A 111,728-nucleotide genomic window follows, 5' to 3' on the forward strand; every position below is an offset into this window, starting at 1 on the left:
GGCAGCCCTCCCTCCAAACGAGAACATTATCTCTTCTTCCTCAGTGAAAATTCATGAGAAAGTTCCTAAGCTTGTAATGCTTAGCCCTAGACAAGGGAAAAAGGTGTTTGAGGAAGGAGGAAATGAGGAAATAGAATATGCATAATCCTTCTCTGGGATTAGTTTGTGTAGCTCTGTTGTTCAGCTTTGGCCTATAAGTCAGTAGTAAATGGTATGAAATAATTTTTTTTTTTTTTCGAGATGGAGTCTTGCTCTGTCGCCCAGGCTGGAGTGAGGTGGCTCGATCTTGGCTCACTGCAACCTCCACCTCCTGGGTTCAAGGGATTCTCCTGCGTCAGCCTCCCAAGCAGCTGGGACTATAGGCGCCCCCCACCATGCCCAGCTAATTTTTGTATTTTTAGTAGAGACAGGGTTTCAACATATTGATCAGGCTGGTCTCAGATTCCCAACCTCAGGTAATCCACCCCCCTCAGCCTCCCAAAGTGCTGGGATTACAGGCATAAGTCACCGTGCCCAGTCTGGTATGGAATAATTTTGAATAAAAACATCTTTTTTTTTTTTTTTTTTTTTTTTTGAGATGGAGTGTCGCTCTTTCGCCCAGGCTGGAGTGAAGTGGTGCAATCTCTGCTCACTGCTTATTTTGTTGAGATGGAGTCTCACTCTGTCTCCCAGGCTGAAGTGCAGTGGCATGATCTCGGCTCACTGCAACCTCCGCCCCCCAGGGTCCAAGTGATTCTCCTGCCTCAGCCTCCCGAGTAGCTGGGATTACAGGCACCTGCCACCACGCCCAGCAAATTTCTGTATTTTTAGTAGAGACAGGGTTTCACCATATTGGCCAGGCTGGTCTTGAACTCCTGACCTTGGGTGATCCACCCGCCTTGGCCTCCCAAAGTGCTAAGATTACAGGCATGAGCCACTGCGTCCGGCCGAATAAAGACATCTTAAGGAAAAAGTGAATGACTCAGATGTTTATTTTCTCAAATACAGTATTTAAAATATTGCAAGAAGACATCTGTTTAGCATTCTCCCCTCATTTCTCAATTATTTTATTATTTGAGAATTAATACCCCACACGAAGACAAAAATCACTTGCCAAAGTCCTTCTTCTCTGACATGGTTAAGTCGTGTCAAATCCACAGGCTGATATCCAAATAATACACAGCTTCATGCTCCAGGTGAGCCAAGAACAACCTTCCCATTGAACGCCTTTCAGGGGCTGATACCAAAGACAGACTGAACAACTTTCATTGGCAGGGAGACCGCTGCGGGAGGTGCAGCCCGCAGCCTACTCCTCGGCTGTGCCATCCAGGATGTGTTTAAAGGAGAATGGAGAAAATTTGTAACCATCGCCGACATAGAACTTGTTCTGGAACTCAACCCTGTTGTTGTGGGGAGGGCGTGGGGTAAGAAAAGGGAGATTGAAACACATCAGTTAGAGGCTGGAAGGCGGAGGGAGGAGGCAGCAGAGCATTTGTAAAATCAAGCACAAAGTCAGAAGGGTTGGCCACGGCAGGCCCCCAGGCTGATGGCTACCATGAGAATCCTGAGGATTCTTTTTTTTTTTTTTTTGAGACAGAGTCTCACTGCATTGCCCAGGTTGGGGTGCAGTGTCACGATCTTGACTCACTGCAACCTCTGCCTCTCAGGTTCAAGAGATTCTCCTGCCTCAGCCTCCTGAGTAGCTAGGGCTACAGGCACATACCACCATGCCTAGCTAATTTATATATATATGTGTGTGTGTGTGTGTGTGTGTGTGTGTGTGTGTGTGTATATATATATATATATATATATATATATTTTTTTTTTTTTTTTTTTTTTTTTTTTTTGAGACGGAGTTTCGCTCTCGTGGTCCAGGCTGGAGTGCAGTGGTGCGATCTCAGCTCACTGCAACCTCCGCCTCCCAGGTTCAAGCGATTCTTCTTTTTTTTTTTTTTTTTTTTGAGACGGAGTCTCACGCTGTTGCCCAGGCTGGAGTGCAGTGGCGCGATCTCGGCTCACTGCAAGCTCCGCCTCCTGGGTTCACGCCATTCTCCTGCCTCAGCCTCCTGAGTAGCTAGGACTACAGGCGCCCGCCACCGCGCCCGGCTAATTTTTTGTATTTTTAGTAGAGACGGGGTTTCACTGTGGTCTCGATCTCCTGACCTTGTGATCCGCCCGCCTCGGCCTCCCAAAGTGCTGGGATTACAGGCTTGAGCCACCGCGCCCGGCAAGCCTCAAGCGATTCTTCTACCTCAGCCTCCTGCGTAGCTGGGATTACAGATGCTCACCACCACGCCCAGTTAATTTTTGTATTTTTAGTAAAGACCAGGTTTTGCCACATTGGCCAGGCTCATCTTGAACTCCTGACCTCAGGTGATCCACCCACCTCAGCCTCCCAAAGTGCGGGGATTACAGGTGTGAGCCTCTGCACCCAGGCCATGAATCTGAGGATTTTTTAAGCCCTTCTCTCACCTGTCTCTTACCACCTTCCCCTTCCCCTCCCCCTCACTTCCTCTAGGCCACGCTGCTTGTGGGCTCATGGCCACAGCACAACCACTCTTCCCTCACGGAAGGAGCTTCCCCACCCCCATCACAAGCCAAGATGCCCTCACTGTGCAGTGCTCTCTCGTGTCATTTTCCATTTCCATCCAATCCTAAAATGTGGGACTCGCATACTGTAGAACGCAAAGACCCTTGACCTATATATATATATATTTTTTTTGAGATGGAGTCTTGCTCTGTAGCCCGGGCTGGAGTGCAGTGGCCGGATCTCAGCTCACTGCAAGCTCCGCCTCCCGGGTTTACGCCATTCTCCTGCCTCAGCCCCCGGAGTAGCTGGGACTACAGGCGCCCGCCACCACGCCCGGCTAGTTTTTTGTATTTTTAGTAGAGACGGGGTTTCACGGTGTTAGCCAGGATGGTCTCGATCTCCTGACCTCGTGATCCGCCCGTCTCGGCCTCCCAAAGTGCTGGGATTACAGGCTTGAGCCACCGCGCCCGGCCGCTTGACCTATATTTTTGTAAATGATCATGTAGGATCATTTATGTTTTGTTTTATTTATTTATTTATTTTGAGATGGAGTCTCGCTCTGTTGCCCAGGCTGGAGTGCAGTGGCTCGATCTCTGCTCACTGCAAGCTCTGCCTCCCGGGTTCAAGGGATTCTCCTGTCTCAGCCTCCCGAGTAGCTGGGATGACAGGCATGCGCCACCGCCCCAGCTAATTTTGTATTTTTAGTAGAGAGGGGTTTCTCCACGTTGGTCAGGCTGGTCTCGAACTCCCGACCTCAGGTGATCCGCCCACCTTGACCTCCCAAAGTGCTGGGCTTACAGGCGCGAGCCACCGCGCCCGGCCTCATTTCTGTTTTATTAAGTTACGGAGTTTGGTTCATCTCCTCAATGACACGGAGGGGAATGACGTCATCACGGAGGCAGGGGATGCGGTGGTTCTCCTCACTCAGTACATGAAGTGTAAAGGCTTCTTTATGAATAGTGGCCATAGAGGGAGGAAGAAAACAGCAGGGCAAGCTGTGTACAGTCTCTGCCGCTGAAGGGCCTGCTCTGCACACTCAGAATTATTGGTTGAAATATAACTTGGAAGACAACCAGAGGCCCGAACACGTTTCCATATTCATCAACCTAATGACAGCTGGTTGTCGATGGATACATCTGTGCGTGTCCAGGGCTCCCTGTGAGCGTCTCCCTCCTGGTGGTGCCCTCCTTCTCTCTGCACTTTTGAGACTTTCATAACTTGTTGGTATAACTCCTGCACTCAGCAACAAAAGCCAAACATCCCAGATTCACTGGGCGCGGTGGCTCATGCCTGTAATCCCAGCACTTTGGGAGGCTGAGGCAGGTGAATTACTTGAGGCCGGGAGTTTGAGACTAGCCTGGCCAACATAGCGAACCCCCATCTCTACTAAAAATACAAAAATTAGCTGGGCGTGATGGTACGTGACTGTAATCCCAGGACTTCGGAAGGCTGAGGTGGGTGAATCACTTGAGGCCAAGAGTTTGAGACCAGCCCAGCAAACATGGGGAAACCCCATCTCTGCTACAAATACAAAACTTAGCTGGCCGTAGTGGCAGACACCTGTAATCCCAGCTACTAGGGAGGCTGAGGCAGGAGAATCGCTTGAACCCGGGAGGTGGAGGTTACAGTGAGCCAAGACTGCGCCACTGCACTGGGCAACAGAGTGAGAGTCTGTCTGGAAAAAAAAAAAAAAAAAAAAAAAGGCCAAACATTCCTGATTTTCTAAGCATGTCTTCTCTGAGCCTATCTCAGATGCCACCTTGCCAATACTTGGAAGTGTCACTTGGGTTAAAGCCAATTGTAATAACAAATGAACACTGACCACCTAAAAGGGGAGGAGTAAATGAGAACAGTTAGTGTAGATAGACGTGTCTGAATGAGTATGAATGAGTGTGTATATATATGTACATATATTACATCGTTTAATATTATACCAACAGATGACTAAACTAAGGTTCCAAAGAGGTATGTAAGCTGCTAAAGTCACACACAGGTCAAGATTTGAACCCAGTTAGCTGGCCCCACAGCCCACTCCCTTTCCCAACACCACATCGAGCTTCCACGGCACAACCATACTTACCAGTGCAGTCGCAGGGCATGCAGGAAAGCAGAGAGGCCCTCCATGATCAGAAGGATGGCTACTGTCAGGACAGCAAATACGGCAAAAATAATAAAAACCCCAACGATTCCTCCCCAGCCTCGCATCTGAAGGCCGTTGTTCATCACCATAGTCCAGAGCACTTCAGACAGTTCTGCAAGGTATGAGACACCACTGGGATTATCTTGTAAATGCAGATTGTTATTTGTTGTATTTTTTCATCTTTTTAATCAAAAATATTAATATGTATATATTTTTAAATAGAGACAGGGTCTCACTATGTTGACTAGGATGGTCTCCAACTCCTGGCCTCAAGCAATCCTCCTGTCTCAGCCTCCCAAAGTGCTGGGAAATCAGGCATAAGCCACCATGTCCAGCTCAGATTATTATTATTTTTTTATTTTTATTTTTTTGAGGCTGGTTCTCACTGTGTCACCCAGGCTGGAATGCAGTAGCGCAATTCTGGCTCATTGCAGCCTTGACCTCATGGGCTCCAGTGATCCTCCCACCTCAGCCTCCTAAGTAGCTGGGGCCAGAGGAGTGTACTGTCACTCTCTGTTAATTTTTTTTTTTTTTTTTTTTTTTGAGACAGAATTTCACTTTTGACGCCTAGGCTAGAGAGCAATGGCATGATCTTGGCTCACTGCAACCTCCACCTCCCAGGTTCAAGCAATTCTCCTGCCTCAGCCTCCTGAGTAGCTGGGATTATAGGCGCCCACCACCACGCCCGGCTAATTTTTATATTTTTAGTAGAGACAGGGTTTCACCATGTTGACCAGGTTGGTCTCAAACTCCTGACCTCAGGTGATCTGCCCGCCTCGGCCTCCCAAAGTTCTGGGATTACAGGTGTGAGCCACCACAGCCGGCCCTGTTAATTTTTTTTTAATAGAGAAGGGGTCTTTCTATGTTGGGCAGGCTGGCCTTGAAGTCCTGGGCTCAAGTGATCTTCCCATCTCAGCCTCCCAAAATGCTGGGATTACAGGCATGAGCCACCACATGAGGCTATACATGCAGATTATTTGTACATTATAATCCTAAATCTGTACATCCTATGATTCAACAACTCTACTCCAAGGTGGAGAAGTTTGGCACATGTACCCTAGGGCGTTGCACGAGATTGTTTCCAGAAGCTTTGTTCCCAAGGGTGGAATTTCCATCAAGAGGAAATCAGACAAATATGTGGAGGCATATTATTCACCAAGGAAAGTAAGCAAACTATAGCTATTGGTGGCAAAATAAACAAATCCTGGTAATACAATTTACATGCAAAAAAGCAAAACAATACAATTTGTTAGAGATCATATGTCTGTGTCTCTCCAAAATTTATATGTTGAAGGCCTAACCCCCAAAGTGATGGTATTTGGACATGGAGCTTTTGGGAGGTGATTTGGATTAGGTGAGCTCATGAGGGTGGGGCTCTCATGTTGGTATTAGTGCCCTTATAAGAAGAGACACCAGGCAGCTTTCCCCCTCTCTCTCTGTCTCTTTTCCCCTCTCTCCACCATATGAGGACACAGGCAGAAGGCCGCCATCTGCAAGCCAGGAAGAGGGTCATCACCAGAACCCCACTTTTCTTGCTCCCTGATCTGGGGCTTGCAGCCTCCAGAACTGTGAGAAAATAACTGTCTGCTGCTAAGTCGCCCAGCCCAGGGCGTTTTATTATGGCAGCCTGAGCTAAGACATGATTCTATTCACATAAATTCAAACAGATGCAAAACTACACTAAATTGCTAAGGGATAAAACCATGTTAAAAAGCACAAAATTTGCTATTATAAAAGTCAGGAGTGTGGTCAACACCATGTGAGGACACAGGGAGAAAAAGAAATCCTCCTGCCCCAGCCTTCCAAGTAGCTGAACCACAGGACCACACTTGTATATTTTTTCATTTTAATTTTTGTACAGACAGGGTCTCGCTACATTGCCCAGGCTGGCCTCCAATTTCTGGCCTGAAGCAATCCTTCCACCTTGGCTCCTTCTTTCTTTTTTTTTTTTCTTTTGTTTTGAGATGGAGTCTTGCTCTATTGCCCGGGCTGGAATGCAGTGGTGTGACCTCAGCTCACTGCAACTTCCGCCTCCCAGGTTCAGGCAATTCTCTTGCCTCAGCCTCCCAAGTAGCTGGGACTACAGGCATGCACCACTATGCCCAGCTAATTTTTCTTTATTTAGTAGACACAGGGTTTCACCATGTTGACTAGGATGGTCTCGATCTCTTGACCTCATGATCCACCTGCCTTGGCCTCCCAAGTGCCGGGATTACAGGTGTGAACCACCGCACGTGGCCACGGCCTCTTCTTTGACCAGGACATGGTTACGTGAGTGCTTGCTTCACAAAAATCCACTAGGCTATATATATATTTTATGCATTTTTGTAAACATGCTAATTTTTCACAGTAAAAGTGTTTTTAAAAAGACTAAGATCCTAACCATATTTCAAAAAGTGTTTAGCTAATATTTATTCAGTCACTGCAATGTATAAGGGCACATGCCAGGTACTGGGCATGAGGTACAGCCTCACTCTGGAAAGTGGCTCTTTTTACTCTTCAGTGGTCACGAGTCCCCTCTGAAATCTGAAGAAAGTCATGAATCCTTTCTCCAGAAAAATGCACACACAGACGCCCAACAACATCTTATATGTAGTTTCAGGGGATTAACAGACAGCCTGAAGTTCAGCCACAGACTCCAAATAAAGAGCCAAGTCAGAGGAATTCAAAGCGGTTTCACATATTATCTCAGTAAGGCCTGTACCAACCCTATAAATTAGGTTTTATGATGCCCGTCTTACAGATAAGGAAACTAAAGCTCCGAGAAGTTCAGGGACAGACGCCACACAGCCCTCTCTGGCCTGTTCCTATGACACCACCACCCGTCCCTCACTTCCCTACCCCTTACCTTCTCAGCTGTTCCCACACCCCCAGCTCCAAAGGTCTTTTCTATACACTTCTTGCATGCCCATGGAGTGTCTCAAAGGCTGACAGTGGGGAATGTTTTAAAAGGCCCTGAGGCGAGTGAAATCCAAGAGGAGGGAGGTCATGGATGGGTATTGGAAAAAACCCAGACTCGTCGCTGAGCTCCTGCCTCCAGCTAACCGCCCTACAAGGGCTCTCACTGTCCAAGCTATGCGAGTAGGGGTCCATGTCTAGGTGTCCCTGGGCATGGAGCACGTGCGACTGCTTCTCCCCTAGTTATCATGCCCAATAGCCTGGGAAATGCGCCTGGCAGGGAAATACCATCATTACATCCTTGGCTTGAGCTTGAAGACCCCCGCTAAAAGGTCACCACGATGTGGCCCAGAGAGATAGAGGCCTGTCACTTGCAAGTGGCTATCAGAACATGACAAAAGCAGAGACATAGAATGCAAGGAAGAGGGTCCCTGTTTGCTTGCTGCTTCCCAAGTTCCGGTTTTCTGCCTGCTACAGTGGTGCAGAGTCTCTCATCAATGGGAACAGCTTCACCCCCGTGTGGTTAGACCCACACTTGAGTGCTTAGCATTCGTGTGATCTTCACAGCTCAGGCTATGTTTGTTTCCTTACATAAACTCACATACGCAGACTTTCACATGCACACGAATGCTTAGATGCACACACTCAGCCCTGCGCGTACCCGCAGCGCAGACACCCACGAGCATGTCTTCATTCCTGTGCACTGGTGTGCATTCGTGTGAAGTGACTATCCCAGGACTGTCACTCACTTTGTTCCTTTTTTTTTTTTTTTTTCTTTTTTGAGACAGAGTCTTGCAGTGTCACCCAGGCTGGAGTGCAGTGGTGCGATCTCAGCTCACTGCAACCTCCAGCTCCCAGGTTCAAGTGATTCTCCTGCCTCCCGAGTAGCTGGGATTACAGGCGTGTGCCACCACACTCAGCTAATTTTGTATTTTTAGTAGAGAGGGGGTTTCACCATGTTGGCCAGGCTGGTCTCGAACTCCTGACTTCAGGTGATCCACCTGCCTTGGCCTCCCAAAGGGCTGGGATTACAGGCGTGAGCCACCCCCCTGACCCCACTTTGTTCCTTAAAGTGGATCTTAGCGCTTCAAGTCATCAGTGGTGCTAATGTTGGTCTTCAGCTCCAACCTCAGCAGTAGTTTGAAGGACTTGGGTCATACCAGGGATGAGTCTAAATAAGACAGGAGGAATTTTGACCAGAGGACACCCCAACACATAGTGCCAAACTCTGGCCCAGTGACCTGAGATTTGGAGGGTAAGTTGTTATTGCAACAGAGTTTAGCCTAGCCTGACCAGTACAGGAGGCTAACTACTAGAACCACTGATGAAAGCCCCGGCACACAAAGGTTAAATTTCTTGTGTAAGTGACTCAGCCAAAAGGTGGTAGAAAAGGGACCAGAATTTAAGTCAGTGTTTTAATTTTTTCCCCATTCTTCCACATTACCTCTTTAAGCAACCGTGTTAGTATGGCATGGAAGCCACGTCTAGCAGGGACTTCTAGAATGACCCAGTGGGTGAACCAGGCCAGGCAGCCATGAACCATATGGGTTTTCAGGAATCAAATGACCCCCTGAGTGTGTGCATGGGCTGGCCAGAGGACACCCTGACACATAGGGCCAAACTCTGGCCCAGGGACCAAGAATACCAAAACTCCTCCTCCTTTCTTATCTAGACTCAGCCCTATTATGACTCAAGTCCTCCAGCTGCTGCTGGGGTTGGAGCTGAAGACCAACATTAGCACCACTGACTGCACGAAGTGCTGAGATCCACTCTAAGGTAAACAAGTGGGTGACAGTCCTGGGATAACCACTTCACATGAATGCACAACAGTACACAGGAGTAAAGACACGTGGCCGGGTGTGGTGGCTCACGCATGTAATCCCAGCACTTTGGAAGGCCGAGGCAGGCAGATCACGAAGTCAAGAGATCGAGGCCATCCTGGCCAACATGGTGAAACCCCATCTCTACTGAAAATACAAAAATTAAAAAAAAAAAAAAATTAGCTTGGCGTGGTGGCGTGCACCTGTAGTCCCAGCAACTCGGGAGGCTGAGACAGAAGAATTGCTTGAACCTGGGAGGTGGAGGTTGCAGTGAGCTGAGATCGCACCACAGCACTCCAGCCTGGTGGCAGGGAGAGACTCCACCTCAAAAAAAAAAAAAAGACATGCTTGTGGGTGTCTGTGCTGCAGGTACTCGCAGGATTGAGTGTATGCATCTAAGCGTTCATGCACATGTGAAAGTGTGTGTATGTGAGTTTGTGTGAGGAAACAAGCACAGCTGAGCTGTGAAGATCGCACAAATGCTGAGGACTGGAGTTTCTACCGTAAATGAATAATCACACACTTTACTGCTGTCGCTTCTATCCACTCAGCACACACCTTGGCCTGGCTTCTCTGTTCTAGGCATTATGCCCAACGCCGGGAATGCTAAGATAAAAGTCAGGGTCTTTGCTTCCAAGGAGCTCATAGTCCAGTAGGGAGACAGGCTCATCGAGACAATCATAATTGAAGCTAGGTTAACAGCATGCCCCAGAATCCCAGGCAGGCATCTTCCAGACTGGGGGACTAGGAAGGAAGATTTCCAGCTGAGTTATGAAGAAGGAATTAAGTATCAGGTGGGGAGAGAGTTAAAGAAGGGACTATTTCAGGCAAGGGGGCTGCAGGGGCAAACACCCAGAGGGGCCCTGGGAGTACTGCATCTTCAGGAGATAGTTCTTCAGGCCAGGCACAGCGGCTCACACCTGCAATCCCAGCGCTGTGGGAGGCCAAGGCAGGAGGATTGTTTGAGCCCAGGAGTTCAAGACAAGCCTGGGAAACATGGCAAAACCCTGTCTCTACCAAATAAATAAATAAATAAATAAATAAATAAAATTAGCCAAGTGTAGCGGTGTGTGCCTATAGTCCCAGCTACTTGGGAGACAAAGGCAGGTGAACTGCTTGAGCCCAAGAGTTTGAGGCCAGCCTAGGCAACAAGGCAAAACCCTGTCTCTACTAAAAAAAAAAAATACAAAAATTGGCCCAGGCATGGTGGCATGCACCTGTGGTCCCAGCTACTTGGGAAGCTGAGGCGGTAGAATGACATGAGCCTGGGAGCTCGAGGCCATGATAGCGCCACTGCACTCCAGCCTGGGCAACAGAGGGAGATGCTGGCTCAGAAAAAAAAAAAAAAAAAAAGCGCTCCTCAGGGCCACTGCGTATGAAATGGATGGGTCTGGAGCGCTGGTGGGGCACTAAGGAAAACTGACAAGAAACAAGACTGGAGAAGGACCCAGAGATCAAGATGGGGCTTACAAAGTGAGTTGGTGAGTCAGGATTCCTGACGTTAGGCAACCCCAGGGCTCGGACTTGTATCAAAATTGTATTTCCAATGCCTGAAATCCCAGCACTTTGGGAGGCGGAGGCAAGAGCATCCCTTGAGGCCAGGAGTGTGAGATCAGCCTGGGCAACATAATGAGACCTTGTCTCTTTTAGATAGATAGATAGATAGATAGATAGATAGATAGATAGATAGATAGATAGATAGATAGATAGAAAGAAAGAAAGAATTGTATTTCTGGGCCTGACTGACCCTGACTGCTGTGAATTCACAAGGGGGGTGAGCACTTCCTGACGGTCAGCTCAGTGGGCAGCAAACTGACTCCCAGCAACGCTCCTAATCAAGGCAGGCCTTCACTGAAAGGTCAGCACCTTGCAGGAGGGCACGGTAGCCTGAAAAAACATGTTCCCCCACCCGTAAGATGTCCACATCCTAATCCTAATAACCTGTCAACATACTGTATTACATAGCAACAGTGGCTCTGTGGATAAGGTAAGATTAAGCTAAGAATCCTGAGAGAGGGGCGTTATCCCGGATTATTTGGATATGCCCAGTGCCATCACTAGAGTCTTCGTAAGAGGAAGGCAGGATAGTCACAGAGAAAAAGGAGATTTGATGCTGGAAGCAGAGGTTGAAGTGATGCAAAGAGGAGCCGCAAGCCACGGAATGCAGGCAGTCTCAAGAAGCTGGAAAGGCCAGGAAACTAATTCTGCCTGCAGCCTGTAGCAGGAGCACGGCTGCCCACGCCTTGACTTTAGGACTCCGACTTCAAAAACCTCAAGATACCAATTGTGTTGTTGGGTTGGTTTTTGTTTGTTTGTTTGTCTGTTTGTTTTTTGAGACTGAGTCTCACTCTGTAGCCCAGGGTGGAGTGCAGTGATGCGATCTTGGCTCACTGCAACCTCCTCCTTCCGGATTCGAGCAATTCTCCTGCTTCAGTCTCCCGAGTAGCTGGAGTTACAGGCGCCCACCACCATGCCCAGCTAATTTTTGTATTTTCAGTAGAGGCAGGTTTCACCATGTTGGCCAGGCTGATCTTGAACTCCTGGGCTCAAGCAATTTGCCCAAACTCTGCCTCCCAAAGTTCTGGGATTACAGGTGTGAACCACCATGCCTGGCCACATTTGTGTTGTTTTAAGCCACGAGCGTTTGTGACAGTTTGTTACAGCAGCAGTAGGAGACTATTAATACAGAGGGTGACCACCCCAGCAACGTGCAGCCAGACCCACAGAAAAGACACATGTGCCTGGGAAAGAAGAACCATTCTTTCGGCAAACATCCACAAATAACTCGGAGAAGTCACCTTGACCTCCAAATACATTGCACCTGTTTCCCAGGGTGTTGGGGGGAGCTGACCGCGCCCCTCTCCCTCGGGCTGCTCACTCACGTGCATGAGCCAGGCTGAGGGCCCAGAGCCGCAGGTAGGAGGCTGTGTTTGAAATGCAGCCCAGGCAGTACTCGATGGTGTGGATGGCTTGGTGGACAAAGATGTCTCCAAAGTTGAACTGGAAGACAGAATTGTTTATTTCACTTCATTGAGAACTTTCTACACAAAAGTTGTTACAAATGATGCGAAGATGAATAAGACATGGGCTTTGCTGTTCAGACACTTTCAGTCTAACTAGGGGAAAAGAAATAGTAGTAGACTTAGAGAAAGAATTATCAGCACAGAGTCGTATGTTATGTGTGTATTAACGTTCCCCAGCAATAGCTGAAAAAAAAAGCTCAAAGACGACAACTGGGTGGTAAGGGGAGATGAGATTTGTGCTGTGCCAGGAAGGTAATGGGTAGGGATGTGACTTGAAGGAGAAGAAATTGTTCCTGAGGAGGAAAAGGATCCCTGGTTGGGGAAAAACACGTAGCTGGGAATATCACCAAGTCAAGTTGGAAAGAAAACAATTTGGCTGGAACTGGGAGCTTGTTTAGGTGAGGAATAGAAGACAGTGCTCCTGTGTGGAAATTTCTAGAAAGGCAAGCTATGGGTAAAGTTGAAGAAACAACCTGGATTCAGTGAGGAGCCATAGAGGCAGGTTATTCTGGTAGCATCATGGTTTAGAGAAGGGACAGCCTTAAAGTAAAAAAAAAAAAGACAATTTGGTTATGAGCTCAGTAACACAGGAAAGAAGTAAATAACAGAATGAAGACAGCCATGACTCATTCTCCCCTCATGCTCTCTGATGTGACAGATAATTTTTTTGAGGGGGGACAGGGTCTTGCTCTGTCACTCAGGCTGGAGTGCAGTAGCACAATCACAGCTCACTGCAGCCTTGCCCTCCCAGGCTCAGGTGATCCTCCTATCTCAGCCTCCCGAGAAGCTGGGACTACAGGCGTGCATACCCGACTAATTTTTGTATTTTTTTTAGAGACGGGGTTTCACCATGTTGCCCAGGCTGGTCTGGAACTCCTGGCCTCAAGCAATCTGCCTGCCTCGGTCTCCCAAAGTGCTGGGATTACAGACGTGAGCCACTGTGCCTGGCCATGAGGGACAGTTTGACTGGTGCTGTACATGCCCTTAAGTTGCTCACAGCCTAGTCAGGAGAATATGTAGAAGGGCTCCCATGCCACACTCTCAGAAGCGCAATGACCAGGGCATGCAGTAGTATCATGGGAGCACAGAGAAGGCCCCTTACCCACTCAGGGCCAGGGCAGCCGGGGCTCTGAGGCTCCTAAGCCCGAGTAGCTGGAAGAATGGCATTGACAGGAGGTGGGCAGCTGGCTCTCCACATGCTGAGTTGCAGAGGGCAGAGGGCCTTATCAGTAGATGCTCCACACATGGGAGCACAGGTGGAACTATGGAGGCCCCGAAGCAAAGTCCAGGCTGGAAATGGACTCCTGAGACTGCATCTGCAGGAGGACGCAGGAGATCAACAAGGGAAAGATCAAGGAAAGAGGAGATCACGCCTGTAATCCCAGCACTTCCAGAGGCCAAGGAGGGTGGATCACAAGGTCAAGAGATCGAGACCATCCTGGCCAACATAGTGAAACCCTGTCTCTATTGAAAATAAAAAAAATTAGCTGGGCACGGTGATGCGTGCCTGTAGTCCGAGCTACTCAGGAGGCTGAGGCAGGAGAATTGCCTGAATCTGTGAGGTGGAGGTTGCAGTGGGCCAAGATCGCGCCACTGCACTTCAGTCTGGCAACAGAGTGAGACTTTGTCTTAAAAAAAAAAAAAAGAAAGAAAGAAAGAGGAGCTCCTAGCCTTGGGAAACATCTTCATTCAGAGATAACAAAACAAGGCCAGGCACGGTGGCTCATGTCTATAATCCCAGCACTTTGGGAGGCCGAGGCAGGTAGGTCACTTGAAGTCAGGAGTTTGAGACCAGCCTGGCCAACCTCTACTAAAACTACAAAAATTAGATAGGCGTGGTGGTGCATGCCTGCAGTCCCAGCTACTTGGGAGGCTGAGGCAGAATTGCTTGAACCCGGGAGGCGGAGGTTGCAGTGAGCTGAGATCGTGCCACCGCACACCAGCCTGGGTGACACAGTAAGACTCTGTCTCAAAAAAAAAAGATTACAAAACAAGAAACTGATGAGGAAAAGAAAAGATGGAAGAAGCTGGAGCAATCACACTGCAGTCAAGGATGTCTGAGGAGGGAGACATCCAGGAAGAAATGCCGGTGCAGTCACTGATGTCAGAGTTTATGGGGACAAGACAAAAAGGAGAGCCTCAATTCAGCAATGGAAGCAGCTGTGAGGAACTGAAGGGACAGGGATGGGCAGAGATGGAGTGAGTAGGTAGAGACAGTCAAAGTAAAGAAGAACTGCATAAGAAATAATTAATCTTGGCCAGGTGTGGTGGCTCATGCCTGTGATCCCAGCACTTTGGGAGGCCGATGCAGGAGGATCGCTTGAGCCCAGGAGTTCAGAACCAACCCGAGCAACAAAGTGAGACCCAATCTCTACCAAAAATGTAAAAAATTAGCCAGGTGTGGTGGCATGCACCTGTGGTCCCAGCTACTCGGGAGACTGAGGCAGGAGGATCGCTTGGGCTCAGGAGGTCAAGGCTGCTGTGAGCCATGATTGTGCCACTGCATGCCAGCCTCAGCAAAAGAACAAGACCCTGTCTCAAAATAGTAATTATAATAATAATAATAATTAACCTTACCGAACAGGTCTGGCTTTGTCTTGGCTCCTGGGAGGTAACCTCTAAACCACTGGCATTTCCCGCGTGAAAGGGTCTTCGTTATTCAAGCTGGGCCCCTGGGACCACACCTGATCGTTTGTGCTAATGCAGTGGCTCAGGTTTGGCACTTCATATTTGACAGTCTGGCCACACCAGAAAGACCAACCACATGCTTAGACAGTTGGGACTGATCCGAAAGGTGGGAGGGAGCTGGGGACTGAGTGCAGCAACTGCTGGAGCTGCACCCATCAATCAATCATCAGTCACTCAATTAATCAATCCTGCCTGCATAAGGAAACTCCAGTAAAACTTTGGACACTGACGCTTGGGTGACCGGCCTGGGCTGGCGATTCTCTGCACATCTTGCCACACATCAATGTGCCTCCAAGGACACAGCTCCTCATTTGGAACTCACCGTCCCAGATACTGCCCTGTTCTCTCTGCCTTTCTGGTCTGAATTCTTTTGCTACAAAAGCTGTAAGTGGACAGGTACGGTGGCTCACACCTGTAATCCCAGCACTTTGGGAGGCCGAGATGGGCGGATCACCTGAGGTCAGGAGTTAAAGGCCAGCCTGGCCAACAGGGTGAAACCCCGTCTCTACAAAAATACCAAAAACAGACTGCACCCCTAACCTTGAGTTTGGCTCACCCTGGTGTGGAGAGATGTGAGAAAGGAACTTGAAAGAGAAACAGGAGGAGGCACACATTTGCCTGGAGACGGGAGACCCATGCATGATTAGACCTGGGGGAAAGAGGTCCATGAATGGAGACTGAAGTTGCCCAAGCATGGGCAACCTGTTCACGCTGGAGGTGGCAGGTGGAAATTGTCTGGATATAGATTAAGGGTAGGAGGGGAAGAGATGAGGGAGGGTGCCCTGGACAGGCCAGGACTTGAGGAGTCAGAAGATGCGTGGGTTGGATTCTAAAACATTCCAGCAGGTCTGACAGACTCGGTAATGTCAACAGCCACTACTGTGGATCACTCTGTACCTAGAATTTTCTTGGAAAGAATTTTCATGATCGAGATTTTTCATTAATTCTAATTAATCAAGATATATATGTATATTTTTTCAGATAGACTCTTGCTCTGTCGCCCAGGCTAGAGTGCAGTGGCGCGATCTCAGCTCACTGCAACCTCTGTCTCTCAGGTTCAAGTGATTCTCCTGCCTCAGCTTCCCCAGTAGCTGGGATTACAGGTGCCCACCACCATGCCTGGCTAATTTCTGTATTTTTAGTAGAGACAGGGTTTCACCATTTTGACCAGGCTGGTCTTGAACTCCTAACCTCAAGTGATCTGCCCACCTTGGCCTCCCAAAGTGCTAGGATTACAGGCATGAGCCACCACACATGGCTATCTAGAGAAAACTTTTTAAAATAAGTAATTAATACCACAAATGGAGCCATTTATAGCACCTGTGGCCCTCATGGGAACCCAGTCCCCACTCCCAAATTAGAACAGAGCTCTGGTTAAAGCCTCCAGCCTGGGATTCACAAATGTGGCTGACTTCAGTCAACACATGGAACAGACAGCTGCCTTCATCTGGAAGGATGTGGCCTGGGATCCTGAGGGGCAGCGGCTGTCCTTGCACAAGCAGAAGCGGGGAGGGATGAGGGAACAAAACAATATACGAATTCACGTGAGAGGCAGATAACATTATAAAGAGATCACAGGGGGCCAGGCACAGTGGCTCACGCCCGTAATCCCAGCACTTTGGGAGGCCGAGGCAGGCAGATCACCTGAGGTCAGGAGTTCAAGATCAGCCTGGCCAACATGGGGAAACCCCATCTCTACTAAAAATACAAAAATTAACCAGGTGCAGTGGCAGGTGCCTGTAATCCCAGCTATTAGGGAGGCTGAGGCAGGAGAATCACTTGAGCCTGGGAGGCGGAGGTTGCAGTGAGCTGAAACTGGCTCATTCCAGCCTGGGCAACAGAGTTAGAGAGTTAGACTCTATCTCAAAACCAAACAAAAAAGAGAGATTATAGGGGTGTGGTGCTGAGCCAAGGAGGCCTCAGTAACACGCGGGACCTTCTATGTTACTAGATCTGAGGCTGATAGTCACCTGACACATAAGATGCAGCAGTACTTGGACTAAAATATTAAAATGTGCCCAGATTGGTTGATAAATAGCTGTTCTGATCCTCTTAGACTAGCTAGTACGTCCCCTTCCCTGAGACCTTCACAGCCTCCCAGGACTCAGCAGTGGTAGGGCTACTGCCCCGTGGGGCCCTCCAGACCCGCCCAGCTCTACTGCCTGTGTCCATTCTAGAATCTGTATAAACTGGGGAGTCTTCCTCAGGGGCTCTCGTCCCAGATACCTCTTCCCCATGGTCATCCTGAGCCCCGTGGGCAGAAGTCCTCTGGCCAGAACCGCTGGAAGGGCTGGAGCTGTCACCTTCGATGTTTTCGGTGGCATCTTCTTGGATCCTGGATGCCTGCAGCAGACAAGCAGGGAAATGAGGAATGCACTCAACTCACCCTGGGAATTCTAACATATATAAATATAAATAAAGGCTCTCCTCAAATACTATGTATGTACCAGACATTGTTCTAAACATTACACTATCTCACTAAGCACTCACAACAACCATTTTATATAAGCACAATTATCACCCTATTTTCTGGAGAAGTAAGCTGCAGCACAGAAAGTTTAAGAAATGTGCCTGGGAAGCAGAGCTTGCAGTGAGCCGAGATTGCGCCGCTGCACTCCAGCCTGGGCGACAGAGTGAGACTCCGTCTCAAAAAAAAAAATAGAAAAGTGCCCGGCCAGGCACGGTGGCTCACACCTGTAATCTCAGCACTTATGGAGGCTGAGGTGGGCAGATCACTTGAGGTCAGGAGTCCAAGACCAGCGTGGTCAACATGGTGAAACCCCGTCTCTACTAAAAATACAAAAATTAGGCCAGGCACAGTGGCTCATGCCTATAATCCTAGCACTTCGGGAGGCTGAGGTGGGTGGATCACCTGAGGTCAGGAGTTCAAGACCAGCCTGGCCAACATAGTGAAACCCCATCTCTACTAAAAATACAAAAAATAGCTGGGCATGGTAGTGCGTGCTTGTAATCCCAGCTACCCAGGAGGCTGAGGCAGGAGAATCACTGGAACTTAGGAGGTGGAGGCTGCAGTGAGCCAAGATCACGCCACTGCACTCCAGCCTAGGCAACAGAGCGAGGCTCCATTTCAAAAAAAAAAAAATTAAAGGCCAGGCACAGTGGCTCATGCCTATAACCCCAGTGCTGTGGGAGGCCAAGGTGAGAGGATTGCCTGAGGCCGAGAGTTCAAGACCAGCCTGGGCAACATAGAGCGATCCCATCTCTATAAAAATACAAAAATTAGTTGGGCATGGTAGCACATGCCTGTAATCCCAGCTACTTAGGAGGCTGAGGAAGCAGAATCGCTTGAAGCCAGGAGGCAAGAAAGAAGGAAAGAAAGAAAGAAAGAAAGAAAGAAAGAAAGAAAGAAAGAAAGAAAGAAAGAAAAGAAAGAAAAGAAAGAAAAGAAAGAAAAGAAAGAAAAGAAAGAAAAGAAAGAAAAGAAAAGAAAGGAAAGAAAGAAAGAAAGAAAGAAAGAAAGAAAGAAAGAAAGAAAGAAAGAAAGAAAGAAAGAAAGAAAGAAAGAAAGAGAGAAAGAGTGCCCAAGATCATACAGCTGGCAAGGCGGGTAAGTGGCAGAGCCATGATTCAAACCCAGCGCCTGACTCCAGTGCATGTGCTTTTTCTCCACAATGCTCCAGAATGTGCCAAATGATGCAGTCTCGACAGTAAAGCAATGCAAGTACGAAAGTGCCTTTCCATTGTTAAAAGAAATACACAAGGTCATAAATCATCAGTCGTACCTTCCATGTAGCCTTGTGAAATTAACTATAAAAATAGCTTAGGAAAAATTCATGGAAAAAAAATCTAGGCATAGTCACCATTCAACTTGGTCTGGTTTTACCCCTAAGTTTGAATGGCATATTTCTTTCAAGTCACCATGAAGCTTAATGTCCCATGTCCAAAGTTTTTCTAGAATGATTTCATGGGAGAGGTATTGTAATTAGGCATCAATGTATCTGGACTTACTTTCTTTTTTTCTTTCTTTCTCTCTTTCTTCCTCTCTCTCTTTCTCTCTTTCTCTCTCTCTCTCTTTCTTTCTTTCTTCTTCATGGGAGGAGTAATATAAAGTAGGCATCACCGTATCTGGACTCTTTCTTTCTCTTTCTCTCTCTCTCTCTTTCTTTCTTTTTTTTTTTTTTTAAGGAATTTTGCTCTTTTGCCCAGGCTGGAGTGAAGTGGTGTGATCTTGGTTCACTGCAACCTCCATCTCTGGAGTTCAAGAGATTCTCCAGCCTCAGTCCTCCTGAGTACCCGGGATTATAGGCACCCGCCACCATGCCCAGCTAATTTTTGTATTTTTAATAGAGACGGGGTTTTGCCATGTTGGCCAGGCTGATCTCGAACTCCTGAACTCAGGTGATCCACCTGCCTCGGCCTCCCAAAGTGCTAGGATTACCGGCATGAGCCATTGCACCCGGCCAGGGCCCTCCTTTCTTTAGCAGGTCTGCACTTAACATTTGCAGGGCTCTGGACAAGAGTAAAGACGGTAGTTCACATACCATATGTTGAAATATGTAAAAGTTATACATCAAGCCAACAAATTCCTAAATAAAATAGGTTCCATGCTTGAGCCTAGGAGTTCAAGATCAGCCTGGGCAACAAAGTGAGATACCATCTCTCAAAAAAAAAAAAAAAAATTTAGCCTGGCTGACGGTTCACCTGTCCCAACTACATAGGAGGCTAGGACAGGAGGATCTCTTGAGCCTGGGATGTTGAACTGAAGTGAGCAGTGTTTGCGCCACTGCATTCCAGCCTGGGTGACCAAGCAAGACTCCGCCTCAAAAAAATAAGAAAGTGTGTGTGTCTAGGGGTTCTCGTCTCCTAGCTTAAAAAATAAATCTTTGTAAAAACTGGGAAGGCCGTGTTGAAATTCAGAATTCACGCCATGCCATAGCAGCGTGGGAGCTGACCCTGGACCAGGGAGCCCTCTTTTTTTCACCTCTGGCTTCATCCTATATCACGAGGGCCTTGTATGTGCACACAAACACCCTGACCCAAAATGTCTAAGTTCCACCTGCCTTCCCCACAGACAGCTGCCCCTTGGCCACCCAGGGACTCGTGGTGTCCATGCCAGTGGCCTGGTTTGCCCTCAGGAGACTGAGGAACAGGGCCTCTGCAGGACCCAGAAGTGGGCTCAGATCCATCTAGACAGGAGTCCAGGGTACCAGGTGCTGAGAGCCGGCTTCTATGCTGGCCTTTCCCCAAGACCTTGTGGTTCTTTATCCCATGAGGAGGGATGTGGCTCAAGTTAACTTTATATTTGTCATCTCGAAATCCTATTTTCTCTCCCCTTCAACTTACAGAAGAAAATATCAAAGGAGAAATATATTATGGCTTCTCCATTTCCAACCCTAAACTCTACCATTTTCTGCTCATTATTCTTGAATTAGTTAAAATGAACATGAATAATGTTGTAGAAGTATGATATTAGACTTGTGAATCCAAGTGACTATCTTCCTTCCAGATACTTACTTGCAGTTCTCTTACTAAAATCTCACAATGCTTAAGCTGGGTGGCGTATGAAATAAAACATACAGCAATCATTGTAAATTAGCTACTGGCAACTTTCTAAAAACACATGTTTTTAGAGCACAGTGGCTCACACTTACAATCCCAGCACTTTGGGAGGCAAAGGCAGGAGGATCACTTGATCTCAGGAGTTCAAGACCAGCCTAGGCAATATAGCAAGATCTCACCTCTACCAAAAGAAATTTTAAAAATAGCTGGGCGTGGTGGTGCAGGCCTGCAATCCCAGCTACTCAGGAGGCTGAGGTGGGAGGATTACTTGAGCCCAGGAGATGAGTCAGCTATGATCCCACCACTGCACTCCAATCTGGGCAATAGAGCAAGACCCTATCTAAAAATACATACATAAAATAAAAAAAAAATTAAAACCCATGTGCCAAAAGATATATACAAGGATGTTTATAGTATCATCATTTGTAATTACTGACACGGCAATGTTGGATGAGAGAAGACAGATCCCAAAGAAGATATTCTGGATGATTTCATTTAAACAAAGTTCAAGAACAGGCAAAATGAACTGACAGTCCTGGAAGTCACCACAATGTTTGCTCTTGGGGTAAGAGTGACAGGAAGGAGGCACAAAGAACTTTTTTTTTTTTTTTGAGACAGAGTCTCGCTCTTGTCGCCTAGGCTGGAATGCAATGGCGGCGATCTCAGCTCACTGCCATCTCCACCTCTCAGGTTCAAGCAATTCTCTTGCTTCAGCCTCCCAAGTAGCTGGGATTATAAGGCACCCACCACCATGCATAGCTAATTTTTGTATTTTTAGTAGAGACGGGGTTTTACCATGTTGGCCAGGCTGGTCTCGAACTCCTGACCTCAGGCCATCCACCTGCCTCAGCCTCCCAGAGTGCTGGGATTACAGGCATGAGCCACCGCGCCCAGTCAGGACTCTCAGGTTCTAAGGATGACCAGTTTCTCGATTTGAGTGCGGGTGACACGAACGTGTTCATATTGTGATACTTCATGGATTGGTGCCTCGTCATTCATGCACGTCTCTGTATGTTATATGTTTCAGTAACATTTACCATAAGAAACACACATGTCGAGATGAAGATTTTAAATAGAAACACACAGTTATTTCACTATGACCTGAGATGTGGGAGTATGGGGGGACCTGGGTTCACAGCAGCAAGTTGGAAGAGGAAACAGAACGTGGGGGGCCTGGTGAGTGGCCACAAGCGCTCTCAGAAGGAGATGTGTACACACTGGCTGCCCACAGGGTGTGTCATCAGGGCCATGCCACAGGCGGCCCTCTAGCGGAGAGGTTCCCAGGCCACATTCCGCAGGGACCCAGGTGGTAGGAGAGGCTCATAGACAGGACCCCTGTTCATATTACCTGAAGTCCGTCAGAACAAATTGTTTGTCTCTATGTATTAGTTCTGTAAAATTTCATGAAAGAGAGGTGGAGAGGGGGCAAATAATGCCATTATAGGACCATCGCTTGAATGGAGGTGGTAATGTTTCTAACACGTAAAGGACCCTAAGCAGCCGCTGGAGGAAACAACCAACGGCCGTGCATCCCAAGGGCTAAGGGAATAGGCCTCCACCCCGTCCTCAGGAGCTCCCGTTACCAGTCACTTTCAGAGCTATCATCCATGAAGGCAGACTAGGAGAACCCTCTCTCCCTCCTTCCCTCTGTTTAAGTCAACTGGCAGCGCAAAGGAGAAATCTACCACTCTGAGATCAGCAACTGTCTAAAGAGCTTGTGCGGTGCGAAGAGCAAGACAAGCTATTATTTTACAGTCCTGGAACTCAGGAGAGCCTACAGTAACCTGGCTCTTGGCTTATGGACAGATTTAGTTCCTAGAAAAAAATAAATACAATCACTTGAGGCCATGAGTTTGAGAGCAGCCTGGGCAGCACAGTGAGAGCCCATCTCAAAAAAAAAAAAAAAAAAAGCCGAGCCATGCAGGGTGGCATGCCTGTTACTTGGGAGGCTGACACAGGAGGATGGCTTGAGCCCAGGAATCAGGGGCTGCAGTGAGCTATGATTGTGCCTGTGAATAGCCACTGCACTCTGGCCTCAGAGACAGCGTGAGACCTGGTCTCTAGAAAAAAACCAAAACTTGCATCTCCTTCTCCAAACAGGTATCTGCCACCCTCTTTGAAATACCTGGTCACCTGTCTGGACAAGCACCACCTCAACAACCCTTAACCACTTTGCTCTCCTACCCATTAACCAAACAATAACCAAGACTTCCTTGCTTTGTCTTCCTCTTTATGAATATCTCATATAGATCACATTTCAGCTGAGCTTTGGAACGAGTTCAGACTGACAGGAAATAAGGAGACCGTGGGAGGAGAGGCAGGTGACAGAGAAACAGAGCGTCACATAGGGACAAACTTCCTGAACTCAAGTCTCATCATGTCTAAGGTCCCTGACTCTGCTGCCCGTCCAGGTCAATATCCAACAAAGATCTTAGAGAAAGAGAATTTAATCTGAACACATCTACAACCATTTACAACATACATGGTCTCAGCACATTCCGCTTAATCTTTTGCACTAATAGAGGAAAGCAGAGAACGACCATCTCAAACCGTCTGTGTGTCATAGCTAGACGCTGATGTCCTCTGGAAGGTTAATCTTCCTAAATCCTATTTGGTTCAGGCTGATATTAAACTCTGCTTCACCCCTGAGTACATCTGAGGCTCAGGGGCAGTTTAGACAAAAAGAGAAAGTGGGCTGAACCTGGTATTTGGCAATAGGGGAAAAATCACAAACAAACAAAAAACAACCTAATTGAATTTGTTTATTCTTCTAATTCCCTGACACAATCTGTAACATAATACAGTAAAGTCTCACACAAAAGCTTTTAATATTTGTTTTAAAAGTAAAATTATAATAAAATATTATTTATAACTAATAAAACAACCACATTCAGACCCTTATAAATCATTAACTACCACTAGACTCAGCACACATACACCCTGAACAAAGTCTGCAAGACATAAGGTTTATTTTATTGTATTTTATTTTTGAGACGGTGTTTCACCCTTTCTCCCAGGCTAGAGTGAAGTGGTGTGATCTTGGCTCACTACAATCTCCCCCGCCAACCCTGGGTTCAAAAGATTCTCCTTGCCGGGCGTGGTGGCTCACGCCTGTAATCCCAGCACTTTGGGAGGCCGAGGCGGGCGGATCACAAGGTCAGGAGATCGAGACCACGGTGAAACCCCGTCTCTACTAAAAATACAAAAAATTAGCCGGGCGCGGTTGTGGGCGCCTGTAGTCCCAGCTACTCGGGAGGCTGAGGCAGGAGAATGGCGTGAACCCGGGAGGCGGAGCTTGCAGTGAGCCGAGATCGCGCCACTGCACTCCAGCCTGGGCGACAGAGCAAGACTCCGTCTCAAAAAAAAAGAAAGAAAAAAAAAAAAAAAAAAACCAAAAGATTCTCCTGCCTCAGCCTCCCAAGCAGTTGGGATTACAGGCACCCACCACCACACCTGGCTAATTTTTGTATTTTTAGTAGAGACAGAGTTTCCCCATGTTGGCCAAGCTGGTCTCAAACTCATGACCTCAGGTGATCCACCCACCTCAGCCTCCCAAAGTGCTAGGATTACAGGCATGGGCCACCATGCCCAGCCAAGACATAAGGTTTAAACGCGCTTGCCCTTAATCGAGCGTCTTTCTGGAAATAAGACGGCCCAGGGAAAAAGTCTAGCTACATGAACGAAACATACTCAGGGCGGGTCAGTTCCTCAACACCATTCTTCCAGCCCTGGCAGCCCAGGATGATTCTCTCTAAACCCAAGATTTATCTTTCCAGAAACCCACATTCCTATGCAAAGTAAGGTGAACTGAAACAAACAGCCCTTACCTGGGATTTCCGATGACTGGCTCTAAGAATAAACGGCTTAATCAGAAGCATCCACGGCACAGAGATCAAAGCCATCACCACAAAGAAACTTTGGACTTCTTGCTGCAAGACCAAAATGGCGAGATCTCATCATTTTCACATGACAGAACAGCACACTTTACATGATGAAAATAACCACTATGGGCCACCTCACTAGCACTTTATTTTGAGAGATCTAAAGCATTTCAATGAATCCATTGACCTTCACACCTGGAATATTCCCCTTGCAGATAGAGAAATATCTGTCCAGTGTATCCAAATGTTCGACACGGGGTAGATACTGGAAACTCTCTGTATTCCTCATTCTCTGAGTAGCCCCTTGTGCCATATGTAACCAGTCTTTTAAACAAGAAGTACACAGGAAACATTATAAAGGCACCCCTTGTCTTCAACTCCGTCCCATGGGGGTCGTTTTCACCTGGGTCTGGATGAAAACTATGGCAGGCCTCATGACGTTACCAGTCACTCGGTGGTACTCAAAAGTCCTTGGGTCACTTTAAGTCATAAATATTATTCAACCGGTAATTTTATATTTGGAATCCTAGATAATTATCTGAGCTCTCTTGCTCCTATCTCTTAAAAAAGAAAAAAGAAGTTCCTCACCATCGCTACCTGACTTTCATCCCTTCAGTGTGGGCGAGTTACTCAACAGGCTGTGGGTTACCCACTTTGAACTCACTCTCGGTCTCTCTCGCCTTCCCTTTGGAGTGAGGCAGCCGCGGTCTTCAGGCCTCTGCTGAAACCCTGTTATCTTCCCGCTCCAGATCACCTTTCACGTCCTCACACCCTTGCCTCCTTTCTTATACACACCCCAGCGACCAGTTTAGAGGAGTGACTCATAGCTGCTATGCTCAAAAGAACCAGCCAGCCTCAGAAGGCTCAGTCAGGGCTGCTGAGAAGGATTGAGAGCACGGGGCTCGAAGGAAATAGAAAAACATATCTTGAGCCTTCACCTTTCTCCAAGCATTCTGACCAAGGTCACAGTAAATGCCAGGAGACAATTTATTATCTCAATTGTAACAAGATTCACCCTGATAATAGAGGGAACACTTTATCTGTTCCATCTTCCACCCTCACTCCACTATTTTTTCGAGATGGAGTCTCGCTCTGTCGCCCAGGCTGGAGTACAGTGGCGTGATCTCATGCCTCCTGGGTTCAAGTGATTCTCCTGCCTCAGCCTCCTAAGTAGCTAGGATTATAGGCACCCGCCACCATGCCCAGCTACTTTTTTGTATTTTTAGTAGAGACAGGGTTTCACCATGTTGGACAGGCTGGTCTCGAACTCCTGACCTCAGGTGATCTGCCTGCCCTGGCCTCCCAAAGTTCTGGGATTACAGGCATGAGCACTGCGCTGAGCCTTTTCTTTTTCTTATCAACGCTTGGGTAGGGAAAGAGGACACAACTAGGAATCGAACTCATGAGAAGGGGCGTGGACGTAGAAGCATGACATGAACTAGGACATCTGATGGGCGCAATTGCTGACAGACAAGCTTTGCACTGAAGGGCAGCTGGCCTTGTGGAACTAGTCACAGGGCTTCATCCAGAGGAATCAGAACCTATAGAAATGGGCCTTTTTTAGTGAAAATCTACCCTCAGATAAAATGATCAGGTTAGTCACTGGGAGAAGCCAAGGAGAAAAAGCTACTGTTATTTGTGTTATCAAAGAATTACTCACTGAGTTATTTTTATATCCAGCTCCAATAGGATCTGCATACCTTTTAAAAATAAAATATTGGCCAGGCATGGTGGTTCATACCTGTAATCCCAGCACTTTGGGAGGCTGAGGTGGGTGGATTACCTGTGGTCAGGAGTTCAAGACCAGCTGGCCAATATGGTAAAATCCTGTCTCTAATGCAAAAATTAGCCAGGCCTGGTGGTGGGCACCTATAATCCCAGCTACTTGGGAGGCTGAGGCAGGAGAATTACTTGAACCCAGGAGGCGGGGGTCACAGTGAGCCAAGATCGTGCCACTGCATTCCAGCCTGGGTGACAGAGTGGGACTCCATCTCCAAAAATAAATAAATAAATTAATTAATTAAATATTAAGTTGATAATGAGGCTAAAAGAAATGGAAGAAATCAGAGTGGCAATAAAGTGCAATGGTTGGGATGAACTGTCTCTGGAAGAGGAGCAACAAATGCAAAACAGCAGCTCCCGCCAGCTTTGGAAGCTCACAGAAGAGCGTGAGTTTGATTCATGGTTTTCCAGAAACCATCTACCCATGTGAATACAGGGCCTTCTCTTCTTGATTCTGTTTCAATGATTATTCTTGTTAATTTAGCCAGAGTGCACTCTTTGAATAAAAGATTATTAAATATTAAGGTGCCATAGAGAACATTCTACCATTGCAAGCCTATCAATCTGAGGGTTATTTTTTTTCCTGCTTCATAGTCAATGTACAAGACGATCTTCAACCCCTCTGCAATCATCCCTCTCATGTATTACCCAGCAAGAATGGCTGCAGCCACTCCACAGCCCTCAGTGCTTGTGCCTTCATTTAATAAGACCCTTTTGAAATGTAAAGGATGTAACAGCCTCCACTGGACGCCAAGATGGCTGTTTTACAAATAACTACTCTTGGCAACACTCAAGAGTAGGAGAGAGGCCGGGTGCTGTGGCTCACACCTGTAATCCCAGCATTTTGGGAAGCCAAGGCAGGTGGATCACTTAAGGTTAGGAGTTCAACAGCAGCTTGGCCAACATGGTGAAACCCTGTCTCTACTAAAAACACAAAAATTAGCCAGGCGTGGTGGTGTGCACCTACAGTCCCAGCTACTCAGAAGGCTGAGGCAGGAAAATCGTTTTACCCCAGGAAGCAGAGGTTGCAGTGAGTCAAGTCTGCGCCACTGCACTCCAGCCTGGGTGACAGAGCAAGACTCTGTCTCAAAAAAAAAAAAAAAAAAAAAAGAGTAGGAGAGAAATTTGACATAATCAAGTAAATAAAAGAAGAATTTTAAAAAAGCAGAAATACCTGATGTTTGTAGAGGGGTGCATTGGAAGAGTCACTGTAGTTAAACAGAAACATGTTGATGAAGTGGATGAGGATGCTGGGGGCGTGCTGAGATACATGGACGTCAAAGCAGCACCACTTGAAAATGATCATGAAAACCAGGTATCCAAACAGACACAGGATAAAAATCATCTCAGGGATAAATTGCAGAATGATGTTGAGAGTTCTTCTGAAGTATCTGGGGGTGGAAAACACACACATACATAAGATAGAACATCAGGGGAACATTAGGACTTAATTATTCTCTCAAAGCACAAAATGTTCTATCTTTTTTTTTTTTCGCACTACTGGCAAACAACAGCACCCCACATCCCCCAGCAAAAAGCAATCCTGTATGGATGCATAGAAAAGAAAATAAGAAGGAAATACTGGAAAGTGCTTTTGCACAAGAGTCAGAGAGAACCACAGTCTAGAAGTAACATCTAAAGCAAAGGTCATGCCCACACAGAGAGGGTGGTGATCTGACCACAGCTTCGCACGCGGACCTAGCTCACAGTTGCACATTTAAAGGCAAGAGGATATATAATGGGAATTTGGAAGCTTTTTCCTAAGAACACTCTAAGATAGGGGTCGGCAAAGTGTCGCCCACAGGCCAATTGAGCCTATCATCTGATTCTGTACAGCCTAGAAGTTGAGAATGTTTTTTTTTTGTTGTTGTTTTGTTTTTGTTTTTGCTTTTTTGAGATGGAGTCTCACTCTGTCACCCAGACTGGAGTGCAGTGATGTGATCTCGACTCACTGCAACCTCTGTCTCCAGGTCCAAGGGATTCTCCTGCCTCAGCCTCCCAAGTAGCTGGGATTACAGGTGCCCGCCACCACACCTAGCTAATTTTTGTATTTTTAGTAGAGACAGGGTTTCACCATGTTGTCTAGGCTGGTCTTGAACTCCTGACCTCAGGTGATCCACCTGTCGGCCTTCCAAAGTGCTGGGATTACAGGTGTGAGACACCGTGCCTGGCCTCCAGTCTTTTTTTGAACCCTCAAATATTTCTGCAGCCAGAGGAGCATTTACCTCGGACAGACTCTGCTTAGGAGAAACGGAGGAGCTGCCATTTCCAGCCAACCAGCTTGTCTTGGCTCAAGCCAAAATGCCCAGGGAAGTACCCCTCATAGGAAGAAAACTTGTACAGAGAGATGCAGGTCCCAAACCAGTGGCTCTGTCACCACTCATCATTAGTGTGATCAGACAGAGCGGGCAGAGAGTCCATCAGGAAACTTACATGTGATTGAAAAGGCTGAGGATGACACCAAAAACCATCTGGACAATTCCCAGGATCACCGACATCTTCATTTTATAGGAGTTCAAAAATGTGAGTTTGTTTGAAGCCAAGTTCCAAATCTGGATGGGAAATGGGACAAAAAACAAGTGAGAGAGTCTTAGAAGTTCTACTGGAGTCGAGGGCTGCAGCACAACTTACCCTGAGCGAATCGCTCTGGGAACTGCACTTTCATGTTTCAGTCCAGCTCAATGCATGCATTTTAGAGTCCGAAAAGGAAAAAAGCATGAAACCCTTTATAAATGCAACTTTAAGGACAAAAGTAACAGGATCATTAGTGCTATCATCAAACTGCTGGAGGAAAATAGGGGAGAAAAATCCTACGTGAAAAGATAATCTGGGAGGCCGAGGCAGGTGGATCACTTGAGGTCAGGAGTTCGAGACCAGCTTGGTCAACACGGTGAAACCCTGTCTCTGCTAAAAATACAAAAATTAGCTGGGCATGGTGGCAGTTTCCTGTAATCCCAACTACTCAGGAGGCTGAGGCAGGAGAATCGTTTGAACCCAGAAGGCGGAGGTTGCAGTGAGCCGAGATCGCGCCATTGCACTCCAGCCCCCTGGGTGACAGAGCAAGACTCTGTCTCAAAAAAAAAAAAAAAAAAAAAAGAAGAAAACTAATCTGAACCATTATGGCAAGATCTCAAACTTGCCTCAGTTTCCCTAATCATGGTCTATAGATCATTGGCCCGTGAATGTATCCAATCCTTTTTAATAATACCACCTCTTACTCTGAAAGTCTGTAGTGCTTCACATGACGAAGCATTTCCCCAGGCCCTTCTCAAAAAGCTGTTCCAGTAGCCAATCTTTGTAAGCGTGATGGGTAAGACACAGTCCCAGCCTTCTACACGACCCCTGTTTTAAACAGCACTGCCAGGTGGGGCTCATGTGTACCTGTCCTGCCCCAAACGATACTGGTGATACTGACATGAGGAGAAAGCACACTGGGTGGTCGTGCAGGGCAGGTGGGTGGAGGGGTTAGTGAGGGTCTCACGCTGGCTAAGGACCGGAGTCACTAACATTCATCTTCCCCATTTAAATCTCAGCAGCCCCATAGTCTCCACTCCCACTCTGTGGAAAGGATTCCAAGTCCTTGCTCCTTCCCCTGTCCCCATCCGTACTTGAGGTACATCCCAAATTGTTTTCAGGTTTGCTCTGGGACGTGTCAAAGGTGACAAGGGCACAATGGCTTTCTCACCTTTTCTCCTAAATGACTTCCTCCTCCAAACTTCTTTGCTTCTGTTAAGGGGCCAACATCCAACCAGACACAACCTCAAACACAATCATCTCACTCCCTCCAACACACGCACGGGCTCACATGGTCAGGTGCTAATTTGCACCGATCCTTCCTTTGCAATGTCCTGAGCCGGGCCAGAGGTGCACCCACTGAGGAGGCGGCTGCTGCGAAGCGGAGAGAAGGGACTCCAATAACAGATGCCCAGACCCCAGAGATGCCTCCTCTACCCTCACATGGGCCTTGGCATCTAAGTGGCACCAGGTGTGCCCCAGCCCTTAGCATTCCCCTTGCCCACCTGGCTGGACAGTTCCCACGGGCACATTCAATGCAGTGAGGGCAGGTGTGCTAGCACACTTTAAACCCAGCCAAATCTGATACATTAAAAATGTTGGCCAGGTGCAGTGGCTCACGCTTGTAATCCCACCACTTTGGGAGGCTAAGACAGCAAGATCCCTTGAGGTCAGGAGTTTAAGACCAGCCTGGCAACAAAGTGAGACCCCGTCTCTACAAAAAATTTCTTTAAAAATTAGCCCAGCATGGCATGGTGGCTCATCCCTGTAATCCCAGCTGCTAAGGAGGCTGAGGCAGGAGAATCACTTGAACTCGGGAGGCAGAGGTTGTGGTGAGCTGAGATCGCACCATTGCACTCTTGCCTGGGCAACAAAAGTGAAACTCCGTCTCAAAACAAACAAACAAACAAAAATCAGCCCAGCATGGCATGGCGTGTGCTTGTAGTCCCAGCTGCTTGGAAGGTTGAAGCAGGGAGATTGAGCCCAGGAGGTCAAGGCTGCAGTGAGCCATGATCATGCCACTACATTACAGCCTGGGCAAGAGAGCAAGACCTTGCCTCTAAATAAATAAATAAAAAGAAAATTTTAAAATGTTAATAGTTAAGTACCAAGCACATACTAAGCAATTTAGATGTGTCTATTTCATTTAGTTCTACTGAAAACTCTGTGAGATATAGTTATTCTCATTTTACAGATAAGATAATTTATCATAACCACAGGAAGATTAATTTACTTACATACCTAGGAAGAAATAACATAAAAGCAACTAATATTCAAGGAGTATTTACCACGTTTGTGCATCAGACTCTGTTCTAGGGGTTTTACGTGTAAACATAATTTCATTTGCTGAGCAACCCTAGGAGTTAGGGCTGGTGTTTATTTTTATTTTTATTTTTATATGTATATATATATTTTTTTGAGACGGAGTCTTGCTCTGTCGCTCAGGCTGTGCAGTCTCAGCTCACTGCAACCTCCGCCTCCTGGGTTCAAGCGATTCTCCTGCCTTAGCCTCCCTAGTAGCTAGGATTACAGGCACCCACCACCACGCCCAGCTAATTTTGTATTTTTAATAGAGATGGGATTTCACCATGTTGGCCAGGCTGGTGTCGAACTCCTGACCTCAAATGATCCGCATGTCTTGGCCTCCCAAAGTGCTGGGATTACAGGTGTGAGCCATCGCATCTGGCCTAGGGCAGTTATTATATGCATTTTATAGGTGAGGAAACAGATATAGAGATGTTAACATGCTCAAACTCACAGAGCAAGTAAATAGAAAAGCAAAGAGTTAAACACAGGCAGTCTGATTCCCGCATTAAGAGCCCAGGCTCTTAACCATTTTGTTGTGTTCATTTGTTATAAAATTTTCAGAAACACCTTAAAGCCAGCTATGATGAAGGCCAAATATTTTGTGATTTGATTCACAAATAGATGCCAAATGCAGTCAGTAAATGCACTGTAGAAATTTGTATTATGTAAAAAGTAAGCCTATATATATATATATATGATACAAGTACTAACACAGGGACAGACATTGATATGGTTTGGCTGTGTCCCCACCCAAATCCCATCTTGAATTGTAGCTCCCATAATTCCCATGTGCTGTGGGAGGAAGCCGGTGGAAGATCATTGAATCATGGGGGTGGTTTCCCCCATACTATTCTCACGGGAGTCAATAAGTCTCACAAGATCTGATGGTTTTATAACGGGAAACCCATTTCACTTGGCTCTCATTCTCTCTCTTGCCTGCCACCATGTAAGATGTGCCTTTCACCTTCTGCCATGACTGTGCGGCCTCCCCACACAATCATTTTCTTCATAAATTACCCAGTCTCGGGGATGTCTTTATCACCAGCATGAAAATGGACGAACACAGACATGTTCTGTTGAAGTGGTTATCTCTGAGGAACAGGACTGCAGAAACTGGAGAGGTAGAAAAGGCAACTCCTACTTTTCTTTTCTTTTTTTTTTTTTTTTTTTTGAGAAGAGTCTCTCTGTATCACCCAGGCTGGAGTGCAGTGGTGTGATCTCAGCTTATTGCAACCTCAGGTTCCCAGATTCATGTACTTCTCCTGCCTCCCGAGTAGCTGGGATCACAGGCATATGCCACCATGCCTGGCTAATTTTGGTATTTTTACTTTTTTTTTTTTTTTTTTTTTTTGAGATGGGCTCTCACTCTGGTTGCCTAGGCTGGAGTGCAGTGGCATGATCTCAGCTCACTGCAACCTCCACCTCCCAGGTTAAAACAATTCTCCTGCCTCAGCCTCCCAAGTAGCTGGGACTACTGGCATGTACCAACGTGCCCAGTTAATTTCTGTATTTTTAGACGAGACAAAGTTTCACCATGTTGGCCAGGCTGGTCTTGAACTCCTGACCTCAAGTGATCCACCCACCTCAACCTCCCAAAGGGCTGGGATTATAGGCATGAGCCACCACACCTGGCCAACTCCTGCTTTTCTTTATATAATATTTTGTGTGATATAGATTTTTAAAATCATATAGGTATATGTATTATTTTAGGATAGAAAGACCAGAAATTTTCAAAATTCTAAATGTTACTAGGAACAGATTTCATTATTTTCAAAATCCCACATTCTCTTTCACCCTGACATATTTTCTTTCTTTTCTAACTTGTGGGCAGATGACAAAATTGCATGCAGAGTAGAAAATCAGGATCATGCAGTTCTGCAATGTGAAATACTGTAGCTCCACTCTGTCTGAGGAGCAGCAATGGACAGGCAGGATTTGCTGATGAATTAACTGTGGGCTGTGGAGGGGAGAGGTGAGACTATCGGAGCAATGAGATTCCAGACAAAGGAAGATCAACCAGACCCTAAGATCATCCCCGTCTAGATTCCCTCTCCACCTGCTTACTAAACATGAAATTCCTTTGACCAAGGACAATGTCTTGCAGGCCACAAAAATTCAAACTAGTTTTTAGTGCTTTGCAACTTATAAACCAGCCTTCAAGGACTTTACCACTTTTGATAAAAATGCAAGTGTCCCTGGGTGGCAAGTATAAACAAATCCTGGGCAAACTTTCTGTTTTTATAAGGGGAGGGAGGTGGGAGATAGCAGGATGACCCAGGAAAACTTAACAGGAGGTGACCTGTAAGCCAGGAGAGACTGGAGAACCAATTTTAGGGCTAGTACTATTTACTTCTAACTGTCAGCAACAAAAACTGAGGTCTCACGTTCTCTCCCATAAAGAAAGAGCTTAGAAGAAACATGGACAGCATTTGCCAGGTTCAGTTTTCATTTGGAGCATAAGGCCGCCACCTGGTGGCAGCATGCACTGGGCCAATAAAAATAAACAGCTTTACATGAATGGGCATGTGTTATATCTCCTCAAAACCACTTTATATCTACAGGCTGCGAGGAAGTATTGTTTTGCTTAGCTCAAATCAAGCTGACTAGGATAGATATAACAAATAAAATGAAGCAAATACCTTTCAAAAAAAAGTGTCAATTCTATGCAGTAAAACAAAGCAAACATAAAAACAAATCCACACTTTTTTAGAAAAAAGGGAAATGTTTCCCACTGCGAGAAAATACAAAGCAGGGAACTTAAACTTGATTAGGATGCTAAATAGCTTATGTAATATGCATTCTCCCCAGGCAACCAAGTGCCTTTTAAAGAAGCAATTATTAAGCACCAGGGATGTGACTGATGGAGAAAGAGGCAGATGTTTGGGGAACTATATGGAAAATGGGGCTGGGCAGAAGGTGTAGATAGAACATTTACTTGAATCTGGCTCTACGTGTCACAAAAACATCAGCAGAAGTTATTTCATCTCAACACAAGTTTGTTGATTTGACAGGCTTTGTTGGCCTTTTCTTCTCTATCCAAAGGTCTCCTCCACAAGACAGTTCACATAATAAATATTTAACCCAAGAAGACATCATTACCGGATCAATCCCAAATGGGTATGGATTTCCAAAATACACTCCTGGTATGGCTGGATCCAGCTGCAGATATGGATTTTCCTCCATTACATGAGTACTTTAGAGGGAGAAAGGGAGAAAAACAAACAATGATCAACCGGAGCAGAAAAAAATGGTATAGTACCACCAGTCACTAACTTGCCCACCAAAGCCCAACTATTGGTGCAACTCATCAATTCAGTTGATTCAATATCTACTCCGCATCAGTATTGTCCTGAGCACTGAAGCTACAATCTGAGTTTCCGAAGAGATCTCAGCCTGATGTGCTAAAGTAAAGAAAATCAGGGCCGAGAGCAGTGGCTTACATTCATAAACCCAGCACTTTGGGAGGCTGAGGCGGGAGGATCCCTTAAGCCCAGGAGTTTGAGACCAGCTGGTTGTGGTGGCACATGCCTTTAGTTCCAGCTACTTGGGAGGCTGAGGAGGGAGGATCACTTGAGCCTGGGAGGTCAAGGCTACAGTGAGCCATGACTGCACCACTGAACTCCAGCCTGGACAACAGAGTGAGACTCTGTTGAAAGGGAAAAAAAAGGGGAAGGGGGAGAGGGGAGAGAAGGGGAAAGGGAAAGGGAAAAGGAAGGAAAAGGAAGGGAAATCAGGGGTTGTACACACATCAGAAACGAAGTAGAAGGCAGGGATGCTGGGAGAACGCAGGAAAGAAACCCTAGCCCAGGGATATGCTTGGGAAGTCTCCCCAGGGAACACTGGGGCTGCTTCTGAAGGATGGATTGGTTTTTTACATACACACCTCAACTGCTAGGAAACTTACCTCTAAAAACATGTAGCCCATTGAATGTCTTTAAACCTGCATCCCCTTTTCACCCAGAAGCATGCATGTCAATGGAGAAAAATTTCTTTTTTCTTTCTTTTGTTTTTTTTTTTTTGAGACAGAGTTTCACTCTTGTTGCCCAGACTGGAGTGCAATGGCATGATCTCGGCTCACTGCAACCTCCGCCTCCCCCCACAGCCCGACCCCAGGTTCAAGCAATCCGCCTGCTTCAGCCTCCCAAGTAGCTGGGATTACAGGCATGTGCCACCACGCCCAACTATTTTTTGTATTTTTAGTAAAGATGGGGTTTCACCATGTTGGTTAGGCTGGTTTCGAACCCCTGACCTGAAGTGATCTGCCCGCCTTGGCCTCCCAAAGTGCTGGGATTAGGCGTGAGCCACCGCACCTGGCCCAGAAATTTCTTACTCTCTGTCTCTGCAAGCCTTAAGGGGGTGAGAAAGTTGAGCTAATTTTTTTTAAGAATCTGCATCTGTGGAAGGGTTCAAGGAATGAGCATTTGCAATGAAGAGGAACAGGCCTGGCATGGTGGTTCATGCTTATAACCCCAGCACTTTGGGAGGCTGAGGTGGGTGGATCACTTGAGGTCAGGAGTTCGAGAGCAGCGTAGCCAACATGGTAAAATCCCTTCTCTACTAAAAATACAAAAATTAGTCGGACACAATGGCACATGCTTGTAATCCCATCTACTCAGGAGGCTGTGGCAGGAGAATTACTTGAAACCAGAAGGTGGAGGTTGCAGTGAGCCAAGATCGCACCACTGCACTCCAGCCTGGGCAACACAGCAAGACTCCATCTACAAAAAATAAAATAAATTTAATTTAATTTAATTTAAAAATAATGAAATGATGAAGAACAGACAGCACACAGTCTTGACAGGCTGTCTAGAAATACACTCCCTTCCCTTCTGCAGTGAGGTGCTGGGGGCCTTAGGTAGCAGCTGAGGAAATCAGGAAGCCTGGCCTACTGTCCTGGCCCTCAATATAAACGGCAGCAGCTGATCGTGACTCACTCACCCAGACATGACCCCCATCCTAATGGCATGACTCAGTGCACATGGCTAGCTTTCCATAGCAGAGAAGTGTTTGTGTGTTCACAAAGGGAAAAGTCACCCCTGACAGGAGGGAACTGGCCTGGCACCCACAGCTAAGCCATCGTGTATCCTGCTGAGCATAAACAACTTCAAAGGACAGCAACATCAGGCAAGGCCACCTGGCCACTAAGAGTGATTAAAAACAAGATCATTCCACAATCATGCCCCGATACAGGCAAAAAAGGATATGGTCCAAACCACAAAAATGATCCAACATCCCTGTATCCTAACAAAGGCTAAATCCCCTAAGCCCTTTCTAATACCCTCTTAATAGAGATGGTTTTCCCAGTGAGGCACCATTTCCTTCGTTGAGTCAATACGCCCAACTCCAATGACTACAGGAATGTTTTCGGTGGTCTTTCAACCATCAAGGAAGCAGGTCCATCAAGGAACCAGCTCGCAGCTGGTGACCAGAATCAGCTTGCTCTGTACTTCAGCTATCTTTTTCTTCTACCACAGTGATAATGAGGTTCTGCCTTATACTCCTGATCCTTCACATACGGCTGAGCATTGCTCCAATTCAAGACCAAAGAGTCTTGAATTGGGGAAGAAGATATTTGCAGGTGCATACGAGAACAGCATTCATACCCATATCTGCCACGTAACAATACAGTTAACTTGGGCCTTTCACAATGATACTCCATGGGAAATGGAATTTCATGTTGGTAGTCTGGTGAAATTACGCAGATTGAACAAGTTTCAAAACTCATCTCAGCCAGGAGCGCTGGCTCACGCCTGTAATCCCTGCACTTTGGGAGGGCGAGGTGGGCGGATTACCTGAGGTCAGGAATTCAAGACTAGCCTGGCCAACATGGTGAAACCCCATCTCTACTCAAAATACAAAACTTAGCTGGGCGTGGTGGCGCACACCTGTAATCCCAGCTACTTGGGACGCTGAGATGGGAGAATCGCTAGAACCCGGGAGGTAGAGGTTGCAGTGAGCCAAGATTGCGCCACTGCACTGCAGCTTGGGCCACAGAACGAGACTCCATCTCAAAATAAAAAATAAATAAAAATAAAACTCATCTCTATACTTATGAGTTTAAATCTACAGAGCAGAACTAAGTGTATGAATGAATGTGTTTGTTTGTTTGTTTGTGATGGGGTCTTGCTCTGTTGCCCAGGCTGGAGTGCAGCAGTGCCATCATGGTTCATTGCAGCCTCAACCTCCCAGGCTCAGATGATGTTCCTGTCTCAGCCTCTCGAGTAGCTGTAACCACAGGCATGTGCCACCGTGCCCAGCTAATTTTTTTTATTTTTCATTTTATGTAGAGGCAGGGTCTCCCCATATTGCCCAGGCTGGTCTTGAACTCCTGGGTTCAAGCGATCCTCCCACTTTGGCCTCCCAAAGTTCTGAGATCACAGGTGTGAGCCACCGTGCTCAACCTAATTTGTTTTTAAATTTATGAAAGTTTTGTTCTTTTGGGCATCTCTTTAGAATACTAATTGCAAAGCAAAAAAAAAAAAAAAAATCACGACACAGCTGTCTGTATGTCATTCTGGAAAATGTTTTATCCTTCATTTTTCTATATTTTTATTTTTCTACATTTATTTAAGGTAGGGAATCCCATCTCTATGTCAGGGAACGTAGGCCTAGCAGAGAAACAAGAAGTGACTGCATTAGACTCTCGATGCCCCCACACTAAAGATTCCTACAGTCTCCTGGAGCCTCTCTGTGCCCACATCAAGCCCCTTGAATGCCCTCAGGAAAGCTTTATCAAAAGAAACCCAGGGTTGGGCCAGGCGTGGTTGCTCATGCCTATAATCCTAGCACTTTGGGAGGCCAAGGCAGGTGGATCACGAGGTCAGGAGATCAAGACCATCCTGGCCAACATGGTGAAACCCCGTCTCTACTAAAAATAACAAAAATTAGCCAGGCATGGTGGCGTGTGCCTGTAGTCCCGGCTACTCAGGAGGCTGAGGCAGGAGAACGGCTTGAACCCAGGAGGTGGCGGTTTCAGTGAGCCGAGATTGCGCCACTGCACTCTAGCCTGGGTGACAGAGCAAGACTCCATCTCAAAAAAAAAAAAAAAAAAAAAAAAAAGAAAGAAAAAGAAACCCAGGATTGAATCTTTTCTAACTGAAAAACTCTTGGATGAAATTGATTGTTCATTCTATCCCCCATTTACGATGTTCACTACAGATTTTGGTGAGCCAGTAAAACCCATGGAGTCCCTTCCTTGGGAGAGGAAGAATGGGAAAAGAGATTGTGAACACGTTTACCTATCTCAGCCTTCACTTTGGTCCTCTTTTCTCATTTGTTCAAAGGGAAGTTCCAGGATGAGACAGAGAAATCTTAAGCTGACCCAAAGAAGCCGGGCAGAGACAGATGTTAGGAAATGTCACCACTGATATGTTTTACAAACTAACCCTCATGCTGCTGTGGAAATCTCAGGTACGTGATGCACGTAGCCTAAGATCCCCCCGAAAATCATGAGGCTGTCACAATTTCTATTTGTTCACTTCACAGTCCCCTATCCTCCAGAGTCCCCTGTCCTCCCCCAGTTCATTAAATTGACCCACCTCTCAAACTCTAAAATCTTTCTCCCCATAAAAGTCTCCATTCCTGAAAGGTTGTGTTTCCATTCTGAAGACTGCTTGTCTGATTAACGGCATAAAATCACTGTGGAATGCACAGGGGAAGGGTGGACTGTGCGGATTTAGAGACTTTCCAGGTCCCTCTATTCTACAGTCCCCACATATCCTTACCAGGTGACCCCTATCCCCAACTCTGTCAGCCAGAGGAAAAGTACAGGGAAACAGCATTGCAAAACCAACCCTTTCCTCATTTGCTTTTTTTTTTTTTGACATGGAGTCTCGCTCTGTTGCCCAGGCTGGAGTGCAATGGTGCAATCTTGGCTCACTGCAACCTCCATCTCCTGGATTCAAGCAATTCTCGTGCCTTGGCCTCCCAAGTAGCTGGGATTATAGGCACATGCCACCATGCCCAGCTAATTTTTGTATTTTTAGTAGAGATAGGGTTTCACCATGTTGGCCAGGCTGGTCTCGAACTCGTGACCTCAAGTGATCCTCCCACCTTGGACTCCCAAAGTGTTGGGATTGCAGGCGTGAGTCACCATGCCCAGCCTCTCATTTGCTTTTGTTTGAGACAGCATCTTGCTGTGTTGCCCAGGCTGGAGTGCAATGGTGTGATTGTAGCTCATGCAGCCTTGACCTCCTTGGCCCAATTCATCCTCCTGCCTCAGCCTCCCAAGTAGCGAGGACTACAGGCACGCCAACTCATCTGGCTAATAATTTTTTCTTTTTCTTTTTTTTTTTTTTTTTGGAGATGGAGTCTCACTCTGTCACCCAGGCTGGAGTGCAGTGGTGCAATCTCGGCTCACTGCACCTCCACCTCCCAGGCTCAAGCAATTCTCCTGCCTCAGCCTCCTGAGTAGCTGGGATTCCAGGCGCCCACCATCACACCTGGCTAATTTTTGTATTTTCAGTGGAGACCAGGTTTCACCATGTCGGCCAGGCTTGTCTCGAACTCCTGAGCTCAGGTGATCCGCCCGCCTCAGCCTCCCAGAGTGCTGGGATTACAGGCATGAGCTACCGTGCCTGGCCTATTTGTTTTGAATTTTCAAGTGCACCTCTGAGTAGAGCTAGGTGTAGACTCCCCCAACCAAGAAAACAGTCACTGAGGCCACCCGGATGGCCAGCGACTGCGCCATCTCTCTCCGTCAACTCACTTCCATGTGCCGTTTCTGAACATGGGTTGGACACTCCAAGAAGAGCCGAAGATGTTCAAGGACTTGGAGAAGCAGTCATTGTAGATCAAACCCGTGTAGATGGAGAAGATGCCCATAAGTAGGATCAGATAGCGCCCGTGGAAGAAGGTGTTCCAAATCTGGCCTCAGAGACACAGAGAGCATGACCGTCAGTGGGCTCTGAAGCAGACCCCAGAGGAAGTGTTCTATAGGATGTCTCCAGCATCACTGGTGCTGGCACCCTTTAGGGGGGCCATATGACCATGGCAGACATCAATCATCCAGACAGGAAGAGCACACACATCATGGTTTTTAGAACATATAGGTGCACCAAAAAGTCCTAGGCTGGTATTTGTTATCGTTAAACAAAAACCATATAGGCAAAAATTAGCCGGGCATGGTGGTGCATGCCTGTAATCCCAGCTACTTGGGACGCTGAGGCAGGAGAATCACTTGAACCCAGGAGGTGGAGGCTGCAGTGAGCCAAGATTGCATCACTGCACTCCAGCTTGGGTGACAGAGAAGATTACAGGCTCACACCTGTAATCCCAACACTTTGGGAGGCCAAGGTGGGCAGATCACCTGAGGGCAGGAGTTCGAGATCAGCCTGACCAACATGGTAAAACCCCATCTCTACTAAAAATTAACCAGATGTGGTGGTCTGCACATTAGTCCCAGTTACTCGGGAGGCTGAGGCAGGAGAATCACTTGAACCCGGGAGGCGGAGGTTGCAGTGAGCTGAGATTGCCCCACTGCATTCCAGTCTGGGTGACAGAGCAAGACTCTGTCTCAAAAAAAAAAAATTAAAAAAAAAAAAAATATATATATATATGCATGCCTCAGATTATTCCATTGCGCCTGCATTAGAAAATAAACTGAAGTGCAAGCAAGGCCTCATCTGCTTAGGAAGGGACTTGAAAGCAGGTAGCTGGTGTCTCTGGTGCTTCCAGGAAATAAGCACTGAACTGGCCTCTCATGGCCGCTACATTTATGACAAGTCAGATGTATACTCATTTTGCATCTTGTCATTGTAAAGTTGAGTCCCTGTCTGACTGTGTCTGCTGAGAAGAATAAAGTGCTTTCTCATAATACTGAATAATGTGTGTCAATCATTCCAAGAAGTGCTGACGTGTAACTCTGAAACTCAAAATGTTTACCATACAAAACTACATCTTTAAGCTTGGCATAGAAAACTATATTAAAACTATATTGGTCACAGGTTGATTGTGTCCTCTAACCTTGACATCGCTGACCTAGCTGTAATTAATTCAACCTGTAATAAAACATTGCAGATATTCTTTTTTTTTTTTTTTTTTTAGATGAAGTCCCTCTCTGTCACCCAGGCTGGAGTGAAGTGGCACGATCTCGGCTCATTGCAACCTCCACCTCCCAGGTTCAAGTGATTCTCCAGCCTCAGCCTCCCGAGTAGCTGGGACTACAGGTGCCCACCACCATGCCTGGCTAATTTTTGTATTTTTAGTAGACACAGGGTTTCACCACGTTGGCCTCGAACTCCTGATTTCAAATGACCCACCCACCATGGCCTCCCAAAGTGGTGGGATTATAGGTGTGAGCCACTGCCCCTGGCAAGCTGATATACTTTGAACCAATGCACCCTCTTGAGTTGTCTAAGCCTTCACAGCACTCTGCGAAGGTGGAGAAACTTAAGAACGGGGAAACGATGTTCAGGGTTTCCCAGTGTTCAGAAGAACACGGGTCCCAGGCTGCTTCTGCCATGAACAAATACTCATGATATTTTAAGTAAAAACACTACAAATAGTATGCACTACTTGATGCCAATTTTTGAAAAATTGGTGGATAAGCACAAACAAATTGGAAAGATATCCAAAAGCATTCCTGGTGATTTTTCTCTAGGTCACTAGATGTTGCATTTTTCTAATGTTTACAATGATTACGTATTTCTTTCATAATCAGAGAAAAAAACCAGAGTTAGAAAAAATATATAATGAAAAAGAAAAATCGATGCCTTATCAAGTCATGAACAAAAACCCAAAAATGCTGAAAGGAACGGCACCACACCATCCAAAGGAATTACCTTTGGCCAGAAGTTGTAGGTTAATTTTGGCTCTGTTTTACTTTCCTTCTCTCCCTTATTTTTCATAAAAATGTGTTATTTCTATGGTGAAAACCACATACAGGTTTTCATACTCTGAAAATGAATGGGGGCAAGACAGTCAGTGGACACTCACCTCATTGTCTGTCTTCTGGGAGAGCAAGCGTCTCTCATTCAGAACCATCCAAAGTGCGGCCAGGAGCATCACGGTTCCGTGACCACAGTCTCCAAACATCACAGCGAACAGGAAGGGGAAAGTGATGATGGTGTAGGGGGCTGTGGAGGGGAGACGCACAATACCTGAGGCCTCAGCACAGCCTCGGGGCCCCCACCTCAGATTCCCTGCCACAGCTCCACGATCTTCATGCGGGCTTCCATAAGTCTTTCTGGTTGTCGTTTCTCACCATCCCCACCCTGACACATGATTAACTGCCATATAAATGAGCGCATCTGTTTCTAGGCATTCTTTTTTTCAATTTTTTTTTTTGAGACAGGGTCTCACTCTGTCACCCAGGCTGGAGTGCAGTGGCACAATCATGGCTCACTGAAACCTCCACCTCCTGGACTCAAGTGGTCCTTCCACGTCAGCCTCTTGAGTAGCTGGAACTACAGGTGCGTGCCACCATGCCTAACTAATTTTTAAAACTTTCTGTAGAGATAAGGTCTCACTATATTGCCCAGCCTGGTCTCAAACTCCTGGTTTCAAGCAGTTCTCCCACCTCGGCCTCCCAAAGTGTTGGGATTACGGGCATGAGCCACTGCACCCAGTCTATGAGTAGGCATTCTTATTCCCCACTTAACAGATGTGCTGAGGCTTAGAGAAGCTGAGTGACTTGTCAAAAATCACAAAGCCAAAAAAAAGAAAAAACTAGAAAAAAATCACAAAGTTTGACAGAACATAAGATCAGCTTTCTCTCTCTAGGTGCTTTCTATACTCTTCTCCACACCCATCTTTTGTCTGTTTCTCCACCATTCACATGCGCCACACACCACCAGCAGTTTGCTCACAGGGACCCTCAACCCAGGAGGCCCCTGCTTTACAGGTCACAAATTAGACTGGGCCTCAGGCTGGAGAAGAACAGCACCAGGCACTGCTTGGATAAAGGGTATCTGGTCTATCCTTTGACTTTATTTTATCTATTTTTTGAGACAGGATCTCGCTCTGTCGCCAAGGCTGGAATGCAGTGGCGCCATCTTGGCTCACTGCAATCTCCGCCTCCAGGGTTCAAGTGATTCTCCTGCCTCAGCCTCCTGAGTAGCTGCGATTACAGGTGCCTGTCACCATGCCCTGCTAATTTTTGTCTTTTCAGTAGAAACAGGGCTTTGCCATGTTGGTCAGGCTGGTCTCCAACCCCTAACCTCAAGCAATCCACATCCTCAGCCTCCCAAAGTGCTAGGATTACAGGCGTGAGCCACCGCGCCCAGCCTACCCCTTTATTTTATTAACCAAGCTAGCAAGATTCCACAGCTTAGGACACCAAGAATCGAGTCTTCTAAGTTCTGTGTACTGGTGTCTTTCCCACACAGTAACTATAGGACTGTGAAGATGCCAAGATACGGCCCTCACTGAATTGGTGAAGGAAATGAACACCGACTTCAGCTGCCGGATGAAGCTGCAGTTTAAGGGCGCACAGGTGAAGACAAAAAGCAAGTCTTTCACCAATCGGCATTTATAGACGACATCACAGGGTATTAGGAAACCAATGAGGATTTTAGGAATCCCACTGCTTGCCCCTACTATCCTACTTCTTCCTCCGATTCCCACAGCTACTACCCTAGCCCCAAGCCTCACAGTTTTAACAAGTTCACCTCCTGGGTCACCTCAGGGGTCCATCTTACCCAGTTTTCACACTGCCCAGTTGTGCAATTAATCGGATCTTTACCTGGGTTTATCTCACGGTAGCTGCCGACACCGTAGGCATCGACAATATTCTGGAAGCCAGCTGTGAATTTATTGGTCCTGTTAAATGTGGGAGGGGCTGTTTTAGATTGCACTGTGGTCATGATGGGGGCCATGGAGGAGCCACTTAGTTCCTGGAGGGGGAAAAAAAAAAGCGACAAAGATGTAAGGAGGAGAGTCTTGGGCTAGATGTCAGCACAAGGGTCACAGTCCCAGCTCCTGCTGTCCCTTACTGAGTGAACTTGGGGCAACCCCTTGATCTCTCTGAGACTCAGGACGTCATGTGTAGAGAGTTAATAGCTTCCCAATACTTATCCAATTCATCTCACAGGAGGGCTGTCAAGAGAACTGAGTCCCTCCGGGAGGGAGTCTCTGACAATCTCCCATCTCCTTCTGCTGTAAATGCGAATGTTATGACTCCTGGCCCTCTATGCTTCCCTCCTCTCCACTTTCTCAATTCATCACCCCCTTCCAAATGGTCCTGACCCTTCCCCAGTTTTTTCCTAATTGCCTGCTTAGACTTTCAAACTCCAATGTGTCACCGACACCACAAAATCCAGGATTCATTGACTTGCCGCAGAGCCAGGTCCCCTCCACAAACTCCTGCCCCTTCAGCAGAGCCTCCATTCTCCCGGATTCCTAGAATCTTGGAATCACGGATTTGTCCCTTCTCTGGTTTCAGTCAGTCGATCACCCACCAAAGCTTGCTAATCCCCCCTTCAGAATCCTTCCTCCGATTCCCACAGCTCACCCTAGCTCCAAGCCTCAGCGTCTCTGCCAGCCTCTCCCCTCTCCATTTATCTAACACCCAGATTGCTCAAGCACTTTTAATACAACAAACAAAAAGCACTATCTTACTCATGTTACTCTCCAGCTTTAAAATCTTCAAAGGCTGCCTATAGCCTAAAGAATGAAATCAAAACTCTTTAGTCTTGTGATCAAGACTACTTAATAATATGCCTTAATCCTCCATTTACACCTTCACCCCTCCCCACACTTCCTCATGGAAACTGGCCACGTCTACACTAGCCACCTCTCTTCTCCACTTGCTCAAGTCTTTTTTCTTTTTCTTTTTTTTCTTCCTGAGACAGGAAGTCCAAGGCTAGAGTGCAGTAACATGATCATAGCTCACTACAGCCTCAAACTCCTGGGCTCAAGCGATCCTCCTGCCTCAGCCTCCTGAATAGCTGGGACTACAGCCATGCAATGCTATTTTGCACACGCTGGTCTTGAACTCCTAGGCTCAAACGATCCTCCCGCCTCAGCCTCCAAAGTGCTGGTATTACAGGCGTGAGCCACCGCATCCATTCTACCTACTTGAGTCTTAACAATTCCAAGCGCTCCCTGTCCAAGAACCGTACAGCCACTGCACGCCTAACAGCACTTGCCATCTGCACATCCAGTGGGATCTGACACCAGCTGGACGAGTGCTCATGGTCCCAGCTTCAATCCTCCCCTGCCTTCGGGAGGCCCCACCCCGCCCCACCTCCCTTCACCTGCTCCCTGGCCAGCCTCCTACCGTTCTGTGCACGCATCACTTCCTCCAGGATGCACCCCTGCCCTGCTCGGCCTGGTTGAAACGCTTTTTAAGTGCCCCATTTAGGTGGTTTTTGGACCATGATGTGGGGATATGGGAGTGCATGAGGAACAGTTTCTGTATTCAAATCCTGCCTCCTGGCTATAGGACTGTGGTCAGGTTACTTCTACTTTCTGTGCCTCCATTTCTTTATCTGTACAAAGGGGATAAAGAAAGCCCCCACCTTCTAATCTATTCCTACTACAAGGCCTTTACCTTCAGATCCCTCTATCTGAAAACCGTTCCTCCCGCTCCCATCTGCCTACTTAGAGGGGGTTTCTTCAGATACCACGAGATCTGCTGTCACCAGATATGCCACCCAGCTAGCAGGGCAGGCTTCCCACCCAGCTAGTTCCCCATCAGCTGAACCAGCTGCATGCCACCCAGTCCTCAACCTAATGGTTTCACTCCTGCCACCCCGTGAAATCATTCAAACAAGCTAATCACATCCTTCCACAGAAACCAAAGGTCACCTCACCCTCATTCACTGCAGAGCCTGCCTCCCGCCGGCCCTGCTGGTTCACTTTGCTCCCAAGCACAGTTCCCGAGGGCAAGCCCTGTGTGGCCCACATGGCATGCAGTGTTCTCCCCGGGCTCTGAGGACGAGTGATTAAAAACAGCTGTCAAGCCCGTCTGTCCAGTGTCGGGGTAATGTGTTCAGCCATCTTGTACTATTTCGGGCAGAGGGGGGTCCCTCCTTCAATGGGGTGAATAACGTGATCAGAACAAGCCTCCTCTCCCCATCCCGCCCCTCACTGTCCCCTGCTTGGTTTCCTGCCCACCACTCATCACTGCTTGAAGTCTCATTAGTCACGGACATACCTCCATGTCCCTTTCTAGAATGTCTATCAAAGCAGAGCCTTGGCCTGCCAGTGCGTAAGCCCTAGATCCATTCCTAGTACACAGGGAATATCTAAGGAATGAATGGAGGGGGTGGTAAGAACTCAACAAGGACAGAGTGCTTAGCGCATTGCTGGCACACAGCAAGCAATCTACATATTTTGGCTCTTATTATAGGTGCTTGGTTATTTGTCTTTCCAGCTAGACTATAACCTCCATGAGGTAACACTTAGTATTTACACTCTAGCAGAGTGGAGCTGGGCATGGTGGTCTGTGCCTGTAGTCCTAGCCACTTGGGAGGCTGAGACGGGAGGATCAACTGAGCCCAGGAGTTTGAGGCTGTAGGGCAGTATGCCCATGCCTGTGAACAGCCCTGCACTCCAGCCTGGGCATCATAGTGAGATCCCCATCTTTAATAAGAAAAAAAAAAAAAAAAGACACCCCCCCCCCCGAACAATAGTCTAGCTGAGACGCTGGCACATGAATGCACAGTATGGTCAGGCATGATGGCTCACACCTGTAATCTCAGCACTTTGGGAGGTTGAGGCAGGCGAGGCGAATCACCTGGGGTCAGGAGTTTAAGACCAGCCCGGCCAACATAGTGAAACCCCATCTGTACCAAAAATACAAAAATTTGCTGGACGTGGTAGTGAACACCTGTAATCCCAGCTACTCAGGAGGCTGAGGCAGGAGAATCGCTTGAACCCGGGAGGCGGAGGTTGCAGTGAGCCAAGATTGTGCCACTGCACAACAGCCTGGGCTACAGAGAGACTCCGTCTCAAAAAAAAAAAAAAAAAAAGGCTCAGTGTGTACTCACCAAAGATCAAAAAATGGTGACCAACTGTCAAACACTGAAAAAACGAAGGAATTTCTTTTATGTCCTCGAGCGGGGTTAAGCACTGACGACACAAAGATGAAAGAAGCAATCCTACCACCCAGTCACTTGAGTTCATGTTGCCCATGAGGCCGACACTCTCTGAGAGCCCAGCAGACGGGGCTGACTCATCAGACCCCCCCCGGCTCCACTTGCCACACACCATGCCTTGCTCCAGTGCCCTCTTGATACGTGTGGCATCTGCCACCGGGAACCAGATCTCGGCGATGACACACTGCTGGGTGACGTCGATGTTGCACATGTTCAGGATGTGGTACACGGCCTTCATCTTCTGCACCTTGATGAGCCAGGAGTGCCAGTTGGCAGCAGCTTCCTGCAGCAGGCGCTGGCGGTGAGACTCTGTTTGTGTTATGACCTATACGAAAAACAACACTCAGGAAAACAGAGAACCTTCACAGAGCTGTTTGACAATGTGCCGAAAATGGAGGGCCACGGGCCACAGCAGCTTCCTCTGCTCTGAGAAGTCTCCTCTGACCTGTGGCTGTCACCTGGCCTTTAACTCTCCTGAGCAGTTTATCTCCCCTCCTAGAGGCTAAAACCCTTAGGCAGAGATTGTATCTTCCTTTTCTTCTAAATTCCTCATTGTCCTATTCTTATGGGTTGAACTGTCCACATAAAAGAGTCCTAAATTCTGAGATCTGTGAATATGGCCTTTTTGGAAAGGGGGTCTTTGTAGATGGAATCAGGTTAAGATGAGGTCATACTGCATTCCAATGGGCCCTAATTCCATATGACCACTGTCCCGATAAGAAACAGGGACACGGAGGCACACAGGGAAGAATACCACATGACAACGGAGGCAGAAATTGAAGGAGGCACCTGCGAGCCAAGGAATGCGGAGGATGGCCCATGGCACCAGAGCCGGGGAGAGGCAAGGAGCGGCTGCCTTCAGGTCTTCGGAGGGAGCACGGCCCTGCTGACGCCTTGATTTCAGACCTCTGGCCTCCAGAACCGCCACAGAATAAATCCCTATTGTCTTAAGCCACCCAGTTTGCAGTAATTTGTTCGAGCAACCCTAAGAGACTCCTACATCTACCACAACGCTTTACATACATAATCCCTCCAATACATGACAAGTGAACAAATGAAGGAATGAATGGACAACTGGGCCCACACAGAATTTATTTAATGGAAATCATTTTTATGTTTTGATGATGCAACAAACAAGGTAATCTTTTTCGGTACACATGGCCTCTGTAAGAGACACACTGTAAGAGACACATGGTGGCTCTAAGATTAATGAGAGCCATGAGGCCCACTGAAGTGTCTCACAAGCCAATACTACCTGTCACTTAGCAATATAATGCTACCTGGCCTGAGGATTTCCAGGAGACAAAAGCACCTCAGCACAGATGAGACTTTCAGAAACCTCAAAGAGCGCAGCCCGAATTAAATGCCTCGGGATCAGATAGTGCCTAAGATTCATCTTTGGCAGGGACTGAACCAAAGGAGAAAGCTGCCCCTGTAGGAGGTGCTCAGCTGGGATCACCTGAAGCCCCCATCATACTAAATGTAAGCACACAGTTAGCAGAATTTCTTTTCCATTCTCCTCATGACGTTTTCATAAAATCAAGCATGGCGTAGTGGGAGGAAAGGACTTCAACGGCTTCAGGGGAAACAGCGTTCTTGACAAGTGACAAAGAAGGAATGGAGAGGATTAAAAAATTAAACACAGGCTGGGCGCAGTGGCTCATGCCTGTAATCCCAGCACTTTGGGAGGCCGAGGCGGGTGGATCACCTAAGGTCGGGAGTTTGAGACCAGCCTGACCAACATGGAGAAACCCCATCTCTACTGAAAATACAAAATCAGCCTGGGCATGGTGGCACATGCCTGTAGTCCCAGCTACTCGGGAGGCTGAGGCAGGTGAGTTGCTTGAACCCGGGAGGCGGAGGTTGCCGAGATTGCACCACTGCACTCCAGCTGGGCAACAAGAGCAAAACTCTGTCTCAAAAAAAAAAATAAATTAAACACAGATTTTCTGGAAAATTAAAGTTGTCTGCTAGCCTAAGGGTTTTGAAAGACGCACATATCTAATTTCTTAACATACTTGTCCAGAGTCTAAAACTGAGTTGACTTCTACCATAGCCACGTGCAGCTACTAAATTTTATTTATTTTATTTCCTTTTATTTTATTTTGAGGTGGAGTCTCGCTTTGTTGCCCAGGCTGGAGTGCAGTGGCGTGATCTTGCCTCACTGAAACCTTTATCTCTCAGGTTTAAACAATTCTCCTGCCTCAGCCTCCCGAGTAACTGGGACTAGACTACAGGTAATGCCTGACTAATTTTTGTATTTTTAATAGAGATGGGGTTTCACCAGTTTGGTCAGGCTGGTCTTGAACTCCTGATCTCAAGTGATCCACTCACCTCAGCTTCCCAAAGTGCTGGGATTACAGGCATGAGCCACCGCACCCAGCCCTAAAATTTAAATTCAATTAAAATTAAAAATAAAAACTAAATGACTTAGTGTCACTAGCCATGTTTCAAGGGCTCAATAGCCACATGTGGCTGGTGACTGCAGCGTTAGACGGCGCAGGCCACATGACCCTTCCGTCACAACCAAAAGTTCTGTTGAACTCTCGCACTGATGGGAGTCTGCCAGCTGAGGGAGGCCAAGCCGTTTTCAGTGATGACTTTCAAAGCTGCTGTGATTGAAGAAAGCGTTCTGATCATAAGCGTGTTGAGTGTCACCCTGGATGGTGACAGACTTCACAAAGACAATGAGTTTGGGATGAATGAATGTTCACATGGTGAAACTAGACTCACTGTTTTTACAGAATTAACCCGTCAGCTTAAACAACCGGGCAATTCAGTGGGAAAATAATCGGTCAAACTGGTTGTTCAACTTAATTGGCTGGGTGGTTATATCATAGATTCCGTCTAGGCCGAGGCTGGCAATAAAGGGTGCCTTTTATCAGATCGGGGTGGCCACCTGAAGGCTGACTAGGGCTGTGGTCAAATCTGAGCCTGGGCAAAGCATTCTTAAGACACAGCATCGTTCCCGCTAGCTTATCGAACAGTTTCCCAGTTGTGAAATCTTCCACAGCCACAACCAGAAAGGCATAGCCAGCATTCCAGCCAGCCTCCCAGTGAGGGCCCTGGGGGGCAGGGCTTGTATGAAAACAGCAGAGGCAGCCCTCCATCAGACCATGCGCCCGAACCCCTCACTCACGGTGATTAAATCTTCCAGCCTCACGTTGACGCTCTCCAACATCTCTCTGCGCTCCACCGCAGGCTCTGGACAAGGGTAGACAGTGGCTCGAAACCTGTTTAATATATTCCAAGGGACACAGGTGGGTTCTTGCTGCAAAGCATTCCGCACCCCCTCTTCTGCTAAGACATCGTTTGCTGACTTTAGATGGCCAGCCTATCCTAGAATAACTGCGTCTTTGGCCACTGGAAAAGGAGTCCCAGTCATCAGGGTTCCCAGTACGTCACTTGTGCTGTGAATTGAGGCTGCAGTTCTGTTATACGAATGAGCTTCATTCAAACCATAAAACCCGTGAGTTGTTAGGTAAATAAGACTGCAGGCTGGACTTGCCTCTTACTTTTAGAATCTAGTAATGTATGAATATCCTCTTTAATGTATTAATATCCTCTGCCCTGAGTCATTTCTGCTTCTACGGAGCTACACGTAACACGATTCTGTAAAATCCCAAACAAGTTAGCCATGCAGTTGGCTCACTCTTCAGCAGTTAATGAAAAGTCTCAGATGGAATAGACTGAAATGGGGAACGTGTCCGCTTTTAGTACCCCTCACATTTTGCGTATTCAAGTTCTCCTATTCATATTCTCACAACTATTAAAAAATCAGTTGGGGCTGACTTTCATGTGAGAAAGTTATTCTACAGCCTTACTGACCTCTAGAAGCCACAGTCGCGTGCATTTGGCACTGCAGATCTCTTTACCCAATCCTGGTCCAAATCACTGAAGAAACAGCCCTTCACTCCCTCTTACCCATCGCAGATCTTCTTGATTTTCTGCCTGAGCTGCTCTCCTTGGTAAAATATGATGAATATGTTCTTCTGAATTTCTTCTTTCTGGAAAATCAGAATAAGTTAAAAAAAAAAGGGGTGGGGTTTCTTTCTGGTTAAAACATAACAGAGAGAAACGTAAAGTCTTGTTTTTAGGCTTACACAATTCATAAATTTAAAACTGGGAAACCGTAACTTTCCCAGTTCCTCTAAGTTCATAGCCCACAGTTGAGAGCAAGGCCATCCAAGACCTCACAGAGGCTGAGGCAGCCTTAAGGTGACAAGCTCCCTGTTCCCGACGCTGGTTGGACCACAGCCAGACCTTACATTCAGCTCTAAGCCCCACACCTAAGAGATGTGATAATAAACAAGAAAACATTTGGAAGAGAATATTGCAAGGCCTAAAACGAATATAGCTGGCTGATAAACTGGCTCACCAGAGTTAATTAACACACAACACTGACATTTTGGGGATGAGTAGGTGTTTGATATTTAACAAAGGTAAAGCCATGCCCAGTTTTTGACTCATACATACAGTTGCTCAGATTTTTTGACTCACACAGTTGCTTGTGTGCCATAAGATTGCTGCTTAGATCACACTTGTCAAGTCCAAGTTGGACAATTCACAAGAAAGGAAGATGTTTTCCACAAGCAGACATGCAAATGTTTAACTCTTACTGCAAGCAAAGAAATACGAGCCGAAACAATGCATTCTTTCATTCTCATTTAGTTTGAGAGGGTAAAGGTAAAATTACAAAACCCAGGCCGGGTGCAATAGCTCACACCTGTAATCCCAGCACTTTGGGAGGCTAAGGTGGGTGGATTGCCTGAGCCCAGGGGTTCAAGACCAGCCTGGGCAACATGGTAAAACCCCATCTCTACAAAAAATACAAGAATTAGCTGAGCATGGTGGTGCTCACCTGCGGTCCCAGCTACCAGGGAGGCTGAGGTGGGAGGGTTGTTTGAGCCTAGGAAGTTGAGGCTGCAGTGAGTCATGATCATACTACTGTACTCCAGCCTGGATGACAGAGTGAGACCCTGTCTCAAAGAAACCCCCCAAAACAAAAACAAAACCTATTGTTGGAAAAGTTATGACAAATCCAACAGACTCATCACACACTATTCAAGGCACTGGAATCAGAAAAGTCACTGAAAGGCCATTTGTCGGGCCCCATCAGGTGTCATTAAAATCCCCACACCCTTTAAGCCAGCAATCCTATTTTCCTTGAACTTGTTTATTATGGAAGTAATTCAAAAGCAAATAAAAATCCACATGCATAAAGATGCTCATCATGGTGTCTACATTCTGGAGAAAAATTAGAAATAAAGTGTCCAAAACAGATAGGTAATGTCACATCAACTGAGTGGACACATGAGGCATCCCTTAAACCACTATCAAAATGAATCCTGTCTTTGGCATTTCCTTACAGGAGCAGGTGGCGGTGTTTTAGGATTTTCAGAGCTGCTGCGTTACTTTATTTCCAAAAGGTTTCTCTACCCATGGAGTCTACCCTGGTCCTTTTCTGAGTCTCTTAAGTTTTCTTTTCTCCTGATCCACCAGAATCAGGAATCTGCTCTAATCTCATGACTTCCCTTTGGTGACCTTTTGGTGTCCACGCTCATCTTTTTCCAGATGCTTTTACTTTCTCTCCCACCATGACTGTTATATGTCAAAACAGGATTATAAAAAGTGATGATTCAATGTCAAATTAAAAAAAAATCTTTATAAGGGATGCACAGTCATATGGGGAGGGATCTCACATTAGGCAAAACAAAGAGGAGAAAAAAATTATTTCCGTGTATACAATAATCATATAAAATTATACCTGTCTATGGCTACAGAGAAAATAGTACAAGAGGCAAAATACAAATGAAGACATTAGAGTGATGACGGGGTTTCTCATTTTTTTTCATAATCTTTCTTATTTTAAATTTCATTTATTTTAAAGTTGTTTTTCATCAAAATGAATTTTTTTATTACAATTAATTTTTTTAGCTTCTAATCTGAAAAAGATGATAGACGCTCAGAAATAAGCCTAGCTTCTTGGAATTAAAGAGTAAGTGGATTAAATACGAACTGGAAGGTGAGACAGCAATATCCGACTGAATTCACAGCAACAACTGTATGGCACTCAGGGCTGAGCCCCCTCAAAGCCTTGTTGTTTGAAGTGTGGGATCTATTGGCAAATATATAATCAGCATTCTCTGGGAGTTGTAAGAACTGCAGAGTCTCAAGCTCCACACAGACCCACTGACTCAGAATCTTTTTTTTTTTTTTTGAGGGAGTCTTGCTCTGTCACCCAGGCTGGAATACAGTGGTGCAATCTTAGCTCACTGCAACCTCCACCTCTGGGGTACCAGCGATTCTCCTGCCTCAGCCTCGCAAGTAGCTGGGACTACAGGTGTGCACCACCGCGCCTGGCTAATTTTAATATTTTTAGTAGAGATGGGGTTTCACCATGTTGGCCAGGATGTTCTTAAACTCCTGACCTCAGGTGATCTGCCCACCTTGGCATCCCAAAATGCTGGGATTACAGGCATGAGCGACCGTGTCCAGCCTTTTTTTTTTTGAGACAGGGTCTCACTCTGTTTCCCAGGCTGGAGTGCAGTGGCGTGATCATAGCTCACTGCAGCCTTGACCTCCTGGGTTCAAGCTGTCCTCCCACCTCAGCTTACTAAGTAGCTGGGACTACCGGCGTGTGCCACCACATCTGGGTAACTTTTTTTTATTTTTTGTAGAGCTGTTGTCTTGCTATGTTGCCCAGGCTGGTCTCGACCCACTGACCTCAAACGATCCTCCCACCTTGGCCTCCCAAAGCGCTGGGATTACAGGCATGAGCCACCATGCCTGGTCTGGAATTTGCATTTTAACAGGATCCCCAGGTGACCTCTATGCTCACGTGCACACTGAAGCTTGAGAAGCTGACTTCAATCAGTTCTCAGTTCTTTAAGACACAGCTGCCGCCTAGGATAGTACTCACATAACTAAGTTCTAGAGAAAAGTATAGCTATGTCTCTGGGAAGAATGAACCAATTATGAGGTATTGATAAGAATCAGCCCTTGAATTGACCTTTCAAATATATATTTTTTAAAAAGGAACAAAGTAAAAGGGAAGGAAAAAAAGGAGAAAGAAAGGAAACAGATATTAGTCTCATCAAACTAAAGACCCCCCGTGTTTTGGGAGAATGAAGCGCTTCTGGTGAGGGCTATGGGAAGTCTCAGAGAAAGTTCTCGCAGCCTGAGGTTCCCACCGTGACAGGATCCTCCAGAGGGGCGTCCATCTCACTGAACTTCAAGTACACATTTCCTCGGCAAATTCGCCACAGCAACCGCTCAAAGGAAGCCATCCTCTCCCTGTTGATCACACCAGCTATGAACCTAGGCAGCCAGAAGGGAAGACGTTCCTGAGGCATAGGGATTGGGGTGCAGAGAGAAGGCCCTGCAGGATATGAAGACACACCATGAAAGGAAGGGCCATTCACTCTATAAGCAGAAGGAACCCAGACACAGCTCTACCGACAGGGGTCCCAAGGCCAGCCTGCATCCAGCCCCAAATTGCCCTAAGTCCCTCTGACCTCCTGGTTTTTTGATATCTTGAAGTTTTCTTAATCATTCCAATACTATATCGTCACTAACTGCAATTAAGAATATGATAGACCGGCCGGGCGCAGAGGCTCATACCTGTAATCCCAGCACTTTGGGAGGCCAAGGTGGGCAGATCACCTGAGGCCAGGAGTTTGAGAACAGCCTGGCCAACATGGTGAAACCTCATCTCCCCTGAAAATACAAAATTAGCCACACATGGTGGCGCGCACCTATGATCCCCGCTACTCAGGAGGCTGAGACAGGAAAATCACTTGAACCTGGGAGGCGGAGGCTGCAGTGAGCCAAGATCATGCCATTGCACTCCAGCCTGGGCAAAAGAGTGAAACTCAGTCTCAAAAAAAAAAAAAAAAGAAAAGAATATGATAGACCATTCATCATAGCATTGTAGCTAATGGTAGCAAATATTCAACAGTGGTCTCTATGTGTTTTTCCAAAAATATTTTAATACTAAGAGGGAAACATATATTGACGTCTATTTTTATCTGTTTTTTCCATTATCCAAGGATGTAGATAACTGCTGACCTAAACTTTTCATGTTAACCAGTGACTTTCACTGGCTTATTACTTTAAATGTACATTGATCCTGTACTACCTTCTGATCAAATATTTCCAATAAATATTTTTATTTTCATTTCAAATTCAATGCCTGGTGCCTCAAATATCAGGCCCTCAAATACATATTGAATAAAAAAATCATAAATCCCAAACTCACAACTTTCAGAAATGCTTTAAAATTCATCAATTTCACTTAGGCACTGAACAAAATCCTACCACTTTGAATTGCCACATTATTTTCATGGCTATAACACATCATATTACTGCTTCTTGGAAATAACTTGATTGCATAACTATCCCATTTCTTTTTTTTTTTAATTAAAAAACTTTTTTGTAGACAGTGCCCAGGCTGGTCTCAAACTCCTGGCCTCAAGTGATCCTCCTGCCTCAGCTTCCCAAAGTGTTGGGATTACAGGCATGAGCCACCACATCTGGCCCCCATTTCTAATTACATTTAAAAATGTATCCCGGGCAACACAGCGAGGTCTCGTCTTTATTAAAAAATTTTTTTAAAGTTAGCCTGGCATCATGGCGCATGCCTGTGGTCCAGCTACTCGCAAGGCAGAGGTAGGAAGATTACTTGAGGCTGGGAGGTCAAGGCTGCAGTGAGCTATGATTGCACCTTTGCACTCCAGTCTGGGCAACAGACCGAGACCCCATGTCAAAAAAAAATACAAATAAAAATTCAGGCCGGGCGCGGCGGCTCACACCTGTAATCCCAGCACTTTGGGAGGCCAAGGTGGGCGGATCACAAGGTCAGGAAATCGAGACCATGCTGCCTAATACGGTGAAACCCCGTCTCTACTAAAAACACAAAAAAATTAGCCAGGTGTGGTGGCATGCGCCTGTAGTCCCAGCTACTCAGGAGGCTGAGACAGGACAATGGTGTGAACCTGGGAGGCAGAGCTTGCAGTGAGCCGAGATCGCATCACTGCACTCCAGCCTGGGCAACAGAGCGAGACTCCATCTCAAAAAATAAAAATTAAAAAAAAAAAAAATTCAAACTCCAAATGCATTTTATTATCAAAGTAATATTTTATTTTATTTTTTTGAGCTGGAGTCTTGCTCTGTTGCTGAGGCTGGAGTGCAGTGGCACGATCTTGGCTCACTGCAATCTCTGCCTCCAGGGTTCAAGCAATTCTCCTGCCTCAACTTCCTCAGTAACTGGTATTACAGGCGTGTGCAAGCATGCCCAGCTAATTTTGTATTTTTAGTAGAGATGGGGGGTTTCACTATGTTGGCCAGGCTGGTTTCAAACTCCTGACCTCAAGTAATCCACCCACCTCAGCCTCCCATAGTGCTGGGATTACAGGTGTGAACCAGCACGCCCAGCCCCCAAAATAGTACTCTAAAGAGAAAGGAAAAACACATGTCCCCATAGCCTTGTTCCAACGCCAGGGAAGAGCTGTGATAACCCATCTGAACAATGATCCCCACAGCTTCCCATGGGGGAGCAATATAAACATTGCAGTCTTCAGGCTCAAGGAGGTGAGTGTCGCCACTAACAAGAAGCTGACACCACTTCCAACTCCACCAACCTAGTAAGTTACACATGGGTCTATTCCCCGGCAGAGGCTTTGTATCCATGGGAAACAGTCACCATTCCAGTGGCTATTTGTTCACCTGTTCATTCACTCACTCAGAAATCACACGCCAGGACCAGGAACCCACCTACACAGAAGAGTTACACTAACCCCAACTTTCCGGTCATATGTGCAGGCACCGCTTTCAACTCCAGGAGGCCAGAAGTGTCTTCAGTAAAGAAATCATCAGCTAAATTGGTTTCCGTCTGAAAGTCAAAGCACTATGATTTTCATTTAAATATATTTAGGGAAACTCAAAAGGCACCCACACCTCAAGATTTTCTCTGGTTTTAGTGAAGCTTTAATTTTCCACAAAAAGTTAACAGAAGTCAGAAAACAGAGTGCTCCGGGCCAGATCAAAAAGCTTCCCTGGTCTCTTCCTACCAAAACCCTAAAACTTCTCAAACCAGCTGCTGTGCTTGGTTCTGACTTCTCTTTCTGCCTGAGCCATTTTCAGCACATACATTTTACTTAGCACCATAATATTTTTCCCTTCAATTCAACCAGCACTACAATTATTCCACCCAAAATACTCCCCCGCCCTCACCAATAGCCCAGCCATGGAACAGAAACAGAGTGATTTACTCAGATCCCAGGCCAGCCAGTTTCCGAAATGGAAATTTGAGGTTCTGAGGAACGGGCCCTTTAGTAAATCATCCCCACGTGACCACCTCAAAGAAGTCCTGGGTTTTCTTCAGGAGATATTTCAGTTCCGTCAGTTCTAGGAAGCTTTTTTTCAAGGCCTGCTGGTTCTGGTTGGCTTCCTGTAACTCTCCTTCCAGTTTTTCTAGAACAGTCTATGCAGGAAGGAAAAAGAAGGTAAGCCGACAGAAAGTGCTATGACACTCCTGAAATACATTACCCACAACACGACTAAAAAAAAATCAAAGGAATCAGCACGATTGTAGACCCTAATACACACACACACACACACACGTGCACACTTTCTTAAAAGTTCCATCACCAAATGAAAGGATTAGGAAGTACTTGGAGGAGTGGATGGCCACTCCATGGAGAAGTCAAGACATTTTAGCAAATCTTGCCTCTCATTTGAAACACTAGACCAGGCTGGGTGCAGTGGCTCACGCCTGTAACCCCAGCACTTTGGGAGGCCAAGATGTGCAGATCACTTGAGGTCAAGCATTCAAGACCAGCCTGGTTAACGTGGTGAAACTCCATCTCTGAGAGGCGCGGTGGCTCACGCCTGTAATCCCAGCACTTTGGGAGCCCGAGGTGGGCGGATCACAAGGTCAAGAGATCGAGACCATCCTGGCTAACATGGTGAAACCCCGTCTCTACTAAAAATACAAAAAATTAGCCGGGCATGGTGGCGGGCGCCTGTGGTCCCAGCTACTCGGGAGGCTGAGGCAGGAGAATGGCGTGAACCCGGGAGGCGGAGGTTGCAGTGAGCCGAGATTACGCCACTGCACTCCAGCCTGGGCGACACAGCGAGACTTGGTCTCACCAAAAAAAAAAAAAAAAAAGAGAGAGAAACCCTATCTCTACTAAAAATAGAAAAATTAGCCAGGGATGGTGGCGCGTGCCTGTAATCCTAGCTACTCAGGAGGCCGAGGCAGGAGAGTTGCTTGAACCCAGGAGGCAGAAGCTGTGGTGAGCCGAGATCATGCCACTGCACTCTAGCCTGGGTGACAGAGCAAGACTCCATTTCAAAAAAATAAATAACAATAAAAATAACTTCAGAAACATGAAACAATGTGGAGTCTTAAAATAGAAAATGATGGGTCAGGCACGGTGGCTCAGCCTGTAATCCCAGTGCTTTGGGAGGCTGAGGCAAGTGAATTGCTTGAGGTCAGAAGTTCAAGACCAGCCTGGCCAACATGGTGAACCCTGTTTCTACTAAAAATACAGAAATTAGCCGGGCATGGTGGCACATGCCTGTAGTCCCAGCTACTCGGGAGGCTGAGGCAGGAGAATGGCATGAACCCAGGAGGCGGAGGTTATAGCAAGCAGAGATCGTACCACTGTACTCCTACCTGGGTGACAAAGCTTTTTTTTAGACTCTGTCTCAAAGAAAAAAAAAGAAAAAATATATATATATACACACACACACACACGTATGTATATATGTATATGTATGTAATATATATATGAAATGACGAAATAGCAAGTTGCAGAATAAACAATATAGTTCCATTTAGATAAAAATTTTTAACATGTAAAGCTATATCATGTTATTTAGAAAAATAAATACGTAATAAAACTATGAAGAAATAAAGAAAAATACAAAAGTGAGGATAATGATGATCTGGAAGGGAAGAGGGGAAAGGAGATGGAGGAGGGGTGAGGAGGGACACACAGGTTTTTATGAATGTCCCTATGGGTACCGTTATCTTACACAGGACAACAGACACATGGTGTGTGCTGATCCTTACTTTTTATACCTTACATGTTTTATAAAAATTCTACTAATTTAGCCAGGCGCGGTGGCTCACGCCTGTAATCCCAACACTTTGGGAGGCTGAGGCAGGCAGATTACGAGGTCAGGAGATCGAGATCATCCTGACTAACACAGTGAAACCCCATCTCTACTAAAAACACAAAAAATTAGCCAGGCGTGGTGGCGGGCGCCTGTAGTCCCAGCTACTTGGGAGGCTGAGGCAGGAGAATGGCGTGAACCCGAGAGGCGGAGCTTGCAGTGAGCCGAGATGGCGCCACTGCATTCCAGCCTGGGCAACAGAGCGAGACTATGTCTCAAAAAAAAAAAAAAAAAAAACACCTACTAATTCAATTTAATGTTTAACAAAAGCAATAACAAATTCACACTGAAACACACAGGTGTGAAACTCTAGAAGGACGTATATCCACAAAGGGGTGATAATTGAACCAGTAGCAAATATTATGAGAAAAATTTAGTGAATATGTGTCTTGAAGTGTTAAATATAACTGTCATCTACAGCTTGCACACGAAGGGGTAGTGGGGAAGGGTTGGCAGGTATTACAGAAAGACAGGAAAGGGAAGCGAAGTAAAAAACAAAACAAATAATAACCAAAAAAGCCAGTGAATCAGAAATCACAATAAATGGAAATGGATTAAGGTCACCTATTAAAGAAGAGATTATCATGCTAGTTTTCAATCCATCTAAAAGACACTGTTAACAGAGTTGCTTTTGTTTTTTGGTTTTGTTTTTAAGACAAAGTCTCACTCTGTCACCCAGGCTGTAGTGCAGTGGCACAATCTTGGCTCACTGCAACCTCCACCTCTCGGGTTCAAGCGATTCTTTCCTCAGCCTCCCAAGTAGCTGGGATTACAGGTGCGCGCCACCAGGCCCGGCTAATTTTTTTGTATTTTTAGTAGAGACAGGGTTTCACCATATTGGCCAGGCTAGTCTCAATCTCCTGACCTCAAGTGATCCACCCACCTCAGCCTCCCAAAGTGCTGGGATTACAGCCATGAGTCACTGCGCCTGGCACAAACAGATTTTTTTAAAACAATAAATGATAATCCTGTAAATGTTAGCTCTCCCTGAAATGCTTAGTATCACATAAAATTGAATTACTATGGAAAATTTCAAACACAGAGAAGCAGAGAGAATCTCATCCACCCATCATCCAGCTTCAGTTCCACTCCATTCCCACCCCTCTCGGAGACAGCCATTACCTTGAATTTTGAATACTGAATATAATGACACAAAGTTGGGGGGAAAAGTAAATCTTCATTTCCCAATCATTTCCTCTATCCACTTAATGATGCCATAAAAATAATGCTGCCATTACCATACACAACGGATATATAATTATATAAAAGTATAGCTGCATGAGAATAAAGCCTGAAAACAAGGAAAAGTCAGGGCAATTTCTGCTGGGATGCTGGTTTTTTTCCTCCCCCCTGAATTAGTATTTCCTCTAGGACTGTTATAAAAGCCTCTTTAGAAACTGGACAAGGCAGGGGCCCAGAGCCATTGGTGTACTCTTGCCAAAGGATTCGACTCTCTAGCAATGTTGGGGCAACATAGCTAACTGCAGGATTAGTCAAATCAATCAATCAACAAATCAATCCCAGTGAGCAATGAATGGTAAAATATATTACTCTTCTACTTTTATGCTGGTGGGTTTTGTTTTTGTTTTTTTTGAGAGAGGGTCTCACTCTGTCGCCCAGGCTAGGGTACAGTGGTGTGAACACAGCTTACTGCAGCCTTGACCTTCTGGTAGCCATTCTCTTGCCTCAGCCTCCCACGTAGCTGGGACCACGGGTGCACACCACCACACCCAGCTGATTTTTTTCATTTTCTTGTGGAGACAGAGTCTCATTATGTTGGGCAGACTGGTCTCAAACTCCTGAGCTCAAGCAATCCTCCTGCCTTGGCCTCCCAAAGTGTTGGGATTATAGGCATCGCCCAGCCCTGGTGCTGTTTTAATTTCCTTTTTACAGCAAATAACATTCAGAAGAAAAACACTAAGGAAAGACTTGTGCACACATCTGATTGCCCCTTATCTGTTCCCACAAATTTATGAATGTAGAGCTTTAACACCTTAAAATATCATGCTGTTTTTTTTTTTTTTTTTTTTTTGAGACACAGTCTCGCTCTGTCACCCAGGCTGGAGTGCAGTAGTGTGATCTCGGTTCCCTGCAACCTCCCCCTCCTGGGTTCAAACAATTCTCCTGCCTCAGCCTCTGGAGTAGCTGGGATTACAGGCATGCACCACCACACCTGGCTAATATTTTTGTATTTTCAATAGAGATGGGGTTTCACGATGTTAGTCAGGCTGGTCTCGAACTCCTGACCTCAAGCAATACACCCGCCTTGGCTTCCCAAAGTGCTGGGATTACAGGTGTGAGCCACTATATATTTTTTAAATCCATCTAAGAGACACCCTTACCAAAGAGATAAAAGATAAACAATATAGCCCAAAACAATAAATTTCACAACAAAATAAAAAGGGCTAGCCACTCAAATGTTAGCTCTCCCCACCCAGAAAAGCTTATTAATATCAGTCAAAATTGAATCTTTTAAACTTAAGATGGTGAAACTTGAAAATGTGTGTGCCTTGGCATGGTTGAAGTCAGCCAAAACTAAACCCAGTTGGATGAATTACTTTTTTAAGGTACTACAGCCAACTCAGTTTGAAAACAAAAGCAGCACATGTTACCTGTTTAACAAAATCAAGACAGGCTCTATGCTTGTCAAGTTTCAGTGTAATATCAAAAAAGAATATCCACAATTATTTGAAAAGGCTATTAAAATATTCCTCCTTTTTCCCACTACTTATCTGTGTAAGGCTGGATTATCTTTCTCTACTTCAATAAAAACAGCACATCACCAACAGATTTAAAGTAGAAGCAGGTGTGAGAAACCAGCTGTCTTCTATTAGCCAAGCACTTCAAAAATTCACAAACAATGCCACCCTTCTCATGAAAGTGTTTTTTTTAAAAAAAACACATTTCATTTTTCAGTTTAAAAATGTTAGCATGTAATGAGACATTATTGTTATTTTCAAGTGAATTAACACATAAATATTTTACATACTTTTCCATTTTAATTTGTAATACAGTAAAAAAATAAATAAACAGGCCAGGTGAGGTGGCTCACGCCTGTAATCCCAGCACTTTGGGAGGCCGAGGCGGGTGGATCACCTGAGGTCAGGAGTTCAAAACCAGCCTGGACAACATGGTGAAACCCCCTCTCTACTAAAAATACAAAAATTAGCTGGGTATGGTGGCGCATGCCTGTAATCCCAGCTACTTGGGAGGCTAAGGCAGGAGAATCGCTTGAGCCCAGGAGGCAGAGGTTGCAGTGAGCCGAGATCACACCACTGCACTCCAGCCTAGGCAACAGAGCAAGACTCCATCTCAAAAAAACATGATAAGGTCCAAAATATTTTCTAGAATATTTGACAATCTAATATGTGAGTGTCAAGATTTATACCACTGATGGCTTTCAAATTTTCAAGAATTTGAAGTTATCTTAAAAAACAAAAATAAAAACCAGCCAGAGAAAAGGCTCAGCTCGGTGAAGCTTTGCCTACCTGCCCACGCCCCGGATGAGCCGTTCCACCACCAAAGATGAAATACCTGCTTTTTCAATTAAGTTCCCCAGGGTCCTCCATGGTCTGGCTCTGCCTACCTCCTTACTTCCTCTCCCAGCCCTGCCCCTCATCCCTGTCCCCACCATCTGCTCTATAAGCCTTTGGAGGGCAGCGTCATGTTTATTTCTCTCTAAGGTACCTTGCACGTGGCAGATATTCAGTGGGGTTTTTTTTTTGTTTTTTGTTTGTTTGTTTTTGAGATGGAGTCTCGCTCTGCCGCCCAGGCTGGAGTGCAGTGGCACAGTCTCAGCTCACTGCCACCTCTGCATCCCGGATTCAAGCAATTCTCGTGCCTCAACCTCCCAAGTAGCTGGGATTACAGGCATGTACCACCACCCCCGGCTAATTTTTGTATATTTAGTAGAGACAGGGTTTCACCATGTTGGCCAGGCTGGTCTCAAACTCCTGACCTCGTGATCCGCCTGCCTCGGCCTCCCAAAGTGGTGGTATTACAGGGGTGAGCTACTGCACCCAGCCAGTATTCAGTGTTTTTTATAAAAGACAGAAGGGGAAGGAAATAGAGAAGGAAAGAGGGAGAGTCCCATCAGCTGAAATGTGCTTGAAAACTGCAGTCTTCTGCCAGTTTACCTACAGAAGCCAGTCAGAGAAGCAGCCTCCATCTAGAGTGGATCCAACTCATCTGCTTCCCACCAGACAGAGAATTAGAAAACATCCCCTTATACCCACACTCAGCCCATTCAGTGGCACCCTGCAGACAAGACTGGCTGCCTGTAAGAATCAAAGGCCCACAAGAGCAATCAACTCCTCCAAGTAGGCTAAGCTTCCCTAGGGCTACGCTGAGAAAGGAAAACAGCTGTCTCCAGATCAGCAGGTGTGGCTCTAAAAACTGCACACCGGGATTTTCCTGGGGCTGTAACTCGGAGAAGGAGACGACCATGCAAGCCTGTCTCCCTGCCTTCAGCAACCAGGTACGGGACCTGCAAGTGGCTCTCAGGGCCTTCAGGGAGACAGGCTTCATTACTGTCCTTACCTGGGGAGGCCAGCAAAATGGAGAACTTACCTCCAGGGTAATCATTTCCCGTGGGAGCGGGGTCAGTGGGCTTTTCTCAGGCAACTGAACTGCAATCTCATTTTGCATCTCGTCTTCCAGAAAACCTGAAGAATGAAAACCCACCAGAAACGCCAAGGTGATTGTGTTTTCTCGTAACTAAGAAATGAGGTCAAGCCAGGCGTGTGCCTTTCACTCAGCTCAGCTACCTGAATCGTCCTAGGAGCTGCCACAGCACCTGGATCCCACCCCTACCTCCCCCATTCCCTCCAGGTGGGCCTCTGGGACCACCTCAAAAAGTATTGCAAACAGGGACACATTCGTTAATTAAGTCCTGCAAACTATTGACCCCCTTGCCAGTTCACATTTGAACAGTAAGCAAAAAAAAAAAATTGGCTTACGGAGGATTCTCTCCAGTGATTCACACCTTCTGACTTCATTCACAAATTTCCTTTGAAAGCTGTTCACATTCATATTTAACTGGGGGAGGAATCACAAGACACACATTAGTAGCAACAGTTGCCAATAGATTCCTTTTGGGTTTTTTTTTGTTTTTGTTTTTGCTTTTTGAGTTTCAATCTTGTCACCCAGGTGACAAGGAGGGCAATGGTGCAGTCTCAGCTCACTGCAACCTCCGCCTCCTGGGTTCAAGTAATTCTTCTGCCTCAGCCTCCCGAGTAGCTGGGATTACAGGCACCCATTACCATGACCGACTACTAATTTTTGTATTTGTAGTACAAAATTGATGGGGTTTCACCATGTTGGCCAGGCTGGTCTTGAGCTTCTGACCTAAGGTGATCTGCCCACCTCAGCCTCCCAAAGTGCTGGGGTTACAGGCGTGAGCCACTGTGCCAAGCCCCCTTTTGGTTATTTTATCTTTTTAGTACTAGAGAATGTTGCTGGAATTCTCTTAGGAATAGATGCTTCCAGGCACAAGACAGGCCAGTTACAGGCAAAACATACCTTGGTGTTCTTATACTCAATCCCCCAAATGCTTCAACTTTCACCCTCCCGTTTCTAAAAGAAACAAAGTCCTGGCCAGGTGCAGTGGCTCAGGCCTGTAATCCCAACACTTTGGGAGGTCGAGGCTGGTGGATCACTTGAGACCTTGTCTCTACAAAAAATTACAAAATTAACCAAACATGGTGGCGTGCACTTATAGTCCCAGCTACTCAGGGGGCTGAGGTAGAAGGATGGCTTGAGCCTGGGAGGTCGAGGCTACAGTGAGCCACGATTGTGCCACAGCACTCCAGCCTGGGTTACACAGCGAGACCCTGTCTCAAAAAAAAAAAATTGACTTAATCAAAATTTAAAGCTTTTGTGCATCAAAGGATACTTAATAGCGTCCTTTCATTTTCTTAATAGAAAGTGGAAAAACCCACAGCATGGGAGAAAGTATTTTCAAATAATATATCTGCCTCAAAAAAGAAAAGAAAGGTAAAGAAAAAAGAAAGGAAAAGAAAAGAAAGAAGGAAGGAAGTCCACCCTCATCTAAGTTTACCTTATTTCTCTGCCTTGGCTATCCAAATGAGCCTCAAAATCCTCAATGCGGCCATAAAAACGACCAGACCTTGAAGACTGCACAGCTCCATGTAACATATCACAGTCATCAACAAAACTTCTACTGTCAGCTCAGCTCAATAAATGTTATTGAGGACCTGCCTCATATGAGGTCCTGTGTGAAGAACTAGGGATGTGAAGAACACGATGTGAACCTTCCCCGCAGGAGCTTAGCTCTGACCCTGACCTTAGTGAAGAAGTAAAGGAGGGCTGGTTTTCTAAATTAGACTAAGAGCTTGATGAGGGTCTAAACTGCCCCTGGGAAATGATACCCCATTGTCATACTCAAGACGGTCTAACTGTAGAATATCACTCCGGAACTCAATTCCGGGTATTACAACCAACTCTGGAATCCAAAATACTTTGTCCTCAGCCTGTCTAGTCAGGAAAAATAGTTTTTATGGTCAGAACAAGGTTTGGTAACCTACATGCCCATTGGCTATATACAATGTTTGAAGACGCTACACAAGAGAAAAAAAATTCAATGACATCTAACATGTAGTGATTGCATTAGAGCTTCAAGACATTCCTATAGAGGAGACTGCATGGAGGGAGGGAGAACATGCTCTTGAATGACCTGCCTGGTCATGACAAATCCTAGCCAGAAGCACTGAAACTACAGAATTTCGTCGATTCCAGCTCACGGCTCCTCTCCCTACAAAATGGTTATTGTTCACCATAAAGAAGTGCTCTGCAAGAGTTATCTACTCCCACCCCTGCCTTCCTCTTATCTCCAAAGAACGTAGTACCTACATCTTTGAACTGAACCAATCCAAGCTCTCCGAGCTCAGCCACACAGCAATATGCAGCTTCCACCTGGAGAAACAGTTGTGACAAACACATCTCCTCGCTTCGAAACACAGACGCCATCTTGGCCCAGCTTCGGTCTACAGGAGAAAAAGAAAAAGAGATTAGTATTTAAGGTAATAAATGTGTGAAAACATTAGGATGAAATTTTTAAGTTAAATTAAAATCTAACAGGGAAAAAATGCATTAGGAATCACTCCTGATTTCAGGAGACTTTTTTTTTTTTTTTGAAACGAGGTCTCACTCTGTTGCTCCGGGCTGGAATGCAGTGGTCCAATTTTGGCTCACTGCAGCCTCAACCTCCTAGGCTCAAGTAATCCACCCATCTCAGCCTCCTGAATAGCTGGGACTACAGGTGTGTACCAGGATGCCCAGCTATCCTGATTCTAAAAATATAAACAAAAACAAGATAGCACTTTATGCCTTCCATCAGACTGGCAAAATATTATACTTCATTTTTGAGACAGAATCTTGCTCTGTCATTCAGGCTAGAGTGCAGTGGCACAAACACGACTCACTGCAGCCTCAATCTCCTGGGCTCAAGAGATCCTCCTGCCTCAGCCTCCTATGTAGCTGGGACTACAGGTGTGCACCACCACACCTGGCTGGTTTTTTTTATTTTTTTGTTGAGATGGAGTCTTGCTGTGTTGCCCAGGCTGGTATTGAACTCCTGGACTCAAGTGATCCTCCCACTCTGGTCTCCCAAAGTGCTGGGATACAGGCATGAGCCACTGCTCTCAGCTGGCAAAATATTTTAAAATATGACTAAAGACTCGAGTTGTGGATGGTATGAGAAAACAGGCCCTTTCATGCACTAGAGTGTCACTCCGGAACTCAGTCCTGGGTATCACAACCAACTCTGGATTCCAGAATACTTTGTCCTCAATTTTCCTAGTCAGGAAAAATAGTTTTTGTCATCAGAATGAGGTTTGGTAATCCATATGCCCGTTGGGTATATCCAATGTTAATGTGTAAATTCTTTGTAGCTTTTTCAGAGAGCAATTTATCAATGTCTATCAAATCTTATATCCCTCATACCCACAAATCAAGATGTCCACTGCTATTTATCCAGACAGACCTGGATATGTATGGAGAAACAGAGGAACAAGAACAGTTCTTATAGCATTGTATGTAATAATTATAGTAAATGGCTGTAACCTAGATATCCATCAAAAGGGAAATGATTAAACTGTGATATAACAGAGCCCTGTGCAGTCAGCAGGAATAAAATAAATCTGTACGTCCTGTATATGGAAGAAGGATGCCCATGGGTAAGTGGGGCAGGGGAATGGTGTGAGTTTGGTTAGCCAAAACTGACCTCCAAGACACAGTTCCACCATACAGTCATAAGTGTGTATTGACACTGCTGATTAAAAAAAAAGACTAAGACTCACACTCCTGAAAGGGGAATCTCAAACATCTAGACTGAAATAGATTAAAACATCCACCATACTCAACAGATGCATGTCCGAAGTTTAACCGTGAAACTGGGAGATGATCTTGAAGCCATCATCACCAGCCCGCACAGAGCATACACAGCCAGGGAACGGGGCCCTGGTCATCAGAGGCCTCCCAGCAGCGATCAATGCATTGCAAACTCTAGGGTGGGGCAGTTTGCCAGTCCTGAACATTTCTCTGTTCCTTAGTAGACCATCCAGTTATGCTGCCCATTGAACTGCCTTTAGTGACACTTAGAACAGGTGGCAGGGAAGGACACCTCCCGGGGGTTAGAAGAAAGTGAACCTCTTTCCAATGGTGAAATTGAAGGCCGCATGAGAGCCAAGGGGAGGAGGAGGGCACAGAAGCTATTCCCAAAGATCCTCCCGATGGCCCTGCTGCTGCCAAACCACACTGTTTCCCCCCAGGTCAACCTTCTGGAAGAACTTCCACACCTGCAGAGTAGATTTAATTTTATCACGTACAGAGTATCTACTGTGTGCTGGATACTGGGCCTACCCATTGTCCCGGTTTCACACAGGACCAACTCTAAAGTCCTCGAGCTGGCCAGCCAAAGGCTGCAGGACCTGGCCTCCTCTGTGTCCTCCTCCAGCTTTGGCCTCTCCAGGGACCCTGCATTTCTTCCCAGCTTCCACCCCCTTCAGGCCCTTCACCCAGGCCTTCCCCTGGGTTTGGAACCTCAATCTTCTCCTCTCCACCGTCCATCCCACGCCCCACATGACCCTGTCACTCCTCCAGTCTCCATGTAAGGATCTTCTTCCTCCACAAGCCTTCCCTGACACCCCCAGCTCCCTCAAGGAGCTAAGCCCCCTCCTACATGCCCCCAGAAGAGCAATCATTTGCAATCGCTTGTTTTTAACCGCCTGGATTCCCCACACATAAACCAGTGAAGTCTACAAGGTAGAACCATGCCCTGTTTCCACTTCCACACCCGTCTAGGTCAATAGCACCACAAAGTGGGCGCTCCAGAAGCATTTTCCCATGTGTGGACCAGAGGATAAACATCATCCCTCAGGAAGTGCACATGGTCTGGGCCCACATTTGTGCCTTTTGACACCAAGATGAATTCAAAGCTTTCCTACTGCCCTGTCTAGTAACTATAGCCAAGTGAACATAGACCAGAGACCCAAGGCATTCACTTCATGCAGATCAAAAGCATAGCATCAACACCCTTCTTACCCCAGCTTCCTCCAGGCGGGTCCTGCGTGGGGGTCTGGGGCAGACAGTGGTTTCCCCGACCTGATGCACGGAGCAGGGAGCCCCAAGTCCCGCGGCCCTCCGGGCTTGCTAGCCGTCCTGGGTGGAGCAGCAGCCACCGGTAAATCCTCAGGTGGCCTCCCCGCAGCGCCCCTCCCGGCTCCTTCTCCTCCCAGGCTCCCAAAGAGACAGGAGGCAGCTCTGTTGTATCAACACTGGCCTGTTGTGGGTGAGGACAAACCTGCCCCACCGGCCAGGCCGCTCAGCCCCCGCCCCACCTGTGCCCTCTGCCATGACCTTAAGTTTCCAACAGGAAGCATTCATTTATTTTCTAATGAAAGTAACTTGCCCCTCAGGGAGCTGAAGGTTGAGGACAAGATTCCCGGAGGCCTTAGAAGGACCCCAGTAAACGAAAACATCCCTTTAACTTGTGAAAATGAAATAACTTTAAAAAATAATTTTGGGGGCCGGGACCAGTGGCTGTGGCTCATGCCGGTAATTCCAGCACTCTGGGAGGCTGAGGTGGGCAGATCATTTGAGGTCAGGAGTTTGAGACTAGCCTGGCCAATATGGTGAAATCCTGTCTCTAGTAAAAATACAAAAAAATGAGCAGAGTGTGGTGGCGGGCGCCTGTAATCCCAGCTACTCAGGAGGCTGAGGCAGGAGAATCGCTTGAACCCAGGAGGCAGAGGTTGCAGTGACCCTAGATCATGCCACTGCACTCCAGCCTGGACGACAGAGCCAGACTCCATCTCAAAAATAATATATATGTATATACACACACACATATATGTATATAGGTATATATACATATATACACATATATAACTATATACATATATATGTGTGTATGTATATACATATACATATATAAATGAAATATATGTATGTGTATATATAAATGAAAAAATAAAAATAGTTTTGGAAAATAAAAAATATCACACTCACCATCCTATCAAGTATTAACCAAAACACTCTACTTTCAAAGGAAAATAGAAGACTCCTTATGAAATGCCCAATGGCTAAAATTCAGCTTCCGCTGTGGCCCAGGTAAAAAGAGACACAAGCAAATGTGGTATGTGCCCTTTTCCTTTGGCGGGGTCTTGTCTTTTCCTGTTTATCTGACAGAGGGTGCGAGGGGCAGAACAAGACAATTAGGTGCGTTTCTCTTGCCCGGGGTGGGGCGGCTGCAACAGCCACCTGTGTTTATTTGAATGAGCTTTGCTTCTCCAGGGCAATGCACAGATCCCCCGCAGGGACTGAGCCTTAGAAGGTACCCCAGAATGAGTGAGGGGGGGTGCTTTTTTTTTTAACTTTTTAGTATGGAAAAACTGAAACACCTGCAAAAGTACAGAAAATAGTCCAGGGAACCCCCATGTACACATCACTTGGCCACACTAGTTCGTGAATGGTCTACCATCCACACCCCACCCACTTCCCCTACCCACCTCTGATTATTTGGAAGCAAATCCCATACATCATATTATTTCTTTCAAAATATTTCAGCATGTATCTCTAAAAGATAAGGATTCTTTTATACACACATATACACACACAAACACACATAAAATACCAGTCACTCCTAAAATTCAATAATTCTAAAATTTGCCTTAATATAAAATATCCCATCAGGATTCAAGTTTCCTAGATTGTCTGAGATTTGCATTTTTTTAAAGAGACAGGGTCTTGCTCTGCTGTCCAGGATGGAGTGTGGTGGCACAAACACAGCTCACTGCAGCCTCAACCTCCTGGGCTCAAGTGATCCTTCCACCTCAGCTTCCTGAGTAGCTAGGACTATGGGTGTGCATCACTATGATTGACTAATTTCTTTTTTCTTTTTATTTGAGACAGAGTCTCGCTCTGTCGCCCAGGCTGGAGTGCGGTGGTGCGATCTCGGCTCACTGCAACCTCCGCCTCCTGGACTCATGCCATTCTCCTGCCTCAGCCTCCCGAGTAGCTGGGACTACAGCTGCCCGCCACCACACCCGGCTAGTTTTTGTATTTTCAGTAGACACGGGGTTTCACTGTGTTAGCCAGGATGGTCTCGACCTCCTGACCTTGTGATCCGCCCGTCTCGGCCTCCCAAAGTGCTGGGATTACAGGCGTGAGCCACCGCGCCCAGCGATTGGCTGATTTTTTTAATTTTAATTTTTATAAAATACTACAACATAAAGACATGGTATCACTATGTTGCCCAGGCTGGCCTCCAACTCCTGGCCTACAAGTACTCCTGCCACCTCCGCCTCCCAAAGTGCTGGGATTACAGGTATGAAGCACCACGCCTGGCCAAGACTTGCATTTTTAATAAGCTCCTCAGGTGATACCTGTGCATGATCAAATTAGAGCCATTGTTTAGAGAACACAGAGTGAGAAATCAAACTTTAGCCTGGGAAGCAGCAGGGAGGAGCTGTAGGCGGTTTGGGAAAATCAGCTAAGCCGATGCAGCGATTGTGAACCTGGGGCAGTGGAGGCCCAGCCCTCTAAGGGAGCACCTGCTCTGTGCCCTGGAGGAAAGGAGCTGCTTGGGTTTCTTCAGAGGCGGAGCTCAGCTGCACCCACCCATCCCACCAGGGCAGATCTGCCCAAGAATCCAGACTCACCTGGATGAAGTTCCAAAGGCTGAACTCAAGATTTGCAAAGAGCAGGAAGATAAGAACTGAAAACTGCAAAAGGCATTCCCAGTGTTGAGATTCTAACTCTCCCTTCACATGAGCTCCGAACTAGGAGCCCTGGCCTCAATTCATGCCTCCCTCCCCTCTCCACTTCACCCACCCACTTCTCATCCTGCTCTTCCCCAAGGCTGGTGTTTGCTTGTGTGTCCCAGTCAGTGGGTGGGGCAGTAGTTTTCAAATGTCTGGCTGCCCAGAAACCACTCAGGAACATGTGGAGGAAAGAGTACATCCTAATGGTTAAGAGCAGAGGCTCCCGCCCAACTGCTGGAGTCAGGATCCCAGCTCTGCCATTTACCATGCGTGACCTTGGGAAAGCTATTTAACCCCAGGGCCTCAGTGACCTTATCTGAAAAATAGAAGAGGCTTACTTAGAAAGTAGAAGTATAGGCTGGGCGCGGTGGCTCATGCCTGTAATCCCAGTTTGGGAGCCTGAGGCGGAAGGATAACTTTGAGGCCAGGAGTTCGAGACCAGCCTGGCCAACATGGTGAAAACCCCTCTCTCTACTAAGAATACAAATGTAGCCATGTGTGGTGGTGCGCGCCTGTAGTCCCAGCTACTTGGGAGGCTGAGGCATGAGAATTGCTTGAACCCGGGAGGTGGAGGCTGTAGTGAGCCGAGATTGCACCACAACACTCCAGCCTGAGAGACACAGCAAGACTCCATCTCAAAACAAACAAACAAACAAACAAAAAGTATGTGTGCGGTATGTAGGAGGCAGGGGCCAAGCCATGTGAAGTCGCTGGGCCAATAAGAAATTTGAATTTTATTCTAATAGCATTGGGAAGTCCTTGGGAAATTTTAAGCAGGGAAATGGCATGACCTGGTTCACATTTTTAAAAATATTATGACCAGGCGCGGTGGCTCACGCCTGTCATTCCACCACTTTGGGAGGCTGAGGTGGGTGGATCACCTGAGGTCGGGAGTTCAAGACCAGCCTGGCCAACATGGTGAAACCCCATCTCCACTAAAAATACAAACAATTATCCGGGCTTGGTTACGCATGCCTGTAATCAAAGCTACTCAGGAGGCTGAGGCAGGAGAATCGCTTGAACCCGGGAGGAGGAGGCTGCAGGAAGCCGAGATTGCACCATTGCACTCCAGCCTGGGCAAAGAGAGGTAAACTCCATCTCAAAAAAAAAAATATATATATATATGTATGTGTGTGTGTATATATATATGTGTGTGTATATATATAAAACTTTGGCTTCTGCATCTGGAAAAAGGGAGGGAGTAGAAATACTTTTTCTTTCCAATCAGTAAAAATAAAAACCCTGTACAGTATATATGCAGCAAACATAAGCAGACTATGAAAGCTGGACAGAAGATAGACCCTCTAGGAATCACAAGACGCAAGAAACAACACGGAGGTGAGTTCTCTGGGTTTTCTTGTTACTTCCTACAGGTTGAGCATCCCTAACCTGAAAATTCAAAATTGGAAATGCTCCAAAATCCCAAACTCTGAGCACCAATATGACACAAGTGGAAAATTTCGCTGACTTCACGTGACAGGTCGTAATCAAAACTCAGGCACACAACACACACTTCATTCAGAGTCCTCAAGGGAAAAATAAAATGACCTTCATGCTATGTGCATAAGGTATATATGAACATACATGAGGCTGGGCGCGGTGGGTCACGCCTGTAATCCCAGCACTTTGGGAGGCCGAGGCGGGCAGATTACTCGAGGTCAGGAATTCGAGACAAGCCTGGCCAACATGGTGAAACACCATCTCTACTAAAAGTACAAAAACATTAGCGGAGCATGGTGGTGGGTGCCTGTAGTCCCAGCTACACAGGAGGCTGAGGCAGGAGAATCGCTTGAACCCAGGAGGCAAAGGTTGCAGTGAACCGAAATCGCGCCACTGCACTCCAGCCTGGGCGACAGAGTGAGACTCTGTCTCAAAAACAAAAAAAAGATCATACATGACTTTTGTGTTTAGACTTGGGTCCCATCCCCAAGACATCTCATTTTATATATATATATATGCAAATATTCCAAAATCTGAAAAAATCTGAAATCTAAAACACTTCTGGTCTGAGCATTTCAGATAAGGGACAGATAATCAATCTGTATATTCCAGACTCAGTGCGGCAGAAGCCAGTACATGTGCAGCAGCAAAGTTTCAAAGAAAGCCTGCTTGTTCCAGCAAAAGGACCAGGAAAGGGGCAGTCTGCCAAGAAAGAAAACGTTCAGACAATAATCACTCGAATCCAGTTAAATGCCACAGAACAAAACTATGGCCCTGCCCCTACCCCCTTGCCAGCAAAGCCCAAGTGGGGAGCCGAGACTTCCAGGCCAAGTGGGGGGTCTAAACTTCAGCCCCACTCTGTGGCAACAAGGCTTCCTTGTTCGCCCCTGTTGGGGGTGTCAGAAGAAACCTAATCAGAACTTTTACCCCCATCCATTGGTAATAAGCTCCCCTCCCCTCATCACTGCTGGTGAAGATCACAGGCGGAGCAGTAATGAGGCATCTCTGCCCCCCCAGCCAGGGTGGTATCAGCAGAGATCTGGTGAACAGAAGAATGAAGTGGGAGAAACACTCTACCCAACTTCAAGACTTACTGTACAGCACCAGTAATCAAGACTGTGATATTGGGCCAGGCGCAACGGCTCATGCCTGTAATCCCAGCATTTTGGGAGGCCAAGACAGGTGGATTGCTTGACCCCAGGAGTTTCAGACCAGCCTAGGCAACACAGTGAGACCATCATCTTTACAAATAATCATAATAAAAATATTAGCCAGGTTTGTGGTTGTGTGCCTGTGATTCCAGCTACTTGGAAAGCCAACTTGGGAGGATTACCTGAGCCTGGGGAGGTCGAGGCTGCAATGAGCCATGATCGTGCCACTGCACTCCAGCCTGGGTGACAAAGTAACACCCTGTCTTTAAAAAAAAGAAAAAAAGACTGTGGTATTGGTGGAAGGATAGACACGTAGATGGAATATCTTCTTTACTCAGTCTACCCGTTCAAATGCAAATCTATTTGAGAAATACCCTCACAGGCACACCCAGAAACAATGTTTCATCAGCTATGTGGGCATCACTTAGCTCACTCAAGTTGACCACAAAATTAACCTTCCCAAGTCCAACCCTTGTCAACTTGGCACTTACATGCAACTCTTAAACCACCCTTAATCTCCAAATAAAGACACTGGCAGGGTCATAATTCTACCCAACATGATACGACTAAAAATGCACTAATCTCTTCTGCAGAAGAGGAAGTAAACTGCTTGAGTGGTGTTTACTCTTCTCCTGATACCCCATAACTTCATTACTATGATGTAAAATTAACGATAGCTAAATACTGATATAAAATCAATACATCTTATATCTCACGATAAGAGGAAAAGAGAGAAAACAGATATTTGCTTAATATGTGTATATATATGCACAAGTGTGTTCATAAAAAATAAGGGAAAAGATGCTGATCGACAATGATAGTCCTTGTTTCTGGAACTGGTGAAGTGGTTGCATCTGGTATTTATAACTACTTATACTACAGAATATCTGTTCTATATTCCCTTTACCTTCAGCAAGCACCTCAGCTGGTCGTGGTTCTTTACCTGGTGGAGTGACTCAAATTTTCATTCCTGAAGAGTGTGGGCCATCTGTAGTTCTGCCTGGGTCGTGCTGTTGCAGTTTCCCATTGACCTTAATTATAGAGCAGGGTCATACTAAGAGATGCAGTAAAGCAACAATCCCCAACGTTTTTAGCACCAGAGATCTGTTTTGTGGAAGACAGGTTTTCCACGGATGGGGGTTGGGGGATGGTTTGGGGATGAAACTGTTCCATCTCAGATCACCAGGCATCAGATTTGTAAGGAACACACAACCTAGATTCTTCTCACGCACAGTTCACAATAGGGTTCACACTCCTCTGAGGATCTAATGGTGCTGCTGACATGACAGGAGGTGGAGGCTCAGGTGGCAATACCCACTCACCTCCAGCTATGTGGCCCAGTTCCTAACAGGCCATGGACTGGTACCGGTCTATGGACCCCCCAGTACCATAGCTGGCTGATCACCCCAGGGAATAGTGCCATCTTGAGGGCTCAGAGTTTATCTCTGCTGCTGGCAGATTGGGCACTCAGCAGTGGCCGTAGCCAGGCTGGCCTCGGTGAGTGGAAGTCCACGTTGCTGAGCCCACGCACAACCCCATCCCTGCCACCATAACCGCTTTGTTCATGAGCCTATTGGGCAATGTCAGGGATGGCTGGGGAAAGAGAATTTGAGACCAGCCCGGGCAATATAGTGAGACCTCATCTCTATGAAAAATAAACAAAAATTAGCTGGGCGTGGTGGCGCATGCCTGTGCTTCCAGCTACTTGAAAGCTGAGGTGAGAGGATCACTCAATCCCAGGAGGCTGAGACTGCTATGATCTGAGATCACGCCACTGCACTCCAGCCTGGGTGAAAGAGCCAGACTTTGTCTCAAAAAGAAAAAATTAAAAAAAAAAAAAAGAAATTTCACTGAGATAGAAGTCCCCTAAATTTTTGTCTGATTTAATTTTTGTCTGATTTATTTCCTACCCTCTGACATCCAAATATCTTATCAATAAGTCTACACCGTGTTATTCTTGCTCACTAGGTCCAATCAGTATATTGTCTTCAGTGTAATAGACCACTGTGATATTTGATGGACAGGAGAGATGATTAAGATCCTTACAAACTAAATGATGACACAAGGCTAGAGAGTTGATATTCCCCTGAGGTAGGACCATGAAGATGTATTAGCTAAAAGCACCCTGCTACTGCTGGTCCTTATGGACAGGTGTGGAGAAAAAGGGATTTGTTATACAAAAACTTAATTAGTTCCAGGAAGGCTTTTTTTTTGGTTGATTCTTTCAGATTTTCATTTTTTCTCTTTCTCTTTTTTTTGGAGACGAGTCTCGCTCTTATCACCCAGGCTGGAGTGCAGTGGTGCAATCTTGAAGGACAGAGCAAGACTCCATTAAAAAAAAAAAAAAAAGATGGGCACAGAAATCAACTCTAACTTTCTTTTAAAAACACCAACTGTGAAGAGAAAGGAGGGAGTAGGGCAGCAGCTGAAGAGGAAATGAAGCATCAGGAGAGGGTTTTATTTATTTATTTTTTCAAGAGAAGAGACCGTTGATAACTTCCCTTCCCCAAATTATGTGAGTTCTAGTTGGGAAGTACATCTAGAAAATGGGTACGGTGGCTCACACCTATAACCCCAGCACTATGGGAGACCGAGGTGGGAGTATTGCTTGAGGCCAGGAAATCAAGACCAGTCTGGGCAACATAGCAAGACCCTGTCTCTATTTAAAAAAATTTTTTTTTATTTAAAATTTTAAAAATGGGGCCAGGCACATGGCTCATGTCTGTAATTTCATCACTTTAGGAGGCTGAAGCAGGAAGATCGCTTGAGCCCAGGAGTTTGAGACCAGCATGGGCAGCATAGTGAGAACTCATCTCTACAAAAAATTTAAAAATTAGCCAGGCATAGAGGTGCACACCTGTAGTCCCAGCTACTCAGGAGACTGAGGCGGGAGAATCACTTGAGCTCAGGAGTGCAAGGCCGCAGTGAGCCATGATTGTGCCACTGTACTCCAGCCAAGGTGATAGAGTAAGACCCTCTCTCAAAAAAATAACTTTTAAAATGGGAACTCCTACTTTTTCTTACCCATGAGGTACATTTGAGACAATCTCTTTGAACCATGACATCTTTAACATTTCTCTAGAAGTTTCCTGTCTGAGCTCCATTTTTTTATGTGCAACATTTCATAGCATTGCTGATTCTTGGAAAGTTGAAACAGGCCAAGCATTAGCAAACACAGTCCAATTTGTCCAAAACCAGAGTAAATTTTCTGAGTTCCCTACTGTGAAGCTCAAGAGTAAAGGAAGAAGGAAAGGAGGAGAGAAGAACCAAACATAGCTCTGGCTCCCAAAAGGGTGTCTATTGGCAGGTAAGTTATAGATGATTTAGTCCAATCCACTCTTGCAGAAAAGTAAAGACACAGTAAGGCTAAGTGACTTGCCCAAAGCCAGATAATACAGCCTTATTTCTCTAATTATTTGTGTCACTGAATTTTTTAAAAAGAAAGTAATCCTCCTACTACGAATCATTAAACATTACATATAACATTTTATATATATATATATATATATATTTTTTTTTTTTTTTTTTTTTTTTTTTTTTTGAGACTGAGTCTCTCTCTGTTGTACAGGCTGGGTGCAGTGGTGTGATATCGGCTCACTGCAAGCTCCGCCTCTTGGGTTCACGTCATTCTCCTGCCTCAGCCTCCTGAGTAGCTGGGACTACAGATGCCCACCAGCTAACATGCCCAGCTAACTTTTTGTATTTTTAGTAGAGACGGGGTTTCACCGTGTTAGCCAGGGTGGTCTCAACCTCCTGACCTCGTGATCCGCCCACCTCGGCCTCCCAAAGTGCTGGGATTACAGGCGTGAGCCACCGCGCCCAGCCTAAACATAATATTTTTATATACTCTCAAAGTCAACTCAATACTTTGAAGGAAAATAATATTTAAATTCAGCATTAGGTCTTGAGAGAAACAACTTTCTTAGGGCAGAATCGATCCTCTATATTATCCAAACTAACATTGCTTTTGACATTTGGTGTTTCAGGCCACTGTTCCCATTCCTTAGACAAGTCTGGGGCACACTGCCAGTTCCAAATGCTTTACACTTGGCCTCAAAGGTCCCTGGCAAGGCACTTTCATGCCCTGAGGACTTTCTACAGAGTGGCTCTTGAGGGTGAAGAGATGAGCATTCCACTTATGTGCCTTTAAAGCAGGCATTCCTTTAGACACAGGGCTTCCTGTGTTCTCATATCCTTGCACCCAGGATTAGGAAACTATTGCGCACAATCACATGTTCAGCTGTACAAGATCAATTTACAGGAGGAGATCATTGTAATTTAGAAAATGACAAAGGATAAATAGAGAGCCAGCTAAAATGTTTGCAAGGGATTTAATCCAAAAATAATAATCTAGCTGGAAAAGTAACAATCTGACTTTTCTAAAAACAGCATCTGATTTTTCTGAACTGAATTCCCTCCAGACAGCCTTCATTCAAATAACTGATTTTATCATCCACTCAAGCTGAAAACTTCTTTCTTTCTTTTCTTTCTTTTTTTTTGGGGGGGGGGGTGGAGTCTTGCTCTGTCACCCAGGCTGGAGTGCAGTGGCGTGATCTCAGCTCACTGCAACCTCCACCTCCTGGATTCAAGTGATTCTCCTGCTTCAGCCTCTTGAGTAGCTAGGACTACAGGTGCGCGCCACCACGCCTGGCTAATTTTTTGTATTTTTAGTAGAGACAGGGTTTCACCATGTTAGCCAGGCTGGTCTCGAACTCCTGACCTCAAGCAATCCACCTGCCTCGGCCTCCCAAAGTGCTGGGATTACAGGTGTGAGCCACTGCACCCGGCCAAGCTGAATACTTCTTCACTGTTGGCCAGGCACTGACTCTGCCACCCACCATCCTTTACAATATGCACTCATAAACAAAGTGCTGGAGACAGAAAAGAATGATTTGAGGTTGCTAAAAAAAAAAAAGAGGGAATGGCATTCATCTTCCTCCATTGTATGCACACACACACACACACACACATGAACACACACATGTGCAACTGAATGCAATTCATTGATAGTAAGGTCCAAGAGTTCATGAATCAGCACACTGAGATAAAATCTACGGATGCTGGAACCAGGATCGTCCCTGCCATGCACATTTCCACTTTCTCCTGGCCACGACTTTTTCCAGGAATGTGTCTCAGTGCTCACAGCTGCCGTCCAACGTCAGTGGGGCATTCCCTGCTGTTCTACCACTTTCTGTCTTCTAGATCACGTCCTAGGACACAGAGCCCTCCCAGTGGCTCTCAGACAGCTCCACTCTCCTCTACTCTCTGCTCCTCCCCACACCCCTCAGCACACGACCACCTCATTCCTTAGGAGAAGATCTTCCTCCACCACGGAGCCCTCCAGCTTCCCTCTTCTCCACCTCAGTGTACCTTGGCTGTGTCTCTCTCTTCTTCTCTTCAGAGCAAACCTGCTTTACATTCCTTTCATTCCTGTCTTCACTTGCCACATCATGGAGGAACTGGAAATGAGATTTAGGAAAATGAAGTTTTATCATAAAGAGAACAGAATGGGCTGGGCACGAAGGCTCATACCTGTAATCCCAACACTTTGGGAGGCCGAGGTGGGAGGACTGCTTGAGCCCAGGAGTCTGAAACCACCCTGGGCAACATAGCGAGACTCTGTCTCCACAAAAAATAAACTTAGCTGGGCTTTGTGGCATGCACCTATAGTCTCAGCTACTCAGGAGGTTGAGGTTGGAGGATCGCTTGAGCCAGGGAGGTCGAGGCTGCAGTGAATGAAGATTGCACCACTGCAGTCCAGCCTGGGCGACAGAGTGAGACCTTGTCTCAGGAAAACAAAAAAAAAGAGAGATAACAGAATGCCCTGAAGTTTATCATGGATGGATTTTTTACCTACAGCCTAAGATTGAGAGAGAGGGATTCTGCCTATGTCGCCCAGGCTGGTCTCAAACCCCTGGGCTCAAACAACCCTCCCACCTCGGCCTCCCAAAGTGCTGGGATTACAGGCATGAGCCACCATACCCGGCCCTAGCCTAAATTTTTCACTTGGGAGCACCTCTTCAGTTATTTGCCTTTTCCATAATATTTACTCTCAATTACACAAGTAAGTTTCTTACCAAGATTTCCACCTCCACTTTCTAAAAAAGAAAAAAATAATAATTTAAATGTACTAGCTTGTTTCTCTTCTTTCTCCATTTAATATCCTGCATTGACTACAGAGTCATAGAAATCCACCACTAGAAGAAACTTCGAGATCATCTGATTCAGTCTCCTTACTTTAGAGATGAGAAAATAGAACTCCAGGGAGCGGATGCAATTTGCCTAAGGTCCCACAGGTAACTGGTGGTAGAGCTGGAAGCAGAACTCAAGGCTCTGCATTTCAGGGTCTTTTCATGCCATCACAGTAGCTTTCCACTTGTTTCTCACAGGACTTAACACTCCTTTGTGTTAGGAGCTATACATAGCAAAACCCCTTCTGGGCATCATGTATCCCCTCTGCAGAGTCCTGCGGACCCCAAAGAAAAGTCTCCCCACAAAGGATGGAAGGCATAATTCCCCCAAACTTTTCCCCTTGTGTTCCCCTCCTAGAAAGTTGCATCGACACCAAGGTTACATGACTTCCCCAAGGTCACACTCCAAGTAACAACATGAAAACTGGAATCCAGGACTCTTGACTCAGGACTCTTATGTTCCCAACCAACCAACCAACCTAGACGCAGCTTGGACAAGAGAAGGTGAGGAGCTAGGCATGGTAGTGCATACCTGTAGCCCGAGCTACTAAGGAGGCTGAGGTGGGAGGATCACTTGAGCCCAGGAGTTCATGGCCATAATACACTGTGATTGTTCGAGGCCATAATACACCGTGAGCCCAGGAGTTCGAGGCCTTAATACCTGTGAATAACCACTGTACTCCAGCCTACGCAACATAGCAAGACCCTGTCTCTAAATAAATACATAAATAAAATGAAACACATGGACAAAGCATTTTCAAAAACGAAAAAAGAGGCCAGGCGCAGTGACTCACACCTGTAGTCCTAGCATTTCCAGAGGCTGAGGCGGAAGGATGGCTTATGCCCAGGAGTTCGAGACTAGCCTGGGTAACAGAGCAAGACCTCATCTCTACTAAAATAAAAAATATTATCTGGGTGTGGTGGTACATGCTTGTAGTCCCAGCTACTCAGGAGATTGAGGCAGGAGGATGGCTTGAGCCCCAGGAGGCTGAGGCAGGAGGATGGCTTGAGTCTCAGGAGGCTGAGGCAGGAGGATGACTTGAGCCCCAGGAGGTGGAGGCTACAGTAAGTTGTGATCACACCACTGCACTCCAGCCTGGACAATAGAGTGAGATTCTGTCTTAAAAAAGGAAAAAGAAAAAAAGAGAAAGAGAATGAAGGAAAGTTGTAGAAGAGGCCAGAAAACACAGTGAGAGAGAGGTCTTCGGATGTTGGGAAGACAGATCCAAACAATCATTGACTTGACTGTTTGGTTCCTTTCAGTTGTACATGAACAAAACTGGAGAAGAAAAATTGGCGGAATATTTATCACAAACCTGCAGCTTATTTCCAAAAACTTTAGCTTAAAGTTACTCTTTGAGAACAAACATATCTGTTTATTAAACAAAAGAAGAATCTGACCACAGGCTCAGATTGTTGTGCCAACAGAAATATTTTGCACAAATGGCAAGACTATTTGTAGAGAACCAGAAATTGCCAATCATAGAGTTGAGAGCTGAAAATCCCTCTCTTCCAACTGTTTATTAACTTCACCTTAAAATGCCCTTACCTGTTTGATGCCAATAACTCACAAACTTTTCTATCCGGGCTAGCTCTGTTGCTATCCCATAGAAGAGCTGGCTGTCTTAAAAATTAGTAAGAAACCAGTCCTTTGAGGCATTTAAGCAGAAGTCCAACTAATGACCTTAAGAAGCAGGACAGGTCAAATGCAGCTATACCAAACTCTATAACGTGCTACTTTCTTTATAGGAAAGTGATATGGTTTGGCTGTGTCCCCACCCAAATGTGATCTTGAACTGTAGCTCCCATAATCCCCACTTGTCGTGGGAGGGACCCGGTGGGAGGTCACTGAATCATGGGGGTGGGTCTTTCCCGTGCTGTTCTCATAATAGGAAATGAGTCTGACAAGATCTGATAGCTTGATAAATGGGAGTTCCCCTGCACACACTCTCTTGTCTGCCACCATGTAAGATGTGCCTTTGCTTCTCCTTTGCCTTCTGCCATGATTGTGAGGCCTCCCCAGCTATGTGGAACTGTGAGTTCATTAAACCTCTTTTCTTTACAAATTACCCAGTCTCAGGTATGTCTTTATTAGCAGCATGAGAACAGATTATTACAGAGGGCATTCTTTGAGGTTAAAGATTGGCCCAGATGGTCTCTGAGGTCCTTTTCCAACACTGAGATTCTAATTGCAATCCGATGTTATATCCTGTGTCTTCTTTCTTGTCTTCTTTGTGTCCTGACCATTCATGGATATGTCTGCACATTCCATTGTGACCATGAGCACTCCAAGAGCAGAGGCTATGATAGGTGATAGGCAGTAATCTGCACCATGGGAAACTTAAAGCTTAAGTTTTTTTGTTTTGTTTTGTGTTTTGTTTTTTGTTTTTCTTTTTCAGACAGAGTCTTGCTCTGTTGCCCAGGCTGGAGTGCAGTGGTGGGATCTCGGCTTACTGCAAATTCCGCCTCCTGGGTTCAAGCGATTCTTCTGCCTCACCCTCCTGAGTAGCTGGGATTACAGGTGCCCACCATCATGCCTGGCTAGTTTTTGTATTTTTAGTAGAGATGGGGTTTTACCATATTGGCCAGGCTGGTCTTGAACTCCTGATCTCAAGTGATCCACCCACCTCAACCTTCCAAAGTGCTAGGATTACAGGCATGAGCCACCATGCCTGGCCAGCTTGTTTTTTGTTTGTTTGTTTGTTCGTTTGTTTTTTATGGAAAAGAAGATTCTCTGATATTGAACATTTTCCCCAGGTAATGGTACAGATATGTAAAATCTATCTGCTTCATTGTGACTATATTGCTTTCCTGTGAGATAATATTTAAGAATGTTTTAACTTAGGCTGGGTACAGTGGCTCACACCTGTAATCCCAGCACTTTAAGAGGCCGAGGCAGGTGAATCACCTGAGGTTGGGAGTTTGAGACCAGCCTGATCAACATGGAGAAATCCATCTCTACTAAAAATACAAAATTAGCTGGGCATGGTGGCACATGCCTGTGATCCCAGCTACTCGGGAGGCTGAGGCAGGAGAATTGCTTGAACCTGGGAAGTAGGGGTTGCGGTAAGCCGGGATCATGCCATTGCACTCCTGCTTGGGCAACAAGAGCAAAACTCCATTTCAAACAACAACAACAACAAAAATTAGCTGGGCATAATGGCGGGTGCCTGTAATCCCAGCTACTCAGGAGGCTGAGGCACCAGAATCACTTGAACCGGGAGGCAGAGGTTGCAGTGAGCCTAGATTGTGCCACACTGCACTCCAGCCTGGGTGACACAGCAAGACTCCATCTCAAAAAAAAAAGTATTAACTTGATTTTATTTCTTGATCATAAAAATAATATACACATTCATTATTTTAACATGGAAACACAAAAAAGTATTAAAAACAAAATTAAAACCCCCCAAAATAGTACATCCTAGATATGACCACTACTAACATTTTGAGAGGATTCATTCCAAACATTTTTCATTGTATATGTGTATGTATTACAAAACTGCAGTTATACTGACATAAAGATCTATATCCTGCTTTTTCTGTTTTGTATACTATGGCAAATGTTTTCCCAAGTAATTAAATGTTACCCAAGAATGTTTTTTGTTGTTGTTGCTGTTGTTTTTTGAGATGGGAGTCTTGCTCTGTAACCCAGGCTGGAGAGCGGTGGCATGATCTCGGCTCACTGCAACCTCTGCCTCTTGGGTTCAAGCGATTCTCCTGCCTCAGCCTCCTGAGTAGCTGGGATTACAGGCACACACCGCCAGGTCTGGCTAATTTTTGTATTTTTAGTAGAGATGGGGTTTTGCCATGTTGGCCAGGCTAGTCTCGAACTCCTGACCTCAGGTGATCAGCCCACCTTGGCCTTCCAAAATGCTGGGATTATAGGTGTGAGCCACCATACCCGGTCCCAAAAACAGTTTTAATAGCTACACTTTATTTCATTATAAGCTGCTTCCAAGCTTTCACTTTTACAAACACTGTAATATTGAGATGGAGAACTTTGCATATGCATTTTTGTGCTCATCTTTGGTATTTCCTTGGGGATAAAATTTCTAAAGGGCTACACCACAGAAGGAAAAGTTTCCAAAATAAACTGACACACATCATCTCAATTCCTGAGACTGGAATGACATGATAGCAGATTTTTGTTGCCCCCAAGCACTCAATTAAAGCAACGACAACAAAAATCATGTCTACAGGAAGAAAGCATTATCCTAGGTCTCAGGTTATTTCTATAAACAATAGTGTGTAACTGCAATTTTGCCCACAATAAAAAATAACCAGGTATGCAAAGAAACATGACCACATGAATGAAAACAGCAGACATAATAGACAATGGAAATAAATGAATGGGAGAAGAATGGCAAAGACTGAGGTTATCAGACACAGATTTTAAAGAAATTACATCCCCTCCGTTTATGAAGATGAAAAACAGGACTGAATAGTTCGGCAGAGAAAAAATATAAAAAAGAACAGAATGGAAATTCTGGAACTAAAACTAAGATAATCGAAATTAAGAACCCAATGGGTAGTTATAAAACAGGATTAGATACAGATGACAAGAGATTTAATAAAAGATTAGGCAGAAGGCAATATCCAGAGTAAAACACAGGAAAACAAAAAGATAAAGAATAAAGAAGAAAGTAAGAGAATTACAGGATGGAGTGGAAAGATCTAACCTATGTGTAATCAGTCACAAAAAGAGAGGAGACAATGATTCACAAGTTGTATGTGATGGCTGAGAAGCTTTCAAAATTTATTAATAACATCAAGCTGCATATCCAGTTACCTACAAACCCCAAAGAGGACAAAAAAGGAATCCATACTTGAGCACATCAGAGTAAAACTGCTGAAAACCAAAGGCAAAGAAAATTTTAAAAACAGCCAAAGAAATAAAATAGGCAAATTATCTGCAAGGGAGCGCTGGTGAGGTGGACAGTTCTCAACAGAAAGAATGGTAGTCAAAAGAAATGAAATGTTATCTTTAAAGCACTGAATGAAAATATCTGCCAGACTTACATTTTGTACCCAATGAAGGTAATTTCCAAGAATGAAAGAAGAATAAAAACATATCCAGACAAACAAAACAACATGTTAATCGCTCCACTGAGGGAATACTAAATGGCATTCTTCAAAGAGAAGGAAATGATCGCAGATGGAAGACCAGACATGTAAAAATAAATTAAGAACAATAAACTGGTAAATATGTAAATAAATTTAATAAATTTCACTCATATATTCACTTGGAAAATAATAATAATAATGACTTACTGAGTTAAAAAGTATGTGTATAACATACATACATGACTATAATGGTATAAAAATCAGGAGTGGATAGGCTGGGTGCGGTGGCTCACGCCTGTAATCCCAGCACTTTGGGAGGCCGAGGCAGGCAGATCACGAGGTCAGGAGATCGAGACCATCCTGGCTAACATGATGAAATCCCATCTCTACTAAAAATACAAAAAAAAATTAGCCGAGTGTGGTGGCGGGTGCCTGTAGTTCCAGCTACTCCGGAGGCTGAGGCAGGAGAATGGCGAGAACCCAGGAGGCGGAGCTTGCAGTGAGCCGAGATTGCGCCACTGCACTCCAGCCTGGGCGATAGAGTGAGACTCCGTTTTAAAAAAAAATCAGGAGTGGATAAATAGAGTTAAAGTTCTGAGGTCTTCATATTATCTGTGAAGGTGGTAAAAGTGTCAATTAATATTAGACTTTGATATGTTAAGAATGCACTTGTGAGAACATATCTTCCGGGTAACTTGGATCTATGCTCCTGGGTCGCAGAATTAAATAATCTTAAAAAACAACAACAAAAAAGGAATGTACGTCGTAATCTCTACAAAATGGAATAACAAAACAACTCAATCCAAAAGTAGTAAGAAGAAAGAGAAAAGGAACATAAGCTAGATGGGAAGAGTAGAGAGCACTTGGTAAGATGATAGATTAACTGATTTGTTTGTTTTTAAATTTTAGAGACAGGGTCTCACTCTGCCACCCAGTCTGGAGCATAGTGACTCCATCATGACTCCCTGCCATCTCGGACCTCCTGGGCTCAAGCAATCCTCCTATCTCAGCCTCCTGAGTAGCTGGGACCACAGGCTTGCATCACCAAACTCAGGTTTTTTGTTTGTTTGTTTGTTTGTTTGTTTTTTAGCAACAGAGTTTCACTATGTTGCCCAGGCTGGTCTCACTCCTGGGCTCAAGAATTCCTCCCATCTCGACCTCCCAAAGTGTTGGGATGACAAGTCTAAGCCACTGGCCCAGCCAGTAGAATGATAGATTTAAGCCTAAACATGTCAGTAAATACATCAAATGTAAATAGATTAAGTGGCCAAATTGAAGACAAAAATTGTCAGACTGGCTTTTTTTAAAAAAAAAACTTCGATACTAGATTTTATTATAAGATATATATCTGAAACATAGCACAGGGTTTTAGAAAAGTTGAAAGTAATATGATGGGAAAATGATTTAGCATGCCAAAAAAAAAAAACAAAAGAAAGCTGTTTGTAGGCAATGGTAATATCCTTCATCTATCCTTCATCTCTCTTTTTTTTTTTTTTTGAGATGGAATCTCTCTCTGTCTCTTTGGGGTTTGTAGGTAATTGGATATGGAGCTTGATGTTATTAATAAGTTTTGAAAACTTCTCAGCCATCAAATACAACTTGTGAATCATTCTTTCTTCTCTTTTTGTGACTGATTACACATAGGTTAGATCTTTCCACTCCATCCTGTAATTCTCTTACTTTCTTCTTTATCTTTTTGTTTTCCTGTGTTTTACTCTGGATATTGCCTTCTGCCCAATAAAAGATTGAGCAGAAGGCAATATCCAGGGTAAAACACAGGAAAACAAATATCAGACAAAGTAAAGTTTATGGCAAAGAGCATTACTAGAGATCAAGAAGGCCGGGCGCAGTGGCTCACACCTATAATCCCAGCACCTTGGGAGGCTGAAACGGGTAAATCACCTGAGGTCAGGAGTTCAAGACCAGCCTGGCCAACATGGTGAAACCCCTGTCTCTACCAAAAATACAAAAATTACCCAGGTGTGGTGGCACACATCTATAATCCCAGCTACTCGGGAGACTGAAGAAGGAGAATTGCTTAGACCTGGGAGGTGGAGGTTGCAGTGAGCCGAGATCGTGCCACTGCACTCCAGCCTGGGCGACAGAGAGAGACTCCATCTCAAAAAAAAAAAAAAAAAAAAAGAGAGAGAGAGGGATATTACAAAATGATTTTTTAAAAGAAGGTTCAATTTGCCAGGAAGGTGTCAAAATTCTGTATTTGTTTGTACCTCAGTTACAGCCTCAAATATTTAATGCAAAAGTTGACAAAACTACAGGGAAGGAAGAAACCCACAATCATCTCGGTATTCAATAGAATAATTAGACCAAATTTTTAAAAGACAGGAAAAATATAGACTTTCTGAACCACACAATTAGCACTCTCGATCTAATGGATTACCCAGAACACTGACCCCACGACTGCATGACACATTCTTTTCAAGACAAAAATTGGTCATATGGTGTCTTTTAAATAACATCAAAAAATAGAAATCATCAAAGTATATTCGCAGATCCCAGTGCAACTAAGCTAAAAATCAGTAACAAAAAGATAACTAGAAAACCTCCGTATGTTTGGAAATTAAGAAATATACTTCAGAGAATATGGGAGGGAATAAGATACAGGACCCAGGTGGAAGGTTGCTTTTGCCAAGAGGAAGGACCCCCTTTTTGTTAACCTCCGCATGTCTGGCCCATAGCTGCACTGCCTCCCAATGCGGTTTTGAACAAGCTGAATTAATCATCCTGGGAAGTGTTCAAAAATGAGTCCAAATGGTGGACTCCAGGACTTCCTTGCTGACTTTCTTACTTTGATCAACTAACTCCATGGCATGATCTTAACAGTTGTAGTTCTCAAGGTTCCCTAAAAAGGAACTTCTTGTTCTCTCCAAGTTACAGACCCATCACTGAGGGGCAGGGAATGAAGTTAACTCCTCCACAAACTAAGTGCTGCTCAGGTCCACATCTAGATGTTTCGGTCCCACAAGCACCCAGAGCCTGACATTATTTTGTAAAAACAGATCCTGACAGAGCCAGGAGCAAGAAGAGCCGTCAACCCCATCTCTGTGAGGGAGCTGGGGCTTGGCAGGCACAGGCTTGGGTAGGGCCACAATGCTCCTCTGAATGGATTTTGGGTTAACCAGAGATGAAAAACTCAAGTTCAAGGTCAGAGGTCTTTTCCCAAGATGGACAGGTGGCAAAGGGGCCTATCAGAATCACAAGAGAAGCTTCATGAACATGAAATATTCTTCCCTGGGCCATTCCAGGCCACAGACTACAGGTTTTCCATCTTTCAGCCCTGAAAACTCTCTGCCTACTTCTTTTCTTTTTCACATGAAATCTTATCAGGGTTAACAGGTGAAACTGGAAGCAGTGAGAGCCCTGGAATCCCACTCTCTTGGCTACCCCCACTCTCCAGCCACCACCATGGCGCCTGGCCACAGACATCCTGAACTTTTAAAAGAGTATGTGTAACCAAATACCTATTTCAACCAAAAAAAAAAAAAAAAGTCTTGAGAAAGTCTAGCTTTGAGTAAGGCAACTTCCTGGTACACACTCCAAAGTAAACCTGATGCAAAATGTATGAGTGAGGAAACGGGCCACATAGAGTTATTAATTGCAGACCTGCTAAAAACAGCGAATACTGGTGACACTCGTAAAGTAAAAAGTGGCCACACACACACAGCCCTTTCTTTGGGGTTAACAGTTATCAGTGGCCAGTCCAGCCCACCCTTTTTTTTTTTTTTTTTTTTTTTTTTGAGATGGAGTCTCGCTCTGTTGCCAAGGCAGGAGTGCAGTGGCGCAATCACAGTTCACTACAACCTCCATCTCCCCAGTTCAAGTGATTCTCCTACCTCAGTCTCCCAAGTAGCTGGGATTACAGGCATGCACCACCATGCCTGGCTAATATTTCTGTATTTTTTTAGTAGAGACGGGATTTTACCATGTTGGTTCAGGCTGGTCTTGAACTCCTGAACTCAAATGATCCACCTGCCTCAGCTTCCCAAAGTGCTGGGATTACAGGCATGAGCCATCACGCCTGGCCTAGCCTATACTATTTTGGAATAACAAAGTTCTTCCATCTGTAGATAGAACGTTTGTCCTACAAACAGCTCATCTAAAACAGTCCGACATCACATAACAATGATAAAATAGGGAGGGAGGGCCAACCCATGATCCCCTCCTCCACATCCACTGCCTCCCAGAAAAGCTTTCCCTGATGTGACTTGATAGGATGGTCTCAGCTCAGGCTGCAGATGCTGTTCAATCCACCAAAACAACAGCCCCAGGCAGGACATCTTACATGTTTGTATACCCCAGGTTCCGATTCCACAGGAGGGACGGGCTCTGCTCACGTCAAAAACATTAAAATGCACCCAGCCTCCCACATTCAATCGTTTCCGTTTAAACATTTCAAATGAACTGTATCACTCTGCTTTTCAAACAATTATTTATTTTGCCCAGTTTTTGGTTGTTCAAATTTTTGTTTGTTTGTTTGGGGACAGAGTCTCACTGTGTCACCCAGGCTGGAGTGCAGTGGTGCCATCTCAGCTCACCGCAGCCTTGACCTCCTGGGCTCAAGTGATCCTCCCCACTCAGCCTCCTGAGTAGCTGAGACTACAGGTGCGCACTACCATACCCAACTAATTTTTTGTGGTTTTTTTTGTAGAGGCAGGGTCTTACTATGTGGTGCAGGCTGGTCTTGAACTCCCTGGCTCAAGTGATCCTCCCATTTCGGCCTCCCAAAGTGCTGGGATGACAGGCATGTGCCAATATGCCTGGTCTGTTGTTCGAATTTTGGATCCAAGAATATTTTCTCAGGTCTCAAACATTTTTGAGATCCTTGAAAATCTTGGTGATTCCATGCATTGCTGCTATCCCTAGTACCCATCGGATAAATCAGTCCTACCCTGTGAAGCTCACTGCAGGGTTTACTTGTGAGGAAAACATTGAGGACAGCGTTTGTTCTACTAAAAGCAGTGTCCTCTCTGTGTGGACCTTGAGTTCCTTGAGCACAAGGGCTGTGTGGTCTTTCTCACCCCCAGGTCCCCACACCAAGAGCCTGGCCTGGCATGCAACTGTTTAATGTTCAACTAGTGGTAATGCCTAAACTGGACTTCTGTGCGCTGTCTGAAAATCACCCTTCCTAGGGCATGTTGACCCCATTCCCCAATCCAGGAACACAGGCCACCACTCTTTTATATCTTTGAGCAAATTAGAAAAAAAAAATGCCTCCCCTGGGCTGTTACACTCCACTAGGAAATCCTTCCCTGGGGCTTACTCACGCCTTCCACGTCTTTCCACAGAGTTGGAGTCCACCCCTCACCCTTACCAGGCCCACACACGTGCAGGCACACATCCACACACGGCAGGCTGTGTGCACACAGACGATTCCCTCGCCTTTATAGGTGCTATTCCTTTGACTTGAAAATCCCATCAATTCTAATCTGCACATACAAACTTCAGCGCCCAGCCCAAATATCACTTTCTTTGTGACTCCTCCCCCTACACCTCTCAGGCAGATTGCATCGCGTCCTCCTTTTTATTCCCATCACGGTGGAAGGTACCTCTATTTGAGTCTTGCCAGGTTGCATCAAATTTCTTTCTTCCAGGTTTGGTTCCCTGCTGAACTGTGTTCTCAAGGGGAAGAACCGTGTCTCAGTCATCTCAGTCTCCAATGCCTAGGATGAGACCTCTTTTTTTTTTTTTTTTTTTTTTGAGACAGAGTCTCGCTCTGTCGCCCAGGCTGGAGTGCAGTGGTGCGATCTCGGCTCACTGCAAGCTCCGCCTCCCGGGTTCACGCCATTCTCCTGCCTCAGCCTCCCGAGTAGCTGGGACTACAGGCGCCCGCCACCACGCCCGGCTAATATTTTGTATTTTTAGTAGAGACGGGGTTTCACTGTGTTAGCCAGGATGGTCTCGATCTCCTGACCTCGTGATCTGCCTGCCTTGGCCTCCCAAAGTGCTGGGATTGCAGGCTTGAGCCACCGCGCCCAGCCAAGACCTTTTTTATACATGGTGGTTTTTCAAAAAATGTTTTAGACTGAATGCAGAACTCGAGTCAAGTGACTCCTCAGCTCAAAATCTCTACAGAACCTTCCCCTTTGCTTCCTGGCTTTGTTTCAAACTCCTCCACCAGGCACGCGGAAGCTCAGTCCACAGCTCTCCGCTAGCCTCCCCACCTCACCTGCGTGGGCTCACCTGGGCTTCCAGGTGCTGCTGGTACAGCCCACCTCTGACACCTCCTTACCTCTGCGTCTTTACTCATCTGTCCCTCTACCTACAGTGCCATCTTCCCCTCTCCCCCTGTCAAAATTCTAGCCATCCTTCAAGGCCCGAGCCAAATGCCATTTTCTTTCTCTCTTCCCTTCCCTCCCCTCCCCTCCCCTCCCCTCCTTTTCCTTTCCTTTCCATTCTTTTTTGAGACAGAGTCTCCCTCTATCACCCAGGCTGAAATGCAGGGGCAGGATCTCAGCTTACTGCAACCTTTGTCTTCCAGGTTCAAGCGATTTTCCTGCCTCAGCTTCCTGAGTAGCTGGGACTATAGGCATGCACCACCATACCTGGCTAATTTTTGTATTTTTGTTAGAGATGGGGTTTCACCATGTTGGCCAGGCTGGTCTTGAACTCCTGACTTCAAGTGATCCACCTGCCTCAGCCTCCCAGAGTGCTGGGATTACAGGGTGAGCCCTCATGCCCAACCTCCAATGCCATTTTCTTCTTGAAGCGTCCCACCAGCAGATGTGACCTCCACTGTTGAAACCCACAGTGCTTTATCCTTCCCAAGCCATTCCCCAAACACTGCTCGGGGGTTGAATGATGTGTGTTTGTCATTAACGCACTTCGAGAGCAGGTATCTCCCGACTTCAGCATAGTGCAATCAGTGCACACAGTAGGTGCTCAGTGAATATTGGACCAAATGGAATTGAGCATCCATGCTACACCTGCAGATGGGAGAGGCAGCAAACTTATGTCCCAAGAACCAACATGACACAGATCTCTCTTATCCTCCCGTTTTTTTCTCAATAAGGACAAAATTTGTGCTCAGGGGAGAAGGGCATAGCCTGCCCCTCCCTTCCTTCCTCAGCCAACAGTTTGGTTTCCCTTCTAGAGAGGTGAGAGAAGGTGTGACAGGCCAAGTTTCCTTTGCTCCACCCCGTCGTGTTTCCCCCAAACACCCAGCGTAAGTTCACGTCTGGCAGAGTTGCTTTCCAGCTCCCGCAGGCTGGAGTCGGCTCACCTGCAGTAGGCACTCAGCACAACTCTGCGAGACCGGCTCACCTGCACCCAGCACTCAGCACAGCTTCCAGCATGCAGAGCCTCCCCACTGCCACCTGGGCCACCTTGATCCTCGGCCTGGCCTTTGCCTCCCTCCACTCGGCTTGCTCGGCAGGTAGCGTTATGAGCTTTATTCGTGGCCAGGCTGGGAAGGGGGAGGGAAGGAGGGAAAAGAGAGGTGGGAGGGAAAGGAGGAGGAGGAGGGGGAAGATTCTTTGGCCAGGGTTGGTCCTGCACAAAGGAAGGAGGAAACAGAACTTTCTCGTCTGAAGGATTAGGCAGGGGGTGGGAGGTGGGGCTGGGGTGGGGGTGGTCTTAGGTTGGCCTAAGACAGAGATCAGGTACTCAATTCCTCATCTAGGGCAGGAGCAGTCACCTCTCTTGGCCTTTGCCACACAGAAAGGAAAAAGTTATTTGCTGGAGTCTCACCCATCAGAGGACCAAAATGACATCTCTTGGTCCGCTGTGTCCTGAAGGCTCCTTCTCAGCCCCCTGAGCTCTCGTGCTTTGCAATCCTCTCCGTGCACATTTGTGTCTGACCTTCCCTTTCCTAAGTCCTCTGTCCCTCTCTGTCCCCTGTACTTTCTCTGCGACTTTCACAGAACCTGACTGCCAGGAGGGCTGCCATTCACTGTCTCCCATCCTCCTGCCTCCCCGGGCACTGGAAATGTGGGTTATCTCCCTATTTTCCTACAGAGGCTGGAAGGCTGATCTACACCCGCTGCCTTGCCCTGCCAGGCCGGGGTCTGCAACTCATGGCAGAGGGACCTTGGTTACCATCTCATGCTCCTGGCTTTGATCTTGTTCTCAGCCACCTCAGACCATCACCACATTTTCTATGCCCTGCAACACTCTCCCACTCCCAAAACCAACCCTGCACCCCAAAGTCCTGTATCTGCCCCTCTCATCCTCAGATTCTCTTCTGCAGCCACTGCCAGGGGTATTGGTGTTGAGGTTCAAGACGTGTGCTCTTGAGCCGCTGAGCCTGAACCCAACTCCATCTTCCATGACTCACTAGCTATGCAACCTCAAGCAAATTACTTTCCCTCTCTATGCCCAGTTTCCTCCTTTATCTCATGGGGACCATCATAGTGCTTGTCAAGAGAAATTAATATAATTTCATGTAAAGAACTCTACTAAAAACATAGAAAATTAGCCAGACGTGGTGGCGGGCGCCTGTAGTCCCAGCTACTCGGGAGGCTGAGGCAGGAGAATGGCGTGAACCCGGGAGGCGGAGCTTGCAGTGAGCTGAGATCGGGCCACTGCACTCCAGCCTGGGCGAAAGAGCGAGACTCCGTCTCAAAACAAAAACAAAAACAAAAAAACAATAACAACAACAAAAGAAATAGCCCATAGAACGCACACAGTGAATGTCAGCAATTATAGTAAGCACATTCATTTTATTTTCCAGCTTCACCCCTCTCCAAATTAGAGTGCTGTTTCTTTCTACTCACCCTGACAGTGCCTTGCAGTTTAACTGCACTGAATTGTTGGGTCTTCCCAGCAGCTTTTCCTGTGGAATAGCCCCAAGTGGGCCAGTCCCTCCCTCGCTTCTGGCTCTGCTTATAAGGGAGGAGGGTGATGTTTAAATTCTTAGGAATTTTCACCGGGGCTATTTCATTTGAACCACAGAAAATTACTGATATCGAACAATTTTGACCTATAACAATGGCAATTTCATAAGCTTGAACCTAACCCTAGCATTCAGCCAACTAGGGTTTTTTTCCACTCACTTTGGAAGAGGACAACTTCCATTCTAGGTGTAGAGGTGAGATGAAAGTCAGGGCCAAGGAAGTTATTTGAGTCATAAGGAAAATTAGAATAGTGAGGAATCAGTTTCTCCAAAACAAATAAAGACCAGGCTCTAAGCCATTTAGCTGTAAATAATTTACAGTAACAGATTGCATCGAGGCAATTACTATACTTTAAGCAGGACATTGGAGTGGCTTGGGGGTTGGGTGGCATAAAATTAGTCTCAGCAGCAATTTCATGGTTTTAGCTAAACAGCAGGTTTCTTCTTAACTCGTCCTGCTGTGTGACAACACACACCTTTGAAGGACACGCTGACCCATAGTCAGGGGAGCCTTGAGAGTTTCCACACCCACCACCTTTTTTTTTTTTTCCCTTTTTGCATTCCCAAAGAAGCAGAATGAACAGTAATATAATTTCTAGGAAGGTTCTTCCAATCCTCTCTTGGTTTCCATCTATCTAGGTCAGCATTAGCACTGTCTAATAATAGAACTTACACTGAGGGTGGAAACGTCCCATGTCTGAATGGTGCTTCCAATATGGTAGCCACTATTCACACGTGGCAATGGAACCCTTGGCATGTGTCTAATGTAACCAAGAAGCTGAGTTTTTTACTGAATTTAAATGTAATAAATTTAAACAGCCACAAGTGGCTAGTGGCTGCCGTATTGAACAGTATGAACTTAGAGGTCATCTCTCTTCTTACCGTCAGTTATGGACAGGAACCTGGATGCCTCAGATCCCTAACCCAATCCCACACCCCAAGCCAACAGGACTTTAAGAATTCATGCTGAAGTCCTTTTCATCTTTCCACTCCTTGCTCACGAATCAATCTATGTGCTGCATATTCCGGCAATCTCTGGGCTTGTCTGTATGATGTTTAATTTTCTTTGACAGCCATCATTCTGGAGGCTGGAAGTCCAAGATCAAGGTGTTGATGGCTTGATTTCTCCTGAGGCCTCCCTGCTTGGGTTGCAGATAGATGCCTTCTCACTGGGTCCTCACGTGGACTTTTCTCTGTGCATGTATGCTGCTGATGTTTCTTCTTCTTCTTCTTTTTTTTTTAGATGGAGTTTCGCTCTTGTCACCCAGGCTGGAGTGCAATGGTGTGATCTCAGCTCACTGCAACCTCCGCCTCCGGGGTTCAAGCGATTCTGCTGCCTCAGCCTCCCAAGTAGCTGGGATTACAGGCATGCACCACCACGCCCAGCTAATTTTTGTATCTTTAGTAGAGATGGGGTTTCACCATGTTGGCCAGGCTGGTCTTGAACTCCTGACCTCAGGTGATCTGCCCACCTCGGCCTCCCAAAGTGTTGGGATTACAGGTATGAATCACTGCACCCGGCCTCTTCCTCGTCTTCTAAGGACCCTGCCATATTGGATTAGGGCCCACCCACAGGACCTCATTTAAGCTTAACTGCGTCTTTGAAGGCCCCATCTTCAAATACAATCACACCGTGGGTTAGGACTTCAACATATGAAACTGGGGAGAGGGGAACATAATTCGGTCCATAACAGGGAGTTAGCTGGTTGCAGAAAGCCTCAATATGCCCATGCTGGAGCTTCTATAATACTTTTATAATACTCACTACGGATTTACAAAAAATATTTCAAAATCTATGCCTGGGAATGGCTTTTGCTGGTGCCTGAGACTATCTCCCATCTTTTCTTCCAGAAGCAAGCAGCAGCAACAGCTCAACCTTGACCGCTCACCACCCAGACCCTGGGACCCTGGAGCTGTGCCTCAGTAAGCTTCTCCTACCAACTGCTCTAACCCCAGAACTGGCCCTCAGCCTGGGAGGGAAACAAAGGCCTCCCCGCTTTCCGTTGGTTGGTGTCAAGTGGCCAAGGGCCTTCCTGGCCTTCCTGTGCACCAGTGTGGTTTGTCCCAGAACTATATGCAGAGCAGGTCTAAAAGGCTTTCTTGGCTCTGATCCCCATCTAGGTGCACAATCTTTGACACAGATCGCTTTAATGACCCATCCCAGGTCAGCAGCTAACAATGCCCTAGGTTCAAATACTTGAAGAAGTTTGGAGGTGGAAAGGCCATAAAAAATCATCTAGTCCAACTTCCACCCAATGCAAGAGCTTGGTTTTGCTATCCTTGACATACATATTTCTTCTTCTTCTGTGCACGTTCTTCCTCTTCTTGCATACTTCTAGCCACAAGGCGCTCAGTAATCCATACAGCAACCACTATTATGCATGTCTAGCTAATAGAAAGTTTTGCAGCTGGGCACAGTGGCTCACGCCTATAATCCCAGCACTTTGGGAAGCCGAGGTGGGTAGATCACCTGAGGTCGGGAGTTTGAGACTAGCCGGACCAACATGGTGAAACCCCATCTCTACTAAAACTACAAAAAAATTATCAGGTATCTACTAAAAATACAAAAAAATACAGGTGGTGGCATGCACCTGTAGTGCTAGCTACTAGGGAGGCTGAGACAGAAGAATTGCTTGAACCTGGGAGGCAGAGGTTGCAGTGAGCTGAGATTGCACCACTGCACTCCAGCCAGGACAACACAGTGAGACTCCTTCTCAAAAAGAAAAGAAGAACGTTTTGCTTTATTTTGTCTGGTTCCCTTTATCCGGCCCTCATTGAATGACCGAATGCATTAACTTGGGCACTTAAAAGGAAGGGTAGGCTGGGCGTGGGGGGTCATGCCTGTAATCCCAGCACTTTGGGAGGCCAAGGCAGGTGGATCACTTGAGACCAGCAGTTCAAGACCAGCCTGGCCAACAGGGCGAAACCCCTTCTCTACTAAAAACACAAAACGTTAGCCAGATGTGGTGGCACGCACCTGTAATCCCAGCTACTTGGGAGGCTAAGGCAGGAGAATTGCTTGAATCCAGAAGGTGGAAGTTGCAGTGAGCCGAGATCATGCCACTGCACTCCAGCCTGGGCGACAGAGTGAGACTCTGTCTCAAAAAGAAAAAAAAAAAAAAAAAAAAAAAAAGGAAGGGTATTAGGGAATAATACATAGAGGTTAAGAGTATGGCTTCAGAGTCCTGCAGACTTGGTTTGAGTTCTCCTTCTTCCATCTTGTGACCTTGGGCAAGTTACAGCCTCAGTTTCTTCATGTAAAATGGGAATAAAAATTGCACCTGTCACTTTGTGAGGAAGGCATAAGCTAATGTGTAAAAGCACACAGCACAGTGCATGGCACGTAGTAGACCCACATCAGTGTCAGCTACCGCACTGTGACTGTTCTGTTAGTATTAATGGTAGAGAAGCCTGGGTGGTGACTGGTGGTGCATGCCGTCGTCCTTACTCTCCCTTCCCCACCAGACGTGGACTTCTGCCCACAAGCAGCCCGGTGCTGCCGCGCAGGAGTGGACGAGTACGGCTGGATCGCGGCGGCTGTTGGCTGGAGCCTCTGGTTCCTCACCCTCATCCTGCTCTGTGTGGACAAACTGATGAAGCTGACTCCAGATGAGCTCAAGGACTTGCAAGCATGAGACCCAGGCTCGGTGCACAAAACAGTGATCGCCACCAATTTGTGGCTAATGGGGAAGGGGAGTAGGGCTATCATGGTTTCTATTATTTAAGTCATTTTCACCTTTAAGCTTCAGTTACTTTTACAAGGGAAAGAAGAAAGAGCGGGAGAACCAAGTGAGGCAAGCCACTGCTGCCCTTGCATGCTGCTACCAAGGGCCCCTGGGCCTTCTGAGCCCAGGTGACTCCTCTCTCAAGATAGTCCTTCTGGAATTTGTCCTGTTTTAACCTTTCTTCTAGGCACCAAGGGAGGTACACAAGAAACTATAAGACTTAGTCTCATCGTCAACATGTTCAGAAACAAATGCATAACCTTCTCACCAAAACCAGGTCATTGGCTTCTCTCCCTGCTTGAGTCCCGGGCTTAACTGTCATTTCAGAATGTGAGAATCAGTCAGGTATGGTAGCTCATGCCTGTAATCCCAGCATTTTGGGAGGCAGAGGTGGACAGATCACTCAAGGTCAGGAGTTCCAGATCAGCCCGGTCAACATGGTGAAACCCTGTCTCTACTAAAAATACAAAAATTAGCCAGGTGTGGTGGTGCACACCTGTAATCCTAGCTACTTGGGAGGCTGAGGCAGGAGAATCTCTTGAACCTGGGAGGCGGAGGTTGCAGTGAACCAAGATCATGCCACTGCACTCCAGCCTGGGGGACAGAGCGAGACTCTGTATCAAAAAAAAAATGTGAGGATTGGTTGGGCATGGTGGCTCATGCCTATAATCCCAGCACTTTGAGAGACTGAGACAGGAGGATCACTTTAGCCGAGAAATTCAAGACAAGCCTAGGCAAGATGGCAAGACCTTGTCTCTATTAAAATTTTTTTAAAGTTAAAAATAAAAATGTGAGAATCCCCTTGACACTCCCACCATCTTCACCCACCTCGGGTCCTTCTCCAGCTCTCCTTCTGGCTTCATCCTGTCTTCCATGGCTCTCCTGTCCCACCCATTCTCCCCGCCGGGTGCCCTAGGTCTGGCCTTCACTGCCTTCCCCTAGGGATATTGCATTCTGTCCTTACTGCCTTGAGGATCTTCCTCCCCAGCTCTTCACTTCCTATGGGCAGCTGCCAGGGTAGGAGCTGTCACCTCCTGCTGGCAACAGTCAGTAGTTCCTAAGGCCTAAAACTCAGCCCAGCATTCAGCTCTCTGTAGGAGTCCATCTGTCCCCCAGCACATGCAGGAGTAAGGACTCTGACTGGCCCACTCCTCATCCTGGTGTCTTCAGCTTCCGGCTGCCATTTTCTTGTCTGGGATGGCTGCTTCCCAGCTCCACCTCCAGAATCAAGGATATTCCTCCAAACCCAGCTTGAACGCTTGATCTGCCTGGAGCCTTCCTGGTCATCCTCGGGTGACCTGGAGCTGGTGCTCTTAGCGCACTTCTGTTCCGCCCTGACGTGCAGCAGTTGTGAATGGGCCCCTCCGTAGTTTATCCTTCCTCACCCCGCTGGGGCATAGTACCCTATGCAAGTTTGTCCAGCGAGTGCATGGGTGAATTAATGAATGAATGAACAAATGAGTCTTTGCCCTAGACGACTTAAGGTCCTCACTCGGCATTAGGAGCCTCCACTTTTCTCCAGATGGTTGAAATAACCAGCCTCTGAAGGAGCCAGTGGTTTGGTCACTGCTCTCTCAAATTACAGTCATTGTCACTTAGCGCGGAGAGTGGACGTTGCACATTACTGTGAACCCTTGCAGAGGAGGGGAGGGCAGGTTTATCAGAAGAAAGGACAAAATGACTCCTTATGAAGCAATTTCTGCCCTCTGTGAGAAAACATGTATTTAGATCAGACAAACTCTAGTCAAAATACAAAAAAGAAAAACAAAAGACCTCTGAAATAGGAACAATCTCTCGAAGAGGCAAATGACTCAAAACTGCTCAATTGCTCTTTCAGAAAATCTAAGTAAACTTCCCTGACAACAGAAACTGAAGAGATTGCCTGGTTCATCTTGTAGTCTTCCAAAACAGCAGATAATTTCTGAATCTCAGATGTTCAATCAGTACAATGGGATGGATTTCTTGTTCCTAAGTGTTAAATGATCACATACATAAAAGCGTCTGAGCCTGAGCAACATAGTGAGTCCCTGTCTCTACAAAAATAAAAATAAAATAATTAGCCAGGCATGGTGGAGCACACTGATAGTCCCAGCTACTCAGGAGGCTGAGGTAGGCAGATCACTTGAGCTAGGGAGTTCAAGGCTGCAGTGAGCCATGTTCATGCCACTGCACTCCAGCCTGGGCAACAAAGTGAGACCCTATCTGGAAAAAAAAAAAAAAAAGTGTCTGCATAATGCCTGGTGCATTTTGTGGATAGACAATATGAGTATGTGTTCCATGTTTTTAGAAATTCAAAGGAAGAGTTTCCACAATATGTGATGGTTTATTTCCCAAGAGATGAAAAGATTCATTAAGGTGCATGCTTTGATTTAACATCTGCAAACATTTAAAAAATATAACAGTGTGTGACATAGCAGTGAGAGTACTATCTTTTTTTAAAAAGGGAAATTAAGATTTATTTCTGGCCTATGTGAACAGAAATAAGTCACTTTATCTCACTGGGCACCAATTTTCTATGTGGAAAATAGAAGAATTGGACCAAATTAGCAGTTTCAAGCTGAGCCGCAAAAGTTCACGGAGCCATTTCAGTCGCTTCATGGAATCGAAGTGAGCATGAGGCCCACTGTTCTTTCAACCTGAGCAGCTTGGCTCTTGTGTCATACATTAAGCCTTGTGGTAGGGTTTTCTTTTTTTTTTTTTCTGCTTTAATAAGTGAAGGATCAGGGCACCAGTTGGTATCTGAGGTGTCCTCCTGTCTGGGGAACCCCATAGATTCTTAGACTACCTTAAAGTGAAAAGTATGTGCAGTCTGACATCTCACATTAAAATGTAGGCATTTTGTCAATTGCTTTTCTTTCATGTACACAAGCAAAAGGATAGAATGAAACAATTCAACCACTCTTTTCCTTGAGACTGTAAAGAAAATGGCTCTATAGTTTGATGGTTCTACTTCCAGGATGCTACCTCTCAGATTTATTCTCAACAGAAAATGTTTTGATTACAGCAGACCAGATCTTTATCTGTCAATAAGTTAAAAAAGGTAATCTGGGCTGGATGTGGTGGCTCACGCCCGTAATTCCAGCACTTTGGGAGGCCAAGACGGGAGGATTGCTTGAGCCCAGGAATTGAGACCAGCCCGGGCAACACAGCGAAACCCCATCTCTACAAAAAATACGAAAAAATTATTTGGGACTGGTGGCGCATGCCTGTGGTCCCAGCTACGTGGGAGGCTGAGGTGAGAAGATCATTTGAGCCCAGGAGGCTGAGGCTGCAGTGAGCTATGATCTTGCCATTGCACTCCAGCCTGGGGGACAGAGTGAGATCTTGCCTCAAAAAGAAAAAAAGAAAAAAGAAAATCTGAGAGGGAAAGCAGGCATCAACTTCCAGCAATCTAAAAATTTCCTAACTTAAAGCAACAGAACTCACCTAATGGTAGATGGACTTTTCATTTTAAAACTTTGCCTTTAGCAGTGGACACTGTCCTCAATATAGCTACAGTTTATGTAACACAGAGTCCATATGATATGGGGCATGCCTGTATCAAAATGTCATATGTAGAAATAAAGTATTAAATATTAAGGTGTGGCATAATTATCTGACTTTAAAAATCATCATTTAGTGGCCCAGCATGGTGGCTCATGCCTGTAATCCCAGCACTTTGGGAGGCCGAGGCAGGCAGATCACCTGAGGTCAGGAGTTTGAGACCAGCCTGGTCAACATGGTGAAACCTTGTTTCTACGAAAAATACGAAAAAATTAGCCAGGTGTGGTGGTGGGTCCCTGTAATCCCAGCTACTTGCCGGGGTGGGGCAGGAGAATTGCTTGAACCTTGGAGGCAGAGTTTGCAAAAGCCAAGATTGGGCCACTGCACTCCAGCCTAGGAGACAGAATGACACTCTGTCTCAAATAAATAAATAAATTACATTAAATAAAAATCATCATTTAAAAATCTATTCCTGGCCGGGCACGGTGGCTCAAGCCTGTAATCCCAGCACTTTGGGAGGCTGAGACGGGAGGATCATGAGGTCAGGAGATCGAGACCATCCTGGCTAACACGGTGAAACCCCATCTCTACTAAAAAATACAAAAAACTAGCCGGGCGAGGTGGCGGGCGCCTGTAGTCCCAGCTACTCAGGAGGCTGAGGCAGGAGAATGGCGTAAACCCGGGAGGCGGAACTTGCAGTGAGCCGAGATCCGGCCACTGCACTCCAGCCTGGGCAACAGAGCGAGACTCCATCTCAAAAAAAAAAAAAAAAATCTATTCCTGGCTGGGTGCGGTGGCTCACGCCTGTAATCCAAGCACTTTGGGAGTCTGAGGTGGGCGGATCACCTGAGGTCGGGAGTTCAAAACCAGCCTGACCAACATGGAGAAACCCCGTCTCTACCAAAATTACAAAATTAGCTGGCATGGTGGCGCATGATTGTAATCCCAGCTACTTGGGAGGCTGAGACAGGAGAATTGCTTGAACCCAGGAGGCAGAGGTTACGGTCAGCCAGGATCGCACCATTGCACTCCAGCCTAGGCAACAAGAGCAAAATTCCATCTCAAAAAAAAAAAAAAAAAAAAAAAAAATATATATATATATATATATATATTCATATGCATGACACCTAACGCAAACAAAACAAATATACAATTTTTTATTAACAATTAAATTTTACAGCATGTAAGATTAATCAGCTGGACCTGGTGGTGCACATCTGTAGTCCCACCTACTGTGGAATCTGAGGAGGGAGGACGGCTTGGGCCCAGTGATTAATTGCTTTGAGGGTGTAATGCCCAGTGATCATGCCTGTGAATAGCCACTGCACTCTAGCCTGGGTGACACAGCAAGACATTGTCTCTAAAATAAAACAAAGCAAAACAAAAAATTAATCAAAAACAAGTCTTAGGATAGCTTGAGCCTTGTCTTAGTCGTTTTGGACTGCTGTAACAAATTATCATAGACTGGGTAGCTTTTAAACAACAGACATTTATTTCTCATGGTTCTGGAGGCTGGAAGTCTGAGATCAGGGTGCCAGCACGGGTGGTTTCTGGGGAGGGTCCACTTCTTGATTCATGGACAGCCGTCCTCTCGTTGCATCTCATGTGGTGGAAAGAGGGCAAAGGAGTTCTCTGGAGCCCCTTCTACAAGGGCACTAATCCCAATCGTGAGGGCTCCACCCTTATGACCTAATCACCTCCTAAAGGCCCCACCTCCAAATACCATCACCTTGGGCACTAGGATTCAACATGAATTTTAGGGGGACACAAATATTCAGTCTATGGGAGACCTCATTTCTACAAAAATATACCAAAGCATATTTTTAAACTTGGAGAAATGTTAATCTAGATGTTTCTGATGAAGAAATTGCTCTGTCTGAACCCCAGTATCCATTCTGAAGTCATCTATAGGGGATCTTCCTTGCCATGTGGTAGGAGTGCCTTGTAAACACCCTCTGCCTGGCATCTACTTCCAGCCTTACCTGGCTCCAGCCCCTCCTCCTCACTTCTTCGAGAGTGATCTGTCTAATACATAAATAAGCAATCAAATCACCCCCTTCCAAAATCCTTCTGTGGCTCTGCACAGCTGATAGAACAGGATTTTTACTCAAGGTGAGCCAAAAGAGCTCTGTAATTGGATCTCCAGATATTTCTCTAGCTTTACCTCTTGCATATCCTTCATGCAAACAGGGTTCAAAATGATTCCCATTCCCTAAACACTCTAACCTCCTGGCCTTCATTTTTGCTGTTCACATGGCCTGGAATGTACATACCCTTCCCCAGAGGAAGACCTGCTGTGAACTAAGAGAAGCTTCAACTTAAGCCTCCCTTATTTGAATGGGCCCCTCCGAGGCCCTCAGTTTAATACTGTATTTCTAATTTTGTATCCTTTTCTTTTCTAAAGGCAGCCTCCCTTAAATGTCTACATTTAAGGCCCCATAAACCTGGGCCTGCCCTTGCTTCCCCTCGTCTTCCCCGGCCCCCAACTCCTGGCTGGATTTTGGTTTACTGGGATTGGTCTTCCAAGTCAAGTTGCCTCTTCCTCCCTGGATGGACACACATACACACACACACACACACACACACACACACACACACACCCTCCTTGACCAAACTCTAGCCAGGGTTTCTTTTGAGCCCTCTTCTCGACTAGACCTTAACCTTGGCTTATAAAAACTACAGACTCTCAGCATAAATGATTTCATCCACTCTCTTCCCCTCACATTTAAAGACTTGACCAAACACTAACACAGCCTCTAACAGCTCCAGGCTGCACCCCTAGGATGAGCAGGAAGTGGAGACCCTGCCCGGGAGATGCAGCTAGAGGTGAGTGATGCCAGGCCAGGTCCCAGGCACATCACGTGCACGGCACAAAGGTGCTGTTCCCATCCAAACGGAGCTAACCTATGTGAGAGCTGGGGGTGGCAGGGGTGGGGAATTCAGGACTCTCATCCAAGTCCTGGGGAAGCCAGAAGCCCCCCTCCAGTAAACCCCTCTAACACACTGCACATGCACACATACACACATACCCCAGCGCTTTGTCCTGGCCGTGCTCTGGGGATCCCTGAGCTCACTTCCCTTCCCTGCCCACAACCCATAGCCAATTCCACCCCTGCCTGACTCAGAATGGCAGCAGGGAGTGCCATGCCAAGTGTCTGAGGGGCTGGCTGGGTGTACTGGGCTCCAGGGTCCATGTGAGTCTAAAACTCAAGCACGCATGGCAACCACGCTGCTGCCCGCTGGGATCCAGAAAGCCCTCCAACAGAAGCCCAGGTTGTTCATCACACACTCCGTTTCCTTGAGGAACAGGCACCCTTTAAAATGTGCAGAGCAGTTCCTAAGGGCTGCTAAAACCCATGGAAAAAGGGAACTGCACATAAGATCTAACACTTGGCTTCCATTACGTGCTCAACTGCTACAAAGCACACTTGCTACATGGTGTATTTGCATATGTGTTGTTCAAACTGTGATAAAAACAAAGACTAAAGTTAAAAAAAAATTGATTCCAAACCATAATCAATCTCATGGCCAGACGGATCAAGAGCCACTGATCAAGGAGCCTAGTGCGGATGGCAATCCCATTCCACAGGTTGCAAATGTGGAGTTTCAGTTTCCCATCCTGAATACAACTGATGTGAAATTGCACTTCTATGTGCAATTTCAGTGCACGTAGAAGCACATTTCTCTTTCCTACTAACACAGACAGAACCAAGGTGCAATTATCATATTTCTTTCATGACATGTTCCTTTCTATCAAGGAGGAATAAGAACCAAAATGGTCGTTTAAAAACAAGCAAATTTCTCTCTTTTATCATTGGTTGAGCAAGTGGTTTTTTCCTAAGTTTGTATTGTTATAAACAATATATAAAGCATAGAGAATAATTAAATTATCAAGCCATGAAAACACAGAGAGCCAGGCTCAGTGGCTCACACCTGTAATCCCAGCACTTTGGGAAGCCGAGGTGGGAAGATTCCTTGACTCCAGGAGTTCGAGACCAGCCTAGGCAACATAGCAAGACCCCCATCTCTACAAAAAATTAAAAAATCAGCCAGGTGTGGTGGCACATGCTTGTAGTCCCAGCTACTCAGGAGGCTGAGACAGGAGGATCCCTTGAGCCTAGGAGGTTGAGTCTGCAGTGAGCCGTGTTTGTATCCCTGCACTCCAGCGTGGGTAACAGAGTAAGACTCAGTCTCAAAAAAAGACGACAAGACATGGAGGATATTTATTTGCATATTACTGAGTGAAAAAAAGCCAATCTGAAAAGACTACATAATGAATGATTCCAACTATATGACATCTGGAAAAGGTAAAATTATGGAGGCAGTAAAAAGATCGGTGGCTGCCAGGGGTTTGTGGGGAGGGAGGGATGAATAAGCAGAGCACAGAGGATTTTTAGGGCAGCAGAACTACTCAGAATTATAATGGTGGGTACATGTCATTATACGTTTGTCCAAACCCACAGAATGTACAACACCAAGAGTGAACTCCAATGCAAACTCTGGACTCTGGATGATACTGATGTGTCAGTGCAGGCTCTTCAGTTGTAACAAATGTACCAGACTGGTGGGGGGTGTTGATAATGGGGGTAGCTGTGCACTGGGGAGCAGGGGATATATGAGAACTCTGCACTTTCTGCTCAGTTTTGCTGTGAACCTAAAACTGCTCTAAAATATAGTCTATTAAAAAAAATGAGCTAAGAGTGTCTCAGAGAGTCTTAGTACCCACTCTAGAGAAAGATAATATTTAATCCATCAAATTCCTTAAATTTAAAATCTTCAGTAACAAACAAAAGTATTGGTAGAAGGATAACTTCCGTATCTTACGTACTAAGAGCACACTTTAACACCTAAATTCATTTATCAAGTCCATTCTTAGAATCACTGAATCGGTTAGAAGTGGCTTATTTACTCTTCAGGAAGTTATTTTCATCTATTCTGGAAAAATATATGACATACAGCCAATGTAGGCCCAGCTCTTCTTCACATGAAGTTTTATTCATCTAACCCCAGCTTTCTGATGTCTGTGCAGAGTCTAGTTTGTCATTCCTCTTAGTTCATGTCACTCTGTCACCATTGGCCTCTGCAAGGTCCCCTCATTTTACCTTTTTTTCTTTTTCTTTTTTCTTTTTTTTTTTTTTTTTTTTTGAGATGGAATCTTGCTCTTTTGCCTAGGCTGAGACCAGTGCAGTGGCATGATCTCAGCTCACTGCAATCTCTGCCTCCTGGGTTCAAGGGATTCTCCTGCCTCAGCCTACTGAGTAGCTGGGATTACAGCCACCTGCCATCGTGTCTGGCTAATTTTTGTGTTTTCAGTAAGGACAGGGTTTCACAATGTTGGCCAGGCTGGTCTCGAACTCCTAACCTCAAGCAATCCACCTGCCTCAGCCTCCCAAAGTGCTGGGGTTACAGTCATGAGCCACCACATCCAGCCTCATTTCACTCTTTAATCCCTTTTATTCCCATCCCCCTCTCTCATTCTCCTATGGCTATTTCCCCAAGGCAACCATATGAGCCCGTGTATGCGTTCTTGTGAAATGTGAAGTGTTATTATAAGTTCAGGTGTTTGCATTTATATTAGTGCTCATGCTGCTTCTTAGTTTTTTCACTCAGTAGTATATTTCCAAGATTTACTTAGGCTGCTATGTGCCTATGGTCCAGAGCTTCCAGCGGCTGCAGAGGATTCTATCACGTGAGCCCACCACAATTCATTTCTCTGTTCTCTGGTAGACCGACTCCTAGGCTGCCTCCAAGTCCCACTTCATAGCACACTGGGATGAAAATCCTCACCTGCTCATTCATGGGCCTGTGATTGTATTTTCCTGGAAAATAGTGCCAGATGCAGTATCACTAAGTCACAGCAGAAACGCTTTAATTAAACTCGGTCCTATGTGATGACCTGCTTCTCAAATTGACATAAGGATCTTTCATTCAGTTGAACCAGAAATTGAAATTGACTTTTCATTGTTTCTTTCTATCTTCCTGTAACATGATAGACATCAGTCATGTTTATGCCTCACCGAAGAATAATATGCATGGTATCCCCACCGTTAGATATTAAATTCAACTTATTGAATCCAATTTTATTTTGAATCTAAAGACAACATTGCTATCAATTTGTATCATAGTTAGCATATTACTTTTAACACTTTTTTTTTTTTGAGATGGAGTCTTCCTCTATCGCCCAGGCTGGAGTGCAGTGGAACGATCTCAGCTTACTGCAACCTCCGCCTTCCGGGTTCAAGTGATTCTCCTGCCTCAGCCTCCCAAGTAGCTGGGATTACAAGCATGCACCACCACACCTGGCTAATTTTTGTATTTTTTGTTTGTTTGTTTAGTAGAGACAGGGTTTTGCCATGTTGGCCAGGCTGATCTCAAACTCCTGGCCTCGGGTGATCTGCCCACCTCAGCCTCCCAAAGTGCTGTGATTACAGGTGTGAGCCACCGCGCCCAGCCTAACATGGTTTTTAAGATGGTTATGAATAAAATTCTAGGGAGTGTGCATTTTAGCTGAATTAAACAACAAAATCTCCTCCCTCTTACTATATACCTATGGGTAGATTTTTCACCTTCACACCTGAGGCTGGGTTATTAAAATTAAAAATAAATTTTCACCACCAAATAGGCTGGAGTTATACCAGATTTGCGGAGACACAAAGGAAGAAAATGTGTTCAAGACAGCAACTCTGTTGTCGACTTTTTTGGAACTCGGTATGAAACCACAATGTGTTTTTCCCAGAAATAAACTAAAATGCAGATATTATCACTCCATTCTGAAAGTCTGTCCTAGCAGTGAGAACAAACAGTGCAACCAGGTTAGGAGGGTAGAAGACAGCTGTGTCACACACCACGCTGATGACAAAAACCTCCAGCATTGTGCCCTAGAAGGCTTAGACTGGGGGTATTTTGAACCATTCTTATTCTGTAAGACACTAGAATGTACATGCCAGGTGGGCAGGAGTTTTAATAATTTTAAAATGACTTTTAACATTTAAAAATAGTTTTCATAGACTTGATATATCGCTGCAAGAGCTAAATTTTCCTGGAGACAAACAGAACCTCCCATAGTCTCCCAGCATCTCCAGTTTGCTTTCAGGGATGGCAGCTTTCCAACCCATCTCTGGATGAAGACCACATGAAATGCAGCTAAATCAACAGGAGCAAACAAACCTCTCACCTCCCAACTTCCTGAGGGTAAGGCCAGGTGACCCCCTTTGAAAAGCCCTGGGTGGGGATGTAGGTGAGGGGTGCTGGCCGGGGTCATCTGCTTAAGATCTGTGTGATGCGAGGAATTTGCATGTAAGGCAAATCAGAACTTAATGATTATCTAAGGGTGAAGACATTTTCACTTTTTACCCAGAGATGTTCAGCTGAGCATTTCATGTTGTTCACATAATTTATTTTTTACTTGTATCTATGGCTTTCCATGAAACCCAAGGAGATAATGTGAGTTGGTCAAAGTCACATCAGGATAAGCAGCTCAGCATGGATATTTTTTAAAGTAGCTGATCCTCTCCAGGCTAGAAATTCTCTGCTTTAAACCCTCATCAGCAAGACTGATTTAGATACTGGGACAATATAGTGAGTTACAGAATCTGAGCTGAAAGCAACATTAGAAGCCAAGTTCCATCCTCTCTCTGTCTCTCTCTTACACACACACACACACACACACACACACACACACACACACACACACACACCCATTTAGCCACACCTCAAGAAAGATGATCTATCTCTGTTTGGTAACCAGTGAATGATGTTCAACACATTATGAAGGAGTCTCTTAAAATCCTATATACTGAAAATATCTACATCTTATGACTTAATTCTAATAATTTGCCTAATAGAAAAATAATTCAAAGGAAAAAAAAAGCTAAAAGCTAGGAAGATAATCTGTAAAAATAATAGTTGTTTCTAATAATTGCTATTCTAGGTAATGCAACATATTGGGAAAAGAAAGTAAAGGTCAAATAATAAGGTAATGGTAAAATAGTCTTACTATGGGATATTATATAGCTATAAATGATAACTATGAAAACTCATTAGAATTTTTTAATTGGCCAAGTTATAAAATACTAAAAAGTATGTGCCTGTAGTCCTAATGCTGGTGAAGGTACACTTAGATGTATCGTCAAACATGGACATTAGGGGTATACTTTTTTTAGGGATATACATTTGACCAGGATTTCTGAAATATAATTGATATTTTGGAATAAAATCCTTTCAATCTATTTGGGCCACTTGCCTCAGTAATTTTACCTCCAGGAATTTATTCTAAAGAAATAATACGACACCTAGGCAATTTATACAGATACAGAGATAGCACACCATTATTTATAATAGCAAAACATTAAAAACAGCCATATGTTTAACATGAGGGGAATGATGAGATTATGGTAGATCCATTCAAGAAAATGTTATGCAGAAAAAATGATAAAAATCTGTATCTATAGGTACACATAAGCACACCTCATTCTATTGCACTTTGCTTTAACGCACTTCACAGGTATTGTATTTTTCTACAAACTGAAGATTTGTGGATTTGTCAATTTTTAACAAATTGAAGATTTGTGGCAACGCTGCGTAGAGCACACTGGCGCCATTTTTCCAACAGCACGTGCTCCTGGGTCTCTGTGTCACATTTTGGTAATTCTTGCAACATTTCCCACTTTTTCATTATTATTTTATCTGTCATGATGATCTCTTATAAGCGATCTTTGATGTTACTGCTGTAATTGTTTTGTAGTACCCCAAACCTCACCCATATAAGACAATGAGCTTAATCAATGAATGCCGTGCATGTTCTCACTGCTCCACTCACTGGCCATTCCCCCACCTCTCTCCCTCTTTTGGGGCCTCCCTATTCCTGAGACACAACAATATTGAAATTAGGCCATTTAATAACCCTACAATGGCCTCTAAGTGCTCATGTGAAAGGAAGAGCCCTATGTCCCTCATTCTAAATCAAAAGCTAGAAATGATTAAGCTTGGTGAGGAAGACATGGCACAAGCTGAGATAGGCCCAAAGCTAGGCCTCTTGTGCCAAATAGATGGCCAAGTTGTGAATGTAAAGAAGAAGTTCTTGAACCAAATGAAAAGTGCTACCCCAGTGAACACACAAAGGATTAGAAAGTGAAACAGTCTTATTGCTCATATGGAGAAAGTCTGAGTGGCCTGGATAGAAGATCGATCTGGCCACAACAGTCCCTTAAATCAAAGCCCAATCCAGAGCAAGGCCCTAACTCACTTCAATTCTGTGAAGGCTGAGAGAGGTGAGGAAACTGAAGAAGAAAAATCTGAAGCCAGCAGAGGGTGATTCATGAAGTTGAAGGAAAGCAACTGTCTCTGCAACATAAAAGTGCAAGGTGAAGCAGCAGATGTGGGAGCTGCAGCAAGGTGTTCCGGAGATCTGGCTCAGACCATTGATGAAGGTGGCCACACTCAAAACAGATTTTCAGTGTAGATTGAACAGCCTTCTGTTGGGAGGAGAGGCCATTTAGGACTTTCATAGTTAAAGAGTTTTTTTTTTTGTTTTTTTTTTTTTTCTGTACTGGAATTTACTTTCCAAAAATCTCTTGGAAAAATCATAATTTCATAATAAAACAGGGTTTCTTTTACTCTTTTTCTTTCTTTCTTTCTTTCTTTCTTTCTTTTTTTTTTTTTTTTTAAAGAGTCTCACTTTGTCACCCGGGCTGGAGTACAGTGGCGCAATCTCGACTTACTGCAACCTCCACCTCCTGGGCTCAAGTGATTCTCCTGCCTCAGCCTCCCAAGTAGCTGGGATTACAGGTGTGCACCACCATGCCTGGCTAAGTTTTGTATTTTTAGTAGAGACTGGGTTTCACCATGTTGGCCAGGCTGGTCTTGAACTCTGGACCTCGGGTAATCTGCCCAGCCTCCCAAAGGGCTGGAATTACAGGCATGAGCCACCGCACCTGGCCCATAATAAAACTGTATTAAAAAATAAAATACAGCAGAAAATTAATGACCTTCTAGGATATTCTAAGACCTCAGAAAGTAAAACACCTGCTTCTGAGAGATCATTCTTGCTCATAAAAGTCCCCAGGAGTCCTAAGAACCATCCACCAGTTACAGCAATGGAAGTTGAAAGAGGTTAAATAACTTACCCAAGGTCACGTGTACAGAAGGAAACAAAGGTGAACCCAAATTCAGGCATAGTGACTACACTATGTTAATACCTGATTCTTCTGTTATGTACTTTGTTATTATTACCATTACTCCT

At 45.8% G+C, this 111,728-nt stretch overlaps 2 protein-coding genes across 27 annotated transcripts; one reads left to right on the plus strand and one right to left on the minus strand.

Moving 5' to 3' along the window:
- Positions 1-953: 953 nt before the first annotated feature.
- On the minus strand, positions 954-92,813 carry ATP6V0A4 (ATPase H+ transporting V0 subunit a4). 25 transcript variants are annotated; one of them, XM_065542627.1, is made up of 24 exons: positions 92,711-92,813; positions 79,548-79,636; positions 75,121-75,208; positions 74,360-74,440; positions 66,176-66,309; positions 64,264-64,342; positions 63,875-63,969; positions 57,480-57,605; positions 56,920-57,014; positions 54,316-54,442; positions 51,047-51,129; positions 50,262-50,355; positions 47,235-47,447; positions 43,765-43,915; positions 42,018-42,157; positions 39,790-39,947; positions 34,182-34,275; positions 28,695-28,813; positions 27,436-27,652; positions 24,426-24,527; positions 17,305-17,421; positions 12,250-12,367; positions 4,590-4,761; positions 954-1,379 (listed from the first exon to the last, which is right to left on the minus strand). In XM_065542627.1, exons 5-24 carry the CDS (start codon positions 66,290-66,292, stop codon positions 1,286-1,288), a joined length of 2,511 nt encoding a protein of 836 aa, XP_065398699.1. In that variant the 5' UTR covers positions 66,293-66,309; positions 74,360-74,440; positions 75,121-75,208; positions 79,548-79,636; positions 92,711-92,813; the 3' UTR covers positions 954-1,285. The 25 variants fall into 25 exon arrangements, 21 of the variants coding, with proteins under 21 accessions (XP_065398699.1, XP_073892173.1, XP_065398701.1 ...); XM_074036072.1 differs by having other exon boundaries at positions 54,316-54,503; XM_065542629.1 differs by having other exon boundaries at positions 79,477-79,636.
- On the plus strand, positions 92,630-101,581 carry TMEM213 (transmembrane protein 213). 2 transcript variants are annotated; one of them, XM_005550893.5, is made up of 3 exons: positions 92,630-92,822; positions 96,132-96,203; positions 97,746-101,581. In XM_005550893.5, exons 1-3 carry the CDS (start codon positions 92,741-92,743, stop codon positions 97,913-97,915), a joined length of 324 nt encoding a protein of 107 aa, XP_005550950.2. In that variant the 5' UTR covers positions 92,630-92,740; the 3' UTR covers positions 97,916-101,581. The 2 variants fall into 2 exon arrangements, with proteins under 2 accessions (XP_005550950.2, XP_065398702.1); XM_065542630.2 differs by having other exon boundaries at positions 96,135-96,203.
- The last annotated feature ends 10,147 nt before the right edge of the window (positions 101,582-111,728 follow it).

Source organism: Macaca fascicularis, chromosome 3 (genome assembly GCF_037993035.2).
Source record: "Macaca fascicularis isolate 582-1 chromosome 3, T2T-MFA8v1.1".
Taxonomy (NCBI): domain Eukaryota; kingdom Metazoa; phylum Chordata; class Mammalia; order Primates; family Cercopithecidae; genus Macaca; species Macaca fascicularis.

Bases quoted from the DNA above. Each gene is read 5' to 3' on its own strand.
- ATP6V0A4 (XM_045388295.2), bottom strand. From the start codon at position 66,292: ATGGCGTCTGTGTTTCGAAGCGAGGAGATGTGTTTGTCACAACTGTTT. The intron at 51,130-54,315 runs GTGGGAACCTCA...CTGATTTTCCAG, and splicing joins CTCTGGAGGATCCTGTCACG to AAAGAAGAAATTCAGAAGAA. The intron at 47,448-50,261 runs GTGAGTGAGGGG...TTTTTCGTATAG, and splicing joins GGCTGGAAGATTTAATCACC to GTCATAACACAAACAGAGTC.
- TMEM213 (XM_005550893.5), top strand. From the start codon at position 92,741: ATGCAGAGCCTCCCCACTGCCACCTGGGCCACCTTGATCCTCGGCCTG. The intron at 92,823-96,131 runs GTAGCGTTATGA...CTTTTCTTCCAG, and splicing joins CCACTCGGCTTGCTCGGCAG to AAGCAAGCAGCAGCAACAGC. The intron at 96,204-97,745 runs GTAAGCTTCTCC...CTTCCCCACCAG, and splicing joins GACCCTGGAGCTGTGCCTCA to ACGTGGACTTCTGCCCACAA.